The 104,009-nt window shown below is 41.3% G+C and overlaps 9 protein-coding genes and 1 non-coding gene across 27 annotated transcripts in view; 6 read left to right on the forward strand and 4 right to left on the reverse strand.

Moving 5' to 3' along the window:
- Positions 1-846: 846 nt before the first annotated feature.
- Positions 847-19,418, forward strand: bmpr2b (bone morphogenetic protein receptor, type II b (serine/threonine kinase)). The gene is made up of 13 exons (XM_037265032.1): positions 847-1,776; positions 9,849-10,034; positions 10,169-10,348; positions 11,887-11,985; positions 12,152-12,243; positions 13,440-13,670; positions 14,323-14,437; positions 15,256-15,416; positions 15,536-15,683; positions 15,787-15,923; positions 16,149-16,321; positions 16,398-17,716; positions 18,229-19,418. The coding sequence occupies exons 1-13, from the start codon at positions 1,695-1,697 to the stop codon at positions 18,489-18,491; spliced, it is 3,186 nt and encodes a 1,061-aa protein (XP_037120927.1). The 5' UTR covers positions 847-1,694; the 3' UTR covers positions 18,492-19,418.
- Positions 19,419-24,510: 5,092 nt separating this feature from the next.
- Positions 24,511-29,790, forward strand: fam117ba (family with sequence similarity 117 member Ba). 3 transcript variants are annotated; one of them, XM_037265098.1, is made up of 8 exons: positions 24,511-24,967; positions 25,705-25,943; positions 26,020-26,103; positions 26,185-26,295; positions 26,497-26,640; positions 26,798-27,011; positions 27,459-27,579; positions 28,133-29,790. In XM_037265098.1, the coding sequence occupies exons 2-8, from the start codon at positions 25,923-25,925 to the stop codon at positions 28,356-28,358; spliced, it is 921 nt and encodes a 306-aa protein (XP_037120993.1). In that variant the 5' UTR covers positions 24,511-24,967; positions 25,705-25,922; the 3' UTR covers positions 28,359-29,790. The 3 variants fall into 3 exon arrangements, with proteins under 3 accessions (XP_037120993.1, XP_037120985.1, XP_037121000.1); XM_037265090.1 differs by having other exon boundaries at positions 25,738-25,943; XM_037265105.1 differs by having other exon boundaries at positions 24,884-24,967; positions 25,783-25,943.
- A 721-nt stretch (positions 29,791-30,511) lies between these two features.
- ical1 (islet cell autoantigen 1-like) lies at positions 30,512-35,826 on the reverse strand. Of its 5 annotated transcripts, XM_037265052.1 has the most exons (14): positions 35,655-35,826; positions 35,069-35,100; positions 34,836-34,989; positions 34,348-34,420; positions 34,137-34,260; positions 33,861-34,059; positions 33,653-33,778; positions 32,766-32,864; positions 32,606-32,688; positions 32,228-32,274; positions 31,675-31,965; positions 31,507-31,605; positions 31,311-31,432; positions 30,512-31,144 (listed from the first exon to the last, which is right to left on the reverse strand). In XM_037265052.1, the coding sequence occupies exons 2-13, from the start codon at positions 35,074-35,076 to the stop codon at positions 31,317-31,319; spliced, it is 1,419 nt and encodes a 472-aa protein (XP_037120947.1). In that variant the 5' UTR covers positions 35,077-35,100; positions 35,655-35,826; the 3' UTR covers positions 30,512-31,144; positions 31,311-31,316. The 5 variants fall into 5 exon arrangements, with proteins under 5 accessions (XP_037120947.1, XP_037120955.1, XP_037120938.1 ...); XM_037265060.1 differs by having other exon boundaries at positions 30,512-31,432; positions 31,507-31,602; XM_037265043.1 differs by having other exon boundaries at positions 30,512-31,432.
- Positions 35,827-36,185: 359 nt separating this feature from the next.
- On the reverse strand, positions 36,186-40,215 carry wdr12 (WD repeat domain 12). The gene is made up of 13 exons (XM_037245147.1): positions 40,029-40,215; positions 39,740-39,834; positions 39,057-39,151; positions 38,868-38,974; positions 38,670-38,785; positions 38,351-38,505; positions 38,235-38,280; positions 37,693-37,778; positions 37,477-37,617; positions 37,281-37,386; positions 37,070-37,202; positions 36,502-36,574; positions 36,186-36,418 (listed from the first exon to the last, which is right to left on the reverse strand). The coding sequence occupies exons 1-13, from the start codon at positions 40,067-40,069 to the stop codon at positions 36,341-36,343; spliced, it is 1,272 nt and encodes a 423-aa protein (XP_037101042.1). The 5' UTR covers positions 40,070-40,215; the 3' UTR covers positions 36,186-36,340.
- Positions 40,216-41,032: 817 nt separating this feature from the next.
- On the reverse strand, positions 41,033-45,599 carry nop58 (NOP58 ribonucleoprotein homolog (yeast)). Of its 2 annotated transcripts, none has more exons than XM_037239495.1 (14): positions 45,391-45,599; positions 44,889-44,965; positions 44,517-44,569; positions 44,105-44,229; positions 43,888-44,024; positions 43,609-43,673; positions 43,216-43,496; positions 42,887-43,013; positions 42,535-42,698; positions 42,330-42,464; positions 41,902-41,963; positions 41,660-41,802; positions 41,435-41,553; positions 41,033-41,361 (listed from the first exon to the last, which is right to left on the reverse strand). In XM_037239495.1, exons 1-14 carry the CDS (start codon positions 45,433-45,435, stop codon positions 41,311-41,313), a joined length of 1,584 nt encoding a protein of 527 aa, XP_037095390.1. In that variant the 5' UTR covers positions 45,436-45,599; the 3' UTR covers positions 41,033-41,310. The 2 variants fall into 2 exon arrangements, with proteins under 2 accessions (XP_037095390.1, XP_037095400.1); XM_037239505.1 differs by having other exon boundaries at positions 41,444-41,553; positions 45,391-45,435.
- Positions 43,085-43,174, reverse strand: LOC119119850. Its single transcript, XR_005097412.1, has one exon. It is a non-coding gene; the product is annotated as a small nucleolar RNA SNORD11B (small nucleolar RNA).
- Positions 45,600-45,750: 151 nt separating the features above from the next.
- On the forward strand, positions 45,751-49,927 carry nufip1 (nuclear FMR1 interacting protein 1). Its single transcript, XM_037239483.1, has 10 exons — positions 45,751-46,081; positions 46,850-46,920; positions 47,210-47,314; positions 47,399-47,461; positions 47,529-47,605; positions 47,683-47,775; positions 47,982-48,154; positions 48,384-48,524; positions 48,656-48,903; positions 48,988-49,927. Exons 1-10 carry the CDS (start codon positions 45,859-45,861, stop codon positions 49,687-49,689), a joined length of 1,896 nt encoding a protein of 631 aa, XP_037095378.1. The 5' UTR covers positions 45,751-45,858; the 3' UTR covers positions 49,690-49,927.
- Positions 49,928-50,377: 450 nt separating this feature from the next.
- Positions 50,378-80,889, forward strand: LOC119116938 (cilia- and flagella-associated protein 47-like). Its single transcript, XM_037242758.1, has 67 exons — positions 50,378-50,837; positions 51,554-51,711; positions 51,782-51,897; positions 52,115-52,253; positions 52,448-52,532; positions 52,613-52,753; positions 52,823-52,992; positions 53,444-53,544; positions 53,846-54,075; positions 54,238-54,448; positions 54,705-54,933; positions 55,005-55,157; positions 55,242-55,401; positions 55,499-55,595; positions 55,914-56,130; positions 56,210-56,454; positions 56,815-56,945; positions 57,448-57,570; positions 57,644-57,775; positions 57,849-57,926; positions 58,356-58,503; positions 58,585-58,667; positions 59,208-59,388; positions 59,476-59,561; positions 59,980-60,196; positions 60,276-60,480; positions 61,308-61,419; positions 61,498-61,598; positions 62,141-62,241; positions 62,366-62,479; positions 62,554-62,773; positions 62,839-62,910; positions 63,019-63,156; positions 63,483-63,564; positions 63,700-63,795; positions 63,920-64,106; positions 64,214-64,311; positions 64,435-64,551; positions 65,229-65,363; positions 66,419-66,531; positions 66,947-67,097; positions 68,011-68,099; positions 68,176-68,262; positions 68,346-68,392; positions 68,467-68,603; positions 69,077-69,182; positions 69,955-70,184; positions 70,354-70,489; positions 70,614-70,741; positions 71,442-71,507; positions 71,620-71,763; positions 72,104-72,277; positions 72,377-72,488; positions 72,580-72,633; positions 72,842-72,939; positions 73,041-73,216; positions 73,530-73,637; positions 74,017-74,128; positions 74,264-74,368; positions 74,508-74,664; positions 74,821-74,904; positions 76,044-76,170; positions 76,677-76,855; positions 77,681-77,840; positions 79,209-79,370; positions 79,847-80,015; positions 80,091-80,889. Exons 1-67 carry the CDS (start codon positions 50,694-50,696, stop codon positions 80,262-80,264), a joined length of 9,138 nt encoding a protein of 3,045 aa, XP_037098653.1. The 5' UTR covers positions 50,378-50,693; the 3' UTR covers positions 80,265-80,889.
- Positions 80,890-84,920: 4,031 nt separating this feature from the next.
- Positions 84,921-92,570, forward strand: LOC119116942 (transmembrane protein 47-like). Its single transcript, XM_037242772.1, has 3 exons — positions 84,921-85,293; positions 89,627-89,767; positions 90,863-92,570. The coding sequence occupies exons 1-3, from the start codon at positions 85,065-85,067 to the stop codon at positions 91,039-91,041; spliced, it is 549 nt and encodes a 182-aa protein (XP_037098667.1). The 5' UTR covers positions 84,921-85,064; the 3' UTR covers positions 91,042-92,570.
- Positions 92,571-94,380: 1,810 nt separating this feature from the next.
- The window catches only part of dmd (dystrophin), a 96,706-nt gene continuing 87,077 nt past the window's right edge, over positions 94,381-104,009 (forward strand). For 10 of the 11 annotated variants that reach the window (XM_037274288.1, XM_037274231.1, XM_037274297.1 and 7 more), the window contains exon 1: positions 94,381-94,627. In XM_037274288.1, coding sequence (XP_037130183.1) covers positions 94,546-94,627 — 82 coding nt within the window. In that variant the 5' untranslated portion in view covers positions 94,381-94,545. The remainder of the gene's footprint in view (positions 94,628-104,009) is intronic. The other variant, XM_037274242.1, reaches the window with a different exon arrangement.

The raw sequence follows: 104,009 nt of genomic DNA on the forward strand, positions 1-104,009 counted from the left end.
AAAAGCTGCCTATAATTAAGAATATAAGAATCTAAATGATAAACATTCTGTTTTGATGATCACTTCATAATGTTGATGACTATAAATAAAATATATATAATTGAAAGTATATAAAAACATATTGAATTAGTGTTTCAAAATTGTGTACGTGCGTACGTGTGTGCGCGCGTGTATGCGTGTGTTTGTGCGCGTGTGTGCGTGTGCGCAAATTAACAATTAAATTCAGCTCAATTTGATGCACTTGCATCTTCATAAATCAATTTCAAAACCAATTTTCCGCGTCCAAAATGATTTCACATTACCAATTCGCATCGAAGGGGCAGCAATTTTAATAATAATAGTCTGAATTTTGTATAAATACCAAAAGCATTAGGTCACTTATCTTGACTTAATCTGTACGGTCACACACTGATGTTGGAAGAGAAGCTCTCTGTCTGCTCTATTTCATCCAAAACGTGTTTTATTGATTGAGGTAAGACAATCAAGTTCATCCACAACAAATTCTCTCATCCATGTTTATATATTGATTTTGTTTTGAGCAGGGATGCGCAGACAAATTGGAACACAAACATGGGAGCATGGGATTGTCCAAGATCTTTTTCCAGTGAAAGGAATTCGGAATGCTACACATACCAAGAGATAATTATGGGGCAATTGCATGCTTCCAACTTTGAGTAAACTCGTGCAAAAATACAAGTACAGTTGTTGTTGTTTTTCAATTTGTGACGCTGTGGAGCCTGGAACCTTCCCATCCTTTCGTTCCAGGGTGTTATGCGCACCGTCTGCGGCACAGTGGCGCTGCGGTACCCGTTTTTGGCTCCGTTCTACTGTACTCCTCCTTCTCCGCCCTCCCGACGCCAACCCACAGCAACACGATACCGGACACGAGCGGTCCAAACAAGCCTGCAAATAAACGAGGCGTTCCCATCCGCCCCAGCCTGTCTGTCTGTCTGACTAACGGAGCTCCAAAGCGTCTGGAACCAGCGCAGTCGACCGCCCCGGGGAAGATCAGCTCCAGAGATATACGTTCTCCCCCACCTCCGCTTGCAAAGCTCTCCAGTGATATTCCTTTCGTGTGTGGAAAGACTAAAAAGTCGCTGCGATTGGAAGATTTTTTTCCCTACAAGACCGAGAAATAAGCTGGGACGCAGGAGAGAACGAACTCGCTAGCTGTCGGCTAATGGGGAGCTTCTACTACATTTAGCTACCTAGCCAAGTAATTGGCTAACGTGTAATTACATGGGAACGTCCTGTTTGCAGCGCAGACGCTGGGGAGGACATCAGCGGATGGTGCATGGATAATTAAATGGCATATCCGTCGTTTTAGGCGACATTTTTCGTCTTAAGCCAAGTTTTTTTTTGCAGCAGCGGCAGGAGACTGGCGTCCAGTGGCTAGCATGTCAGCTTGTATAGATGGCTTGTTTTCGCAATTGCGTTTTATATACGCCCGACATCTCAAGCGCATAGCTTTTATGCAGCAATTAATCACGGAACGGCGTTAACTTAAGTTGTTTACTCCCCGCTTGATGGCACAGCGAGCATCAAATGTATAACTGTACGCCAGGAAGAGCATTTCGACCTGAGGACTGAAGGAAGAAACATTTATGTGGTGACTGCAAAACGAAGAGGACCAGAAAGTACATCGAGTGTGTGGATTAGCTCCAAGTGAAAGACCAAAGTCGATCAATACGATCATGCCTGTGGGCCGAACTACAACGATGCAGTGTCTGGCAAAATTCGGCTTTTGCCTGGCTCTTCTCCTTACCCCGGTGGCTGGTAAGTGGCTTAGTTGCGTATAGATTATTGTCTTGTAAATATTTAATGCATTTACTGTACTATAGTGTTGTGTACACCGAACACGTCACTCGATATCACTTAGTGTGGTTCCGGTTTGAAGTCTCCACAATCTCAAATCCCTTCCAAATATCATCTTCCTGCCTGCCTGCCTGCCCCCTTCTCTGGGATTTCTGCACAGTTCGGTGGATCTCATCTCATTGTTGTCTAGTAGCCTTCACAGATAACTCATCTTGAGCACTGAAGCAAATACCCACACTGGCTCTTTTTTTAATCGTTCTGTGTACAAAGGCCTGGAAAAACACTGCCAAACATACTGCAGGCCTTGTCTGCCAACTTGTGCCCCAACCCCCTCCTCCGTTTTCCAGACATTGGGTTGAGGCCAGGCTTCTGTGACACCTTGAGCATGATAAGATGCCCGCTTGGGCTGTGCTGAGATGGAGGAACAGTGTATGCAGGGAATGTGTTGGAAGATTTTTTTTAATGAGCACAGTTAATGGTACGGTCTTCGCTGGTGTGCTGGGATTATTCATGTTTTTTGTCATACATATGTGTGTTTGTGTTACCAGTTATCAAATGTGTCATATTTAACAGAGTTGTGTTTGATTTTAGTTGCGCTCTGTTTTTACTTTAATTTTAGTGCCTAAAAGTTGTGTAATATAGTAACACCCAGGTCTAATTGCATTGCTTGGGGGGAAGAAATATTTGCTATGTTTTGAATGACAGGTCCATACAATTACCTTATTAACGAATTTCATGATAAATATTTCAGGTTATGGTACATATTTGTAAGTAATGAGTCAAGTCTTGTGTACACTTAATGGTTAGAGTAGATAACAGTAAAACTATCGTCCAGTTGGCCAATGTTTGAAGGGCCATAATCAGTTGATTTAATCATCCTATTTAACATGCATCTGCACTATCAATTTGAAATAATGTTATTTTATTAATACAAAGATGGAAACTCATTTTTTTCGGATTCGTTGAGTAATCGACAAACTAATCAACAGATCAATACATCATTAAAATAGTCATTAGTTGCAACCCAAATTGCCCAGGTAATAATAAGACAAATTGCATGTAGTATATAAAATATCCTTGAAAAATCAAATGTAGAAGAATGTTGTGACCTGTATAAGGAATGCACTTTTGTTGGACAGAGTATAAATATACTGAATTTTGTGTAAGCTCACTGAGTACTAACACTTGATGATGTGATTATGACTTGGAATTGTGATGAAAATATGTTTTATTTCAATCAAATATTGTTATATTGTTATTGTTTTTATTGAACACGGCCTTCTGTATAACCCTCTAGTAACGTCTTGTCATTACAACTTCGCTACCAGAAAAATTCCCATATTAGCAAACAAAATAAACAAAACTAACCAAACATTCAAATAATAATAAATGCTTGTGGCAAATATGTCATGTGTTACTTTGGGTGCTGAGATGTCACAGGTATTAAAAGCAGTGATCACATATGACCGGCGAGGTGACTATTGTGCTCTTGCCGGTCGATGTTAACCACAGCATTCAAAAGCAGTGTTTTTTTTGTTTTTGTTTTTTTTTAAAGCCCATAGCCTGCAGAAAAAATGGGAGATGAGGCATTTTCAAGGTAAAAATACAGCGCCAAATAAACAAATGCATAAATAAATGCGTCTGCGTGATTAGTCAACTAATCTTGGCAGCCATTGATAAAACCATGACTTGTACATGAGGATTGGTGTTTCTGTTTTGATATGCACCCGCATCCAAAAATGCTTGTTTTTGGATTCAATATTTGGGTTATATCACAGTTTGTTTTGGTTTAGCTTGTGTTTCCCTCCAAGCAGAAAATATATTGAGGAGATGAGTGAGATATGGAAAGAGGAGAGTAAAATGTATTGACAATTTCCAAGAGCAAGAGAGGTCGGGTAAAAACATATTTATCATTATTGCAAATGTGAAAATCCACCGTAATTTTCGGACTAAAAGTCGCTCCGGAGTACAAGTCGCATCAGCCATAAAATGCCCAAAAAAGTGAAAAAAAACCATATATAAATCGCTCCGGAGTAGAAGTCGCATTTTGGGGGGCAATTTATTCGACAAAATCCAACACCAAGAACAGACATGAACGAGCAACAACAGGCTAAACGATAGGTATGCTAACGTGACATAAACACAAACAAAGAGCTGAGAATGGGCCTGACGTAACATTCAGAGTTATTAAAAAAAACTATTACATAAATAACACGTTTATAAAACCATTTGTGTCACTCCAATTCATTAAATCCATCGATCGTCCTTTGTCAACAATGGGTGCGCGCCGCTGACGGCGCTTGCACTTCAAAATATTCCACAGGCCCATATAACGATATATAAATTAGATATCAAATAACTATTATATAAGCAATAATATTATCAAACCATCTGTGCACTCTAAATCATTAAATCCATCTTTGTCCTTTTTGTAAACAAGCGCCGCGTCGCGCTGCTGACGTCACTTGAAATTCAAATTACAGTAATCCCTTGCTACATCGCGGTTCGTTTATCGCGGTTTCACTTTTTTTTGTTGAAAATTTTTGAAAAAAAACATATAAGTCGCTCCTTATTATAAGTCGCCCCCCCACCCAAACTATGAAAAAACCCGCGACTTATAGTCCGAAAATTACGTTATTCTTATGGAATTTGAAAAAAAATATCAAATTTGGATTGCATATCATATGCGATATGGCAGAAAGATCTTATGCCATTTATTTTGGGGTAAGTCACAACATGTGAGATGTAACGTTTCTTAGCAACTGTGTTTTTATGGTGCAGAAAAAGAGTTCTGAATAACAAACGGGCTGTGCCATTCCTTCTTGCAATCGTGATGAAAGTGAATGTTCAGAAACATACAACATGAACATTTCTTGGACATAAGGTTCACTTCTTGGCTCATGTTCTCATCCATGTTTACGTATGGCTACAATGCTGACAGCCCTCCAAGTCGACTCGTCTGGAAAGTGTACACTTGACTGTATGTGATGTTAAAGTTGTATCAATATTGTTGTATTTTTTGAGTACGAGTACAGATGTACAGCGTCCTTCTTTTCAACAGCAGTAACCACTGGAGTGCAATAATGGCTTTCTCTCCTGCGAGCAAGGCTTAAAAGGAAAAGAAAAATCTGTCTTTCGCTGATGCAAATCTGTGTGGGCCGTTTTAACACATTTTGAACGGGTATTCATTTTTCTAATGAAACGCTCCAGCAAATTTGAATGCCTTGCAATCATACAAGCCTTACTGTGAAATTCTGGGCTTTTCGACACCATAGAAGAACAATAAGCTTTTACTGCCCTTTTCAAAATGCTGTGATTTGCACATGTATGGTTTTAAAGCACCAATGTGCTTAAATGTTACGACTTTCACTCAAAATATATTTTAAACATTGCTATTCTTCTCTGATTCTCTGAACATACTTATATATTTCGTTCAAAATAGAATTTGGCGATAATTCCGTTATCAATATATATCGCGATTGATATGTGATCAACACTTCATTTGTGACATTGCATGAACAACAAATGAAGTTTAATGGGACTATCAATGAGAGGGTATTGCATCTCCATATTTATCGATATCGACCGATATAAATTATATCGTGATAGAATTTTCTGCCACAAAACCTGTTTGAAAAAAAAAAAAATGATGTGGCAATATTTTATGTGCTGAAGAGAGACAAATTCACCTTTAACAGAGTGACTGCAAGGCAAAAGGTTTCAAAAAGAAAGCATCTGCTCATGATCCCAACCATGCCTGCAAGGCAAGCCAAGTTGTAAAACTTGAAAATGTCTTTGTTTTGGCTTGCATGGCTTCTTCTGAGACGTGCTCATTAATCTGGAGTTGTAAAACATGGTGGCACCAGAGTGACTAGGAGAGCTTTTACCATGCAGCAAGATAATGACCCAAAACACACAAAGGACTTTGTTAAGACCAGAAGTGGAAGGTTTTTGGCTGGCCAAGTCATGCGTAGAGCTAGGAGCCTCCTTAAGAAGAGATTGAAGGGAAGTAAGCCCATCAAAGATAATCCAAGATCAAAAATAGCTGAAAATCAAAATCAGGTGAAGTTATTTCATACTTGATGAAGCCATGATTTTTTTTTTTCTGTACATTTTGTCTTTCAAAGATGTCCTTTTGTTTTCAGCGGCATGTGGCAGTCATGTGCACTTGACAAGAAGGGTAACCATAGCCTCCTTTTCGCTTCTCTGCCTCTCCAATTGTAAGATTCTTCTTCAAGTATTTAATAATTGAAACAAGAGTAAAGATACAGTCTCACAAGAAGGACCTAGGGCAGAGTTTCAGCAGTTTTCTTTGGAGAGTAGCATTTTAGGAAAAGCATGAATTGCTGTCCGAGATGTATACGTATATACATTTTATTACACTGGGGTCACACTTAATTTGATTGTCTGGTCCAAATAAAGCAGAAAATTTCAAAATCATCAGCTGAGCTCCATATGCTTGCTGAAAATGTGTTTAATGGAGCTATTTTCACCATCTGAAATCAAACAACGTTTTAGATACCAAACATCATTTTAAATAAAAACAATGGCTTGATTATTAAAATAGGTGTCGATTAATTTGATCATCCATTGGCTATGTATTCTACAATAAATGATTTGATGCGTTTTTTGAGGTGCGGGCTGCCAAACGAAGGACGGTTCAATTTGAAAGTGGACAAATTAGATTTGGTCTGACTTCATGGGATTATGATTTGAGTCAACATGGTACGACTCAAATCGAATGGGTATGATGCAATGACTGTTTGGTTGACATTTTACAGACATATGAATGACCTTTTCGTATTGTAATTGTCCCTATAAGACATTTGGGATAGACCAGTGGCGATCATCATGTGCTTTGTTCATAAATGATTTGAGATTATCCCCTTGTCCCCCCTTGTTGTGTAACAGCACGCCACCTCACTCATCTGTTTTCACCACATATTTGTGAAAGTTAGGATACAGAGGGTGGTTGGGGCAGCGGGGGTGGAAGCCAGGTTCTGGCACAAAAGCATTGTGGTCAGTAATTGCGGCCCTCCGATTTGAGGGCAGTATCAACTCTGGGATTAGCCTAACCGTACCAGACCCAGACAGACACAGACGGAGAAGTGGTGGCGCTTTTAGGGGGTGGTTGTCGTTACGCAACAGATGGCATGGATTAAGTATGTACTTGCCCCCACCTCATCCCTGCCATCCTTAAACAGGCTTGGAATATCGGGGGTGTCAGCAAAGGCCCCTGAATCCACCTCAGCAACGAGAACACACCCAAATAAAAGCTGTAGCAGGTAGATTAGCGCTGATAGATAAATAAATAGCTTGACTTTCTGCAATAATAGGAACGTCAGATCCAAGTGGTAAGAGTAATCACCCCAAATACTGTCTTTCTTTAATTGGAGTTCCATAGCTACGTACAGATCCTTATAAATGATTTAATTGCAAATCTCCTCAGTAGGATTTCTGACACGATTGCTGCGTTTTGCAAGCTTCCCGTGAATTCAGTTCAATAACTCCACATTGCCGTCATGTGTCCAGACTTTAAGGACACCCTGTAGTATTCTAACGGCTGTGTCTTGCATGACTCCTCTGGGCCTTGGCAAATAAGGTCAGATTAGATTTGTTGTTTTTCACCAATGAGGCTGAGCGGAAGGGGGGTTGTTTGTGGGGGAGGGCGGGAACACCAGCTCCGGGGAGGAGGGTTACTGGGCTAGAGTGGGGGAGAGATGGAAGGGGTGAGTTTGAACAAATATCTGGGCCAAGGGGTGCCCACTAAGTGCCAGTCATCGTCCAATGAACAAGCTTGGAAAGAGAGCCACACTTGAGCCTTTTGATATGACTTTGCCTTTCTCTCTCACGTGTCACGCTTGACTGGGTTTGCCAGTACAGCAGTGGAAGCTGGGCTCAAGCTCTGCAGAGCACGACCGGGAGCAGAGGCTGCCATGGCCAATCAGAGATAAACACTGGGATTGGCCGCCAACCAGAAATGTCTCTAAGAGATTGAAAGAATTTTGTCAAAGCAGCAACAACAACCAATGACCTGCAGAAATGCTCTTGGAGTTGAAATTGCAAATAAATCAGCTATAGTTTGAGCTTTTCTGTTTATTCGCTTTGTTTTTTATTCAAGGATCGAATTGGGCGGTTGAGTTTTAGGGCTGCAGCTGTCAAATATTTCAACATTCGACTAACGTACTGAAAAGGATCTCAAATAATGGTGTATTCGGAAACTACTGGTATATTTTTGCTCACTACAATTAATTTAATAATGCACAGCCAATTGGTTTCTTTTTGTATGTGATCAACTACTTTTTGTTTCTTAAATTCACTTTGTGCATCGCAGCAATCTCCATTTGACTCTTCAGAAACACTTTCAGAGTGGCAATTTCAAACATACTTTAACCTTAAACTTAGTATTTCTTCTTTAGAAAAAAAAAGGGCAATAAATATAAGAAAAATATTTCACTTGAGCACCTCGCCTGTGACTTAATACAAGCTGCAAGGCTGTGCGTTTCTGAATCTATGATAACTCGGACAATAATTCGAATAGAAATGTTTGTAATGTATAAGTGCGAAATCCATTGATACAATAATCTGTATTGCACAACACATTGATCATACACACTTTGTACGCACGTCGCGGCAATACGCTTCAGTATGGTGGAAAGGCTTTTACCCTAACCCAGGCTCTCCTCCCCAAATCAGTTCTGAGGGACCCCCCGGGGGTGCTGCGTTCCCCTCCTGCCGAGATACGTATCTAAAAAGCCCTCGGATTTTTTCCAATTCTCAATGTATTATGGGCATACGGAGTTAGCTTTCAGGGATTTTGTAACATTTGGCAGCTCTATCTATTTTCCGACGTAAACGCCCTTTTGCCGTGTTGCAAGTTAATGTGCTTGGTTAGGAACACAATGCGAAATTCGACTCGCAGCTGTGATGAGAATCCGCTTATTTCGAGACTCGGATCACGGTACTGTACAGTAGATGATTTTTTTTTTACATTCAAAAAGAGACGGGAATAAAATCAATTAGTGCAAAGGATAGGTGAACCTTTTGAATTCTTGTCAAACCACAAGCAGCCAACAATGTCAGTGTATTTGTTTTACTGTCTCGGGTGTTGTCACTTCCTTCCATTGTCCCTATATATTTTCTCCATTGCAACATGTATCCTGATGTCCGCCAGCCCTCCCTTCAGCAGGACATTTCCAGGAATTTTGAAGCGTCGTCAAGGAAATTGATTCATGGAAGGAAGGATTTTTGTCTTTGGTTGTTGTATATGGCGTTAGAAGAAAATTTGGCCATTTGGGAATAAGGAATCATTTTTTTTTCCCCCCATGGAGCTCAAACAAACCCGCACACTGGCTTTCTCTCACTCGGGCCTTTCGACAAATGAACAGATTTCACCAATTGAAGTGCCACTATGAAATAAATACGATTGTCTGACATCACACGCCGAAGCACTGCAATGTGCTGTTTACAAAATATGAATAATAATGTATTGCACCAGTGAAATAACCGTTTGGCAACTCATTACATCTGTTTTGAATATTTTAGCTGTTGTTTTTAATATTTGCGTAAGCAATGGAATGATGTTTGTTTGATGTCTGTGATGAGTGTCGCCTGTGAGCAAACATACTGGATTGTGATGTCCTTTCTGTGTGAGCGCTTCCATATGGGTTCTGACCTTTAGGCCAGAATTTAATTGACATTTGCATTGATTTTTGGCTGAAAATAGGGAAGCGTGCTTTTGCTGGGGTGGGGGGTGAGTCAAGCAACCCCGAGTTGAAATGTCTGATGTGTGGATGAGTAACAGTTGTACATTTGCTTGTAACCCTGAAGAGCTATTTTCAGCATACTTTTAAATGGTGTTAGTATAAAACTTATTGTGTGCCGAATAATGTTTTCGGCGTCCACGGTCTTGTTTATTTTGTAAAACGTAGCGGTGTGGGCGAACGATAAAAACACACTACTGCTTATTAGATGCTCAGCAAAAGCAGTGCGCTTTTGAATATGATTCATGATGATCTCGTCTCTCTTTTTAGCGGCACAGGGCGAAGAGCGAGAGTGTGCCTTCATTGACCAGCAGCAGCAGTCGGAGGTGGAGCGATTGGCCGGGGGCGAGGGCCGGGTCTCGCCCGAGAATACCACCATCCGATGTGCCAAGGGCAGCCATTGCTTCGGCTTGTGGGAGAAAAGTCCACCGGGCGAAGTCCGATTAGTCAAACAAGGTAGAACATGCGGCACAAGTTACAATGTATGAAATAAAGCACGCACACATATGTAAAACTAAGAATCAGGCACTCTGATCTAAATTCTCCCCTTGTAATATTGCCACATCTGTGTCATTGTCTACCCCAACCAGGTTGTTGGTCCCACCTTGGAGACCACCAAGGATGTCGCGATGACCGCTGCGTGGTGAACAATCTTTCGCCTCAGACCCAGAACGGGACCTACCACTTCTGCTGTTGCGGCACTGACATGTGCAATGTCAATTTCACAGAAGACTTGACGACTCCCAGTCCCACCACTGCACAACCAATCTGTATGCACACACACACATACACACACTAACAGTTCAGCATTGATCGTTTAGAAGTCTTCATACTTTGGAACGTTAACAAGCTAGGCAAGCAGCTGTATAGTCAATTGTTCCTTCCTCTTAATCGAGCAGTGAATAAAATGTAGTGTGTGTTCTGTCTGAGGAGGCGGAGCACATCCATACACGCACTCACGCTGCCATTTATGTTGCCACTCCGCATTCCTTGGAATGCAAGGCGTCTGTCTGTGTTATCAGTCTGCGGTTGGTTTGGTGACTGTTCTACTTAGCAGACAGGTGACAAGACAAACATGGGAGGAAGTCAGAAAGAACGAATGAATGATTTCAGCATGTTGGTTTGTAAAACATGTTTTAATTTGTAAGCGTTTTTTTTTTTTTTTTCCTCTCCATTCTTACCTCATGTTTTAATTTGTAAACATTTTTTTGTACTTCTTTTCATTCTTGCCACTATTGAGGCAACCGCTTTATTGGCTAACTCGCCATTCATGTTATTGAATGCCTTTAATTACTAGTCTTGGTCGCGTATTTCTTTAGTTACCAAAAATATAAATGTGCTCTATGTCAAGTGAAATATATAATTTTTTTATAATCTGTGATATTCAGTGAGACATTTATACAGTATACCAAGCCCCAATTTTATGCATTATTACTTGTGCTAAAAACAAATTTAATATTACCATGGCTAACTACACTCCTCTACAATCTATTATTGATTTTGCAAATCAATTTTATAAGGCTTGGTTTCGTTCTGGGGCTGCTTGGCTGCAGCTCAGTGGCCTAGTGGTAGAGTGTCCGCCCTGAGACTGGAAGGTTGTGGGTTCAAACCCCGGCCGGGTCATACCAAAGGCTATAAAAATGGGACCCATTGCCTCCCTGCTTGGCACTCAGCATTAAGGGTTGGAATTGGGGGGTTAGATCACCAACTGATTCCCGAGCGCGGCACCGCTGCTGCTCACTGCTCCCCTCTCCCCCAGGGGATGGATTAAAATCACATGGGGATGGGTTAAATGCAGAGGACAAATTTCACCACACCCAGGTGTGTGTGTGACGATCATTGGGACTTTAACTTTAACTCTGGCACAGAGTGTCTTAAATACAGGGTCCAATGAAATTTCAAAACAATCAAGGCATTCTAGAGTGTGCTACTCCGTGTTAGAGCTTGGTTTTAACCGCAGGTCATGGGTCCTCCAACAAGTTAACGACCTAAAACGTGAAAATATCTGAATAGCTAAAGAACAAATTTTGTGGCTTAGTGGGACGTTTAATAAACGCATATCTAAACCCTCTTAAAAATCCGTCGGCGCTGACACATTTTGTGCATAGAAGTGCATAAGTCTTATTGATAGCTACAGAAATCCTTTTATTGCAGCCAGACTATTCATAAGAATAATGGCATCATCTTCTTTGCTCGTTGCTGTGAGTTCCTGATCGATAGAAAAGCGCTATATACATATATATTTTTGTGTAGGTTTGTTGTGGCCATTTTCTATCTGCTCAATATTTTTAAACTGTTATCCGCGCAGACCCGCGCTATGAAGAGACAATAAACATTGCCCTGGCAACCGTCTTTGTGTTGGCCGTCATCGTGGGAGCTGCTTTCTTTGGTTACCGCATGATGCATGGTGAGTTTCCATGGCGCCACACCGAGAGCAAGAACAGACCACATTCAGTAGCTAAGTTTGTTAAATGCTTTGGTGGAGCCGTAATCACTGTAATAAATGGAATCTGAGAGGACCTACTTTAAAGTACTTTGTGTGTGCTTGTTTTTTTTTTTTTAATTTCTTCCAGGAAATAGTAAGCAAGGTCTTCACAATCTGAATATGATGGAAGCTGCTGCCTCTGAGAGCTCTTTGGACCTGGATAATCTCAAGCTTCTCGAGGTCTGTTTCTGAAATAGCATAAGTTTTTTGTTCTACAGAGAAAGCATGCCACTTATTGTATATAACACATAGTGGGACAATTTACAAGGCTGTTCCGTTTCACCACACTCCTCAGTTCGAACATTTCGGCAGAATTCATTGCGAGGGGGGCAACCATAATAAACACAGTTTAAGTACGGTAGTTCTTATGGTGTTCTGATCCGGGTTTTATGCTGTTGATTTGATACCAATGCCAATACCGATCACAAATTAGGTGTCGAATTTGCACTTTTGAAGCTACAACTAACAATTTTTTTTAACTCATCTGATGTTGACGATTATTCAAAAACAGAACATTGCTTCAAATTGACAGTGCAGTAAATGCACAATCATAAATTGTGATTCTGTAACGTGTCAGGAAAATTAGCAAATTTTCTTTCTGGATTAAACACAATAAAAATTTATTTAAAAAATGTAATGATTTGTTTCATTAAGTATAAGGAGATCCATCCATCCATTATCAGAACCACCTAGCCACACAAGGATCAAGATGTTGTTTGAAGTTGTATTTTTACCTTGGTGTCAAGACACCCTGTAGAACACACAATAAATGAATTAAAATAATTAAATCAAATAAAACAAAAATACCCACTGGCCATAAGAGGTACCAATCAAATATATATATATGTATATATGGATGGATATATATATATATTTAAGAACAAGATGAATCACCATTGCTCATTTTCCAGACTCCAGAGGAATTGTTTTCGCCTTTTGCTTCTTCCAAGAAATTAACTTAGAACTACCACCCACAATGACAAACATGCTTACAAAATGACAACACCACCTCAAGCTTCAAGTCTAGGCATGCTTGTTATCAAACTGATGAGATGAAAACAGCACCAGTAACTGAATGCACATAAGAAACGACAGCATATTCAAATGATATGACTTTTATATGACTATGGATGGCTCACTATTATCCAATTCTCACTCTGAAATGCACTGTTGTCCATTTTTTTCACCAACTTCACTTCACCACCAATAAAAGAAGCCCAGGAGGCAGATACCTCCGATTTGAATTTGAATATTTGTTATGTGTAATGTTAGCAGTCATGCTGTGGTGCACAGTCCGCCATCCAATTCATGGAATAAGGCATGAATTGAATTCCTTCCATTGCCCACCCCCTTCCCTTTTTTTTTTTTTTTTTTAGCTGATCGGCCGGGGTCGATACGGCACTGTCTATTGCGGCTCCCTCGATGAACGACCTGTCGCCGTTAAGGTCTTCACAGCCGCCAACCGGCAGAACTTTCAAAATGAATGCTCCATCTACCGGCTGCCACTACTGGAGCACGACAACATCGCCCGCTTTGTGGGCGCTGATGAGCGGACGGGCCCAGAGGGGCGCACCGAGTACCTGCTGATCATGGATTACTACCCACATGTAAGTGAAGTGACTAGTTTAGTCACTGTTGTTTGTTATATACCTTTTTCTATGAAGACAAACCAAAGCCACCTCTTGGTCATGGAAAGTATTGTAAGGAAATGACAAAGTGTGCATCTCAATCAGCTGCCAGAGTTTGCGCACGTAGCTGATGTTACTATTTTGTCAGGGATTCTAAAAGGTTGCAAATAGTTGTACACAATTTTTCTTGACAAAAGAAAAACAGTTGACGACTATTAATTACGTCTTTGCGACAGTTTGCGACTTTGAAAGGACCCTGCCAAAAAAAAAATCAACATTCAGGCCATGAGCGAAACATCACGAAGGTTACTTCGCTGCTCAGTGAGCCTTAAGAAGGAAGCATGATCAAATAGAACTAAAACGTGACATTGAGGGTTTTAAGAGCTACCATTAAAAAGTCGAAGTAGAATAAAAGCTGAATTATTTGCTCTGATAAACAACCTGTGTCATCACTTGGATGTGGTGAAGCAGCTTGTCACTTGTTTTGAAGTGGCGGCAAAGACTCAGCAATCGCCTCCGCACGTCACATCTCGTTTTGTCAAAGCTTAAGTGCTATGCTTACGATTGAATTGACTTTTTCTGCCTCATCACTTTCCCATCGGTGCTTCTTTTTTTCTGTCTCTTACCCTAGGGATCTCTAAGCCGCTACCTGAGCGTTCAGACCAACGACTGGGTCAACAGCTGCAGGCTTGCTCACTCTGTCACTCGTGGATTGGCGTACATGCACACGCAACTCTTCAAAGGAGGTGAGCTGGCAGAAAAATCACACCCACCGGTTTTTAGACCTACGAGCATTTCGGAGCAAGATTTTCTTTCTCTTTTAGCCAGTTTTGTTTGACTTATTTGGAAATCCCTGTCTTCCTGCCTGCACAGTACAGCTCTGTGTACCCGGGCCTATTTATAGATTCAAGGAAAATTGGAGAGAAGGTTGAAGTGAGCTGATATGAATATTCCCCAGGCTTAGTGAAATCATTCTTGGTAGGCAGAAGTGACAGCTATACAGAGCTGCAACTCCTTTGGCCCTCCTCATTCTTTGGAATCAGCAGGGGTACTCATCACAGTGTCAGCGAGGCTTACAAGCAGGGACAGCAAGTGACAGGCGAAAAGTAAAAAGGAAGGACGAGTTGCCCGCTGTTGGTGGAGCTGCGATCAGGAAAATGGATTCAGTATTTCTGGTCAGTAAGATTGCTCAGGCAGGGGATATTCGGCAGTATGACCATATTAATAAATCTAATTTGTATCGATTTTCTTTTTTTTAATGAGGGTTTAGCAGCCTGTACATTTTGTTTCGGTAGAATGTCAAGAGGAAGCGATATGAGAGGATTTGTTTGAAGCTTTGTGGTTGAATACGGAGCGGAAGTTTAAGCGCTCAAGTTAGGGCAAGGTACCACCGTGCTTTTACTAACTAATGGTGCCAAACCTGTTCATTTTTCAAGTGGTTATCTATATTGTATTTTGTTCTAATCGGTCACTATTATCCAACCCAGTGAACTATAGAAACAGCCTAACCGCCACGGCATTGTCTGGAATTTTATATCGCATTTCTTCTTTCCTTCTTTCAAAGACATGTACAAGCCAGCAGTCTCCCACAGGGACCTGAACAGTCGGAATATTCTCGTTAAGGCCGACGGCACTTGTGTAATCATCGATTTTGGGCTGTCCATGAAGCTGACGGGTAACAGGCCAACACGCCACGGCGAGGAAGATAACGCTGCTATCAGTGAGGTGAGAGCAGACTCCTAGTTAGTTACAGGTACTCGAAGGAGAATTTAATGAAAGAGATGGTAGTGGAGTATAGCAATAAGGACTCCTTTTGTTTTCTCTCATTCTCAACCGCCTTGTAGGTGGGCACCATCCGCTACATGGCGCCAGAGGTGCTGGAAGGAGCAGTCAATCTGAGGGATTGTGAGTCTGCGCTGAAACAGGTGGACATGTATGCTCTGGGCCTGGTCTACTGGGAGACTTTCATGAGATGTACAGACATTTTCCCCGGTAAGACTTCACTCATGTACAGATGCATTTTTCTTTATATAGTATGAGCATAAAAAACAGCCCCTAAATTGCACATCTTTCCTCCTGACCTTACCACCTCTAGGCGAATCTGTACCAGAGTACCAGATGGCCTTCCAGGCAGAGGCAGGGAACCACCCGACGTTCGAGGACATGCAAGTGCTGGTGTCAAGGGAGAAACAGCGGCCCAAATTTCCAGAGGCCTGGAAAGAGAACAGCTTGGTATGTGCGTATGGAACGTCTGAGTCGGAAAGGGAAAAACACAAATAGCAGTATATCAAAAAATTGAAAACAAAAAAAAATCATTCAATTAAAAAGTTTGATGCCAGTGAGACACAGGATAAATAGGAAAGGAAGTATTTGCAAAATATTTTGCGGACTCTAAAGCCGGTTTGAGAATGATGAGTATTCTGGCAATTACAATGCGACTCATCTCTTCTCTGGCAGGCTGTTCGCTCTCTGAAAGAGACAATGGAAGACTGCTGGGACCAGGACGCGGAAGCCCGCCTCACAGCCCAGTGTGCCGATGAACGGGTGGCCGAGCTGCTCCTCATTTGGGACCGCTCCAAATCCGTCAGCCCCAAGCTCAACCCTATGTCTACCACTCTGCACAATGAGAGGTAAAAATCTTAATTAAGGTTCTCCTGCCTGCCTGCTCTTTAAAACCAGAAATACTTTCTCGCCGTTTCCATCTAGAAACCGCGTGACACCCAAGTCTGGCCCGTATGCTGATCACTCCTCCACTTATATTGAAGAGCATGAGGGCGTGGCCAAAAACGCGCAGGCCGATACTACGAGTTCCGCAGGTGTCCGAATCGGGGGTGGGACCGGGGAGAGGAACAGGAACTCCATCAACCAAGAACGCCAGCAGCAAGCCCACGCCCGCCTGCCCAGCCCAGAGAGTAGCAGCACTAGTGGGGCTTGCTTGGGTCTAAGAGGGAGCCCCTCAGAATCCACCACAACCACCACTATAATTTCTGAGTCTGAGGGGCCAACGGGCTGCAACACGGTCCCCGTTTGCCTCCATCTAACTCAGGACGACTTGGAGACCACCAAGCTTGACCCCAAAGAGGTGGACAAGAACCTGAAAGAAAGCTCGGACGAGAACCTGATGGAACACTCGCAAAAGCAGTTCTGCTCGCCAGACCCGCTAAGCCCGGGTAGTTCCAGCTTGCTCTACCCTCTCATCAAGATGGCGAGCGAAGCCTCGGGTACGGCCGAACCATCCGCCCCCATACCTGCCGCCGTCTTCCCTCTGCCTAAGCAGCAGAATTTGCCCAAAAGGCCGTCAAGCTTGTCCCTGCGTAGCAAGCCAGCCAAGAAGGAGTCGTCGTCCTCTTCGCTCAGGTTCAAGTTTGGACGATCGGGAAAGTCCAACCTTCGGCAGGTGGAGGGATCAAAGATTAACGGCGGTGCGGTAACGGGCCCAAACGTGGATACAGAAGCTCATCGGGGCACGGGCATAAATAATATACCTGCCCTACGGGACGTGCACGCTAACGGCAGCATTAATGGCGCCATCAACGGTCACAACAGCGGGCTTGTTTCTTCTGCGGCCATTGGCGGAAATGCAGGATTCGGAGGATCCGGCGTTCCCAACGGAAACGGAGTGTTACAGTCCGATGACAGTCGACTCAGCCTGGGCATCATCACGGCCAGCCCCGACGAACACGAGCCGCTTCTAAGCCGTGAGCAGCCGGATCCCAGGGACGCGTCTTCGAGCGTGGCCGCGCTGCGCTCGGCTCGACCCAATACCAACAACAACAACAGCAACACTGGCCACGATGAGAGCGGAGGCGAAAGCGAAGGGGGCGGAGACGAGGACACGGAAGGAGGAAGCGGGGCACCGACGGGGCCCCCGACAGAAAGCGCGGGACTCGCTTCCGGTGCCCCGGACCTCCCGATGACGGTCACCATGCGAGAAGAGTCCCTGCTTAGGCAGCCCAGAGTTCGCAGACCAGAGAGACCAAACTCCTTGGACCTGTCCTTCACCACACAGGACCTGGCTTCATTAGGTGAGACACCGGGTCACACTTCCACTTTATTGTGTACATGAGTAGCTGTCCATATTTAAAAATGAAAATGACATCACAGTTGCCAATCTGAAAAGATTGAGGAGCCGGTCGTTTTCTCGGTTTGGCCGGAGCTGGTGCTTAGAGAGCAGGAAATGAGCAGGAATGCTCAGAGATGGGGGAATGGAGACACACACTACTTTGGCTGAGGACTTAGCATTTTAACATGGCTAAAACCTCCCAAATGTTGATTTTGCATGATACAAGCCCTTTAACAACTTTTGTTTTGCTTCCCACATTTGTGGTTTGGACTTTTCTCTGATAATTGGTTCCCTTACAGGCTAGAGAAGCTCATAAAGCATCAACAGCGCACCTCTATAGCATGCACACAATCATCAGCCCATGGTACATAAACAAGTGTATTCACCAGTTCAATTATCAGACACAAACAAACCACCTTCACATGAGGCCAGTAATAAAATTGTTCAATTCAAAAGTGTCATTTCTGTTTGCAGGTGACAGCTTCGGGCACCCAGGCAGCTCCTTGGGCACCGGAGATAAGATCAAGAAACGAGTCAAGACGCCATATTCCCTGAAGAAATGGCGGCCCACCACTTGGGTCATCTCCACGGACGCGAGGGGGCTCGAGGTCAACAACAACAACAACAGCGGGTCCGGCCGGGGCCAAGGCCACAGCCACAACCGGCCCAAGTCCACTTCAGCCATTTACTTGCGAGGTGGAGACATGGTTGGCGAGCGTAGCGACACTCTGGTGTGAGTGTACGGCCAGCAGCTGTTGAAGACTGAACAAACACACAAAGTTTTTTGGGGGCGGGGGAGGGGTGGGGTCTGAATCAGCAAGAGGAAGCTACGTGGAATAGTACACTAAGAGTCGAGTCCCATGTACAGTACACTAATTAGGTTTTCTTGCTGTGTCTTTTCCGATGAACATCATTTGCTTTAAACGCAATCCAAGCTATGCGGCATTCTCTCCCGCTCGTCTGTCCCGTTCTAGCCGTTCCTCACAAGCATCCGAGTGTTTTCTTTCCTCCCTACGTGCACTTTGAGCCGATGAGATCGGCGTTTGGTCCTGCCCTGCTCGTCGTGACGGCGCCACCGCACGGAATGCAATCATGTGCTCTTGTTTGTTTTCGTTCAAGCACAAAGACCCTCTTGAAAAGAAGAAACGGTCTTAAAAGGCAGAGCGATGTTTTATTTGTAATTTTTTATTTGATTTTTGTATGCAAGACCTGTCGTCGTGGACTATCTGTGTTCTGTACCATCGCATAAGTTTAATTGTGCAATAGGATGTCGCTTTTAGATGCTCGTCATGTTTCTCCTTTTTTGTTTTTAACCCTCAATCATATTTTGAATATGTCAATCTCCTTTGCACTTACGATTAGTCACAATCATCAACCTTGCCCCCGCCCCTGTTTGAAGTGGAAAAACAAATGACAATCCTTCGTTTTCCATCCCAACAATCGAGCTCGTTTGACTGGTTGAGAAAGTTGGGACTTTTCCCCACCCACTTTCCACACAATCGCACCATGAATCTTTTTTTGTTTTTTATTCAATCTATTTCAATTTTCAATCAATTTTTAATTCAATCTCTTGTCTCAGTGTCACTTGACTTCATGTTTGATTGAATCACAACCAGGAGACTTTGTGCTTCTTGGAACTGTACTGGAAATGAGAAGAAAAAAAAGAACGACAAAGAATACCAAACCCCCTTCCAAACACGCTGAATATTGTTTGTGCTTCTACTGGTCACATTGCTTAATGTTTGAATGGGTGGTTCTACAGTATGTTTGTTTGTGTGTTTCTTTAAAGGGGCAACCCCAAATGTTTCTTTACATTAATATGTTTTATGTGCCCCCATTAGTTATTCTGATTCCATGCAATATGGGTTAAGACAGCAAAATTTGCATTTTTTAATCCATCTCAGGCGGCGGCCATTTTGCCACTTGTCAACTGAAAATGACATCACAGTTGCCAGGTTCTCAGGTCACAGCTCAGCTTAAAAAAAACTGGTGAGCCGTGATTGGTTGTGTCCTGAGACTTGGCTGGGATGTCATTGTATGCAAGTGGCAAAATGGTCACCACCCCTGAGATGGATAAAAACGGGTGAATTTTGCCTGTTTAATTCATATTCCACAAATGAAATATTACTCAGAGCAATGTGTTTCAACTAGTTGGGCTGCACACAACATATTATTACAAAGAAAATGTTGGGCTTGATTTTCTCTTAAGTAGTTTTGTTTTGCTGGAGCCTTTAAGTAATTTTGTTTTGCTGTAGCTCAGCACTGTACAGTGACTGTACTACAGTCTGTATGTTGTACTCATTCTGTATTCTCTGCGCCACTTCAGGATCAATTAACAAGTTTTCATTTATGTTTTTGTAATCTGTAATTTGTATGCAAGAAAAAAACACTATTATTGCATTTATTTGCATATTTTTATTGGATTCTGTGTTGCATTCAATGGACATCGATGACCTTTGATTCCCTTGCTACACGTTTGCTTGATACAATTTCCCTGAACCTTTTCAAGACACTATGGAAGAAAAAAATATCAATAAATGTATGAAAACTTGAGTTTTATCTGTTTGGGTCATAATAGTATGAGCTTTTATATTCAGACATATTTCATTATCGTGCGGGCCTGGCCAAGAGAAAAATAAAGCATGGCTCTCTGCTCCATCTGAAAATGATCCTGGGAAAAGGAATAATCAACTCAAACATTTTCTTTATAATGAAATGTTCTATGCGCCCCCCCAAGTCATACATGTCATTTTTATTATTGCATTTGCAGAACATGAATTTGGTGGAAAAATAGATCTTAGGGGGTGGCCATTTCACCACTTAATGCCAATTGAAAATGATACAACAGTTATTGAGGTTATTACAAATAGCTCGTGTTCTCTGTGTTTGGTCATGTGACGTTTGCAAACGGAGTCATAATTGATTGTACATATAAGAAAGGTAGCAAGCTCTGCTGTGAAAAGCAATTCCGCAAAGATACATCCAGATGGCGCTAAACAATATTTTTGAGGCCTGAGCAGCAACTAGGTAAGCTTTTCAGATACTAACAAATTGATTTTCCTTCCAATATCAGCAAATATGTGAATGCTGAATGTCTGTCTGTCTGTCTCCCCGTCCATCCATGCATCCAAAATTTGCAGGATAACAATGAATTCGGCCACCGAGGATTGCGTAATCACACGGCTGCCTATGTTGACAGGCTATGCAGTTAGACAGAACTGCTCTCTGTCTATGTCGCTGTTTAAGTGTTCAAACAGTGTGGCTATATTAACAAATTTCCGTAGTTAAGATGATGTATTGAATATCTAGTGTCTTTTGTCATCTGTCTGTAACGTCGTGTTTCTTAAGATGAACAAAACGGCTTTGAAAAGAGACATTACGGAGGCTACGAAAACGGGTTCTCCAGCCTTATGGCAGGGGGCGCTAGTGATCCCGGGATGGTTCATGCGCCTACCTGTAGAATAAGAGATCTCCAGTTCCAATTTACAGTGAGTAAGTGAGGAGCAGTCGTCCACTTATTTTGTTTTACATTCGTTTCCCCCCGTTTTTACATTTCGTTTTACAATGGAGGATTACATATTCAAACGATTTTCAACTATGGGTTTTCGGTCGAAGCAGGAGGTCATCAGTAAAGGAAGAGCAACTCCGGAGTTAAAAGGTTTGATTCGGACAGCGGGACTTCGGAACGGAGTGCTACGCACGATCAAAAACAAGTTTTTGATTCCATGTGCTTTATTGAGTGTATTTATGTGTGAAGACTGCTGATATGATTGATAAATTCAATCAGACGCAATGCCAGGGATAGCCACCAGGGGTGCCCGAGGGTGACCGGACAGCGTGGCGCCCATTTTGGAAAAATCATGGTACCGTGAGTGTAAGGGACACCCAAAATAATGACATTCGGGTAAGATAGGATAGCAATACAAAATGTTGTAGAGATTGCAGTGATCCTAAGAGACCACAGCAAATGGGACACTCTGCAAATGGGACCCTCAGATGTCAAGTACAGTAATAAAGTGAAATGTAATAGTTAGAAGTTTGAATTAAAATAGAAGTGCAATACCAATAAACAGTAATTAATCAAATTAACAGCTGAACATTAAAAGCAATGAGATCAAAAGTGTAGGGGATTAAAAAAAAGTAGTAAGATAGTGGATGGTATGAAATGGATAAGCAACTTTTGTACTCAACAGGGACAAAGGATGCAGCCATATTTGAAGACACACTACTCAGGGTTAAGAATATTAAAATAGGTTTTGACTAATAATCGGAAATCCAATGAAGCTAGGCTCACGGCCGCTCGAAAGTATATCCAAATTACCTCAAGTAACTGCCGGAGAATGACAGGTACACAAGGGACCCACAAGAGGGAGCCACCAGGAACCCGAATGAATTGGAACCGTGAGTGTAGGAACTTTCTGAAATAGTGACCCTCTGGCAACAACAACAGGTTGACCTTCCCTGGGGCCTTGCGGTGTATGAAGCACAGGGAAGTGGAAGGAACCAAATCCAGCATCTCCTTAGGTCGTGCGTTGTAATGGGACAAAGGAGATTGCTCAAGAAGAAAGAAGCTTTTTTTGTAGGTACAACTGAGAGGAGAGCACTGGGGAGGCACTGCTTAGTCAGGGCTGGCTCCAGTGCTCTTGGACCCTGATCGGAGGAGAAAGGCAGCGGTTCACCGCAGCTGGTTCTCACTCTGATCGGCGTGGATTGATCCCCAGCTCTTCTGCCCTGAGTGGCTTGACCTGGATACCTAGCGGTGTTAACGAAGGGTCAAGGCGACTCAGGGGGTAAGTATGCGGCCCCCCTGAGTTCCGACTCTAGGAACAAAGCACGCAGGGTGTGGTGGTCCAGAGCGGAAGGACCTTAATCGAGGCTCAGTCTTCTATGAGGGTTAGCCTCGCTCATGCAACAGCACATTGCACCACACACGTTAATATTGGACTCTAAATGGTGACTTGGAACAGGTTCCAAATTCTTACCCCTAATATTCACATCCCCTAGTCCAGCTTAGGTGACTAGGCCGAGGATGCACCGGGACCTAGGCGAAGTAGAATAGCTTTTCTTTTTCAGCCATTCCCTCAACAATTACTGCAATACAGGTGAGTTCCCTCGAGGTACTTTGTAGGCAGGTTTGCCTTCCCTGGAGCCTAGCGATGTACGAAGCGCAGCGAAGTGGAAGGAATAAGTCCAGCATCTCCTTAGGTCGTGCGGTGGCATGGGACAAAAAAGATTTCTCAAGAAGAAAGAAGCGGCAGGGATGTGCGGTCAGAGGAGGCAAGGGAGGCTACGATGTCAGTGCCTCCCCAGTCATGAACCTCACCGCACGTCGTATGTATCTATTATTGCATTTATTTGCATATTTTTATTGGATTCTGTGTTGCATTCAATGGACATCAATGACCTTTGATTCCCTCGCTACACGTTTGCGTGATACAATTTCCCTGAACCTTTTCAAGACACTATGGAAGAAAAAAATATATCAATAAATGAATGAAAACTTGAGTTTTATCTGTTTGGGTCATAATAGTATGAGCTTTTATATTCAGAAATATTTCATTATCGTGCGGGCCTGGCCAAGAGAAAAGTAAAGCATGGCTCTCTGCTCCATCTGAAAATGATCCTGGGAAAAGGAATGATCAACTTAAACATTTTCTTTATAATGGAAATGTTCTATGCGCCCCCACAAGTCCTACATGGCATTTTAATTATTGTATTTGCAGAACATGAATTTGGTGGAAAAATAGATCTTAGGGGGTGGCCATTTCACCACTTAATGCCAATTGAAAATGATACAACAGTTATTGAGGTTATTACAAATAGCTCGTGTTCTCTGTGTTTGGTCATGTGACGTTTGCAAACGGAGTCATAATTGATTGTACATATAAGAAAGGTAGCAAGCTCTGCTGTGAAAAGCAATTCCGCAAAGATACATCCAGATGGCGCTAAACAATATTTTTGAGGCCTGAGCAGCAACTAGGTAAGCTTTTCAGATACGAACAAATTGATTTTCCGTCCAATATCAGCAAAGGTGGGAATGCCAAATGTCTGTCTCTGTCTCCCCGTCCATCCAACCGTCCAAAATTTGCAGAATAACAATGGATTCGACCACACGAGGGCGATCTTTTCCTCCAACTCTAACCCCCACCTCGAAAAAAAAAATTGTTTACGTCTCTGCTCTCTGCTCCCGCGCCCTAGCAACTGCAGCATCAGCACGAGCAAAGAGCGTCGGTGAGCGACGTCAGCGCTCGATTGTCGGCATCAAAGTCAGGCAGACCGGAAACACATTTTCGCCCTTCAGCGTAAAATAAAAGAGGCGACTACAAGATATGACATTACCTCAACTACAATTTGTCATGTACGCCCGATGACGCCCAAGTATGCAGTATTCCATTTACAGCGCTTGTTTTGTTAAGGGTCATCTAGAATTGGGGGGCACCAATATTTTTTTAAAACTACCATATAAAAAGGTAGAATTACTATCGAGCAATTTGATTCACCCACCTTAACCATGATTGTCCACTGTTTAATGAGAATTTGTTTCATTTTGCTGTGTTTAGTGCAATCTTGTTGTTACTGGTACTCGGGCAAAAAAATAAATAATCTAAACTACCCAGCATTATTTTTCATAGAATTTACTGGAAATGATTGAGAAACATTTAGTAATCATTCTACAACGCTTCTTGGTATTACCTACAATGAAAAGGAATCTATAGCGAGGGTTATATCGAAAGCCCTCGCCGGAAGTTGCATCTAATTCTTCTTGCTTTACACTGGTCCTCCTCCCATCGTGCCAAGCGAAGCTAGTCGAGCATCACCGCCCTTCTACCTTCTTTTTATCCTTTCTGTCTTTCCCCATTTCTGTAATTTTTTACCCCTTCCGAATACCACCTAATGCAAAGAGCGTCTTTTTTCCGTTTCCCACATTTTCCCTTCGATCGCAAAGCCCTTTATGTTTTATTTTTTTGTTTTTGCTAGCCGCCAGTGTAACGCGACTACCAAAAAAAATAATAATCCAGTGTCGCTTATGTTGACGCCATATGTGTCACCAATTTGATCCTCCTTCGCCTTTTACGCGTGTTTTAAAATCGGCAAATGTCCTCCTCGTTCCGTTACTACCCTCGGTAGCATTTTAGAAGGCGGCGAGCATCAGTCGGGTGGACGACGAGCTCCCATGCTACTTTGCGCACCGCGCATCTACTCACCTTTGCAGGTAAGTCACGCTGCGGACTCGATCCCCTTAAGATCCAGCTTTAAGGTCCAGCAGTCGTACTCAGTAGTAGGACACCTACAGTACATGTCACTAGTGAGGTTAATTGGTTCATTTATTTAGCTTTAGAACTACTCTAAAAGGTTGCTGGCAGTCGTGGCTCAGAAAGGGTGCATGATTTACTTTTAATGGCCAGTGAGCTAAATTGATCATATATTATATTTTGCTCATATAATATTCGCATCAAACTTGTGAACTTTGGTCTAGTGTATTTGTTTCTTAAATGATAAACGCTGTTAATTGAATTTTCTGTGGAGAAAGTCAGAGTTTTGTCTAACTTTACAAAGGGGGGGGGGGCTAGTAATTTTGGTAACTACTTTACGTGTGCGTGTATATATCATGTACACACAGAGAGGTATAGTACTAATACTCTAGGCTGAAGCTAGGCAGAGGTTATGTTTGGCCTTGTTCCCTCGCAACTGGTCAAAGACCCTGACCAAATTTAGATACAGCATTGGAACATGTGCTCTATGGATATCTGTTGTTTAAAATGTTGATGCTAGAAGATGGTGTCAGCAGATGCTTATCAGGGTCAGCCGAGCATTGCCCCCCTGTGTCTTTCCACTACCCCCTCCCACCTTAAAATGTGTTAATGCTGGTGGGGATTAACATCAATCTGGTACCATGACGCACAAGCCGACTAACTAAGCAGGTGGGCAATGTCATATTTACATTTCCAGGACAACCTTCCACCTCCTACTCTCCTTCCTCAGAAATCATCAGTGGCCTTAAACTAAATCATCCGTCCTCCCCTTCGGCCACCCTTGGAACGGTCCTCATTCTCCTGTCCGTTCCTCACCATCTCGCCCAGCTGTGGCCCTCACAGGGCGCGACCGCTGGCACTCACCTGGAAGGTCCTTGGCCTCAGGACGACTGCCAGCACCAACACCTTTCCTACATGAGGGACAAGGCCACACAGGTAAACCTTGTTCAAGCGCAACTTGTAAGTCAAGGTCCTACTGTACTTGAGTGTTGACTATTATTTTGTGTGTCAGACCCCCAGGGCCTGGGCAGATGAGAGGAGGCGTGGTTCTCACAAGCGTTCGGCCTCCTGCGGGAGCACCGATCAGCTCAAGGAGGTCGTTACAAACTTTCATTTTGTAATTTCACATTGAAAATATAAAGAGAGAATGAAAGTGAAAAGCAAATGTGTCGTTCAGATCGCCAAGCTGCGTCAGCAACTCCAGCGCAGCAAGCGGAGCAGCCGTCATCGGCGGGACAAAGAGCGCAAATCACCCTTCAATGGCAGCCATACCATCATGCAGTCGCAGGTGAGCAATAGTGCCCACGTGGAAAGTAGTAATCGGTCTCATGGAAGTGCATTGAAGTTATACATCTTGACTGTTGCAGTCATTGGACATTTTTTATCATCTGTAAAACATTTATCTTTAAGGATAATGTGTTTGAAATCATTATAAACAGGAGGAGTTTACGTGCTTTTCTTATTTTGACGTTTCGTGTGCGTTCCGCAGGGGCCCATGCCCAAGACCATTTTGATCCCCATCCCCATAGCCAAGTCCTCCGCTCCTCGTTTTCGCAACAGTGTGGAGGGTCTCAACCAGGAGATTGAGCGCATCATCATTCGGGACACCCCCGAGAAGGATGAGGCCATCGCTGTGGGTGACATCCGTCTAACACTTTGAAAAACAGTTTGACTTGCCGGCTTTTACGGCTTTTCTACGATGTCACCAAATTCTACTGAACAAGTGTGGCATAAACATAAATCAGTCAATCTTGCCTGAACACTGCGCCTTGTTTGTGTTTGCCTGATAGCCACAGGACGTTCCGGACGGGCACCGCGCGCCACCTCCCGTCCCACCGCGGCGCAGCAGCAGCACTCGCAGCATCGACACGCAGACCCCCTCGGGGGGCGGCCTGAGCGGGAGCCACAGCAACAGCAGCAGCCGCCCCGACTCCATCTCACCATCCTACCTCACCGTCCTCAACGACGCGATTGGCGGCGGCGGCAGCCCCTATGAGGACAAAGGTGATGATGTTATAGTTGTCCCACTTCTTTTATCTTTAATACTCACTATGCTAATAGTAATGACCAGGAGGACTTCTCAGTTTAAATATTTCATGTATGCCAGAAAGATCGAGACACAGCTGTGCAGCCTTCTCTGCCCCCACCTCCAGGATTCCTCCTCTGTGTGCTAATGTGTGACCTTGTAGTCTTAACTCATGCTATGTGTGTGCAAAGAGTGTTACAGAGAAGGGAACGCCAGTAAAAGAAAGAGAACGAACGCCATAGCTCAAGTCACCGAGCTAATCACATGTGCCAAAGAGGCCTATTCTAACAATGAGATGTGCAGACACAAACTTGAGTAGAAATACATATTCTTGTGTACTGATAGAAGTACTAATTCAAGTCCTGTACTTAATTGCAGTGAATGTAATAGGTAGGTATAACCTTTTCCAATGTGTATGTCCTCAGAGCTGGGCCCCTGCTCACCGCTGCCAAAATACGCCGCCTCTCCGCGGCCCAACAACAGTTACACGTTCAAGAGAGAACCTCCAGAGGGTTGTGAGAAAGTCAGAGTGTCCGAGGAGTCTCTGTATGTGGAAAAGCAGTATGTTTTTGTTTTACAGAGCCCCAGACATGGCCTCAATTGTTGCCATAATATACAGTCTGTGAAGTGCACACGCATTTCATGACCATGAAGTAAATACAATGTATGCGCAAAATACAAATTCTGTCATTCCTTGACAGTTGGCAAAGTAATTTGAGCACACATTTTAGTAGTGGTAAGGCGGTGTTTCCCTACCTTCATTGAGCCAAGGCACATATTTAGAAAAATCTCTTGGCACACCACTAAACAAAGTGAAACAAGAGAGTTACACACTATTTTTTACAAGCAATCAAAATAATTTGCCTTGGCTAGTTAATGCTAACACATGATGAAAAACACGATAGACATGCTAATGATTCACATTGATAGTTGCAAACAATTTAAGCAAATGGCGGAGCAGCACATGTAAGTTTAATTGAAGCATAAAATCAGGATGCTCGGATGTTATTAGTCTTTGTTTTTGTCATTTCTGTGGCTCTGTAGTTTTGTTTTAATTTGACTGACAACCAAAGTACTAAAGTGTACTTGTTTGTTCCAGCCCCAAAAGCCTACAGCAGGTCCCGCTGTTTCTCTGTCCCGACCGCAACAAGGTCAACTTCATCCCCAACAGCGGCTCCGCCTTCTGCCTCGTCAGCATCCTCAAGCCCCTGCTTCCGGCGCCGGACCTTAACTTTCGCTCCGGAGTGGGCCTGCGCAGTCTGTCCCCGTCGCTGGTGCCTCTGTCCACCCAGCCCTGCCTCCTGGAGGAGCCCGAGAGCTTCTAACGAGCACCTTCAAGCTCGGCAAAGAAGAAAATCAAAAAGGCCTTCAGCATGCTAGCTCTCTGATGTCTTTGGTCAAATGACGCTGCCCACTGCCTCGCCTCCTCCTCCGTAAAACCGATCTCATTGCTGTCTTATTGTTTTGAAAGGAAAAGGGCATAACAATTTTTACCATGACGCCTTTCCACAGACATATCTTTTTTTGTATCTCTACTTCTTTCTATTTAATATGCCTTCCACTACAAAAGACCATGGTGCTGCCAGATTGTAGCGAAACTTGAAGGGTTAAAAGTAAAAAAAAAAAAAAAAAATGTGCCTGACATTTTTGAAGACAGTACTCCATTTCCCAAAACTGATGTAGCGCCTCCACCTTTTCCTTAAAGTTTCAAGGGGGCGGTGCCAACCAAATTCTTACATTTAGGCCAAAGCTAACTCCAAGCTGTGTAACTCCATCCTCATTTCACATTTTTGGCTTGACAACAATTAGAAAAAGTCCACACAGACTTCTAAAAAAATGTGAACAGCCCCTTAACTCTCATCCATTTTTCTCATTGCGATCTGCACGTCATCAAAGTCCAAAGAGTCCATCTCGGCAATGTCCCCTACATTGCATTAACAAACTGTGGCGCAGATGGCAGTGGTTACCATGGCAATGAACAAACTCCTTGAACTGGTGTTGACCTGCCAGATCTTTGGACAGTAGACTGTCATCAGCAAATGACTGCAGTGCTACACTACACCCAGCACCACCACCCTCAAAGGAAAAAAAAACAGCAGAACACACAAAGAACCCGATTATCGATGACCTTATGACACAATAACGTTCCGAGAGCACCCCAGCCCTCCGTGTGCCATAGGAATGTACTGGGATGTACATAAATATACCGTATGGCATATATTGTATGAGCTGACAAAGACGTGTATCGAGTGAAAAATTGTAAAGGCCCACTCATGCAGATACAATTCAACCCTACCCCTATCATCAAATTGCGCCACTGAGTACTGTGAATTACATGTTATCATTATTGTGAATAGTAATGTATTTATTTACCTGACTGCGGTCAAATTCAGAATAGCCAATGTCATCATCCATCTCAGGTTGAGGTGAATTGAGAGCACGCCAAGCAACAGCTGCAATGTATGTCAACAACAGTAAACACAATGGGAACGTCTAGCAGACGAGCAGTACAAGAACAACCTGATTTGGATTTTTTACATTTTTTTTTTTTTTTTTGCAAGAATTAAATTGTCATGTTCCAAAAATGTTGTGGGGTTTTCTAACTTCATAACCATCATGTTTGGAATTTGTATCTCATGACATTTTAGGCTGAAAACTTGAGCATTTTAATACAGTATTTCCACCATGACACTATCCTTTTTGGAAAGAGATATTTTATGGAATAGTTTTAGTTGCCAATACAGTTTTCTACATTGCAAAATGGAAAGTGAGAGTTAAAGAAGCAAAATCACAGAATGGAAAGTATGATTAGTAAAAAAAAAAAAAGAAAAGAAAAAAAAAGACTAGTGTTGGGTATGGTAAATCTATTTCTTGCAAACAGAGGGTCAAATTTACATATAAATATTAAATGGTTATAGTGTAGGTTGAGAAATAAATGAGCTTCCCCTCCTCCAGCCACCATACCACCAGAAGCACAAATGTTTTGCTCCAGTTTATTGTTAACCTGATTCCATTTGTAAATTCTGAAGTTAAATAAAATACGTGAAACAAAGCATATGTGATTAGATAAATACATTCTTAAAGAGTAGACAGCAAGTGACAGAGTAAACAGTAAATACTACCTTCAGTATTAAACTTTTAACTCTTTAAAGCTCAGGTAGAAGTAGTGTCCTTGTATCACGCGAAAATGAGTTCAAATACAGTAGTAACAACAGTAATAGTAATTGTATTTCACTCCACAGGCCTTTCCCTTGCAATCTTCCAGATGCACTCAGCCAGGCACACATATGGAGAGCTCATTTGGACATTTCAAAATAATTTGCTGTCATATTGCTGCAACCAAAATTTAAAAGTGTAATCTTGCCCTTTAGCACATTTTCTCTAATTTGGGAGAAAACCATGTTCAATATGTAAATGTTGTATTTACATAATGTCATGTCATAATTTCAACATTCACAGTTCAGAGATAGTTGTGTATTTTCCTTTTTTTTTCTTCTTCCATCTGCATATAAAAAGGTTCAGTCCTAAACAGAAGTGAATTGCAGGTGTACTGCCATGGCACATCCTTAAAGTAAATTACAGAAGAAAAAAGGTGTGATCAATACAGGAGAAATGAGCGTAAAGCTGTACTTACCAAAACATCAATTACTGGCCCTCCTGGTGTCAAACTTAGCACTGGTCAGGAGTAAACATTTTTTTATTTGTCAATTACTGATTCAAATATTAGCAGCGAGCTTAATTCATTGAAAATGACATCTCATAGAGCACTGTCTAAACCATATAAAGAGTCCACTTCTTGCTGGTTATTTTATGGTTGGTGCAATGTCCCTTTCTAAATCCTTCTACTCATGTCCGTTTGTCACATGAGTAATCTTAATGCGTTAAGTTGTGTGCTCTTCACCACATATAGCCAACAAAGATTATCCTGATGAGCATTTTACACAATTTAGTAATGCAGAGGCAGAACTTTGTGGAGCTCCAATGGGCTCTGGGAATGTGCTCAGACACATATGTACACCACAAATGTATCCGTGTACGTGTTCAAAATCTTCTTTGGAATGTGTTGTGTATGCGATAAAGCCCAAAACTCATCCGGGATAAAAGCTGCACCCTGCAGGCACAAGCAGAAGAATGAAAAGTAATGGCAAACAAAAAAGAGTCTAACATTATGTGCGGGTGTGAGGGTGCAAAAATGTATGCAAAAGACAGACATCAATAGCTCCCAAACTAGAAAGTTGGCTTTTCAAAGGTAACTTAAGTGTACTTCAAGATCATACACAGTTTCAGGCGTTCAGAAGCTCATCTGCGGAGCGTCCAATAGCGTCAGGGTTGGAGAGTGGGTCCAGATCCGCAAACAGGTTGAACCAAGCAGACATATCTCTAGATCCACCTGTAGTAGCTAAACCCACGTTGACATTTGAATACCAAATCATGATTTTTATAATAATAATAATTACTCGGTTTGCGGTTTACCGTTGGCTACAGAAGCAGGAGCCGGTCTAGCTGACTGGTTCTGTGCGAGAGGCGGCTGAAGGGGCGGTGCTTGAAACATAGGTGGCGTAGACCAGCCTGCTAGAAAAAACACATGGGCAATGAGAAGAAGCAATATCAGCCTCTCACCAACTGGGGGACAAGGCCCACCTGTGGAACTCAGACTGTGATCCAGGAGCTGGGAAGGCAAGAAGCCAGTGGGGCTGAGGGAGGTGCACTGTGGTGCAGGGGCGGCATGACCTGCCGGTTGAGCCGGCTCAGTTGCAGCCGACCCGCCGGCAGGAGCGTCGAAGAGCCCGAAAGCATCCTGCCATTCCCCGCTGAAGTCGTCAGTCAGCCCCAAGCTGGGACTGAGCAAGTCTTTGAGGAAAGCCATGTCACCCTGTTCGCCATCTTCATCCTCGGGTCTTGACTCCATGCCAGTGGAGTTCGGAAAAACACCTTTGAGATGAGGAACAAGTCATGAGGTAACGCGAGTCATTCAGTGACTAGCAGGTTCATTAACAGGGAACTGTTGAGAAATAAAATCATTACATATTAAATTACAATTGCGACAGGCACCCGAGTTATGATTCTTAACAGAAATTGTACGCTGTATTGGCGTAAGGCAGAAGCGCCCCTAAAGTCAGTGATTTTAACCAGACAGTGACAAATCAATATTAAGTGTACCGTAATTCATCAATTGAATAAAATCCTTCTATACCTGGATCAGCTGCATGTCCCGATGCATCGTCATCCAAGCACACCAGACTAGGGAAGATTAAAATAAGGCTAGTTTGAATAATAATCATGGATTTAAGAACAACCAAAGTAGAGACACTCATCAGAGAAATGTTTGTGGGGGTGGGTTAGGGGAGGGGTCTAAACCAAACTCTGTTGGGTTCTTCCAACTACAACTTTGGTAGAAATTGGTTATCAATTAAGACACCCAAAACAGTCCTGACAACCATTTGTCTTCACAGAATAAAAAAAAAAAAATCTAATCTAGACAGCCATCTATCCATCTACTCTTAATCTAGACAGCCATCTATCCATCTACTGCCTTGGGCAATTTGCGTTTTAGTAGTTTGGGTTACCCCACCTTTCGGTGTTTCCCTGTAGAATCTGCTCATCTTGCTCTTGTTGTTGCGCTGCGGTTATTTGTTCCAATGGGTCCCGCAGGTCCTGCCAGGGGATTGGATGAGTAATGAAGACAGAGCTAAAACGATGGCTCCATGGCGGAGCATCATCCACCCACCCACCTTGAGTGTGGTGAACTGGTACGGCACGTGTCCCTTGAAAGCATCATGGATGCCAGACAGGGTTTGGGCTGTCTTTTCCCAGAACTGAAGCAGGGTGGTCTGCGGGCGCAGGGAATGTGTGTGAAAAGCAGACAAATGAAGAACTGCAGACTTTGCTTGGACTAGTGATGGGACTACGCCTGTTGCCGTTGTGCCCATTGTTCTCTTGTCCCTGCGCTGACTTTGCATCTCCTCTATCTTGCTTTATCACTGAGTCAACCTTCTATCCTTCTTCTCTGCCTCTCGGTTCAAGGCAGACGCTCACTCCACAGGTTCTGGGTTTGGTTGCAGATTTCTTCCTAAGGTGGGCCAATGCAAAACGTCATAGCTGGGCTAACAAACATGATCGGTTTTGCTGCGTTATATAAGCAACCAATATTTGAACACAAATAGTGGAGCAACACATGCAGCAAGACAATCTGATAAGACTCACTGGCATATATTCGTCATTCTCTGTGACAAATGAGTGATATGATTGCAGTTTACCAAGGAGGACAATCTCCTTGTGTGTTTGTATGCACGTATTATACTGCTCCCAGGTGGCCAAGGCAAACACAGCAGGAGGTGCCACACAATCGCAATGACTTAATCAGGACTATTTAATTACTCTATATCTTTATGAAATGTACAACATTTAGAGAGCATTATTTCCCATATTTTAAAGCATGTTATTATGGGGGACGGGGTCAGGCATTGTTCATGGAAAGAATTATACTCTCATGGCACTACTGTACGTCGAGTGCAGCATTTTCATCTTTGATCTACTTAATGTGTAAGGTGGAATAACTAGTAAGTGAATTGGTGCTATGCAACCGCACTTGACTAAAAGGTAGAGTATTTGGGCCAACCTGATAATTGCAAAGCGAGTGTGAGAGCATGTTGCAGCGACTGGCACCCAGCATGTCCACCTTCTGGCACACATCGTTCTTTAGCTTCTCAAAGTGGCTTTTGGTAGCCCTCACTTGGCCTTGGACCTGCCAAGAGATCAAATTGCTTAGTCCAGCCACCGTCCACAAACAAGGACCAAAGGGGGCAATAGTGAATTCAAATCCTGACCTTGCGGAACTTTTCCAGCTGTTTGTACGTGTCGGGGTCGAGTTCTTGAGAGATGTCTTTCATCCAGAGCAAAGCTCCTCTGTACTCCGTGCGAGCCTTCTCCATGTAACCGACGGTCAGGAACGTGTCGGCAATGGCACGTCGTCGGAAGGTCTCGACTTCCTGGTGCAAACGTTTCAGCGGCGCACAGAGCGCCATCCTGTAGAGAATAGAACCAAAGCTCGTTTAAATGCCAAGTGTTGTGTGCCCTCATCTACGGATCCTCGTGCCTCTAACCTCTTCTTGGCAGAGGCGCAAAGGGCCTTGCTGGTGGCATCCATCATGTTGCCAGCCTTGGTGCGGTCGTGTTCAGATTGGAAGCGGAGGAACAGGCCGAGCTCGTTTTCCTCCTGGGACAAACCTTCAGAGAACAAACGGTTTGCCGGCCTTTGCTATTGTTAGTTTGGGTGAACTGAAAGCTTTGCCGACGTCGGGACTCTCAACTTACGTGTGATCCGATGCTGGTACTTTTCAATCACCTTGAGCAACTCGGTGCAGGTAGACTGAACCGAGCGGAAGAACTGTAAAAACCAAATGAGAAGGATGGCTGACTATGACAGTTTATTACCAACAGGAAATAGGTTAGGGTTTCAATTGACAGCAGTGGGGCATATATATAAGTTACTTAACATATTCCATTTCTAATGTCTGCTAATGGGAACACATTGATGTACCACAAGTTATGATTTGTAATAACAAGTTAGGGATGTTGTCTATGTTAACTTGTGTTGGCTTTTAACAGCAAATATTAATTGGTAGTACGGAAAATGGAATGAAAAGTATTAATTAGATATCTACCAAAATCAAAAGCAGGTCCAGTGAACAGTTTAAGTTTGTGTTTTTAAACCTTGTGTGCAAGACTAACAAATAAGGAAACAAATATTTTCTTTGCCTCTCCGTGGTTGATTTGTGTCAGTCTTAGTGATCTTTTTGTACCTCAAGCTTTGCATCCAGGTCAGCATCAGAGGCCACCACATACTCATCCTCTTTCTTGCCCGTGGCCTTGATGAGGACCTGTTTGGTCTTCCAGAACTTCTTCTGCATGCGTGCCACCACTGAGCTGTCCTCACCAAGCAGTTCCCCGACAAACCTACGGCGAGAAAAAACTGTCATTTATAATAAATTGTTGATGACAATATATTCTAAGTTGACAATGGATGTATACATACCCATCCATGATTGGGTATCGGTCTTATCCACTCTGCAAGTAAGGAGTTATGACAGTACATTGATGATCAAGTTCACTAATGGTTTTGGCATGGTAGATTAAAAACAATATTTAGAGAAAGTTCATTTTCTTTCATTTTCATGGTCTTGGGTAAGTTACAGCTTCTCCTAACCAAATAATCACAGGATTGTCATAGTGGCCGAACTACATTGTGTACAATTAATATTCCTGTCAATTTCTAAAGCTATCAACCTGCCATAGTCTCACTACAATTTGTTATCTGCATATTTCTTCAACATATTCCACTAATTGTCAGCTAATGTGTAGCATCTGCTACTCGCGCACTGGCAACAGCTGGCTGTCAAAGCAGGTGTTCATTTCACAGACATCGGAGTCGGGGACAATTTAATCCTCTCGGCATTTGTCTTTAGAGTACAATAATTTAAACCACGTCGACGGTTAATAATCAAAATAAACTAAATTAGTTGTCGACGCCTGCCAGAAAGGAAAACGGGATGGTGTACTAGTAGGACGGCTAGCTAGTTAGCATCTATGCTCTGTGTTACATTAGAAGTTTGCCAACTTACGTTGAAGACAGGAAACAAAAGACTCCCTCCTTATATGATAGTCATGAGTTTAGCGAGGCAAAATGAAAGGTTGTTGAATTTGTCGTGAAGTGTCAGACTAGCAACATCTGATAGGATCTCGCCTAATGTCTTCTCGCGAGATCCATCATTGCTGTGTGTGAGTCAGAGAAACAGGATATGCAAATTGAGCGTGACGTAAAGCGTTAACAAACTAAATAATGACGAAGGGGACATGCGTGTCAATTTTGCGCCCTATATCTAATACATGCAAGAAAAAGAAGAAGAGGTGGAAGTTGTTTTAGTATCAATAATGTTAGAATATAAATACAGTATAAATAATGATGTAAATATAAAACATTTAAAATTTGAATTTTGTGTTGTCTGTGACTAATATTCAAATTTAAGTTTGACATATATCAAACATGGGACAAAAAACTTTTTCACACCACTGCACACCACACAAAACTGCAATTGATTTAACATAATTTTTTGAGGTGGGGAGCAACTCTGGTTGAAATGAAGAGACAAAAATTGGGAGACTAAATACATTTATGCCTGTTAGGGAAATTACATGGCAACAACCCCACTGGAAATGTGTAAAAAACAAAAAACAAAACAAGAGACGAGTCACAAAAGATTTTCGTGCAGGATCGCATGATTCCATTGACAGAGGATCGCTGATGTGACTATGCTCCCATGTCCGTCGGATAAGCTGCGTATCTATAGGTGTACAATTTATTATCGGCTCCGCCACTTAACATCAGCTGAAAACAGAAACACAAGAGATAAGAACTTATTACGTTTTTCTCCAACAGTTTCTTAAAATACACATCATCGATGATCTTACCCCATTTTCTGTCCAGTCGACACAGAACACTTTATCTTTATGGGCTGCCAAGTCATACAGAGGAGCTTTGCAGCTACAAGATAAAATAGAAGCAATTAAAACCACACTTGTATTCAAGCCATGCAGTATACTTGGACATTGAGGTGCACATTGTGACAGACCTGGCGTTTTCTAATTATTTATATCTGCATCACATCATAACAGACAGGTACGAAGCGTTTTTGCAATTTGCAGTTAGTGCTGCCGCACACAGCCAAACATGACTGATGTGGATCACCGCAAAAAATAAATGAATAGTTGCCGCATTGTCCCCGCAAACCAGACAATTGAGGACTGCACAACTACCGACACGCAACGACAAAAACTGCCATTCTGTACTGGGCTTTGAGGCTCCACATACATTATGCAATACCTTCAATTCATAAATGTTCATAAATATATTACTATATTACATACGTATTGTATTTTTATTATTATCAAAACAGAATGCAATTAAACAAGGGAAGATTAACAATTGATAAAAAATACACTCCCAAAGTTATACAATAATAATTCCACTAATTCAGACCTTCTGATGTCCCACAGTTTGACCAGGTTGTCCAGCGATCCGGAAACCAACTGGTGCTCGTGTGACGGGGACCACTTGACAGCGGTGACCCAGCCAGTGTGGGAGGTCAGCGACAGCAACACCAGTGAGCCATCTGAAAGAGGCACAGTGGGTTGAGTTTTTTTACAAAGATGTGGAGATTTGCCTGCCGCCGTACAAAAGGTGGCAAAACCTTTGGTGCGTGGGTCCCACAGCCTGATGTGTCTGTCTGTGCTGCCGGATGCCAGCCGACGACACAAAGGAGAGTAGGAAATGCTGTTGAACACTTTAGTGCCCGTCTGTGAATGACACCGTTTCATTGCAACGTTGTCCAAAAACTCAGATTCAATCACAGGAGTTGAAGTCTAAGATAGAACTGGAGTAACTACCAGGGTTGTTTTCATCTCTCCCGTCTCCACATCCCACAAACGGATGGTGTGGTCCCAGGATGAACTGCAAATCTCCTCGCTGTCACACCACAGCACTGAAGAAATAGCCTCGCTGTGCCCAGATAACGTCATAAGAGGCGTCTGTGTGAGGACGGAAGAATGTTTAAGGGCCATGTCAGCTTCGGCAAAACCAAATTGTGAAGGCCGTGTACTTGCCCGAGTAAGGCCCATCTGCTGGGTCTTCTGTTTCTTCCGTGGCCTGTCCGAGGGCTCCTCGACCTCATCTGCTTCATCAGAGGGAACTGGAAAAGCAAGCAAGTCTTGAAGCATGAAATCTGGCTTATTTAAATTTATTGACTCTCTAGTAGTGGTGTCAGTTAATCGAGTTATTAACTTGATTCATCCAACTCTCTTTTAATGCCACCAATGTTTTTAATTGCACGATTAAGGCCTAATACAATTTGTACTCTTTTCGCATACTGTTGCTGCAGAAAAACTACAACAGCTTACTGGATCTTGCGAGACCTGAAATAAACATCAGGCACGCCACACTGGTGACACTAGTCTGGGCTTGAGATTTCCTTCCATTTTTAAAAAAATAAAAGCATCATATGTTCTTCATATTAAGGGTATCAAAATTTGCTCAAATAATGGGATTTTTTACAATGACTAACTATGAGTTAACAATACAAAAACTGTGATTAATCGTGATTAAATAATTTTATGGCTTGACAGCACTAGTCTCTAGAGAATGATACCTGCTGACCATATCTTCAACATTTTGTCCCAGGAGCCGCTGCAGAACTGGAAGGAAGAAGCAAGAATGAAAACCAGCTTCTGCTTTTTCACATTCTTCTCGGCATCTGGGCTGTACCTTTGAACCAGTGGGGTCCGCGGCCACCGTGTCAACGCTCCCCGTGTGTCCCCGGCAGCAGTGCCTGGCCACTATGTTGTTCTTCTCAGAGTTCCATTCCCACAAGAGGATGGTTTGGTCAAGCGAGGCAGTCAGAAGCAGACAAGTCAGGCCATCTGCACAAACATTTTTTTCCTCACTCAGCATGGAAATTTAAAGACAAGCCTTGATCAATGAAGCCCAAATTGTTCTGCATTACATTAGAAATTGTGAACGTAGTTATTCGAGTAATTGCATTCAAAATTAAAATGATTAAAAAATTCTACGAGAAAAATTCTACCCTTCTTAACCCAGGCGACATCTTTGACGACATCAGTGTGTCCGACCACTTTAGTCATAGTCTTGCCCTCCAAGGACCAGATACTGGCAGTCTTGTCATAAGACCCAGTCAGGATCCTGCCAAAATACAAGGAAAAAAACAATTATTCTTTTAAAACGCTGTTTGGAAGCCAGGACTTATCAGTATCTATCATCTCACCACTCAGCATCTGCATCTACAGAACTAATCCAGTCATCGTGCATCATACACTCCTCGGGTTGTGGCGCCGTGATCCGCTCCACATATTCAATCTCCACAACATCTTCCTGCAACACACACACATACCTAAACATTAGAGCTTGAACTGAATGAGGGCAGACCATATCAAGCATCGAAGCTCAGCCAGACCGTTGATATTCCTTCCGTTTCCATGTGATTGAGAAGTGACGTTCGAAGGAATTGGCCCCTGACCAGGAAGTCAAAGTCCACCTTGCTATGAGATCCTGTGGTGGAGAAAACCCACAAAAGTATTTAAACACAGATTCAAAATTCCCTATACATCAGAAACACTCAATCATAGTGAAAATATAGCAAAAGAATTGAGGTCTTATTATAAAGTGGCCTTTATACCTCTACAGTGATAATCCTCTTCAATGTATCTCCTTCAGTTTATACAATTTATTCAATCTTTGGATGTGATTTTGGCAAGTCCGACACACTGATTTGATAACTACAGTGTAATAAGTGCACATGATAATAATAAGTGGTTATAAAATACTAAAGCAATGTTTAATGAGGTTTGATTGTTTTAGTCGTTTAAGAGGACATGGGCATCTTACTGACTCAGTCATGTGGAATGGCTGTCAAAAGCAGACCAAGGCAAAAATGTCCACCCCGCCACAATACTTCTATATTTTGCTATTTGCAGTTATTTTAATAAGCAGCAGGGCTTGGCTAGTATGAATTTTAAAATCGTAACATCTACTTTAAAAAAAGTAACATGAAGTTTAGAGGAAAACCTGCACTTTCCTTAAGACGCTGAGAGTTTTAATGACCATAGCAGTACTGTATAAAATGAAAAATGATCAAACCATTCTTGGCCTGCAGTAGCTTGTTGATGACATTGCTGAGATCATGGACTTCTGAAGTGGCTGGGATGGAGAATGGAACATCATCTATTATGTACCTACAACGAGACATTTTGTTAGACCCAAGACATGCAATATACAGTAGTAAACATCAATAGAGGCAACAGTAGAACGTAGCGGCTTTAGTGAGAACACATTTCCCACCTATATATTAATTTACTGTACTACATTACTGTAAGTTAGCTATCGGGCTAGGTATGGTGTTTTAATAGCATGTTTTATATTCTCTTACCTTGGGTTTTCTGTGTAAAATCTAGCTTGTAACTGCGACATTATTAGAACTTATATGTATGTAGTCAACGAACATCAATTTAAAACAGGACGCCAAGCGTGCTCGTTAATAACATTCTTCGGAGTAAACGTGCAGCACACATGCCATGTGGTAGCGAGCAGGAAAAGCAACAGAGTTCAGAGCAATCGATGCACTACGTAGTCGTCCATCCCGAAGTGCATTGTGGGAAAGGATACCCGATTAAGTGATTTCTAGCCACAATTTTGATTATAAACCACTAAGGATTTATTTGACAAAGTTTTGCTTGTATTGTGACTTCTGTTTTCTTTCTTCTGTGAGTCAATTGAATGTCTGTTTAGAGCACAAGAAATAATGGAATTGTGGCTATTAGGGGGAAAAAGGAAAATGTCTTCATTGATAAATAACCAAGCAGATAGGCAAACCATTTTAATTTGAAAAAAGATTTAAATACATTTCTAAAAGAATAGATTAAATTTGTCCTAAATTTGGTACAAATCCAAAGTGAAATAGATACAGTAAATTCAAAGATTGTTTTAAAATAAAATCCAATGGAAATACCTTTAATTAGTATAGACTTCTTTACAGAGAAGCCATTGTCACTGGATTGAAAGATCACATTGAAATCATATTTATTGCATTGTTCCAAAAAAATTCAAGTCTAACTTTGAGTCAAATCATTTGGCCTTATATCGCTACAAATCTGTAAAAATAAAAACGTCACTCCCCTAGCAGCAGATGTGTTGGACAATTCACCTACTGATCACTCGCCACTGTTAACACATCAATGTGTTTGGAGGAATGCTTTGCTTTCTCCAGTAGGAGAGCTGATTTGAGCTACCTTGGACAAAAACATGTTGTAGTATGTAAAAGATGGCAGAGCCTCACCTTTCAGCAAGATCATCTTAAACAGTATACAGCCAGAGCTAACTTATGTCTCACAACAATGATTTCAAGTACTGAGAAAGAAATGAGGAGACAACACCGTCTTACTGCAATGCATTTATTGTGATTGCAGTCTTCCACTTGGTTGTTTAGTCTTGAATTTATATTTGATACAGATGTTCAAATACTATAAAGAAATCTTAAATTGATGTCATTGAAATTAATCACATTTTACTTTTTCAGTCTAGACAAAGTTCTGTGAGACAAATCATTTTAAAAATGAGACGGCGTTACAATGATATCTTCAGGGACTAAATACAGCTTTAATCCCTTAAAAAACATGATGGAAAGAAAAACACTCAAATATACACTGTTCTTTTCAATCTTCCTTCTCGTCCTTGATCTTTTTCTTCTTTTTCTTCTTTGGTGGCTGAAGATGAAAAGTTGGCAATGAGAAAAAAAAACAATTCAAGTGAAAAAGCAGTTCTGATCACAAGTTGTACCTCCGTCACCTCAGCACTCTCTTCCTCCACTTGTGGCTCTTCAGCACTATCTTTCTTCTTTTTTTTCTTTTTCTTGGGGGTGTCTTCAGTGGCAGCTGTGGACGTTTCACCTTCTTCCTCTGTTAGACATTCGAATTGCATTTGAAAAAACATGCAAGTGAAATTCAGATAATAAAAAAAGCAGCCATTCAATCACATTGCATTTTGCCCTTACACTTCACCCACCTGTTGCTGCTTGGCGTTCCTTTTTGGGCTTTTTGACTTTCAACGCAGGGTCCTTTTCCTCCTTCTCCATCTCTTCAAATTTCCTCTTCTTTGAAGTGGAGGGGATTAAAGAATCCCCAGATGGGTCATATAATCTCACTTCACTGTTTTTTTTGGAGAGGTAGGAGGAAGTGAGAAGATTTCCTCGGTTAGTCATGTTGTTTGGAGAAAATGCGAAAAGTTTTGACGAATCAAGGATTTACCTCTTGTGCATATATTTGTCGGCCTGGGCTTTAACTCTTCCCGATCCACTGATTCGTCGAATCTGAAGAATATCAGTCGTTAATGTAGAAAAGATGTCAGGCACTTGTAAAGTCAAAAGATTTAACAATGAACTCATTCGTTAAAAATATAGGCCCAAAATATAAAAAGACAACAAATGACGACCAGATCCGATAAGATTTAGCCAAGATTATCGATTAATTCTTAATTCTATGCATAAAACTTCTACTTGGCCGTTACATTTAAAACCATTTTACGTTTTTTTGTTTAAAAAATGTTGCTCATGAGAGCAAAAAATATTCTTTAGGTGTTACTGGAAAAAGAAATTGAGAATTACTTCTTGAATGGGAGGATGCCAACAAAACAAGCAATCAAATAAATCCTGCTTGTAGGGGACGTTTGGACTTACCCCTCTCTCCTCTAAGTGCCGTAACCTGGCCTCCACTTTGGCTCGGTTTGCCACACTCATTTCTGCATTTGTGTCCTCCCCGAGGGCATCATAGCGGACGGCAAGGGATGTTTTGGCTGCTAACATTCTGGAGATCTGGACAAAAAAAGAAATTCATGTCAAAGCAACCAAGTTTAATGCTTCGGGCAGTTTAGTGTTACTGTACCTTGCCCTTGTTCTTGGCACTGGTCTGGCCCACAAGAGAGGCATGGTAAAGGAGACCGTACTTGGGCGTGTCTTTGCGGGTCTTAAGCGCTCGGAACAGTGCCTTTTCTGCCCCCAGAATTTGAACTGTGGAGGCTGGGTGCTTTGCCAGATTCAATAGCGAACCTGGGAGACAAAAAGTCAAAGTGAGCAAGGCGCCTGGCTCTTAAGCCAAACTTCAAATTGGATCACTTTGAAAGCTCAGTGGAGGTAGTGACTGAAAACCATCAGAAATGTTTCAGTTTGAAGCGACATAGTGTCATTGTCATCAGTGCTCGAGCTTGCTTAAGTGTTGAAATTGGACAACGTCTCACCGGCATGCGAGATGAGACGAGCGCCAACCAGCTCGCCCACCATCACCGTCAGATTGGGGGCGATCGCCATCATCCGGTTCTTCAGGTAGTCGTATAGCTGAGCGCGGTAATCAGAAATTTCTATCACCTGCAAAAAAAAAAGAGAGCGGTATTCAGAAATTTCTACCGCCTGCAAAAAACTGAGATTTACAGCTAAAGAAACCATTCAGAAGAGGTAGTGACTGAAAAACCCACAGTTTTTTTTTTTCAGGAAAAAGACATTTAGTGTCATCATCATCACCATGGCGGCAAAAATCCCAACGATCCGAATATTGCGGCGGGACATGTACCTGCTCGCAAAGGTGGCGGATATTATTGATGTCTTGCTCGGACACTTCAGTCCCCATGGAGATCTCGGCTGCCAGCTTCACCTCCGTCTCTATTTCCTCTGGGATCAGGTCCGATAGGTCGCTGCCGGCTACGTTGGTGCGGTCGCCAATTTTGGAGACTGTCTTACAGTAGGCCAAGTTGTCAGTGATGACCTTGCCAAGCTCAGGGAAGTGCCAGCCGTACCACTCTCTGCAGCGCATGATGTAATTGTTCAATTCCTTATCCAGGTCGTCCAGCAGAGCTGCAAAGAGCCAAAGCCAACGTGATCAAGACTTTGTGTTTCTAGCAAGCTAAACTGCTCTGTGCTACTTGGTGGAAATTCAAATTGAATATTCAACTCCAATCAAACTTACATATGGCCTGCACGATCATGGTGTCCACCTTGTCAGGGCTGAACTTAAGCTTGTAGCGGGACAGACTAGAAAAAACACAAGCAAACAAACCTATCCAGTAAAAATACAGTGAGGAACACAGCTCAAGACAAAACATAACTTTTGGCTTTCCCATGAGGGAAACAGCTGCCTCAGTGGTAGTGACGAATGCTGAGAAAAATCTACAGGGGGTTTCAGACAGCAATGTGTAATCATAGACAGCGGTTGACAAAACGACACCAAAAGCGCACCGGCGCCCACCTGTGAGCCAAGCCGAGGGACATGGCGCTCATCTCTCGGGGAGGAAGTCCCGAGATTAGGCCCTCCATCTGGCTCCTGATGCACCTCATAAGTTCTGCAACAGCAGGGCTGTGGATGCAACTAAGGTCCAGCTTTTCCTAAAATTCGAGGGAAATGCAATTTTTACAAATCATGTTGCAATTCATGACTATTACACATTTGTGGATGAATCACTTACTTTGATGACGCCACCAAGTTTTGCGTCACTGATGGCCAGCTGTTCATGGGCATCCTTTGCAACCATCTTCTTCAGCACTTTCTTCAAAGTTTTACTCACTTTACCCTCGACTAGTGCAGTGGCAGCTGAGTGGGCAAAGTAAACAAAATGTATAACTGAAATATGTACAGGGTTTTTGAAAACAAAGTCTTATTGCCAACTCTCTGACTACTCAATTACATCATGTGGGAAAATGTGCAGTTTGTGGTCTCAGTGGTAATGACAAAATTGCACTAAGAAACAAATTAAAGAAACTTTAAAAACAATGCAATCACAAAAAGATGTACTTCACCATTAACTCAGAAATGTATTTAATGATTCACAAACGATACATGCGACAAGCTTTATGATCTTAACACGGAGTGTCAATTACCTGCTAAGGCCTCCGTCGTGTCCTGGAACTTCTCGAAGTGTTTTAGTTTAAGGCTGAAAAACAGTAAAAGATAAGTGAAAAAATGATTGCAATTACCATGACAAACAAAAAAAATAAAGAAATGTCAGCAGCAGAAAGTACAAATAACAAAAAAGCATTCATTATACAGTGACACCTTGTCTTGTTATGAATGACCCACTTTAGAGTTTTGAGATGAGGCATCACTTGATTTTTTTGGGTTATTTGAATTTTATAGTGTCCCACGGGACACTGTCCGGTGAGATTCATTATAACGTGCAAACATGAGGGATGGAAACACTGCATAACGTGCAATAATAAGGAAAAACTGCATTCCATATGCTATATACTTACATTTTATTTGCTTTTTCAGGAGTCTCAAACTCCTTGTACAAACTGTCGACCTGCTGGAGTTTGGATTCATCAAGAACCTAAAAAAGAAGCAGACTTGTAAGGACTCATAATGCACCTCTCAGGCTGGCACTACATACAAGCTTTTGTTACAAAAATAAAATAAAATAATGCGTCTACAGCAAAAACTAACACGTGAAATGATTGACGGAACCAAATCAACTTAAGTTGCGGTTCGGCCACATGGGCTCACCCACGTGGTTGCAAGGCCTGCAGACAGCCCATTGAAAACTTTTTATCAAATTACATATAAATATATAATATATATGTATGGAGTCCAGGGGCGGATTGCAGGCGTACAGATAACAGAATATCAGATACAAGACACATATTAAAAGACGAAATCGACGCTACAAATAATCTCGGCAACTAGCGAAAATGCTAATGTTAGCCAACACACGTCGCTACACGCCTTAAGATAGAAAAGAAAGATTTCAAGACGTACTTTAAAAATGGCATAGCCAGCAGCGGTCTCAAACAAGACGAGCATTTTCGCAGCAAGGCGTGGATCGCTCCTTGATTTTTCTAAGGTCTGGCTTCTCTTTGAAGAATTTCCATACAAGTTTTGTGCAGTTCCAAGCAAACGCTACTCGACCGCACGTATCAGCCACGCTTTGCTGTTTCTTCTTTGGGTAACTAAAACACGCAGGCGTGGAAGAAAGTCAATACTTGACTGCCCTCCTCAGGACAATGATGTAATTGAACATTGACGTTCTTGTCCATTTGCCAACTCGCTATACAGAACAGAAGTTCTACCAATAGGTGGCGGTAGCACATCTCAACGCTAATCGCCAACTGCCACATACCGAGTGAAGAAGGTCAAAGCAAAACAGCACATGTGAGACCAGGGCAAGACGCGGACTGTAGCATTTATTTTCATTTTAATCCCTAAACAAGACCTCGAGTGTGAAGTATGGATAAACTTGGCTTCTATCCTCCACCTAACTTCGACTGTCCGCCTCCGAACTCCATCCAACAACCTCAGCCGCCCGCCGTTTCAAAAAGCAGCTTCCACCCCAGCATGTGGACTTGGAACGAGTCACCGTGCGACCCTGAGCCCAGGATGGCTTACAGCGGCCAAGCGAATTGGAACTATCGACCAGCGTCAGCAATCTATGGATCTCAATATTCATACGGTGAGCGTGTTTTGATTAAAAATAGCCACCCAAAATGCATATTGATTTGGTCGAGCAAGTTGCCAGTGTACAGGAAAATATGGGAGTTTTCTGAGTTGGACATTTTCAGCAAATATTGTTTAACGATGTGTTGCACGTCCACTTAGCAACACGCTTTAGACAACAAGCTGCCATTAACACAATGTTTCAGATTTATGAAATGTTTCTTATTTCACAATGACAGAGTGGGCATGTAAAGCTGTACATTTAACCAGACACATAATCCAACAAACATTACAAAACCAGTGTAAATGTGTAAAACGTTTGACAGACCCTAAACCCCAACTTTTCATTATTCTCCTACATTTTCTTGATTGATTGATTGAAACTTTATTGATCCCGGGGGTGGGGAAATTCAAGACCCAGCAGCATTCATACCACAGAGCGGGTATATAAAAGACACACAATTCAATAGGGTCCTATAAGGCTGCCACACAACGGCGCCACAAATAAAGCCAACAAGTGCCAAAGTAACAGCAGCCAACCGGCCCCCCTCAATACCGTAGAACACCCCAAAACACACGAAATAGCCTCCACAGGGTCCACAAACAGGTGTAAGGGCAGCCAAGATCAACGGTGCCCAACGTGTGAGCAGCGTCCTGGGCACACAGTTGGGGCACGTGCAGATGGTCACCATGGGGCAGGCACGGCGAAGAAGCGGACATCTCACTGGGGTCACTGCTGCGAGGTCAAGGCGATGACTGAGTGATTGTCTCTTAAATTGGACAGGTCATCATTGGTATCAACCCAGACAACAAAATTGGAGCAATTACGGACCAGCATGGAACCGTGGGAAAAAGGTTAGTGTTGTTACTGTTGTATTGTTTTTCAATCATTTGCTGACTTTTTTTTTGGGGGAGGGGGGGTCCATTTACCTCCTACAGGGGAGAATTTTTTTTTAAGGACCACTTCATCGTCCAAATACCAAATGTGCTCTTGTTACTGCCTACTTTGTGCACTGTCGTAGTACAAAGTGCATTATTATTTATAAACATCTAAGAAAATCGGTTAGCCGTCCGGTGACCTGTCCCCCTCTGTTGGTCTTTTTTTTTTGGTCTGAACAAATAAAACTTGCCTTTTGTCTTTTAGCGTCAAAACAAGAAAGAACCGGATTATATGCATTTTTGTGACCCATGCGACAAAGGATTTAAAACCCAGGAGAAATATGAGGAGCATGTCGCTCAACACATAAAGGTAATTTTTTTTTTCCATTTCAGTCCCAGATTTTGATTGCTTCACAGTGTGCTGGCTTTTAATGCCCAGTCTCCTGCCTTCCAGTGTTCTGTCCCAGACTGCAGCTTTATGGCACACGAAAAAATAGTCAGCTTTCATTGGAAAAATGTAAGACACCAAAACACTTTATCCCTTGTTGTGCCCTTTGCTAATGTCAAAGCTTGCTGTTTTTCAGACCCACGCACCCGGAATGAAGAGAATTAAGTTGGACACCGCAGAAGAGATTGCAAAATGGAGAGAGGAGAGGCGCAAGTCTGTTTTTACAAATGGATGCTGGCTAATCTTGAGATTGGTAGTCACTGACAGCAGCTTTGACCTTTTTTCCCCAGGAACTATCCAACTTTACAGAATATTGAGAAAAAGAGAAAACTCATGCAGGAACGGGAAGAGACGGGAGCAGTTCTGGAGACGGCTCAATTTGGGTACTTTACATTAAAACACCCTTAAAGCATTTTTCACATCCTGAATTCTAATACTGAGGGAGGACCCCATTAAACTCTGGTTTGAGATTTAATTACTGGTGTGTATCAGGGAATTTTCCAATACATATATGACGGGATGTGAGCTAATTATAAAGGTTTATTGTCAGTGGCTTTTTTAACATTTATTTTTAAATGCTGTTATTTAGACGCATGAGAGGCAGAGGATGGCGTGGGAGAGGTCATCACGGGTTTCACGGACAACATCCCCAAGGTTTGCGTTCATCCAATGCTGACCCTGCAGCAGCGAGACCGCCACCCCCCACCAAGCCAGCAATTCATAATGGTGATCCACTGGGAGTTTTGGCCAAAGGTGACATTGGTGAGTTGACTGAATTCATCTCAACATTGCACTGTAGTAAAATGCATTTAGTGTTTTTGCGACAGGGACTAATTTATTGCTTGTGTTTGTTAAAAAAAACCTTGAGAAAAAATGATTACATATTAAATCACAATTGCAATATGGAGGGTGAAAAACAAACATAATTGAATTATGTTTCACAGTCATTCAGCCCTGGGTCATTGAATTTTTTCTCACACCTTCCCATTAGAGTCCGATAAAGATGATGCTGACACTGACTCCAGGCCCGCCGGCATTGTTGTTGCCCCGAAACAGATGAGTGCCGCACTCGGGTCTCTTGCAGCCAACTATGGCTCCATGAGTGAGAGTGAAAGTGATGAAGGAGCGCAGGGTGAGCTCGATTAAATTTTAAAAATTTGCCATTGTTTCCACGTGCAAGTAGTAATATCCGCATGGTTTTGATGTGTTTGCATATTGAGTGTGGTGATTTTATCATGATTCCAGATTTCTCTTTGTTTTCAGACTCGACTATACAAAAAACCAAAGAACTGATCCAAGAAAACAAGGACTTGCTTGGCCAGAACAACGGCCATTTCATAGACACCAGAACCGCAACACAGGACACGCACGCTTCCAAAGTGTCATGTCCTTGGTCTGCCTCGAACACGTCAAACGACCGAAGACGACAAGGGAGAGGAGGAGGAAGACGAGGAAGGCAAGGTCGACGTGGATACCAAAATATGTCGCGGCGGCCCACTCTCCTTGAGATGGTGAGGATTGGTTATAGATTGCACATGCATGCAATATATTTACTTTTGAGAGATTGATGAGCGTGTTGTTGTCGTTTTGTTCAGCTTCTTGCCCCGGATATCCGCCATGAGAGAAACGTCCTCCTGCAGTGCGTTCGCTACGTAGTCCGAAATGACTTCTTTGGGCTGGAGAGCAAAACTCAGCTCAAGCTGGGGATCGAGCGGACACAAGGTGCTGGAGGTTCAGACCAGGAAGTTAAGAATGAAAGCAGGACTTTGTCCGATTCCCTAGTTGATAGCAAGGCCTGTTCTGTTGAGGGTGGGACTTCAACTCAAAAAGCCAACACCAGGCCAGAAATATGCACGGAGGAAAACATGGCGATTTCTCCAGCCACCGCCACAGTCGATATCATAGTTGATCACAGCTCAGCACAGAATAGTCTGGATCAGGCGCCGCTCGGTGACCAAGCTGCTGCTGGAGTCCCTGATGACACAACTCGACTTGGTTCACTAGACACTTCGTCTGGTACAGCATGTGACCAAGCAGGCTTAAGTTTATCACATTCAGGAGCAGGCTGTGAACCAGCAGGTGACCAAGGGGTCCAGGCCACACCACCAAATGAACATTTAAGCATGCAAAAATCCAATGATCCCCCTGTGGATTCTTTTGCAAATGCAGAGCAGGTTACAGACGATAAGGAAGAAATGGCAAGTGGTCACCACCACGACCATGATTCAATGGCATCTTGTGAAAGTACATGTACCAATAATATTTATGATGACGAAATATGGGAAACGCCAATTTGATTGAAATTGTTTAGAGAATCTCAGTGTTTTTGTTTTGTACTTGCTAAATTGATTTGATCATACAACCATTTTCAATGTACATTGATCAAAGTTTTTTTTTTTCCTCTAGCAAAAAATTATATACATGAAATTTTCTAACTTTTTTCCCCATTTCATATCTATTTAAGTATAGTTATATGTTGTCCCTTATTTCCTACTTCTGCCTGCCTTTAATTTTGGTATAAAGTTATGAAGTTACCATCGCTGTCTGCGTTTAATTTTGGAAGAAGCGATCTACCTAAGTACCGTAAAATGTTTGTGCTTATTTCCCACCATTTTCAGTTTTGGTGAATATTAGGTGTTCTTGTGACTAAATAACAGTCTACAGATATCTGAAGTACAATTTAAAAAAAAAACACATTTATCCATAGTTTAGTTTACATCAGGGATTGTCAACCGTACCCTCTTGTGGTACGTGTCGGTATTGCAGGTAGTCCGCAAAATTGCAAATGGAAAGTTATTGTAACACATCTAAAAATAAAATTGATTTCGTTATTTAGGCTTGATTTATTTCCCAGCTAATTTTTAAAATAATTTATCCACCCAAATTATGTCAAATGTAGCGAGACAAGTTTTATTTTACCTTAGGCCGATAAATGTAAAGGTTCGGTTAGTGACTCGTTCCTATGGCAACAAGCGTAGCGTCTGACCTGTAAAGGTAACTACGACGTCGAAGAAGATAGATTATTAACGGTCTACATTTGACCAGACATTTTAGAAAAAATAATACTCCTCATTTAGAAGACTGCCGAAACGTCACTCGCTATACGTACTGCGGCGTAACACTATTTGAAGTTGTCTACCAACGTGTGGACTATTTGATCGTTTACGCGATTTGTGTTACCATAGCAATTGATAAATTGGACGGTGACTCAAATTCAATCGATGTCTCTAGAACCGCGACAAGCATAGCTGACCTTTGTTTGGAGTTTTGGATCGATTTATACGTTCCAACAGACTTAATAATGGCCAAGAATTCCATTCACGTTGAACCGCCGCTCGTCGAGTTCAAGGACGTGGAAGTGGGCAAGCTCTACACGACTGTCATCACTGCCACTAATGTTGGCAGAATCACGAGGGAAATATTCTTTGAAAACCCCAAGTTAAAGGTAAAGTATAATGACATTTTGTCAGAATGTCTCAAATAACAGTTTATCAATCCACCTGTGAGTTTAAAGGCCAAGGCAAAGACCACTTTGTCGAGTGAAATAATCTTTGCAGCTTTTAGTGGAACATGCTCAGAATTGTGCAAATAGTTTTCAATATTTGAAGCATTGAGGAATATAATGACGGTTTCAAGAAAAGGTCGATAGACTCTTTTCATTTAGAACATTCCGGATTTCTGCAAAACATAAAGCTATCATTCACTTCCCATATACAGAGACATTGAAGGTAACATAATTGTGCAGCATGAAAAAAATTATGTGACCTTTTGAATTTAGTCTGCCAACCTGTTTTCTGGATTTGGTCATGTGACATTCCACATACAGTGAATTGCCGCAGACAGACGGCCATAAATTCTTGATTTAAGAATTCCTTTTCTTTTGAAGGTGATGGAATTGTGTCCAGGCCTGAGGAAGCAAAGCAGCCCCAAAACAATGTTGCCCTGTCCACACATAGCATTGTGTCTTCCCTCCAAACAACTCAATTTTAGTTTGCATCCGTCCTCCAATGACACCGGTTCCTGTTTTTTTTTTTTTTTTGGATGATCAAGCTATGCAGAAATCCAGGCCATTCTTAAGTGGTTCCCGTATTTTTTTCTTGCAACTGTATGTACGATTAGATGAGTGGATTTGTATTTTCCTTTTTTCTTGTTTTCTCACAGGTGTTTAAGTTCTCAGCACCCAGAGTTGCCAAGAATATACCGCCTGGTTTGTCTGTAAGCGGCACACTGGAGTTCATCCCCGTGGAAGAGAAGAAAGTCACAGACTACATTTATGTTCATATAGATGCAACGGAAGCCATTGAAGTCCCACTGCAGATGTAAGAAAGTATTACAGATGAAACAAAACATAGTCAAGGTGCGTGATTTCTTTTTGTCGTGTTCATGTAGTTCTCCTCGGGCTTGCTCCCTATCCATGGACTCGGAATTGGACTTTGGCTTTCTTCCTGCCAGCGGTCAGATCTTCAGAAGATACATTCCTATTACCAATCAAGGATCAGCATCAGGTAATTCAAGGTCATCAGGTGGTTATAACAGAACCTATGAAATAGTGGAATCCAAACCCCTGTGCTATCGCACATTAGTGTGTCATGAGAGGTTACATTGGTCTGAAGATTTCTTTTTCTTACTGCTAGTAATGTGTCTTTGTTCATCTGTCCTCTCCAGCGATGTATCATATCAAGCAGATATTGTTTATCTCATGTACGTGCGTGGTGTTTGAAGGTGTGTTCCAGGTGCTGCACAATGGAGACTGTTTGGTCCGACTTTCTCCTTGCAGTGGAGTTATAGCACCTGGCGCTACCAGGCGGTTGACAATTGAACTGCATGCCGATAAACCAAGACAAGTTGATGAAAAGGCCCTGTAAGTTTGTTTTCATTTCATTTGCTCTCAAACCCCCCCACATGCTAATTTACTAGAGCATATCATAAACAATCAATTTGGAAATTTGCGTTGTAGTTTTAGCTTTTTATTTATTGCTAAAAACCAGCGAAGGCAAAACTTAACATAAACATTTGTCTAATTCCGCTTTGTTCCCATCATGTCTACTTTACCAGGGTCAGGCTTCAGAGTTGCTCCACTGTGATTCTTAAGATCAGAGCTCAAGTGGTTGAACAGCATCTTGAGCTCTCGGACGTACAAGTACTCCAGCCAATTATCATCACTCACAAATCGTGTCTTCATGATAAACATGTAAATATACATGACATTTTATTTGACAGGGGAACCCCTTGTCTCGTCTGTGTTTCGGACCAGTCTACTATGGGACGTCCCGCGTGGAGCGTGTGGTCTTGACAAACAATGGGCCTCAAGCATGCGACTGGGTCTCCTTACTTAAGGGTTCTGCTGCTGGGACCGAAGGTGTAAGTGATGTCCTTGGGAAATGACTGTATATCGGAAACAAATGTGATGACGATGCTGTTGCTGTGTAGGGAGCAAATCTTGACAAGAGCACAGACTTCGCTTTGCTGCCCAAAATGCAGCGGTGCAACCCAACCCCCCGCTGCCCATGTCCGGTGGTGGAGTGTATTCCCAACCAAGGCAGACTGGGACCATATAAGAAAAGTACTGTAACAGTACGCTTCAGCCCTGTTTTCCATAGGTAAACCCCAAACTATGTGTTTAGAAAATTGTACGTATCAGTCAGGAATACTGTCAGCTATACTTCATTACCTTGAATTTGTTAAACAACAGAACCAACAAGATACAGAGGTGCTTTGATTTTAGTGACCCCGATATTGTTGGATTTGGCAACGTTATAATCTTGAAGAACAAATATCTGAGCAGAAACTTTGGCCATAAACAAACACAAACATGGCTAATATAACAATATGGGCATATATTCTTCTTTTCATAATACACATACATATTTTTTGTTTTTGAGCTAGGGGGGCTAGAACACATTAAAGGCATTTCCGTTCATCTCAATAGGATAAAAGGATTTGACAAATGTCTCTTTTGCACTACACGTGTGGTCGTGGAGCTTGTTAAATCATTATCTGTAGTCACCACTGTATCGCTACTTGCAGAAATGGATAAATTCCCGCCCTCAGATTACAGGTGAAGCGTCAATGCCAAGCCAGTCGGCAGGACTACTGTCTTTTTCTACACCTGGACTCAGTTAGAAGCCAACATGGATTTGCTCACCAAAATGGTATTCACAAACACACATACTTTTTTTCTTCCACATCGACCTGAGTTACCTAGTGACAAAATTGAAGGCACCTGTAAAGTGCATATCTGTGAACGTGTATGAAATTCTTCTTTTTTTTGTTTTATTTGTTGTCAATGCACGATTTTTGATTGATGGCATGTGATTTGCAGGTCTCCTTCAGTTTTGAGGTTCACATTCAAATCTCTGTTATGGTTCTATTTATGTTTGTGAATCACAGGTTTAGTTGAGTGACATATACTTATCAAATACAGTCATATTTTTTTTTTTCCACTCGTCTCAGGTAAAACCACTATCGAGTTGGCGGTTACGGGCACCGGATTGCCTGTGGATCTGCATCCGAGTCCCTCCAATAAATTTGACTTTCCCACTTGCGATGTGGGCCAGCGTGTGGAACACCTTTGCGTGCTGCAGAATCTCTGTCTGCATCTTCCCATACACTTCCGCTTCCGAAAGTTGGCGCTATTTGCCGCTCAGCCTTCCTGCGGCACTATTGCCCCTGGACTGTGTCAGGTAATCGTATTGAGTGTTTCCCAACCGTGAGACTTTTTCATCATCTCGGGCGGTTTATTTGAATGCAACGCCAGTACACAGTGGTTGGAAATCACTCCTGTACATTGAAGCACAGCAGTGTAACAGATTGGGATGATTCTGTTCTTTGTCTTTCTTCATCAGGAAATAGTTTTGGTTTTCAATGCGCGGCAGCAGGGGACATTCCAAATGTGCCAGAAACTTGATGTTTTGGGTTACGTCGCGCGCCAGAAGGCTAATGACCCCAGAGAGGATGATGCTAAACTAAGGCTTGGCAGCTTTTACACCATTCCACTACACCTATCAGCCATCTGCAAAATTGAGACCACACATCCTTCACCTAAATTAAATCCTGGTAAATATTACAAACTCCTCACAAGTTTTGGATAATGAGTCAATTTGAATAAATGAGCATTCAGTGCAGGCTTCAGCCAACCCTGAAACATTTTTTATCGCTATGGTGGAACGTACTGTAAAAATGATTATTTTTCCTTCAGCTCATAGATTTTATGGAATATTTCCAAAATGTCATCATAGTCACCAGAATTGTCAATGAGACCCACCTGAGCACATGTAATATGAGTAATTTGTAATGTTTCTTTTCTCTTTAGGTATTACACCAGTGGTGAGCAATCCCACAGGTTTACGTCCTCACGTCCCATCCAGTGAATTGGACTGCTGCTATGGAATGGCGCGCGCTGCTGTGGTCAGCGCTCGTAAGACAACCTTCCACATGCAGGACAGGAAGAATGGTCAAAGGTTCGCGGATGAGGAGTTTCTGGCTTTGCCAAACGACCGAATCAGTAGCGTCAGACCGGCCTCACCTTACACCCAATATAGGTAAGCTCAGAAAGGAAATACTGTGTAAACATTCCCACCAACAGATGACAAAACACCCTGTGTTTACTCAGGACTATCTTCACCGGAGTACAGCGATACACCTATTTGGATCCAGAGTATAGCTTCACTTGGGAGGAGATGGAGAAAAAACGTCTGCATAAACAAAGATACACCGACTTCATCAGGCAGCTCAGAGAAACACGCCTGCAGAAGATCAAGACAAAGTATTAATAAGTATCCTTGTTGCTGACAGAATGGTTAGGATTCAAATATGTGATGAAAATGTATCACTCTTGTTTTGTTACTAGACTTGAAGAGCAAGCGGACAAGTTTGGGATTATACCTGCACAAGGGCTTGAGTCACCTAAACTTGTCCTGCACGACGTGAAGCCTAATCAGAAGTCAAGTAGCAGGTTGAAGTATTCTTCCTGTAGCCAGCCCAAGAGCAAGACCCCCACTGCCAGACAGGTCAGCAGCATGCTTCACAGACTAGTCAATCAATGTCATGGGGTTTTTTTTTTCTTTGCCAACTATCAAGAAAAATTTGCTCTTATTATTAATGTAGGTCTCAATGGGTTCACATCCAATACCAGCTACTCACCAGGAGATGACAGACTGTGACAAGACTTTGACACCTCAGGAGCTTTACCAGGTTATCATAGGTCGGTAATAATAAAGCAGTTCTGAGGATGAATGAATAAATGGGAACTAATAACAATTGATTCCTATAATTATTCCTATAATTATTATTATCTCATTGAACTGTATATCCATATAGTATATTTCATTATTTATGCAAATGGACTTAGTATCACCTCCCCCAAAAAAATCTTATGCTCTGTCTGATTTCCCACAAGGCCCTAAAATTTGTATTGTATTATTTCAATGAACTGTATATCCATATATATTTAATTATTTATAGCAAATGGCCTTAGTATCACCTCCCAAAAAATCTTACGCTCTGTCTGATTTCCCACAAGGCCCAAAATTTGTGGACTTTGGCGAAGTGTGCTTCCATTCGGTGTGTGAGCAGAAAGTGGAGCTGATCAATCCCCTGTCAACGTTTGTGCTGGTTCAGTTTGAAGTGGACTGCTTTGAGCTGCAGGGCTCGTGTCCTCTGTCTCACGTGCTGCCACCGGTTTCCCACAACGCAGTCACCCTCACGTTTCAAAGCAGCAAGCTGGGTCAATTCTACAGGTTGGAAGAGGAACTCATATTGCATCTACCTTACTTGTAACCACACCAGTCATGTTAAAATATATTTCTTGATCTCCAGGCCTGTGTCTTACACAGTGAATCAGCAACATCCTGGACAGATTCTGGTCAAGGCTCAAGTCGTACGAAACTACTTGCAATTGTCCACCCACCTGCTGACGCTTACTCCCAACGCAAACTTGCTTGCCTCATCGGGCTACCGAAGCTCAGTTACTATTCGAAACCCACGTAATCAGCCTGCAGAATTCACATGGTGGCCCATCGTTCCAGAGAGTGGCATCCTGTTCTCTATTCGACCAGCCACAGGTTCTGACAGTGTCCATATTGCAGTGGCGGTCTGTATATTTGCTCCCAGGGCCTTTAGTGGGGCTTTATCTGAGTCAATCAAACTTTTTTCTAATACCAGCAGTATCACATTAAAATAGAAACTAAAAAAAGCTAAAAAGCAGCCAAGTGCAATGATGTCACATGGTTTGGAGGGCTTAAGAATCTATAACTTTGTGTTCAGAATAAACAAGTCAGATTGCAGCTCAAGTCACCACACACCTAGTGTTAAAGGTCTTACTAGCCCTGACTGTTCCCTACTGCCATTGGTTGTGTGCACTTGTATGCAATAGGTTTACATTGGTTTAAATAGATTGGGTCCAATGTGTTCCTCTCCCCCAGGTACAGTGGAGCCCTACAAAGAAATGGATTGTGAGGTGGTGTGGCATGCCTCGTTCTCATCACCTCTAGAAGGCGACTTTGACCTCTATTGCAACGATGGCAACGTACAACGGCTACACTGCATTGCCAAGGTGCTAATGAAAACACGACTGTAGTTGTGGTGTCTGCGCGATCTTGCTCAAACTAAATGAAATGACTACTTTAGGTCGAATATTTTCTTAACTTCCAACTCACTTCACTTCTCAATTTACAACACTAGTCTTCAAAAATGACCCGACAAAATGTTTAATTTCAATCCCAGGTTAACTGTCATAACTATAAGGAATTACACTGTACTTAAAATTAACACGCAATTTTGTGCAGGGGAATGATTTGTGGAATTACTGAATGCTTAAATGCTCCAACATCTATTTCTTGAAGAAAATAATTTGATTCTTATTATTCACATGATTTTACAGTAATCATGAGATACAAACGGTTTAATTCTTTACATTGAATTTAATTATGTTGCTACTCCATGTTTTTATAAACACAATATGTGACATCATCCAGATTGGGATGCTACGTTTTGTCAAATGAAAAAGAAAAAAAAACAGTTGGCAGGGCTCTCTTTCACTGTTTGTGTCCTTTCAGGTTGGCTCCACTTGCATCCGACAAGCAGAGAGCAGGTTGATGTTTGAGTCTGTGCCTCTCAACATGCCCTCAGTCAGAACGATGATCGTACACAATAATGGCCACAACCACGCCTATTATCGAGTAAGGCCATTGTCATAGGTCTCGGCTCAAGTTCTCATCCACATTGAGACAGCAAAAGATCTGTCTGCTATAGGTGCTTGATGTGTGCCCTCTGCCGTGCTTGGTGGTCATCCCGTGCGAGGGAGTGGTGCCCAGCCGAGGGAAGGCTGTCCTAAAGATCCACTTCCACCCTGACTCCGTCATCAGATTTGAAACCAGAGTTTCCGTAAGAAAAGTCCGAGTAGTAACTGAGAGAAAACTGATATTTTTCTCAAAGTAAATAAGTGTGCTTATTACAGATAGCTGTGAAGAACATGAAGCCCCTTGAGGTGCGAGTCGGTGGGTCTGTGGAGCCTCCTAATGTTGACATCAGTGTGGTGAGTGTGTTGACTAGTGAAAAGAGCATCATGTTTTTACTGTCTTTGTTTTTTGGTTTTTTTCTTGAGGATCTGGGTGGGCTTCCCGTGATGTGTTATAGTTTTTCGATTCTTTGGGTTGTGTGTCAGATAAAACCAGAGGCGAGTATTGTTTTGGTCAAGCGGTGTCTAAACTTTTTCCTTTGAGGGCTTAATATATAAAACAACTCTGCAAGGGTTGGATCACATGACATTCTTCACTCTGAATTGAAAAACAAAATCCATTATGTAGTAGCTCAGGGATGGGACACTGGTGACCACACTCACAGTCTTTCTTCTTTCTGGGCATTAAAGCCTTGATCATTAATAGATGAATTGACTTGCATGGTACGGTGCTCCTATATGTCTTGAATAATGTGTCCTCTGGTTGACTCACTACTTTCTATCTAGCCCCTCTTCCATTTCTACGGTGTCCATACTGGTTCTGAGAGAGCGGTACCTTTTGAAGTGATCAATCACTCAGCAGCTACAGCTCAGCTCACCTTCAACCTGTCACAATATCCAGACTTCTCTCTACAGGTTCCTCAGCCTGCTTCACGTATGCTAGCAGCCACACTTAATTATTATATAATTTTTGCAACTACATTTTTTAAATGCAATCTTTTATTGAAATATTTAGAAGAGAATTATTCAGTTGTGAGGGTACTGGAGGCACGGGGACGCCAGACAGTCAAGTGCTATCTTGTCTTCTCCCCAACCCAGGTAAGAAGCTCACAAACCGTGGAGCACAGTGGTGCCTTGAGATATAAGGGACTAGAAATCATTCGGTTAATTTATTTTCTTGCTCGGACTTATGTAGGTAGGAGAGCTGTGTGGTGGCAGTGAACTCAACCAACTTCATAACAAGCAGCAGAGAATTAGCGCCTCTTTTGTGTGTTTGCGCCTGTCGCATTTTAGTGCTCACTGAGCCTGCAGATATGATCTTTAAAATGTCGGCCTTTATTCAAATATCCAGGAAGTTTTTTTTTTAATGGTGTACCACATGACTGGACAAGTAGCCACAAGGTAGCGCAAATCTCCTGGATTGTTCCATACATAGCAGCTGTCCCATATTATTAAACAAACACTACCTTTTACCATTACAAAAAACAAATTGTGATACGTACGGGCGATTTAAATGATGAGCGTGGTTATGCAAAATATTCAACATGCATCCTATCTCAAGGCACCACTGTATACCGTATGTTAAATTTAAACAGGAATACTTTTAATAAACAACTGTAATTAAATGTCTGTTTGCAGTCAGCTGACTATGACTTTAAACTGCCGTTGATGGTTAACGGAATGAGATGGCCTGTTCCTTCTCCACCACCTTCCCCGACGTCCGGCTCACCCCATTTTTCATCTAGCAGCAAGTGTGTTATGAAAGTGACTCCCTGGTCTATCAACATGGCAATGCAACAACCACGCATACAAGCCACAGGTGGGCTCCCTCATGCAGTGGTGATGACGATGATGATGATGATGCCTTCACATGCAATCATCTAATGAAGAGCCTTTCTTAAAACAGTTTTGTGTGCTCCAATCGAAATGTCTCCGTTGAGTCTCCAGTTCAATGTGGAAGCTTTTACACAACCTTCACAGTCCTATTTAAAGGTATTTTTTTCTTTTTTTTTTTTTCTTTCAACTATTTTCATTGCTCTCAAGAAGGTAGCATTTTCATTTCCAATCTTACCTCAGGGGGCATTCATATGCTGAAGGTGGTTTTGTAAAAAAAAAATAATGCAGAATCTGCTAATCTAAATTCGGATTGTTCGGCTGTAGCCTTGGTCTGCATTTTTGAGTACCATTGTACTGCAGCTTTGTTGTATCCATCAATAGATGTCACGGCTGTACATGAAACCTTATGTAACACTGGACATCAAAAGACTCAGTAGCTCATTCAACTAGCCTTCACCCCAAATGTGTGAAGGACAGGTCCCGTCTCTCTCGGTGTCAGACACTATACAACCAACACTCCTCTCATCGTTTATTATGGTTCTTCATTATCATGACTTTCTTATTTCCCCCTCAGACAGTGGAGCTCAAAGCAGCATGCGAGCAGAGCGTCTATTGGCGCAGTACCCGAAAGGAAAGCGTGCACTGGCGGTTCAAGCGTAGCGACACAACACCGCCAGAGGGTAGAGGAGAGGGCGAGCTACATTTGTCTGTGTCTCCATCATCTGGTTGTCTGGAGCCTGGTCAGTCCATCTGCTTGGCAATCGGGATCACGCCACAGGCATTCAGAACATGTGAGAAATGACAGGAACCGCACATTCATCTCTAACGGTCATCCTGTTCTCAATTTTCATTCATTTCTCGTCCCGGTAGACACGGTGACCAGACTTTCCCTCTCACTTTACCTGGGAGAGAAAGAAGGGGGCAAGATGGGGCATCCATACAAAAAGCTTCCTATCACTGTGATCCACCAAGTTCCCAGTATAACCATCACCCCCCCTTATTTGTTCCTGACCCCAGTACCCTTGGAAAGCAGCATATCAGCCAAACTTACCCTGGTTGCTTCAGAATACATCAGGTGGGTTCACAATTGGAGATAAGGTAGATGAACACTTTTTTTTATTTTTATTTATAAATTGTTACATACACCTAAAAACTAAAGTATACCCACCCCGGTTCAATTGCCATTTTTTTGTGATATCAAGAATGGCACCGAGATAAATATTTTCAAAGTGGCTTAGGTAAAATAAAGAAATAATGTGGTAGCTGTGGCTCATCCGAATTAATTATTCACATTCTAAATCATATTAAATGAAAGTCATTTCATACCTGCCACCGTTTTAAGTCGGCTGAACATCGGCACAGATGGCATGGGGGTGGGCAACGTCTGGACAGGCTTGGAGCCTGCATAGCGTATGTTGTCAAATCAAATTTATTTATATAGACAATTTATATCGCAATTATTCTGGACATCCCCTGATCTTAACTCCCAGGAGGGCAAGGAAAAACTCACAGACTCCATGTTCCTGTGCTCATGTTCCAGCAAAAGTGTGGGAATTTGTAACTGTGACAGAATTTTAATGAACCCTCTTCCTTACATCGCACCCCACACACACCCACACACATTTGTCATAGAATTTCAAAGCATGAACCATTCTTTATACTTAAGCAAACGTAGTACTGTTTTTTTTAAAACTAGCAAAAGTCAGTCAGGCAAAAAAAAAAAGTAAAAAGGCAAGAACCTGCCAGTCCAGGATGTAGCCCAAACTGAACTTGAATAGGCTCCAGCTGACCTGCGAACCTAATGAGGATAAGCACTCTAGAAAATGGATAACAAAGTTTTTTTGACATGTTCAGTGCAACGTTACTTTCCACTAACGCAGACTTTCAACATTTTCTCTGCAGTGGAACCACTTTAACAGCTGAGATAGATGAGGTGGATCTGGAGGACGGAACTAAGGTGCAGCCATTCTGTATCTCCTTCCCAGAAGGTAACATCATCCCCCTCCAAGACCAGGTAGGGTTTTGACTGATCAGATTTACACTATTTTGCTTGCACTCTTGAAATAATCAACCTGTCACTCATCCAAACCAGGCAGCCAGTGTGAACTCACTGACCTGCCGGGTGTCTTTTTTTTCTTCGGTGACTCTGTCCATTCGCACAAGCATTACCTTCACTGACCACCTAAACAACAGGTAACTATCATCTTTTTATTGGACAACATGGTGGAAATGGGAGCCGCACAATTCCTTCCTTTCTTCCTCCCTTTCTTCCTTCCTTATATAATGTGTAATTGTTTTCAATAATGTCCGTTGTGAAAATATATTTACAAGACTGTGAAAGGTATTTTCACTTTTGCGAGATACCGTACCAGGATGTAAAATATGTTCAGAAATGCGGGATGTACTTATGTGAGATACTGTTTGTATCATATCAAGTTATTAGAGTTATTATACAAATAACTCCATACAGCTGGTAATTTCCATAACCATATCGAAAATAACTCTGACCATGACCAATTTAGATTGGTGATTGGAATTTGGTAAATTCAAAGAAACACTATTTGTTAACTTTTATCAAGTATTTGCAAACATAGGAGAGACCACAATTGATCTCCACAACAACAGAAATAATATTTTCCTGAATCCAAGTAGCAGTGAAATGATTTTGGAGCCGTTATTTTGTGGTCAATTGACAAGGTATTTGTCTTTGTTTGAATTGAATGTGTCTGTTGCAGATTCAAGGTCAGGTTATGTGCCACAAGTGACAATTGTTTGTTGACTGTGTGGCCCCAAATGGCTCTTCAACGCTCCAGGCAACAAATAGTTCTCAGGGGTGGTACTGTATCACAGACACACTCACACAAATACAAACGCACGCATTCGCATTTACGAGTGGGTGCCACATGCGTCTTCTCAGGCAAGCTATTCACTTTTTCTCTATTTGGGTTATTGCCATTTAGGGGCAGCAGTTCTTGAAACCATCACACATCACACACCAAGTCCTGGATCTGACCCAACGTCATCGTCCTCCTTGTTTGACCCCATCAGCTCAATATCCAAAACCTCATCAGCAGGTTATAAAAAGCCCCTGGTTAATTGATAAATGTAATGTTGTGGTGTCCAACTCAGCCAAAATGTTCTTGTTTAGACTCCTTTGAACAAAGCGACAGTGGGAGTCAGAGCAGCAGCCAAAGTTTACGGAACACAGAGACCCCGCAGACTGACATCCGTGTGCCACTGTTCCCTGCTACAACATCAACGGAGGGCCAATATTTCCAGGATGTTTTACTAGCATTGGAGAGGTGGTTTAGCTTCTTTGGCTGGGTGACTGGGCCACACCCCATCACGATACCAGTCACACTCAGAAGGTTTGTTAGATACACCCATACATATAGTTGTGTTTGTCAGTTAAATACCTTGTTTGCTTCTATAGAATTGTGTCAGAAGATGAAGTCAATAATCCTGACTGCCAGACACAGGGAGTCAGCCAAAAAAAAGACCCCAGGTATGATAGATACATTGGCATAAATCATAAAAAAGCACCTTATGCTTGGTTGTGGATTTAAAACTTGTATGTTTTGTAATATATATATATTTTAATTTAATTATCTAGGTCTGCAGTGGAGATGATTCATCATCTGGCGGGCAGACAGATTCCCAACATTTCTCTCTGTCAGACATTTTCCACAGATTTGCACCAGCGCACTATGCAGCTGCTCCAACAACATGAGGCCATTTTTGCTTTTCTCAGGTAAGCTCATGTTGCAACACTAGTTCAATTAACATCCCTGTTGAGCATCTTCACACAAGTTGGGGGTAAAACTTCATTCAATTCAGCCAATCATATAGCGTGACGTCATCAACAGGCGCTGGCCCCCAAGCGGATCAGACAGCCCGAGTGCATGTGGTACATACAACAGTATTAGGGTTAATCTTAACTGTTACTCGAGATAGTTTGGTTAAGGTGACTCTAAGTTTTCTCTTTGTTCCAAAACTAAAATGCAACATGAATGAATTTTTAGCTGAAATGATTTGTTTTGGAAGCTTTTTGGTCACAATGTTTAATTCTGTGCTCAGAGTACAAGGAGCTTGTTTGAGTCACATCCAAGCTGAATACCTACTGGATGTGCTGGAGTTCAAGCACTGGTGCACCTTACAGGTATATTGTACACACCCTCACTCAACTATTGACTTCAACAGTATAATAAAAAAATTAACCAAAACAAATCATTAAAAGCCCCATATTGGTATGATATTCATACATAATCTATGCGTGTGTGTGTGTGTGTTTTAGTCTGAGAAGAAACAGCCAAGTGTGGACTATAACACTATTGACTATGAGTCTCTGAGCAAACGATGCTGGACCGATTTTCTCCTGCAAATATACAAGGTGGAAATGTTTTTTATTTGCTTTCCATTTTGTTGGATTGTCAAATATTTCCAATTGTAACATTTAGGTACATAAGTTACTTAAAGGAGTGATTGCAGTTTTGTCCATGAACCATGTCACCCAGGTCTTGGTGTTGTGCCGCGTGTCAGAGTGCCGTCCCAACCTAACTAATGAGCAAAATCAGGAAGATGAAGGCGGAATCCTCAACATCCAGTCACTGCCCAGTAACCTCTACTCTCGCCACGAGCTCCTGCTTCTCTCATGGCTTAATTCAAACTATCGTCACATGAGGGACATAGTGTGGACTTCAGGTAGTACGAGCATTTCTAATCTTGCTCATTAAACCACGTCCTTGTGGATTGATGGCATCTTTTCCCCAGATGTGTTTTATTGATTGGTGAGTTCCTTTCGATGTCAGGTACTGTCCCGCCAGTGCGCTGGATTGTCAATTTTGACTTGGACTTAATGGACGGACTGGTACTTGCTGCGTTGCTGGCTGCCTATTGCCCATACCTGGTCAGTAAGTGTTGGTGTACATTTTTTCCAAGGCGAGAATGCCTTCATGAACAAATGTAACAAAGGTTTATGTCACTGCTGTCCCAAATTAAAAGCACGGTAAATTTTTCTTGATGTATTGAGGTCTCCAGCCACTTTCAGAGGATGTACATCACAAATCCCAGCATGGAGCAGATTCTGCACAACAACATCATTATTGTCCAGGCCTTAACCATGCTTTCTCTCAACATGGATCTGCAGGTACCATTCCGTAACCATGGCAATTTTGCTTTAATGCCTTCAATTACTGCTTGATTACAAGGGGTTACTTTATTTAAGGAATGTCAGCTTGATGATATGTGATTATCTAGATAGCATAACTTGAGCTAAAACAACAATCATGAACCATATTAATCACATTTCCTGATTTTACTTGTTTGATATTTTCCCCACTCTTGTGTAATTCTGCTGATAGGCAAATTAATGTGTGTTCCACCAATAACACAATTTTAAGACTGCATGTATAAAGTCTACGTGCTGCTGTTCAAATGCCAAGTGTTGTGATATTAAAAATGAGGCCAAGATAAATCAATTCAGTATTAATTTGACATGTGCAAATAAATTGAGAAAAAAGACAATTTTCTCTCATGCAATTGGGAGATATTAGTTGTCTTTTATTCTTATTGGGCTTCTGTCATAGTACAGAAATTAGCTTGGTCCCCAATTTATAAGATTACAGTTTTATTTTTACTTCCCCTCTCTAAAAGCTTTATTTCAAATGAGTTGTATAACTTATGGGTCATATCAATTGTTTTGAAAGCATTTATTCTTTTTTTTTTTTATATCCCACAAACCTGGCATTTGAAGAGGTGTATGCAGAATGTTGATATCCTTTGCAGCCCAAGTATAATATGTTACGAGTGACTTTGTGCATATAGCCCACAGACTTGTCAGATCCCAACCCGGTGCAAATGTTGATGCTGTGTGTTCATTTGTATGAGAGGCTGCCTCAGTACCAGCCTGTAAACACCATTACTCTCTCTGGAAAACTGCACAGAACTTTGAGCAAGCAGGTAACACACAATAATATTATACAGTCGCCGCCTACTATTATTGCGCAATAATGCAAATGGCTTGCTTGAGGCTACAAAAGTGTAGCTGCTACGGAACATAAACATCAGGGATAGAAACTGATTTACACGCTTAGGAGGGAAACGAAGAAGACACTCCAGATGGAATATAAAGCATGGTCAATTTACAGTTATGATGAACCTGTGTAGTTTTGCTTAATAAAATGGAGAAATAAAGGATATGAATAAATTAGTTTCCATTTCCTGGAACTAAGCTCCAGGGCTTGAATCTTGAAAAAAAATTATATTCATTTCCAATAATTACAGCAAATATCCAGAGTAAATCTTTGGCCCACTGGACAAATTAAGAAAACTAAATACTGTGCATCTTATGACAATATTTTCTCTTTCTTTATTGAAGCAGAAACTCATCATAGATTCCCTTGCAAAAGAAAAATCAAACATTTTACAAACAATACATTTTCAGAATGAGAAAAAATTGATCTACTAGAACACGCCAAAGATTTCGATGTTGATGTTTTAATGCTCGTAAAATTTGTGTGAGTGACATGGTAGGATGGATGGATGGATGGATGGATGGATGGATGGATGGATGGATGGATGGATGGATGGATGGATGGATGGATGGATGCTGGGAGGGCGGTCGGAAGAGCAGTAGTGAGAGAAAGAAAGAAAGAAAGAAAGAAAGAAAGAAAGAAAGAAAGAAAGAAAGAAAGAAAGAAAAAGAAAGAGAGAAAGAAAGAAAGAAAAAGAAAGTCAATGCTCATTTCTCAACCGTCACACAATAATAGAACTGTCTGGGACACATAATGAATAGACAGTGAACAAGGATGAAATTCTAAACATTTCCCGATATAGACTGAACAGGATTCCAAACATAAAAATACTTAACAAAATAGAGGTTGTCCAAGATCTATGGAATATTGCTTCATTAGTAAATAAGTGGCTAGATGAAGTTTATTTATTTTTTTCTTGTTTTTTTTTTCTCTTGCAGCATTATACAGACTGTTTGCATGCGTCTGGTTTGTGTATTACAGGTGCATTTGAAAAACCCATCCACTTCACCGGTCAAATACCGAACCATCATTCTCGGACAAGATGCCAGCCTGTTCTCCCTGCCCGATGGCTCTGCTGTCACCATTCCTCCAAAGTAAATGAGAACTCCAAATAGCACAAACCAATGATTGGTTGTAGCTCAAAACAATATTGATCTGACATTTTAAATTGTAAACTTCATCTTAAGAATGGAAAAAAATGCCATTCAGATTGTGTGTGATATCCCAATAACAGTCGTGGAAATGATTAGACATCTTCTGTTTTTGTTTGTCGATGCAATTTAAAAATAACACTTCTCAATGGCAAAAGTTTAAACAGAGATGGCTTCATGTGTCCTTAAATATATTTTTAATTTAAAAAATGTCAGATCAGGATTTTGATATATTTTCATTCTGGGATTTTATATTTGACCTATAAAAGCTTGTGATATCTGGATTTAATATTTAAGGACAAAATCATTCCTTTAAAGCAGAGGGTGTGTTATCTAAGACTGTCTGTTGTTTTGACAGCGCCAGCACTGATTTGACGGTGCAGTACTCCTGTTCATTCCTGCAGCCTAAGGAAGCCGTCCTACTGCTCATCTCTACTTCAACATCTGGTCTGCATGGCGTCACTTTGACGTTCAAAATCAACACATGTGTTAGTCAGATCACACCCACAGTGAGTCTCTCAGCTTTGACAGCGTTATTATACTGGATCTTATCGATAAATTCAATAATTGGTATTTCTCAAATTGGGGTCCCCAGACCCATGGGGGTGTGTGAACCGGAGCTAAAAATGCATTTGTTCTGATTGCGAATCCACCTATTTTTATCCATCTCAGGGGGCAGCCATTTTGCCATTTGCTGTTGACTGTGTGACATGACAATTGCCAGGTCTCAGGTTCCAACAAATCACCAGCTGAGCTATGACTGGTTGCGACCTAAGACTTGGCAACTGTGATGTTATTTTGAGTCAAAGCAAGTGGCAAAAGGGCTACCCCCTGAGGTGGATAAAAAAAACGGTCAATTTTGCTGCTTAACTCATATTTTACAAAAACAATATCAATCAGAATGAATTTAAACTAGTGGGGGCACATACAACTTACTGTAAAAAAAAAAAAAAGAGTTGTGACTTCCTCTTTAGGAACATATAGGGTATATATGTATGTGTAGGTATAGTTTTAAAGAATAGTCAGTGCTTTGTCCAAAATAAAATGTGTAATATAATGGGAATAACATTGTACTGTTGAAATTCGTGGTTAAAATGTGTATTTCTTCCCCTGTTAAACCTTTATGTATTACATCTAGATCTTTGAATCAAACAACTTTAAAAGGAGCACGATTTGTCCCAACAAAATACATCCTTTTTTCATTTTCATAACATGTAAGGGCTTATTGCATGCAAACAACTTGAGAACCCGTGCTCTATTCAAACAATTTTTTCGAGGATTTCTGGTGGATGAAACGAGATGTATTCAGAATTCACTTGGTAACAACGCATTCATATTGTGCCTTTCATGGTATTTATCAACTATGTAACACAGCACAAGAGATCATTGCGACTTACTTGAAGTATCCACCTTTCTTCTCAGGAAAGTGTCAAGTGCAAGACTCCATGCTATCTGCTAAAAGTGATTAAACTTCCAATAATAAACACATTTAATACGGAAAATCAATTCAAGTAAGTGACTGGGTTTGAGGAAGCAATCTGGCTTTCTGCTAATTGTTGACACAATTGAGACTGTCTGCTTATTTAGGGTGATGCTGATCGAGTCGACAGTTAACCCGTCGGAATCAGAAAAGGAAACCACAAGTCTCATACAGCAGGCATCCTTCAAAGTCAAGTAACGCCAGCCCAGCATTTGTGCACACATGTGCTTCTGTCTTCTGTACGGATGAAACCCACTTCCGTTTGACTTTGTTTCAGGAATGAGAAGAAGCCTTCAAAGAGGAGCTGTCATGAAGACATGGCAGGAAAGGGCTTGGATGGCAGTTTACCGGTGCACAATTGCGTGCGAGTGTGATGCATGTTTGTGTGTCTTCTGCAGACGGTGATGGCAGCGAGTTCATCAGCACAGTGAGCAGTGTTAGTCTGAAGTCCGGCCAGGCTGACATACTCAACCTCCACTTCCTTCCCTTCTCTCCAGGAGCCAAGTATTGCGTCGTGTTGCTTATTTGTCCCCAGGTCAGGGTTGTATGCATTTGTGTGTCTGTCTATATCGACGCGGGGCTCCTATTTTAACAAAACTAGATTGGTGTTTTACTGTTTATTCTTACCACTGTTGTGCTTAAAAAAACATTGGATTTGAGTAATTTTAAGAAAGTATCATTGTCATCATGATTGAATAAAATCCAAATGATTACAATTGTATGTCACTGTATGCAAATGAGTTCAATCCCTGCAAGGCATTAGCTATGGAAAATAATTGTCTTAATGAAATCTCTGTTAAACTATGGAACAAAATCAATCTCTAGTGGGAGGGATTGTAATTATCTATGAACCTGCATTTCCACTGATTGAGCTCACAGAAAATTCATAAATATCATCAAAAATAGCACTCTTCAGTAACAATAAACATATTTTTTGTATTGTATTGTAATTCAATAGAATGTGCAGACAGGAAAATGTATTCACAACAAGTGCATGTGTTTCTCCAGGTCGGTGATATGGCCTACCTGGTGAAGGCAACTGCAGACTTGCCTCTACCTTCCGCTCTCAGAGTTAGGCACAGTTCAAACATATTCACCATCCCTGGGAACTGCGGTAAGTGATCGACAGAAAACCTCTGGCAAGCCAAATGAGAAGCCTCAAGGAGAACTTTTATGCTTGTGTGTACATTTTTGAAATGCAGGCATCCTGTTTTTTTTTCTGTGTATGGTGACAATGCAACATTATGCAGAATGGGCAGATCACATTACACCCGCACAATCTAGAAAAGTCGCAATTTATCTCCCGCCATTCAAGACTGAGTACGTCTGGCCTAAACACTACAAATATCAGATAATCTTTCAATAATAATCTGAGCTGCATCAGAAACAACGGGCCCTATTTTTTGGCCCAGTGCAAGTCTAGCGCAAACAGCAGTCTAACTGCGAATGGGTGGAGTTTTCTTTCTTTGCTATTTTCATAGACAAGCACAGGTAGAAAGGGACGTTTGCGCCGCTGTGGGAGTGAACACAGCCAACTTGTTTCCCAAACAATTGAAGCGGCTTCTCTCATTCCTTTTCAATTCAGCCCGGGTGAGGCGCGCAGTCCACATTGCAGAAGCATAACGGACTCGCCATAAGGTACTACAAGATCTCCACTTACAGGTGGAAGGTCAGCATGGTGTAGCTCGGTCTGCCAAATGCCCAATCACAGTAAAGTAGACTTGCCCTGACACAAAAATCAAGATGCGGCAGTTTTTACGCAGTGTGCACGTTCGAAAATAGAGCCCAATTTGTTTGTTGCAGTGAAGTACCTCTGCACTGTATCATTCTGAGAGCTCTTCTATTCTTGCAGTCAGAAAATCTCATCAGTGTATTTCCCTCACCAGTGGGCTCGAGTGGCTTTGTGTCAGCGCTGCGCCTGCGCTGCACTGTCGGAAAGACGTGCGAGGAGCACATCCGCCTACCCCTGATCAATTCGTCCTGGGAAAACGCCCTATCCATGTGGGCGCAACACAGAATGACTGCCATTGAACTCCAGAGACGAATGCTGACTTTCACTTTGCATAGCAGCAGTGTGAGGGCAAGCATGGCAGCATGCATGCTTTCTAAAAAGCAGGTACACACATATTTTATTCACCCTTGAGCAGTGGGGACTTTAAAATCCGCCCAAGCAAATTGCAATTATAGAAACAATTACTAAATCAACCCAATGCAATGCAAAAGGGCATGTGATCACTCTCAACTACCCACTTGCCTGATTGACCTCATGTCTTCCCTTCCAATAGAGCCAAATGAAAGACGTTGATTACAAAAGCGGGGTAGTGTACAGCATGGAGGCTTCATTGCCTCGATACTTTACCGTACCCAGCAGTGTTACGATGCCCATAAAGAAAGAGACCAACATATGGAGGAATCCTACAGGTACACACATGGCACATATGAATTGTACTGTGAACTTTGTTATAGCCAACGATACTATGCAGTTGTTATTTTACACACCCATTTTCCCTTCAGTTGAACGATGTCATTATGTTCGTCCATCTAGATGACGATTGTGTGGAAATCCCCTTGCGGTTCAAGGCGGACACAGTAGGACAGTTCTCATGTCAGATCATTCTGAAGTCCTGCTTTGACACCAGAGTCTACTTGATGGAGGCGCTGGTCACCTCGCCGGTACATATGGACTTAATCAGGAGCTTTTCCAAATGTGTAAAAAGTAGCCACATTGCTGGTGGTAAAGTCTGATTTGTAAATTGAGGAGCTGAACAAAATGACCTTAGAAATGGCCTTGGCCATGTCACCTTGGCAACGAGTGAGCGATGTTTCCTTTTATTATAAGCAGTTCAGCATCAAAATGAAGAAACTGACATTTTCATGTCAAACTATACAGTATGACCGAGCTCTGTCATGAATAGTGAAAAAAATGATGCATCGCCAAAATAATTAGAATGGATACATGGAAACCACAATTATACTCCCAAAACTGTAGAGTGTCATTTCAGACTCATTTCACATGACCATTTAATAAATGGTTGATGATTTGATTTGAGAAAATTAGCACCAGAATTGCGTACGTGCAGTCTCTATAGTTTCCACTAACAACCCAGGCTAATTTGAGCTCTTCCCCGATATCTAAAGCTTTTCACTCAGTGCAGATGTATCACTTCATTATACTTCCTTAAGAACAAAATCTATTTAAAGAAGCCTTTATACGGGTATCCTGTGGCTTCTTCGGGCAATTCAGAACTAAGCAGAACAAAAAATGCAAGTAGGTGAGTTTATGAATCGTGATGCACAAACATATGAGCGATTACTGGATTTTAATGGCGGTACTTTAATGTTAATCACAATTTTATAATATTTGTTAACTCAGGGAGGATCTGTTCATTTGGACTTCAGTTCGCCTGCTCAGCATCCAGTCACACAAGATATCCCTCTGGTGAGTTGTTAATCTAACACCTCTTTAGAACAACCCACATTTCTCTGCGATGCTCATGTTGAATTTGAAAAAGTGACAGAGAACGTGTATCATGGTTTCCCATTTCTTGTAGCAAAATGAGACCCACCAAGATTGGACCTTGAAGGCTGAGTTGTGTGTTGAAGGCTTTTTTGGCCCCAAGGTTTTGATTGTACCAGCCGGAACAAGAGCTTGTTACCCTCTCACTTTTCATCCAACGACACAATGCGTTGTCATGGTTTGTTTTACCTTCCTCTTTTGTGTACTTGAATTCTTGAATTATGTCATCTTCACACCATTTTATACGCTTTCATATTCATTGATGGAATGAAAGGTTGCCTGTGTCTATATGTGCCCTCTGATGGGGCGGTGACCAGTCTAAGGTTCCGGGAAATGCCTTGGAAATTGATCAGATTTCATCAAATTGGTCTGAAAATTATTATTTTATTCATATGTTAAACAGGTCTAGATTCAACACTTCAGTAAATCTGTGCATAAAGAGAGATACTATTTTTCCCAGTAGTTCTTTGAATTGACAAAATGGATAAAAGAGATCGTCCTAATTTGTACTCTTATAGGGGAAGCTGTCTTTGCATAACAGCGTCAACCGGGTGGATCATGTCTTCACTATTCGAGGAGTGGGTGAGCGCCCCCTGCCTGTGGAGCACCTTGTACTACGATGTCCTGTGGGCAAGACCACTCACAGACAGCTGAGTGTCCCCAACTACAGTCGGAACGCAGTCTTGCTTCAGGTTGGTCACTTAAACGCATGCAGCAGATTGTGAAATAGGGGAGCCTAATTCATTTGTGAACCTGTGTGTGTGCGTGCGTGTGTGTGTGTTTGTGTATAGGTGGTGACAGACCTATCTATTATCAGTGGCAATTCATCCCTAAAAGTTCAACCTGGTCAAAGCACTCTGTACACCCTGGCTGTGTCGCCATGGAAACGAGGAGAGCTATCAGGTGATGTTTACTTCTATTGATACTTTTGAATAGAATTTGATTCAAAGAAGTTAAAGAAAAGAGGCAAAGAATGTTAAAATGTTTCCCACAGGTTATGTATCATTTGTTGAGATTGATCAGCCGGATGAGGGAAATGCTAACAAAGGTAAATTTTTGTTGTTACTAGTTTTGATTCCTTCGTTAGCTACCTGCATGTCACATTTGTGTCGCCGGCGCTAAATGGTGGCCAGACACTGTTCTTTTTTGTTGCAGGGGAATTTTGAACATATTCTAATTTTCCTTGCGACAAATGTTGGCACCTCTACTTCAGTGCAAAGTGTGATTTCTTTGCCACTTCTGCAATTCCCTTTCAGTGAATACCGTTGGACACTATGAGGTGTTCTACACTCTTGAAATAACTTGTGAACCAGAGGCACCAGTGCACACCTTTAATGTTCAGTGCACTGTTCAAGTAAGCTCAACATACTCACGGCCTTTCTTTCCTGTCTGACACCTGAGTATTGAAAAACATGCAAATCCTGAATATCTCTTTGCCATGTTAATGCTCTCCAGAGCTCCGTCGCCATAGAGATCCCTGTCAGTAACCCGGGAGAAGAGCTCCTCATGCTCAACGTGGACCTGGAAGGAGATGATTTGTGTGGAGCGGACTGGGTTTTCATCCCCCCACAAGAAACGCTGACCTACAAAGTCACATTTTCTCCAGTAAAAGTTGGGAAGACCAGAGGCAGGTTTGGAGTTTCTCTTTTGGATTTTCATACCTCTGCTCAAAGTATTTGTGGTCTCTGGAGAGGCATCAGCAATTTATTAACATGGCTTAGGTGGTGGAGCGCTCTCAACCTGAATGGTGTTGGCGCATTTCTTTTGTAATAAATGAATGCCATGCAAGTTTAAATGTCATTATCTTTGTTTTAGTCTGTAAAGTGTTTTTTTTTTACGAGCGTGGTCACAGAACATGTCATGGTAAATTTATATCACTTGTAATATTTTCCAGAACAGTATAGTCATTATCACTTTTTTGTTTGTATGTTTGTTCTGTCCCAGCGTGGTGTTCCAGTCTGAACCAGTCGGAGAGTTTTGGTATCAGTTGGAGCTTTATGCTATTCCCTCTGCTGTTGTGACACTACCACAAGCTAGCTGTCCATTGGGAAAGTAGGTAGCAGCACAAAAAGCAACAACCACACTGCAGTTATTGCATAATACGCAAAAATATTCACCATAAATCTGGAAATGCTGAGGGTCTTTCAAGCTATTGTTTATTTTTCAATTTTCAACACCAGCACTTTCAAATTCTAAAAAGGAATTTGTTCAGGTCATTTACGGTAGAGTTTTACCCATTTCAAATAATTATTGCTGTCAAAACGCTGTCATGGCGTTAAACATTAAACTTCCCACCAAGGGTTCAGATTGCTTGATTTCCTATTCCACTCGATTAGACTTGATCATATTTTGCTATGGTGTGTTTTTTTTTAATCATTTTTGACTGGGAATTTTGAATGGAATTGTATTTTCTGTATAATGTATATTTTAGGTGGACTCGCCAGTTCATTGCGGTGGTCAACCCAACAGCAGATACAATCAAGGTGAACGTGACCAACACTAACCCTCGGAACTACACGCTGGAACTGGGCTCGGAAAGCACTGTTAGTATTTTTTGTTTTGTTTCCTTTCTTCTACTGAACTCTGTGTCTACTGCTCACAGTTCACAGTTCTCTACTACTGTTTTTATTTTGTTTTCCATGTAATTTATCATGTGTGTGTTTGTGTGTGTGTTTCAGGTTACTGTAGAGCCCCACTCTGCCAGCCAACTTGGGGTCCTCTTCACTCCATCATCTCTTGGAGAGTGTAACCACGGAGCAAAGATCACTTTCACATGCCCTCAGGTGTTTAAACACATACAGAAAACAAACAACTTCAATTTTATGAGTTGCACAATATTTTGATGCATTTAGCCTTTTTTAATTTTGTTTAAGCAGTTGCTGTTTTTCCGACATTATTTTTTTGCCCTTTTTCACACGGTAGTTGCAGCAATGGTGTGTGTTGTTGTTTGGCCGGGGTCTCGAACCCAGACGAGAGGAACCTTTGAGCATCTCTTCTACAGTCGGCGCCAGCGAGTCTTTAACCGTTCGCTTCACAAATCCCACCGAGCATCCAGCCACAGTTGGAATCACACTTACAGGTCACATGAGAAATGTTGTTCTTTCACATGCACCCACTTAAACACGCGCTTATGTGCATGTATACACATGTACGCACACACACACACAAAGACACACACACACGATCTAAATTACTTCTTCACTTCATCCCTTGTTTTTATTTGTATGTGTAACAGATAAAGATCCAAGTGCTGCCCCTGACTTTGTTCCTGTGACTCCTGAAAAGAATGTGTTCTCGCTATCTCTGAGTCAAGTGGAAGGTTTGTTTACTTAATCCATATGACCAAAGAACAGATTCTTTTTTCAAACAAGCACTCTGAGAATGCAAAAAAATAAATAAATCCTTTACCGATTGAATGGCTGCAGCAAGTCAGAATTTCCATTAGAAATGCAAGCGTTGGCGTTTCTACATACATAGTACATAAGTGTATATCCAAGCAAATTTGTCAGAAACTCCTGAGCTTCCTTTCAGCATAAATATTTTCTGTGGCAGTGAGATATGAATCGTGACTTTTTTGACAGTTGGAGCCAACATTTGGCAAATTTGACTTGCAGGCAAACTTGAGATACCATTGCTGGATGGTTGCAGTGAACTCAACACACTACTCATTCTAGCAGCTCATGAGCAAATCCTTTAAGCAAGTCTTCAAACTCCTACTCCTTGGATTTTTAAAATAATTATATGAGGCTTTGCATGAGATATCTATTTAGCTCAGCGCTAACAAACAATGCAAAATACCATAGACAGGGTTGTTGAGTTTCTTCTGAAATTTTGCTGGCTATTTGTCTTTAATGCTTGCTATAGTATGTACAGTATTTGTTTGTATAATTTCCCCCCAAGGGTCCAAGGCGTACACACTGAAAAGATCAATGCCTATTGATACTCTGGCATTTTTTTCTATTTACTTAAGGCATGACTGTATGTATGACGCTTCAAATAACAGCTTCTATCATTCAAATGGATTCCAATGAAATGTTTTTTTTTTTTAATGAAGTTACAGCTGAGATTCTATTCTTCCTTCCCTCAGAGACTTTGCTCAGTCCTGACATTTAATCGTTGCTTCAGCATCCTTTGTTGATTGCCGCAGAGACTTTTGTGCACAAATTGGAACATTTCCATCGGCATCTTGAAAGTGTTAACTGTGGAACAGTGCATCACTCAAGACATCCCCTTGCTTAGTTTATCAGGAGGATAGCTTCTTGTTTACTAAAACCCTGCTCTTTTTTAAATAGGCTATGTAGGGAAAGTGCAGATTTTGCTCAATTTCATTTGCTGGAAGCAAACACACCAAATGCATTTTCTAAACAGTCCATTCTACTTTAGAAGTACTGCAGATAAATTGGCGTGGTTAATATTGGAAGGTGGAAAAAGTGTTTGCTCTGGATTTTTTTGTCGCAGGTATACAGATTAGTGAGGGGGGAAGTTTGGATGTGCCGGTTGTGTTTGCACCCAAGTCTATGGACCCGCAGCAGTCCTGGTTATGCATCTCTATGACGCCCCTCAACAACGTTACGAGCGGAAAAAGGTGTGTAGTATTTCCATTCTGACAGAATTCTACTTTGGATTAAAATTGTCCAACGCAATAAGGCACAACGTGTGATGACATTGGGGCAAATAATTTTCCAGAATAAATTGATGCCATGACATAATTTACACATCCTTGCTGTCTTATCTCTATTTCCTATCAGATTATTCTTTTATTTATTTTTTTGCTGAACATGTTCTTTGAGTTCACATCAATTAAAAACTGCACTACCATTAGGAACAATGAATAACAATGATGTTGGCGGCCGTAAAATGAAAATGTCGCTTGTTTGTTTCTGAAATAAAATCTTTATTTCATAGGCATTATTTGGTTTTGCAAGGTCAGGAAATACAAAAGTAGTAGCTTTGACTCTTTTTTTTTTTTTTTTTTTTTTGTCTTAATGGCGCTTGTCGGCTTTTTACGCCCAAACTCCTCTTAATATGTTCACTTGCTACTAATGACGAATAGCGAAGCGTTAAGCATGCTCCACACTCATAATTAAACAGGGCAAGGAGGAAGCTGTCGACCATCTGTTGGATCTACCCTCTCTGTGGGATTCCCGTGAAAGCGCCTGTTGATTACTCACCACTCTGCGTGCTCCAGTGTGAAGCGGGCTGCCAGCTGGAAAAGAGGCTTGATGTCCAGCTCACTGGATTAGTGTCAAATGCTCCAAGTGGACATGAAGGTGTGGCTCTCAAGCATCTGTATCTTTTTGTCATGACGGACTGTCAACACTGGAGTAAAATTCGTTTTTATGTTTGACTTGGACCTGACGTTGACTTTCAAATAAGGGGAGGGATGTCTCTCCGGAACATGCAAATGTTAATTGTCAAGGTCACAGCAATGTCTAATAGGCAGAAAATAATGCTGATTGTTTAGCACTGATGATCAAAAGAAAAATTTCAACATATTGCATCAGATAGTGTGTTTTCTTAAAGTCCCCGACGGAGGCTTTACAGGGCTGGAATTATTGCGTCAACAAATCTTCAAAAGCTAATGCTATGGTGAAAAGTGACATTCTGGCCACATTATAGTCTGGTTTCTCTCAGAGGGCTGTTGACTGTGAAACCAATTAAAAGTTTAGGTACCCTATCATATCATAATATATAAACAACAAATTAGTGTATGTATCCATGAGGTGATATAAGGATTTTGAAAACACAAGTCTAGATCATAGTGTTCAGCTATTAAAGTTAGGGGAAAAAATGCTTGCAATAGCTGAGTTATTATTCATTACATATGATAAAGTGAAATGTGGTGCAAATTTTAATTAGAATCCTGGAAGTTGATGCATGTGATTTACCTTTGTGGGCCACAAAAAAAGATGTGGGTCAGATTTGGCCCCTGGGCCTTGAGTTTGACACCCGTTTTTACAAGATCCCAAGTGAAATTACTAATTTGTATTCTGAGCAACTTAACATCTTGATATGCTGTTTTTAACATGTCCATATTTTGCATCTCCATCCTTCTGCTGGTCAGAAGAACTCAATATTTTTTTTTACTTTTCCAGTTTCCGATGTGTTTGTGGAAGACTTCCAATGTGAGGTGTGTTTTGAAAGTGAAACCGTGGACTGCCTGACCGCTTCTATCGAAGCTGGGAGGAGGGACCCCGAGACCGGCGTTGTAACGCTCACCATCAATCTGCTCCACAGTCCGGTCGAGCAATGCAGGTGCTGGCACAAAAATCACCAGCGAAAGCTTTACGCACAATGACAGGAGGCAACTATGCGCCCGTTTGACTGATACAGACACACACAAACATTCAGTCTCATACTATATCCTCACAGCTTGAAACATAAACGCTCATTTTCATATTAATCAACACCTTCAATATGTGATGAAAGATGGCAGATTTGCCCCCCACCCCCCTCTGTGAAGAAGTAAATATGAAGCCATAAAAAGATTGTCAGGATCCAGACACACAGCAGGAGGGAGAGCGTTCAATCAGTTTGTCCTCCTGCTTTGTCAATAACAGATGACACGTTGCGTAAACACGACATTATTTGTTTTTTGCCTCATCTGTCTCGTCTGCATTCATTTTTGGCCTTTTCGCTGTATTCTGCTTCTTCTTACTGAGGAAGATTTTCAATGTTGGATTGATTGAAGACTCTCTTGACATCAATTACTCCAAGCATCATAAGACTTCATTAATGACTTTGGAAATCATTCAACTCATTTGATGGAATACACTTTTATCAGCAATATAAGCAGTGTTCATTCGTTTTATTCAGCGAGCCAAGCAATGCGCTTTAGCTTCTCCCATCATGTTGTCATCCTAACCTTCTGATACGCATTATTATTGTGTCACCTCAACTCAGTTTTATTGATAGAGGACTTTAAAAAAAAAACTGAGGCAAAGTGCTTGACATGAAGAAAATTTAGCAAATTGCACATTTTCACCACTACACTTTAAAATCATTCAATGCCATTTGACAGCATTTCATATTTTTCAACAACATCATTCAATATCATTTCATTGATAATCCATTCAGCATTTCAGCTTTCACATGAGATTTCTTCAGAAGAGAGAATGTGGAAGAAACCGACCCCACACACATTTTTTTACAAACTGCTTGCATTTTTCTTTGCCCATCTTTTCAATCTTGAAAACACAACCTTCAAATTCCACCACAGTTTTGAAGATTTTCACGAACCAGCTGGAATCCGTTCTGTGCATACTAAAAATCACCTGTGTAATGACAACACTTAAAGCAAACGATGTCTACAACTGTGAACCCTTTAAGCATTTCACTGCAAATAGCACAATTACTGTCACAAATGCCCAATTCGTGTTTGCCTGGAACATTGCATTTGGCTTCCTGTTGAGGGAGTTCATTCATCATGCTCTGTCTTAATCTGCAGCCGCATTAATGTGCCTGGCGGAGTCGATACCTTGCCAGGGTTAGCACACTGTGAGAAAATGATATGGGGGTGCACCACAGCCCCCCCACCCCCACATACACACACCAGCATCCTACAATTTCTAACAGTCGTGATGCAAGATGTACATATTTACGTGTGTATGTATGTGTGTACAGGTTCTCAGCTATTCTAGTGGTGCAACATGCGTCCGGACAAATCTGGAAGTTTTCCCTCGATGTCATGGCCACAGAGCCCCAGGTTGATGATGTCATGGACACAGATGTCACAGAGTTTGGTCAAACATCCGCGCTGGGCTTCTACTTGACCAGCACCACTCGGTGTGTATGTTTGCTCTCTTGCATGTACTGTAGGTTGAAAGCAAATGTTTGCTGTCCCGATTGCAGTTTTTTCAAATTAAGACTTGTTTTGTATTAGTTGTAGAAGTGAAGTAGAAGTTTCCTACCTTGTTAATTCATTGTTGATAAATATTGTGAGAAATAAATGACATGATCAGGGTCTTCTCATAGGTGAATGTCATCAATTATACTTAAAAGGTCATTTGGGCAAATTTGTTATTTCAGAAGTGTGTATCAAATTGGTAGCCTTGGTAACCAAAAGGTTGGTGATGCCTTATACTATACTGCAGTACATATTTTCCCTCAAGAGCCATTCCATGGTTAAAAATTAAGATCATCAATGTAGCCCAGCTAATCATGGAAGAATAAATATGCTTAGTTACTGGGATAATATTCTGGTCAGACTGCCCACCTTATCTGTCCTTCTGTCTAATTTCAATGAATATTCAAATTTTCAGGAGGCCGGAGCCCTTTACTGCAACGTTCCTGCCAGGCAGCAGCAGTGAGTTTGCTGTAACTCCAACCTCTGGAATGTTGCCGCCTGTTGATTCCAGCGGTGCCCTCATCAATGTGTTTTTCACCCCCGCCATCAAAAATAAGAGGCACAACGCAAGACTTACCATCCAGGTACTTCAATGTAGAATTTACACCACACTGTATATGAAAGTTGCATGATAAACAGCTGACCAATCATTACCACAGGCAACGGACATGCTGTGGAAGTATGACATCAGAGGTGTGACGCCTCCTCTGATTGAAACGTCACCTAACAACACGGTTCCGGTGCCCACTAGAGAACAGCATCCCAACTTTGTAACAAGGAACCTTCGTATTCCGGCCCTGGCAAAGTCATCACCGCTGAAATTTTGTAAATAACTCTTCACCTTTTTTGTCATTACATGAGGTGTCAAACGTTATTAAATAGCACAGGTTTAGTTCATGTTAACAAGTTTACACAGTTCTCTGAATTTGCCTCACCCCCAACAGAGGTACAAATCAGCTTGAGGAGGAGAGTGGGCTTAATTAGTACTTTCATTTGTAGCAATGATAAGTGGCCATTAGTTTAAAGTGTTTAAATGTGCTACTTTTTCCATTTTTGTGGTTAATAGTAATAACGAGTTTTAATTGTAATCACAGTAATATTGAAGGTTAATCTTTTTCCTGATTTTTTGCACCCACTGGAGGCCTAGGTTCCCTCAACGTTTGTCTGGATTGATTACGTTAAGAGGTTTAACCCGTTCACATGATGAACCTGGGTGTGAGAAATTACAACTAATACAAGCTACGAAAACTTGCATTGGGTGTATAGTCCTATAAACTGTGTTTTCAGGCGATTCATTTATTACACTTTGGTTCCAGGTCAATTTTAAGAATATTATAGACATGGAGATCTTAAGGTAATTCAATTTTAAAGTGTGATACAGTTTTCTTGAGTTCTAAATGCCCATTAAGGTTTTGTGCCACAGTGTTCACTCTGCATTAAAACACAAACTTCTTGTTATTGATGTGATGATTTTACAGGTCTGGCTCACTTGACATCTAATTTGCTCTGATAGCCCCTCATCTATGAGTTTGAGACCCCTCCTTTTTGTGGCTTGCCGCAAATTGTTTTTCCCATTAATTTCTGATAAAGCCCCACAAAATAATGAAGACACAAAAGTTGAAGCGCAAAGTGGTAAGGGATAACTGTCCATCTTTCCTGAATTCTTGTGATTATGTTTTTTTTGTTATGACTACTTCAATTTAACATGCCTTAAAATGAATCCCTTTTATTAAGATTGCAGAGGTTTTACAGTCAACTTTGATGAGCAGGAAATCAAAAAAATGGCCATGATATACTAGTTACTGCCTCGGTTCAAATTAAATGTTACATCTTTTATTCCTTCTTTGTTAGATAATAACATTGTTCTAAATCACATTATAAATTACGTCCCTTAAAATGAGAGCTTTTAAATCATATCTGAAAACTTGCTTTCCATAAAATAAATCACTTTAGTTGAGTGAGTGTGTGTGTATGGGGGGGGTTCTTGTAGTATACTTTGTAATGTGACACCAAAGGTTGAAGATAAAAATTGTGATGCAATAGACGTGCCTATACTGGTTTGACCTCAGGTATCTTGTGTCCTCAAAAATGTGTGATGTTCCACAAGACTTTGTTGCGTTTGAAGTTCGACCCTATTATCAGTGATAGAAAACTGAAAAGTTTCATCTCTGCTAACTTTCATCTTCTGCTGGATATCACTAACAACAAGAACAACTCCAATCAATTTGTTGGGTCGTGTTGAAAACTATATACATTTTGGAAAATGTACTTTTAATTGCTTGTATAACTCCCCGCCATCTTTAAAAAAAAATTACAAATATGTATATAGTGTCCTCCAAAATTCTATTGTTGTATACTGAAGACATTAATGGGTTTCAGATCAAAAGATGGATATGGGACAAAAGTTTGGGAGTACAGCTTTTATTTCATGGTATTTAAATCTAGATATGGTAAACAACTCTGGATAGAGCACTTTTGGGTCGAAGCCACCCACTATTCAAGGAAGCAAAAGTATTGGAATGAGACTAATGAGTGTTTGTTGCCTTTTAGACTGATTCCCTAAATGTTTGATCGTGTTTGTTTTGAGCTTCACCTGTGAAAACGGCATTTACTGTTTAGCAAACACAAACACCAAAAAGCTGTCTATGGGAGAAAAACAAACTTTTTGAAGCTGAGAGAAGAGGCAGAATTAATCAAAGCTGTTGCACAAACATTGGCCATAGCCAATACAACAATTTGGAATGTAAAGAAAAACAAACTACTGCTGTACTGAGCAACAGACATCAAATGGGTTTCGGTACTTTTGCTCACATGGAAAGTGGGTTGCTTCAAACAAAATGTGCTCTGTTTTGAGTTGCCTAACACATCTAGATGGAAATGCCATCAAATAAAAGCCGGACTTTGGTCCTCTATTCATCTTTTGATCTGGAACCTAATGTCTTCAGTATACAACAAAAACAAAGGATTGACCTTGGTGTTCCGATAATTTTTGGACAGGCCTGTATGTACATACAGAGTACGCCAGACCATGAAATGATGTAACTACAGGTGGCGTGTAAACTGTGTGTGTGTGTGTGTGTGTGTGTGTGTGTGTGTGTGTGTGTGTGTGTGTGTGTGTGTGTGTGTGTGTGTGTGTGTGTGTGTGTGTGTGTGTGTGTGTGTGTGTGTGTGTGTGTGTGTGTGTGTGTGTGTGAGAGAGAGGGAGAGAGAGAGAGATTGACAGTGAGCGATGATAGCTGATTATTATTTCGGTTCATTAGCATATTTCATATCCTGCTGCTAGAATTCTAGCTCTTTATCAGACAACTTATGCATACACACACACATGCAAATCTGTTAAGTCATCATAACGATCGTCCTTGACATACACACACAAGTGCAATGAAGCATGCCTGAACCTTTTTTTTGTACACGAGAGAAGAGCTGAGAAGAGATGAAAGCCTTGTGTATGCATAATACAGTATGTGCATATGCAAGTGCGGTTGGAAATTGAGTTAAAAACCAATTTAATATCTGTTAATTCAGCACAGCATGTTGTAGCGATTCAAAAAATGCCACACAATTGGAACTTTAAAATTAAAGTACAAAATGAGTTATTTCAAGTCACCTGCATTGCCTTGCTTTTGTTTCTTTGGGTTGATGTTTTGCCATATCTCGATTGGATCGGGATTTTATTGTCTTATTTTCTTATTATACTCCAGGAAACAGAACATCCATTAATTGCTTATGGCTTATCTGTTGCTATGGCAACACACCTGCTAAAAAAGAGGTAGTGGGTTGGCTTGGTTGTGTATTGCCTTGGTTTGTCAGCAAGTACTCAAGATGCATGCTCGAATCCTTGTTCTGGCATGCGCCTTTGACTTGTTCACCCCATTACCACCTAGCAGTTGACGTTTATCTCGATAGTGTTCTTTTTTTGTCTGCCGTCCCTCAGCATAACATTCCTGCCACATGACAGGTTGTGTCGGCACAACTGACCGCAAGTAATTCTACAAAGGCCAGTCGGACTGTTTTTCTTTTCTTTCTTTTGCTGGAAATAGGGCTTTTGACAAGATGGAAGGAATCCTGAACAGTTCAAAATTGCTGTCAGCAAAACCTTCAACTTTTTTTGCCAGAAAGAATGAAAAAAAAGTTAGGAAATGTTTACCAGAACTTCTGAATTTTATTTGGGGTAAAACGTTGTCTCAACTGAGCTGATACAAAGTCAGCCCATAACAAATACAATTATTACAAATTAGTACTTTAAAGGGAGACTTAGCAGTTTAAAACTGCTTGCAAGATTTGAATGTGGCCTCACTTTACTAATTGATTGACAACTCATCAATTCCATCTTCCCTCTCTGATTGGTTGTTTTTCCTTGGGTGTAGTGGTTTCTCAAAAACCTAATTAGAGGTACAGGAGGGAGACAAAGGTCAATTTTCTGACAGTGTTTTTTTTTTTTTTTTACTGATTCACCACTGTCAGGTCATATCAATCCTAACAAAAATGACAAAGCAACCCCCCAATGAACAAATAAATGTTTTTAATTGCGTAATTAAGGCTCATGAAATGTGTCCTCTTTTCACATACTGTTACCATAGATAAACTCCAACACCTCACCGGATCTTGCGAGATTGGAATTAAATATCAAGCACGCCACACTGGTGACACTCGTCTGGGCTTGTTAAGCAGAGAGTTCCTCCGCTTTTAGAAATAAATGGTTAATATGGTGAATCAAGATCATTTTACTGTTGCTAAGTTCGTTTAAAAATGGTTTGTTGCACTATAGGCTGAGTCTTTGTTTACATTTCATATGCATGATATATATTTTTTAAATTGCCCAAATTCTGAATTCTTAGAATGGACTGTTGAGGGGCCATTTGTCGGACTTTTTATAAATTGAATCCAATTCAATTTCAAATTGTGTCTGCATAAGAAAATCAATTCTGTTCTTCATATTATGAGTATAATAATTTGCTAAAATAATGGCACAAAAAATCAAGGGATTTTTTACAAAACAAATGTGTGATTAACTGAGTTAACAATAAAAATGACAGACAGACAGACAGACATAGAATTTTAATAATAATACATTGTAATATATTTCACAATATTCATGAATTAAAAGTCAGGTTCAGCACTAGAATTATTTCCCCCCTCTGTCGTAGCTTTAAATGAAACCTTGCGGTAAAATGTGCATTGCGCCTTTTATTGGTCAAATTTAAAGATTAAAAATGAAAATACCTCAAAAAGCTGATGTGGTGGGAAAAAAGTAAAGACCTTTCTTTTAAATCAACATTTAGGGAGAGACAGTCATTGATAAAAATGTGCTGATGACCATGCAGTGTCAACTTAAAAAATAATAAATACCTGGAAAAAAAACATTGCACTTTATTACATTACAGTAAAAAGTAAACTAACTTGCAGTAGCTGAAAAACGTAACGAAGTATATTGATACCTGGGTTACTTCCTACCACTAGGGACCAGTGACGTCAGTGACTTCAGGTTAGCCTATCAAGCTCCGTTGCTCAGCTCCGGTGATGCCCACAAGGCAGGCACACGTCCCGTCCTGCGTGCGGGATACACCCACGAAGAACAACGGACTTGTCTTCATCGGGATTTTTTCATTCTCCTCGCATCCTCGGCCCACGCCATGTCGTCGGCTGTCACCGAGACGGAGGAGTCAGCGCGCAGATCCCCGCTCACACCGCTCAAGCTGGTGGGGCTGGTGTGCGTTTTCCTGGCGTTGTGCCTGGATGTGGGCGCCGTGATGAGTCCCGCGTGGGTGACGGCTGACGACCAGTACTACCTGTCCCTGTGGGAGTCCTGCTGGAAGCCGACGAGCGCCGACAAGTGGCAGTGCAACACCACGCTAAGCTCAGGTGAGACAGAGAGAGAGGAGGGCGACCCCTGCGGATGCCTCATTAGATACACTTGGACGCAAGTGGACACATTCCAACAATGCAATATCATTTCCCCCCTTTTCATAATTGTATTGTTGAGGGGTTCCGAAACTTTTTGGATTTTACGGGCCTGCAAGTTAGACCAATAATTAGCATTTTTTGATTTTGGGGGTTCGAATATGTGTTTGCATGTCCTTTCTGAGTTTTCCTAACGTGCATGTTTTTGGAATGTGGGAGGAAGCTGGGGGAAAAAATGAATTTAATATTTATCTCGCAAGTTGATCTGCATGCTTCCACTAACAACGTGGCTGCGAATAAACAGGAGGTAACTTTCAAAAAGCAAAGCGTTCCCAATTTTGCCAAATTGACGTTTTACGGATGCCACACCCCTCCCGATCCATCTCTTCCGTGTCCGACATTTTAATGATCACTTGCATTGCAAAACAAATACCAGCGCTGATCAGTGATTGCTTTTAAAGATCGGTTTTGTCTCATTAATATGCATCCTATACAAGTGACAGAATGTCACTTTTATGAGGCACTCAGGCAACCTTACGACATCAAGTAAATAAAAAATATTGCGAATTTTGTTCTGATATTTTCAGACAGTGATTATCACGCCCACACTTGCCCACATATATTTAGATGATGTGCGGAGTTGTAGAAGGCTTGCAGACAGGCTGCATTGTCAGCCATCGCAGTGAAAGACTTGATACACTCCCTAACACACTTCACCATTTTGCTTGTTGAAGGTCCACTACTTGTTGGAACTGTTTTGGGTATAGATTTATGACAGCTGACAGAAACGTTCTGGATCGGTGTTAGAATAGAAGTCGATGGACCGGACAGGAGTTTGACAGACCTTGACTGTTTTGCAGGATGGTTTTGTTGGTGAATTCTGTTACTATATTTAGCAACTTTAACAATAAGACATTGAAAGCAGAACTTAACAATGTTGCCTATTTTCAAACAAACAAAATTATTAACTGAATCATCATTACTGTGTTCTGCACTGCATCATTTTAAAATAATTCGATGAATTGATTATTAGAATATCCCACGCCCCTGTTTGCCCAAAACACTCCAAAATGACATAGGCACTTATGCGATTATAATATGCTATAATTATATACCTTTCCCAAATTATTTCCCAATAAGACTTTTTGTGTAGAGCTCTTCGTCTCCTTCAGCTTTTTTGCAACATTCTGATTCGTTGCGATGCGGCTGTTCAGAAACATGACAGGAGTGGAGTTAGTGAACCTTTTTGATACAACATAGCGTTGTATTTAAAAAGAAAACTGTATTTATCGCCACTGCCAAGTGGGAGCCGACTGGTACTAATTGAAAGAACACCATATTAAATTTCGTTGTACATGTGTGACAATGACAATAAAGATCTATTCTAATATGCTGCAATTATTCGACCTACCGTTATAGAATCCACTGTTGCTACCTGGAGACTCCATTGATATGCATTTGTCTGCTGCTGGGTTTGTTTGTGTGTGCGTGCGCGTGTGAGTGTGCGTGTGTGAGTGTGCGTGTGCATGCGCACCAATATTAGGCGACCATATTGAGTTGACCTATTTGTGGACAGACTCCTGTGAGGGTGAGTTGAATATTTTATGTCATACTTTGATTTCTCTGTTGTTGCAACCCTGCACCTCCTTTCCTTTTCCTTTTGCACTACGATATTAAAGAAGCAAGTTGCTCACTGCCATTTGCCATCTCCCTTGGCGACTTGGCTGCCTGGCAGCTTGTGCTCATCCTTTAATTGGCACTCAGAGTAATTTCTTTTCTAGAGCTGCTATGCACATGAAGGACAGTTGTTCTAACAATACCAGAAAAATATAAGCAGTCTTTTCATTCACATTCTATACCATTTTCAATCAATCAATCAATCAATCAATCAATCAATCAATCAATCAATCAATCAATCAATCAATCAATCAATCAATCAATCAATCAATATTTTTTTGTGACATTGTGCGTACATATTTTTAAATCACAAGCACCAAAGAATATGCAGTAGACTGCAAGAAAATCTTATGTTACTTATTTTCAAATAAACAGTTCTTGGGATCAGAATGCAACGGTATTAAATTTAAGATTAAATACAACTGAACTCTATTGAGGAAGTGATTCCTCCACTAGAGGGAGCTTCTGATGAACGCACTCTTACAAAGACATAAACTGTCTTATTAATGGTAATGGATCTTCCATGGTGTTTTCTGACTCTGATATTTTGAGGTCATAGGTGACTGTTTAAAATAGTTTCAAATTCAAGCCAATCTGCTCCATTTAATCTAATCATCCTTCTCCAGTCACTCGCCTTCCCCTGCCAGCAGAGAACCTGACTCTTTTTATTTGTAGCAGCCAAAGATGGAGCGGTAAGTGATGCATTCAGCTGTGGTACATTAGCGTCAATGCTTTTGGGGCGAGCACAACGCAAAAAAAATTCTGCGTGACCTCATGTCACTGTGAGATGCTATTCTTGGTATTACAACATACGTGCATTGTTACATCACATTCAAATCAATAGCAGTAAATTATTTTGATCCTGCATTTGGGGGATGTTAGGTGCAGTGTTTATTTGCATACAGAAAATATGCTGTCTTGTGTTTTCTTATTTTCGTCCTTTTATTTCCTGCCTTCCTTCATTCATATTTTATAAGGTGCTTTCTAGTGCTACACATAGGTACTATTTGTGGTAATGTTAAAATAAGGCTGTAATGGATGCACCTAATACATTGTGATTTGCTTATTTCTTGAAATGAATTTTAAATTTTGACACCACTGTCAAGTAACAGTTTACCTGCCCTACTTAAAACTGTGTCATTCCAGGAAGACAGAATAGAGTATAGGTAGAAAAAGAAATAGTTAATTAAATATTGCTGAAAATAGTCAGTTCCATCAGAAATAGCTTGAAAAGGCAGTGAAATAGTGCCACTGACTTAATTCCTAAGAAATGGAACTATGAACTGTTTGATATTGTTTTTTTTCCTCAACATCTCGGCTTTTGAGTTTGCTTCCATCTAGGTTGATAAAAGATGAAGGGAACAGTAGAAACTAGAGCTTGATGTCGGGATATGGAACAAGGTCTGCGTGCTATTTAAGTGCACACCAAGGTACCCTGCCCACTATATATAAATAAATATGGCTAGCAAAGATTTTGTAGCGCAGGCTTTTTGTCAGCCTAAGTGAACTAAGTGCTCACTGTCTTCATTACCTTTCTTTCACCTCGCTTTTTCTTGTCTCGTCTGCCCTCCCTGTCATCTTTTTTCATGCTGCCCTCTCTCTGCCCTTGTAAGGGTACCACCCTTGTTTTCCTCTTATATTTGCTACCTTCCCCCTAGCGCTTCATATTATTCCATTTCCGTGCTTCATGTGCTTGTCTACCTAACATATTTCTCAACCTCCCGTCAAGGTAAAGATAATTCTCGTGGGTGACTTCGTTTGAACTCCAAAATGATAGCATGAGCTCATCTTTTATTTTGGTATTCGAGACAGTCTCTCGGATAGTAGATGGAGCCACCGAGTGTCATAATCGTACTGTCGACCTTGTTCTGACATATGGGGTCAATACTGAACACTTAAAGTCAAGGCATAAATGTTCTTCACAAAAATATGGGCTATGCACCCCAGCCACTCTAATCACAGCATTCCGATGAATATTGCGTTTGTAGAATAGAAAACGCACCCGTTTTTATCTATGTCAGGGTCGGACATTTTGCCACTTGCTGTCTGTCGACTGAAAGTGACATTAAAGTTGCTCAGAGTTGACGGCAAGCTAGGAGACAAAATGTTCTTTGGGTTCTGTTGGCTTTTTAAGAAGGCTCCAGGGGGGGTCAAGTCAACAGGGTGGGGCGTGTAAAGGCCACTCGGACCAAACACCATAAATCCTTCATAAATAGAATATAGTCATACTTTGCCATGATTTTGGCAAGAAGATTTTAAGTCATTCAAAAAGACCTTACGTCTTTGCACAGCACAGAGACGGCTCGGTGCCCTTCAAAGAAGGTGACTTCAAAGCCGATGATAATGAATGGAAAGATTGGATTTCAAATTTGGATTCTTAACATTGCTATTTATTGCATGATGAGACTTTTCAAGTTGGCAAAGATATTTTCCAGGAGCTGCATGCATTTCAGATAGGTTAACCTTGCATAAATAATTTGACTTGTGTTTGATCCACATCCATGGTGGCCATATGAGATCATCTCCATCTTTTATCAAAGATCTCCTTTAAATTGTTGACGAGCAATGTTCATCTTACTGTTCTTCTGTTTCCACCCTCCTTCCATCCTTTTTCCAGACTGGCAGGTTGCCACACTGGCGCTGTTGCTAGGAGGCGGAGCCTTGGTGCTGCTGTCATTCCTGGTGGCTCTGGTGGCCGTGGGCATCGGCACCAGACGGCGATTCTACAGGCCTGTCGCATTCATGCTCTTTGCTACAGGTGGGTTGACACACATCACAGCAACACCTCCAGGTCAAAGGTGGCCGCAATCTCTCAAGCTCTCTCCGCAAACCCTCTTCTACACATTTTATAGTCAAGTAAAATTTATACTGTAAATGTCCTTCTTGTTTTTCTTCCGGCATCTTAGTTCTCTGTCCTTCATATATTGTACCTCCATAAAAGTATAGAGTAGGCCAATGCAGACATCGACTTAGTAGGTTTAAGCTTGACAAAAAAAAAAGCTAAGCCCACTTACCTACTGTACATATTAAATAGTTATTTACTTGTTTCATCATAGTTTTTATATCATTTGGACTTCTGTTTTAAAAATGTTGATAGTAGTAATTTTTTTTACAGCAGGTTTGTTAGCGCAAGATTTTAGGAAACAAAAATTCCTAAAGGCCTGCTCACGCTTCCCTCTTCTGTAAGGCTGCACAGTAATGCTGGAAAAAGTACAAAAGTATTTGGAGATAACAATAACAAACAAACAAAAGTAATTAAAAAAAAAAACATGTTCATAATCAGAGTAGTTAGTTTTAGTTGTAAATGTACTTAGTCCATTATTTATGTTTTTTAGCTTTCTCGTTTTTTTTATTTCATTTTAACAAAAATGTTCTTTTTCTATTTTAGTTTCAGCCATTTTCATTTAATTGGTCATTGGGCACTGATTTGCATTTAAATCTCTTTTCCGTTTTAAGAGTCAATAGTACTAATTAAATTCTAATCAAATTGAAGGTAAATAGTTTGCAGATTTTGTGGTGACCGCGGTGCCCATATTATTGCATTAACGGCTACCTGGCTCTGATTTGTTGCTTATTTTGTGTCCCTTATTTTCTACCCTTTTTATCTTCCTCTGACTTGATTCCTTCCTTTCTTCTTGCATCCTCCTTAGCTTTCATTCTCTCCTTCATTCATTGTTTACGTCCCTCCCCACAGTCCAAATTGATCGATGCTAATGACAAACCATTATGCAGTGTGCAATTTTTTGATAATGAACATTTTCTGACGTTTTTATGAAATGGCACTTTTATCCCTCTTGCCAGCTCAGCCCCAATGGCTTGACGTGTTTTTTAAAGGACAATATCTTCTCCCCAGTGGTTCTGCAGGCCTGCAGCTTGGTGCTCTATCCCATCAAGTTCATTGAGAGCATCAACCTGAAGATTTACCACGAGTTCAACTGGGGCTACGGCCTGGCCTGGGGCGGGACCATCTTCGCTTTCGGCGGTGGCGTCCTCTACTGTCTCAACCCCAAGAGCTACGAGGAGTACTACTAGCTCCCATTCACCATGCTAGGGAGAGGCCTTCGAGAAAGCGGGAGATGTGATGGGGGAGGTTTGATCCACATGAATTACTCATTTGCCAAGAGCTCTTAGAGACTAGTGTACACAAGTTCACACTGTAGCCTCTATTGTCATGTCAGCGGAGAGCTGAGCCATCAGGAAGGGTGAGCACGGAACTTATCCCCCAACATACGTAATCAATAACAGAAAAGAGAAAATCTGTACAGAATGACCATCCTCATCCTCATAATGGACTTAACACTTCCAGGAAGTTCCTCTCTGCCAATCTATTGACTCAAGTTTCAGTCACCGTAGCAACCTTGCAGGGTACACGCGCAGAGCCGGTACGATTTGATGTCTGGCCGGTCTGCTCTCATCTCCCGTAAGGTCGGTCAGATTGTCACAAAACTGTGAACACGTTCATTGAAAGCCGTTGTGCTAATTAAATCAGCAGGTACGTTTGTCTAGAAGAAAGCTGGATAGTGTCTGGTAGACAGCTTCGTATTTTTGTGCTTGGTGTGAAAAATTTGAGAACCACTGAATGGGCAAAAGAAGACAACACACAAATATAGGGCTGTGCAATTAATCAAAATTTAATTACAATTACAATTATTACACTCCAAGATTGTAAAATTGACATAATCATAAAAAAACATTATCAAAATGCATTAATACGCAACAAAACAATACTTGAATTTATTCATTTGCAACTTTTTTTTAAATAAAAAAAAAAAAAATCATTTTATAAATTCAGTTTGGTCCAAAATATGGGTTTCAAAGAAATTTATTTATCTTTATATTTTTTAAATGTTTAAACATTTTGTTGTTTTGCACAAATGATCGTTTGAATAATTGTGGTTACAATCATTACCAAAATAATCGTAATTAATATTTTTTTCATAATCGATCAGCCCCACACAAATATATTTACTTCCAAACATGTCGAAACTATTAAATTGAAATGACATCAAACAACACTACAGTAGGTGTGATTTCATTTTTTGTTTTATGCAGCTACTCGAGATGACAGTCATCCTCCGTAAGCGATACCTCATATCATGACATCGTCCTTCTCACCTGACCTTCATCACTTTTGAGCGATGCCACAGCTCAGTGCAGGTCACGGTCAAAGAGGGTGCAGTATCACCTGATAGGAGCTAGCTCGGAACAACTCTTGTGTGTGCTAAGCGGTGTAATAGATCAGCCTTAGACTCTGCCAACAGACCGTGATGTCAATATGGGACAGTGACAAGTTTTTGTGCTAAAGAATCTAAGTGAAATACTGATACACAAAATATGTCTGTGTTTCCTCGTGTCTCTAAATAAACATTGTTTGCAGAAATTTGATTGTGGAAACTCAACGCACATTAGGGGTGTCCAAAATCCAGCTTGAGGAATTTTAATGGCCCACCTCATATAATTATATTTAACCATGGCTTGCATTAAAAGCTCCCAAGTAAAAGATACAATGTTGAAAAATAGCACTGTATTATTTCAAATTATGAATAAAAATATTTTAAAACCCATTTTCAAGTTGAATGTTCCATCACCTGTTAATTATTTTAAAAATTGCAAATACCATATTATTACTGATAACTTTGCCACCAAGAGCCCCAATTGAGATTTGATTTTGAGTACTGTATGTGTTTAAGTGTTGTTGTTTAAGTTGATCTAAATTGGATTGCTTCCTTCCAATTTTTTGGATTTGCCCCTCAGTGGAAAAAGTCGACTAAATTAGTTGACTAGGGCTTGCCATGGTTTCATGACTTCAAATGCAAGTGTATTTAAATCGTTTTTTTTAACTCAACAGTAGCGTTCCATTCATTACATTGAACTTTACCTGCGGCTATGCTGCCCACTGCTGGATTAATTGAGCAAGTGCAGAGGCACCCTTTCCATTTTATACGCAACAAAGCTGTTCCATCATTTGTCTTTCTTTCTTTTTTACATGATTAAAACATTTTTATTCTACCCAAATACATACATAAGATAAGGATGTAATATTCTTATAGCTGAGTGTGATGTACTCTGCTGCTCAAATAGATTGTGCCATGTGACCTGCGGTTCTAAACAGAATATGCAGTACATAAAATGGACATAGACACTATAACTTTACACAGTATATTCCGGTATTTTTATTTATTATGATCATCCAATTTTCATGCATGACATCAGTACAGCCTCTCAGTTTTTTATGCAACTTGAGTTGTTATTCCTCAGATATTTTCTGCATATAAAAAATCAGATCTCATCTTTCCCTATTTGTAATTTGGGACGGGTACAAGTGTTTGACTTGCAGCTTAAAATAAACATTACTTCAGTCGGCATGTACACTATTCTAGTTACAGTCTGACTCCGATTTCAGTCCAAGTATCTTCCTGACAGTTTACTGTATCATCTTCATTTCAACCAACAACTTAGTAACAAGCACTGTGTAAAATACTTGTCACGTGGGACAACAATGCCTGTTGTAATTGGCACCAGGGTACTAACGACCGGATGTAACTAGGCAAAACGTGACTAACACTGACCTGAACAGAAAACGATGACAAAAACGTGCTGTGCTCAGGGTTGCCAATTAGTTTTTGTTGTTGTTTTTCTTAGCTTTTCTTGAAAAAAAAAATATAACTATGACTGTAGATTTATTTGTGAAATGATGTAAAACAAAATAGAATAAATTATCTGAACAATTTGAATGGTCTAAAGGGATTTTAAAGTCAAGGCCCGAGGGCCAGATATGGCCCACCACAACACCACATCATTTCATGTGGCCCGCATAATCCCCCCCCCCTTATATATATTTTTCAATAAATTAAAAAAGATGGGAGGGCAACCCCCGAGTTTGTGTGCCAAAAGCATCATGGAGGTTTTATCAACATCTTTTTGAAACATTGGGTTGTTGAAAAAAAATACTTAAAAAATAGCCCGAATGTGGGTCAATTCTCCGCGGATTTTCATATTTGCGGCCAGGCCTGGTCCCGATCACCCGGGTATAACGGGGGACAACTGTATATAGTGTGGAATTTTAGAATGTAAATTTGCCAAATGTCATGCAACGGTTCTTGTGAGAATACTTTGAACCGTTACCATCCGGAAGTACGTGACACGTCATGGTAACAATAAGTTCTACTGGACCTGCAATGTTTCGAATCCCGGAAATAATACTTTTGCGGCGTGTGGTGTCGGTTTTTACGCATGGAGTCTGCCGACGACAGCCGCCAGACAACTGTCTATTTAGAGCTGGGAATGCTGCTGCTGCGAAGACCCCATGCCAGCCCACTCCCTGGTCCGCACACCTGCTTGGATCCATCTTGCTGGGCGTGATATTTGACAGCTACTTCTCGGGCGTCAACGTCCCCGTCTTGGCTGGAGTTGGGGTCGCGCGTCCAGTCTGTGGCTGTTGCCTGTGGAGTCTTTGGGTCTATCCAGCTCCCCTTTGGATTATACGATCGTTTGACCAAAAACATTACATTTTAGACCCTGTTTCCCTGTGCACCTATGGCGGAGGCTGTGCGACCCGAGGACTATTGCGACGAGGTGCTGGAGGACGAGTTTGGAGTAATCATCAAGTGTCGATCTGGTAGGAAAGATAACTTGGTGTGCATGTGCAAGAGCATATACAAGAAACTTGACAAGTTGACAATAAAAAAACGAAGGGAGGTGGGGCATGCTTTTTAAAATTAAGTGCACAAAGTGGACTGCATGCACAAACAGTATGTGATCCATAAAGTGGACTGGACTTCCTTTCACTGAAATCAATGGAGACACTGATTTTCAGTGGACAGCAACTGATTTAAAAATATATATTTTTTTGCCCCTAGGACATTAAAGTTTGAACTATAATTTTCTTTCATTCCATATTTGTTTGACCTATAAAAGCTAGCACAATATTGATTTTATGCGCCTTAATTAACAGCTACAATGTTTCAGAAAAATATTCCACCTGTTGCTGAACTTCCTTAATTCCTAAATGTTACTAGTAAAAATATTATATTACAGTCATTATTATTCTTTGAACCTTATATGCTAGTGAAAAAAAAAGATGGAAGTTTCCAAATCAGCACAAAAACTTAATCTAGAAAAGTTAGTTTATTACTAACTCTCTTTTTACAAAAATCTGTTTAAAAATCGTTCACCAATCAATTAGTTGTCGATTAACATATGAATGTTATTATCTCACCTCATAGTAAAAAATAGTTCACCACATAATTACATTTAGAATCTAATAAAATCGGCTTTTATTTAATCCACTTATTTTATTGTATTTGTTCCAACCACATCTATATTGGCTAGTCCGCTGTTGATTGTTTTAACCAAATTTGAATTCAAGTTGAATGTCAATCCAACTTTGTTCTGTGTACATTTAGTTGTGATGCACAGTTTTGATTTCTGGTCCAAATATTTAGGAAACTAGGAGCACTATAGTGGTGCAATTAGCTTCTTTGGTCAAGAGAGTGTGCTGAGTTTACATTCATGTCCTCCAAGTGTTTACAGTGGAATAACAACAACATGATTTGTGTCTACATGGGGACATTTTCCCTTTGCTTCCCTTTGATTAAAATGATCTCCTCACTTGTAAACAAATCATTTTGGAGATATTTGCAGCACAATATACAAGTTGTGCCAAAAGTCACTACAGAGACTTCTTCATTTCCCGTATCATTCCCATATCATTGACAGCTTTAGACTTGGCAGTATTTGTCAGCATGTCCTTCTCCTGCCCTCGCCTTGACATTGAAACGGTATTGAAGAATTGCCACCTGGTAAGAACTGTTGCATAGTTTGCCATGAACGGATTTTATTTCGAGAATCTTACCAGCGATAGCGGGAATTGTACTACACGTTGGAAGAGTGTGGGAGCCATAAAGCTTTGCAAACTGGCACTGAACTGCCTGCAGTCAGAGACTGAAAGACTTCTTGCCAACACTGCTCCGATGCTGCTCAACTGGCAAAGAATGATATGCTCTCAAACTGCATAGCCGAAGATGTCACATGCTGATGGCTTCATTTCTGTCTGAACGATACCTGAAACAAACAAAAACAAAAAAGTCAATTGACTTTTGGGACATTCGGTATACAGTACCTGTCTTTGCTTGTAAATTTTAGCTCTAGGGTTGTGTTGAATACAGTTAAAAAATACAACAACAAAAAAAGTTTGGGAAGCAGCTAAAGTGGTGTAGTGTTGTTTGCGTGGACACTGAATCTGTCACATAGTGATGAGATGAGGCCTGGGGTCCTCTTTTAGAGCTTGTAAATTCCGAATGTCCTTGAATGGTGTTCTGGTGGACGAGCTCCAGCGAAGTATGCCGTCTCTCTCTCTCTCTCTCTCTCTCTCTCTCTCTCTCTCTCTCTCTCTCTCTCTCTCTCTCTCTCTCTCTCTCTCGCTCTCATACTCCTTCTCTCACTCTTGCTCCCCCCCCTCCCTCATGACCAACCCGCCATCAACCTCTACCTCCCAAGCTCCAGCTGGAGGGTCATCTCATGCTGGAAATAGCAGTCAGCTGGCTTGTTGGACTCCTGGTGTGAGAGTGTCAGATAGCTTACTGGGAGGCTGCCATGTTCTCTTCCTTTCCCTTTTTTTCTTTTCCCAAATTTCCCCACCACCATCGTGTTCATGTCCCATGCATTTCCAATGCTTCCTATTTCCTACTTGAGATGGTGATTCGGCGCAATGAGAGAAGAAATAGAATGTGCCCCTTTGTCTTGTTGTCTGCACCTCCTCGTTTCATCTTTGACCACCAATGTTGGCACTCGGTTTCTATATCAAGCTGCACTCGCATTTCTCAGCCCCAGCCCACACCGAGCCATAACATTCCACATTGTCTGAGTTACTCTAAGGCAAATCACGTTCTTTTAATAAGTCAGAATTTGATTAATTACCTTTTTTATTTAACTGTTTGAAGTGATTGGATTGAAATGGGTTTTTTTTCCACTGTGTCTCATGTTTTAGTTAAAATAGTGGGATGTAATTGCAGCACTCCTACTTCTTTTGTCTTTTGCTTGACCTTACCTGTGCAAAAACAGCTTTTTGTCAAGTCGTGCTATTGATACACTCGCATTGAGTATTTTTTTCTTCACTTCTGCACACCATGAGAAAAAAATGAATCTCTGTACTATCGCACTGTAAAATATCCAAATAAACACTCTGTGATTCTCACCTTCAGCTTACGCAACTGTTTGAATTGTTCAACACTCGAGATTCATACTGGTGCAACATCATTTGAAAGTTGACTGCAGTTTTACTTGCGCCTGCTAGAGAGATGGTCAAAGTTGCCCCCTTGCATTTCCAGGCAGCTGAAGGACCACCACTGTTCCTACTCACTTTGACTCGTGACTGACAGCAAATACCACGTGTCTCCATCTGACATTGTAAACAGATGAAATACAATATTCTTTTATTGGCCAGCATAAGTAATAGCATTTTAGCCCAGAAGATGGCAGCACAGTCCTTTGGCCAGCAACCACTGCACTTTTCAGCATAAAAGTTTAAAAAGAAGGTAAACCGGGTGATTGGCTGTTATCAGCAGAGATCATCTCCATCACACTAAAAGATGGTCCGATCAATGCATTACCAAAACAATTTGAGCAAATAGTTGACATTGTAAACGGGCTGGATTAAAGACCAGCATGGACTGTAGTTTGCTCTCTGGTAACAGACATTTTGGACTGTATAACAAAGCCATCAATCACAAGATCCTAAATATTTTTTGCATTTGGCTAAATCATATTGCAGAGGGATGTATCCGGCCTAAAACCCACGTGGCAGTCATAATAACGGCCGCTGTTGTTGGTTGGTGAGAGCAGAATAAAAATTTGTACTGTTGTACTCTATCTATCTATCTATCTATCTATCTATCTATCTATCTATCTATCTATCTATCTATCTATCTATCTATCTATCTATCTATCTATCTATCTATCTATCTATCTATCTATCTATCTATCTATCTATCTATCTATCTATCTATCTATCGTTCTATCGTTCTATCGTTCTATCGATCTATCGATCTATCGATCTATCGTTCTATCGTTCTATCTATCCTTCCATCCTTCCATCGTCCGTCCGTCCGTTGTCCATCTGCCCGCCCATCCGTCCATTTTTTCCTTTTACGTTCACTAATTAGCGCCTGAACGCATTCAATGGAAAAGGTTTTGTTATTGAAACATTAATTCATTTTAGAGCTGTAATTCATTTGACATTTTTGCTCATGGAAAACTTGCCACCATTATCTGATAGCGACCTGGTGTCATTTTCCCCATTTGAAAGCATGCCTCCATTATCTGATAGAAAATGCTGATTGGTGTCAGCAGGTCACATACCTTCCAGTTGGCCCGATTCATTTAATGAGGTGAGCTTTAGTTAGTTCATTTCCTTGCCATTCATTTGCTCGTCTCCTCACCCCTCACTCACCTCTTGCCTCTGCCTCTCTTGCTTTCATACCAATTTGTTTGTCTTATTGCTTCGAGATCGTGCACAGTTGTCCGGTTTTCATTCATGGGCGCACAAACCTCTGCATCATGTTATTAAACCATTGTCAGCAACACTCTTTCCACTTTAAATGGGCATCTCGAGGCTAATGAAAAACAAAAGTGGAAGAGGAGCAATGATTCAGAGGGCGCGATTGAAGCGAGGGAAAGGTGAGATTGAAGGAACGACTGAGAAATGAGACAGATGGCCGGAGGGCAGATCCAGGTGGAAGGTTTGAATGGCTGATGTGGAGATGAGGAGGCTGAAGTCGGCAAAAAGAATGAGAAACTCAGTATTTTTTTTTCTAGAAGAAAAGCAGGAGATGTGTCAGGCTTGACAAAAAAAAGGTGTTTTAATAAACTGGACAGGTGGAGCTATTTTCAGAGGCTTGTGCTTACATTTTATATAATAACTGTTCAATTCTGCTGCACTTTTTTTTTTAACCCCGCTCCATATATATCCATTTCGATCACGTTAAAAGGACAAACCAACTTCTCATCTCGATGACGTCTGATATTTGCTGTGCCGAAACGGAAGACCTCAAAGTCCAAACATAAAGCGGTTTAAAATTCATAGACTTGAACAAATGAGAGGGGCTGCCTCAAAGATAAGAAAGTAAGGGCTGAGAGACACGGGGGTGTAAAGGCTCTGATTGCACTTACTAATTGCTGTTCACATGCAGGGATGGTCTTATCGTAATCACTCGCCAACTCCAGCATGCTCGTTCTCCCGCCAGCCTCTGGGTTTAGTTTGGAACTCAGAGGAGCAGCAGCAGCACGGCCACGCTTCAGCCTGGCATTATAATTAGCATGTAGATTACATTTGAGCACAACCACTGCACCCTCCACGCCTCCAAATTAGACAGGGACCCTCCTTGAAGACCGAGAACAGGAAACCAGGACGGAAGATGACACCTTTTCAAAAATAACTTTCTCCAACTCTTTGGCGAGACTGTCCAGTTAAATGGTGCCTCAGGAGGTTGTCTACATGTTATGCAATACTGTGTAGAAATAAGTTGCTGCCAGTTAACCACCAGCTGACTCTACGTTCTAATTTCCCGGCACCCACATCACTCACCCTGCCAGGCCCGGGCCTTTAAAGCCATACACACTCAAAGTCACAGATAAACAGCAGAATGTAAAGATGGTGACCCGAAGTGGACAAAAATAACTCACATGCATGTTATTGTTTAGTTATGATTTTTTTGTATGATTTACTCAATCGATAGAATACACAATTCAATGGCTGCAGCTGCAGTTCACACATCATTCAAACCCTAGCTGGGAATTGCTCATCTCTATGCTGTGAATGTGTCTGCTGGTATCTGCCAAATAAGTTGGAGCATAATAAAGAACCGAGTGATTTGCGTCTGCTGGTTATTTAATTAGATTTAATTTCACCCAGGCAAAGGTGTAACTCAATTAAGGCCAATTTTAATTAGCCATTTCGACTCCACTCGCGTTTCCTGGCGTAGGGGCGTGAGTCGCATTTTAGATTACAGTAATCTGTTAAAAAGAAGAATTAAATTAATGATAGAGCACATTATCAAGATCACATTCGAGAGTAAAACGCAATACCACTGTAGTTTTTTTTTTCTGTTATCTGATTGGTGCCCTACCAAATGACTTCTTCCTATAGAAAATGCCTGTGCATAAAAGTGCTCAGAAGGTGTGTTGTGCTCTCTCAAGTAACTATTGCCAATTTATCTTTCAGTTCCTTAGAAATGTATTTTCTTGGTCAGATTAGTGCTACGATTCGGTTCCTCAATCAAAACTTTGTGTCATAGCCAGTCTTTTAAATTCGACACGATGAAGAAGAGTGTTGTTAACAAACCACAACAACATACTTCACAGGCTTATTAATCATCTTCAGACATATAATGGATAAAAGCAAAAAATCTCAGTTTAGAGGATCGTCAAGGAAACGGTAGAAAAGAGGCAATCTTGCCACTTGCCCCCTTGACTACTTTAAAAACTTTTATGTCACATCTCTCTAGTATGGTGGGTGTTGTTTCTAGCATATTTTTCAGATGACTAGCCGGTATCCCCCGGAGTGTCTGCCATTGCTTTAATACCAAATCACTCCACCAAGAGCGAGATCATTCTGCACAGGCAAAATACAGTACATGCTTTAACCACACAATAAAGATGCCCTAGCAACTGGAGCCAGAAGGCAATCTAGAGATACCCACAGCAACCCAGGTACTCTGCCCTAAAATATGTTTTTACTCAAGATGTGCTGCAATGCACTGGTTAAAGAAATGTGATTGCCAGAAAATGGTTGTATACTGTCATTATTTATTGCGGGCTAAGGGAACAAGGTTTACTTTGCTCATAAACAGACCCATCAGCGAAGAATATAAAATGGGCTGCATTCTATATTTTTTACTGATTAAGAGCTTCCGTCTCGTTCTTTGATGCGATTCAATCAGTCGGCAGTCCAGTCCAGTTCAGTTTGACGCACGATGAATGATGGAAGAATAAATCAAGGACTCCAAAGTAAACTGCGATGCTGCTTGGAACATCGTTTCCAATAAATATATTTATAGCGCACATGAATTAAAACAAACATTACTAGCAGAAAAGTTCAACCAAAAACACTTAGGTAGAGCTAACAAAAAGGATTTTTGGCTCACTTATGATGTTAATTAATTGCAAAGGTGGCCTACAAAAGACAGCAGTTATGTGAACTACTATACTATAATTAGCTTCTTTTAATGTTAACTATCCATCCACACTGCAGGGAGCATCGCAGATACTTTTAGGCAAGAAACAGTGGACTGCCTGGACTGTTGCAGGGCTCATATAGATAACCCCTCACGTGCACATTCACACTGACTGGCAATTTTGAGCCATCAAATTACATCAGTTCATTCAGAAATGCACAGGCAGGCACGCACACACACACACACACACACACACACACCTATAGGGACCCCATAGACAACTGTCTCTTTAATGGCTGAGCTCCTGAGTCCCCAACTGCGATAAGTGAAGTTTAATTAAGGGAATATTGAGAATTGTAATGAATTATTTTAATAGCCTGCAAATTGCTTCCGTTTTCCGTAGCAAGAACGAATACGAGTGAGTGAGCAAGAATGTGTGTGTGCTACAATATGGGCAGGTTAAGCAGTGGCTCATTTGCAGATGAGACCATGCCATCAAAACAGGCAGATTTGATTTCCCCTCTGAAAGAAGGTGAAAACTGCTGCAATGGTTTTGATGAGAGCATGACACAGCCAGGTTTTGGAAACATTTTTAAATAAAAGGCATCACTGTTTGAACATTTACGTTCCAGTTGAACAAACCCAAGATGTGTTGTCAAACTGCAATAAGAACCATTTCTAAAATTGTTGTCTTTTCTAACGAGCAACATAATTGACCCTAAAATGAGTACAGCGCTATTTACTGGCGCTGTGGTGAATTGTGGCCAATTGTGGGACCAAAAGACTGAAAATGAAATGTACCTAAGTGGCATGTTGAGTGGACACCGCTGAACACTACTGGACACTATTTTCTGTCTTTTGAATTGAGTTTGTAATTGGTCCATTAAATTGAAGTTCTACCGTATAAGTTTCAAATCACATTTCTAATAGTGGAGCCAAGCATTATTATCTTGGTTAATATTGCATCGTATTGAATCTCATTAGTGTGCATGTTTAGCCAATGATGTGTTGCATAGCAGACATTCATTCATGTGGATTGCATTTTTTTTCTAAACGAAACTGGAAATGATAGATGGCCTGTGTGTGTCAAGCCTGCTAATGAACGCACATGAATGCAAGGGGAACAGAATCAATTCCAAGTTCACAATGGGGTCTTAGCATCCCGCAGCCAATGAGTGCACAGGAAAGCCTGGCATTTGCAGCCCTGGTTGACACATGGAGGATTTTTAATGACGCTTGTGATTGCGGTGAATAATGGCATATGGTAACTCGTGCCCAGACTCCGGCAACCAGAGCCAAAGAGAGGTTTACTCATCTGCTGGCTATGATGTACCAGACAGTTGCTTGTTGTTGTGCTTGCCTTGGCAAAGTTGACACAAGCAGTTCCAAAGCAGTGCATAATCACAATGTGCTAATGTCTCCGGAGGGGTCATTACTGCGCATAAAAGCTCGAAAGATTGCTGTGCACCGGAGATTGAACTAAAGATTTTTTGATTTTCTTTTTTCTCAAGATTGAGCTTCACTTTGTGGTGCTGCCAGTCTCATATTCCTGTCGGTGTGAATATTTTAAGATGAGCAGTGATTACCCAAAGCTAGTCAGGCATCTGTGCAGATGTTTGCGGACCTTGTCGTTTTGTTGGTCGGACAGTTGGATGAGTGTTATGCTAGACCGGCGAGTCCAAGGTCCTTTGTAAATGAGCTGATTGTACAAAAAGATGCCAAAAATAACTTCAAATTTTAGTCGTGGTCAGGTCGACAAACACCAAATGTGGATTTGTCAGTCCAAAAAGCAACCATTTGACCAAGGAAATTTCACTTAATTTGTGTAAAAAAAAATAAAAAAATAATATTATTATTTCCTACGTAGATTTATTCGTACCGGTAAAAAGTTCCGGTAAAATGTATTTGCCTACTTCCTGGTTTCTGATCTATTTGTGTTTGAAATCATCACACCAATTAACTATAAAATACAGTTTCTCAATTATTATTTAATTGGTTACCGGGGTACATCAAAACCCATTTGACCCTACTCGAATAGCTCCTGAACCGAATAACCGGTTTTGTAACAACAGAAATCAGGCATTCGTGAACTGCTGCCGAGCCTTTCGCAGCATTGCAGAGGAGTTCAGCCCACTCCTCATCATGAAATTGTTTTAACGTAAACATTTGGGAAAGTTTTCAATCCTGAATTGCATTTGAGGTCATTCCAGAGTACCTCAACCGGAAAACCTCGCCTTGGCCACTCCAAAACCTTGATTATTTTTTTGGAGCCATCCAGAGGTGGACTTGCTGATATGTTTGAAGTTGTTGTCATGCTGCATAACCCAAGGAAGCTCAAGTTTGAAGGCAAAAATGACCTGAAGTTAGCCTGCAGGATTTTCTGGCAGACAGTCGCCGATCTTCAGATAACTGATGCGTATCAGAAAGAAGGATGCCTCCCATTGCAGCTAAAAACTCTAAAAAATAACTCTAAGTGGCCCCTCAAGATATCTATTGATTTTATAGGAAATATTCTGTACTTTTCTAGCCTAGTTTTACATTTTGGTATGCAAGTGCACTGCAGTCTAACTGCATCAGTCTGTAACAGGAAGAGCTTAAATGCCTGTTAAGTGCTTTTCCTTCCTGCTGCTCCTATGGATGTTTGCCATCCATCCATTATCTGTACCGCTTGTCCCCACGGGGGTCGCGGGTGTGCTGGAGCCTATCCCAGCAGTCATCGGGCAGTAGGCGGGGGACACCCTGAACTTGTTGCCAGCCAATCGCAAGGCACACAGAGACGAACAACCATCCGTACTCGCACCTATGGGCAATTTGGATTGATTTTTTTTG

The sequence above is a fragment of the Syngnathus acus genome, chromosome 2, assembly GCF_901709675.1.
Source record: "Syngnathus acus chromosome 2, fSynAcu1.2, whole genome shotgun sequence".
Classification (NCBI taxonomy): Eukaryota; Metazoa; Chordata; class Actinopteri; order Syngnathiformes; family Syngnathidae; genus Syngnathus; species Syngnathus acus.

Coding starts and splice junctions, on each gene's coding strand:
- nufip1 (XM_037239483.1), top strand. CDS start 45,859: ATGGATAAACTTGGCTTCTATCCTCCACCTAACTTCGACTGTCCGCCT. Junction 46,082..46,849: donor TGGATCTCAATATTCATACG/GTGAGCGTGTTT, acceptor TAAATTGGACAG/GTCATCATTGGTATCAACCC. Junction 48,904..48,987: donor GGCCCACTCTCCTTGAGATG/GTGAGGATTGGT, acceptor CGTTTTGTTCAG/CTTCTTGCCCCGGATATCCG.
- fam117ba (XM_037265098.1), top strand. CDS start 25,923: ATGAGGGACAAGGCCACACAG. Junction 26,296..26,496: donor ATACCATCATGCAGTCGCAG/GTGAGCAATAGT, acceptor TGCGTTCCGCAG/GGGCCCATGCCCAAGACCAT. Junction 27,580..28,132: donor AGAGTGTCCGAGGAGTCTCT/GTATGTGGAAAA, acceptor TGTTTGTTCCAG/CCCCAAAAGCCTACAGCAGG.
- LOC119116942 (XM_037242772.1), top strand. CDS start 85,065: ATGTCGTCGGCTGTCACCGAGACGGAGGAGTCAGCGCGCAGATCCCCG. Junction 85,294..89,626: donor CAACACCACGCTAAGCTCAG/GTGAGACAGAGA, acceptor TCCTTTTTCCAG/ACTGGCAGGTTGCCACACTG. Junction 89,768..90,862: donor ATTCATGCTCTTTGCTACAG/GTGGGTTGACAC, acceptor TCTTCTCCCCAG/TGGTTCTGCAGGCCTGCAGC.
- ical1 (XM_037265052.1), bottom strand. Junction 31,606..31,674: donor TCACAGTCTGAGTTCCACAG/GTGGGCCTTGTC, acceptor TGTTTTTTCTAG/CAGGCTGGTCTACGCCACCT. Junction 31,433..31,506: donor TCCTGCTTCTGTAGCCAACG/GTAAACCGCAAA, acceptor ACGTGGGTTTAG/CTACTACAGGTGGATCTAGA.
- LOC119116938 (XM_037242758.1), top strand. CDS start 50,694: ATGGCCAAGAATTCCATTCACGTTGAACCGCCGCTCGTCGAGTTCAAG. Junction 61,420..61,497: donor TCATCCCCCTCCAAGACCAG/GTAGGGTTTTGA, acceptor CATCCAAACCAG/GCAGCCAGTGTGAACTCACT. Junction 62,480..62,553: donor ATCCAAAACCTCATCAGCAG/GTTATAAAAAGC, acceptor GTTCTTGTTTAG/ACTCCTTTGAACAAAGCGAC.
- wdr12 (XM_037245147.1), bottom strand. CDS start 40,069: ATGTCGCAGTTACAAGCTAGATTTTACACAGAAAACCCAAG. Junction 39,152..39,739: donor GCTACTGCAGGCCAAGAATG/GTTTGATCATTT, acceptor TCTCCACCACAG/GATCTCATAGCAAGGTGGAC. Junction 37,779..38,234: donor GTTGAAGATATGGTCAGCAG/GTATCATTCTCT, acceptor TTGCTTTTCCAG/TTCCCTCTGATGAAGCAGAT.
- nop58 (XM_037239495.1), bottom strand. CDS start 45,435: ATGCTCGTCTTGTTTGAGACCGCTGCTGGCTATGCCATTTTTAAA. Junction 43,014..43,215: donor TCCGCCACCTTTGCGAGCAG/GTACATGTCCCG, acceptor TTTTTTTTGCAG/GTGATAGAAATTTCTGATTA. Junction 41,803..41,901: donor GACAAATATATGCACAAGAG/GTAAATCCTTGA, acceptor CAAAAAAAACAG/TGAAGTGAGATTATATGACC.
- bmpr2b (XM_037265032.1), top strand. CDS start 1,695: ATGCCTGTGGGCCGAACTACAACGATGCAGTGTCTGGCAAAATTCGGC. Junction 10,349..11,886: donor CACCACTGCACAACCAATCT/GTATGCACACAC, acceptor TTATCCGCGCAG/ACCCGCGCTATGAAGAGACA. Junction 17,717..18,228: donor ACAGGACCTGGCTTCATTAG/GTGAGACACCGG, acceptor TTCTGTTTGCAG/GTGACAGCTTCGGGCACCCA.